The sequence below is a fragment of the Dama dama genome, chromosome X (assembly GCF_033118175.1).
Source record: "Dama dama isolate Ldn47 chromosome X, ASM3311817v1, whole genome shotgun sequence".
Lineage (NCBI taxonomy): Eukaryota > Metazoa > Chordata > Mammalia > Artiodactyla > Cervidae > Dama > Dama dama.
In genome coordinates, this window is record NC_083714.1 from 100,123,034 (window position 1) to 100,266,779 (window position 143,746).

The 143,746-nt window shown below is 46.9% G+C and overlaps 1 protein-coding gene and 1 long non-coding RNA gene across 2 annotated transcripts; both read left to right on the forward strand.

Moving 5' to 3' along the window:
• Window positions 1–15,641: 15,641 nt before the first annotated feature.
• On the forward strand, window positions 15,642–95,916 carry LOC133052784 (oxysterol-binding protein-related protein 10-like). Its single transcript, XM_061137633.1, has 9 exons — window positions 15,642–15,686; window positions 16,402–16,612; window positions 29,017–29,177; window positions 61,676–61,825; window positions 71,033–71,510; window positions 86,114–86,300; window positions 88,262–88,444; window positions 92,231–92,384; window positions 94,601–95,916. The coding sequence occupies exons 1-9, from the start codon at window positions 15,642–15,644 to the stop codon at window positions 94,643–94,645; spliced, it is 1,614 nt and encodes a 537-aa protein (XP_060993616.1). The 3' UTR covers window positions 94,646–95,916.
• A 13,606-nt stretch (window positions 95,917–109,522) lies between these two features.
• Window positions 109,523–111,741, forward strand: LOC133051954 (uncharacterized). The gene is made up of 4 exons (XR_009691975.1): window positions 109,523–109,611; window positions 110,518–110,597; window positions 111,073–111,208; window positions 111,614–111,741. It is a non-coding gene; the product is annotated as an uncharacterized LOC133051954 (long non-coding RNA).
• The last annotated feature ends 32,005 nt before the right edge of the window (window positions 111,742–143,746 follow it).

The following is a 143,746-nucleotide window of genomic DNA, read 5'->3' on the forward strand; positions in this document are numbered from 1 at the left end:
AAATATGTGTAAAGAACAACTATTACTGCATGAACACTGAACTTCAGAAATCTCAATTATATTTTCTCCTTCAAAATGTTATTTTATATTAGGCATTTAGGAACAGGCATACTATGTTTTATACTAGGAGTAAAACTCATTAAGGTCTTCGCAGGTGGCAGAGTGGCACGATGTTGTCGGAAAACAGTTCACCCGCTCCTGTTCGTCCCCAGAACTGGCACAGTGCCTCCTTCCCTTGTTCATTCTGAAGGTTCACGGCTGTCACTCAGGTGTCTGGACCTTTTCTTCATGCATATGCATCTCAAATCCTCATCTTCTGTTGTGCCTGTGAGGGGGCAGAACGGTACTCTCAGGAGATGCCTGGGTACTCCCCTTCATCTCTTCATTCACTCATTCTTTCTACTAGGATTTTTTTGCCTGCAGTTTGCCAGAACTTTCCTAGATGTTAGAGAAACAGCAGTGAACAAAAGAGCCAAGGTCCTCATCCTTTTGGAGATCAGAGCTTCCTAAGAACCAGAGAGAGGAATCAGCTAGTAACATAGCACATTACTTGATTGCAACCATGATGTGTTCTATGGCGATGAGGATTGTGAGCTTTCTGGAGATGGTGGAAGGCTACCTGGTGAAACCAACCTCTAAGATGAGGTCGTAAGAAAGAATCTCCCACCAGGAGATACACTGTTGGTGGGAATATAAATTGGTGCAGTCACTATGGAGAACACTGGAGTTTCCTTAAAAAATAAAAGTAAAAATAAAGCTACCATATGATCCTGAAATCCTACTCTTAGATGTATATCTGGAGAAAACCATAATTTTGAAAAGATACATGTGCCCCACATGCGCCCCAATGTTCATAGTAGCACTGTTTACAACAGCCAGGACATGGAAGCAACCTAGATGTCCGTCACCAAATAAGTGGTTAAAGAAGATATGGTACAATGAAATACTACTCAGCCATAAAAAAGATTGAAATAATGCCTTTTGCAGCAACATAGATGAATCTTGAGGTAATCATACTAAATGAAGTAAGTCAGGCAGAGAAAGACAAATACTATATGATATCACTTCTGTACATCTGTGTCTCTTTTTCTGTTTTGCATATAGGGTTATCATTACCATCTTTCTAAATTCCATATATGTGTGTGAAATCTTAAAGAAAATGATACAAGTGAACTAATTCACAAAACGAATAGAGTCACAGACATAGAAAACAAACTGTGGTTACCAAAGGGGAAATACCAAAGGGGAGCGATAGATTATGAATTTGGAATGAACAGATACACACTATTATATAAAATAAAGAACAGTGTAGCACAGGGAACTACATTCAGTATCTTGTGATGACCTTATAATGGAAAAGAATCTGAGAAAGAATATATAAATGTGTATAACCAAATCACTTTTTTCTCTACACCTGAAGCATTGTAAATCAACTATACCTCAAAAAAAAAAAAAAAAAAAAAAGACAATCAGGAAACCAACATTTCATGGTCGAGCCTAGAGCCCATTCACGTAAGGCTTTGATTTTCCCCAGGGATGTACAGATTAATTTAGAGGCTGTAAGAAGCAGGGGGCAGTCATGTGCCTGGAGATAGATGCCTTATGTGCAGTTAAAGCGTCCTGCTTCCTCTGTCCTCCAGGCTGTAGGTCCAACATTGCAGGATGCAGAGAGAAGTGACCTTTATTCTTCAGGTAGAAGGAGCAGCTTAGGGTCACTTGAGGGGAGTCCTCAGACTTGCTAGAGGACTTTGCCAGCTTGTCTGCATGTCCTGAACGCGTGGCACTGTGTCCTTCCTTCCCCGCTTGTTCTCTCTGTTCCCCCTTCTCCCCTCTCCTTCTGCCTTTTCCCCTCCCTCCCCCCCTCCATCCCCTTCCTGCCACTGCCCTCTTCCTTCATTCTCTTCCTTTCTCCCATCCATCCTTCCACCATTCCTCCCTTCCTTTTCTTCCTCTCCCCCCCCCCCATCCATTCATCCATCTGTCCATCCATCCAGCATTCGTCAGGTATCTCCTGTGAATGGGGTCCTTTGATGAATAACATGCCATAGAGTCGCGGATTAAGTGATCGATCTCATCGGTAGGCTGGGATCTCAAGATGGGCAGGTATGGAAGTAATTACAAGTTTTCCTTTGTGTGTTTATTCCTGTTAAGAGTGGTCATGGACTACACACTCTTACACTTCCTTGAGAAGTGGGTGCCAGCGTCATGAGGAAGAGTGGAGAAGGAATAAGAACAGATCCAGACCAGTTCATTTCCGTCGCATGAAAGCCGTTTCCAGCGCAGGCACCTGTGAGGGGCGGCAGCTCTTTTGTAAAGCATAGTGTATGTTGTCACTATTCTAGCTCATATTTGAGCACTTAGAGGATTACGTTGTAAGCAGCTGTGTGCAGGAATTGTGTCCTCTCTTCTTTAGAATGGTGGCTGCAATGTCACTTACCCAGGGGGGATACAGTTAATACTAATTACTGATGGCTCATCCCTTACCAGAATTTCCTCTTTCAGAAAATGAAAGCAGACTCCTGATAAATGCATGTGTCTCTCCAGAGTTTCATATGTCAGGGCTCAGATGCTATAAAGGATTTGCCTGGAGGCGTGATGTTCTTGTCCAATTTTTCCCCCTCTTTCAAGTGCCCTTTGGAGAAACATTTCTTTCCTGAAAGTCGTTGGCACTAGTGAAATTAATTTTAGCTGGAAAAGAGCTGTGTTGTCATGTTCTTGTCTGCTGGTTTGGGTAGATGTTTGAACTAAAAACAACTATTAATGTTTAAAAAGAGAATCAGGCTTTTAGTAGGTAGAGCGGTGGCCCAGTCTGACATAAGTACAAGCTACCATCCTGAAGTTTGATACAGATATCTGTTGGCTTTTTTTTTTTCACCCCAGGAATTCTTAGAACAACCTCTCCCCCAGATAAAAGGATTTCCCCAAATGAAGACTGAATACTTGAGAAACTTAGAGGTTCTTTGAGATAGGCTGAGCACGGATATGGAATATGAGTGTGATCAAAGGTAGAGCAGACTCCAGTAATTTCATACTCATTGATCTTTGGTTTGTAAGGTTTCATTCTGCAAGAAACAGAAACCTGATTCACCAGCCAGCAACTACTGAGAAATGTTGGGTCAACTGGAAGGCTGACGATGTGGATCTGTAAAGCAGCGTTTTAGTTTTTGGTTTTTACATGGGGTGTGTGTGTGCGCGCGTGCACGTGCATGCATGTGGATGTGCATGCATGGGTGTATTTTTAAACATGATGTATATTTAAGTTTCTGATGAGAGGACTTCTGAGTGAAACTTAAACACCTGCGTGAAACTTCCACACCATTTGCAGGACACATCCTGCAAGGAAGAGTTTGTGGTCTAACTTAAGTTCAATTCAGTGTGAGTTGCGTTTGATTTCTTTTAGGCGGAAGGCCACACCATGAGAGTGTGTGTGTGTATACATGTGCGTGCATGTGCTGTGATCATGAGTTGTCTAGAGCATTGCCATTCTCTATGCCTCCTGGGAGTGAGGCAGACAGGCAGAGAATTTTGGCTCCAGGACAGGGGACTTCAGTCCTCGTGTCTCCAGCTGCATGGGTCATGACTTGGGCCCCAGAGCGGCGTATCACAATGCCCGGCCTGCCTTGTGACCAAGGCAGAGGGCGAGGTGAGAGACGATGAGTGTAGAAGCACTTTGTACACCGTTCATCTTCCCCTTGACCCAGAGGCGAAATGACCTTGATCCTATTATTCATGTCAGTGCCTGTGACCGGCGTGGTTTCTGTACTGCAGATAGATGGAGAAGTTGAGAAGGAGTGGTGTGGGAAAGCCAGGAGCTGCTTTCTGCTTTCCTCTTCTGCTTAGAGGTTGGATTCACATCAGATGCAGGGCCTCGGTGAGCTTGGCCAAGGTGGACAATCCTTCCTTTATCTGGTGGGTCCTGGGAGCAGAGCAGGCAGTTGGATAGGGTTCAGGGTCAGGCATTATTTCCTATTGTTTCCTTATCCTTGACTTTTTAGAAGAGAGCTGTGTCTGCTTCATGAGCTTTCTTTACAAATTTTTAAAAAAATTTGTTTTTGGCTGTGCTGGGTCTTCCTCGCTGTAGAGGGCTTTCTCCAGTTGCAGTGAGCGGGGCTGCGCTCTTGTGGAGGTGCCCGGGCTTCTTATGGTGATGGCCTCTCTTGTTGTGGGCTCTACTCACGTGGCCTTAGTTGCCCTGTGTCATGAGGACTCTTCCCGGACAAGGATCGAACCTGTGTCCCCTGCACTGTCAGGCAGACTCTCAACCACTGGACCACCAGGAAGACCCTCTTCATGAGTTTCCGGAATCCCTGGACTCTCCTGGTCATTCTTCCCCTCCCTGCCCAGGGCTGTGTGTAGCTTTCCACCCATCGCTGGGCCGTCTTGTCCTCCGCCCTGCAGGCATGCCCACCCAGCCATCCGCATGGCTGATTTCCACTCTCACCACGGAAACACGCTCCCTGGACTCCCTTCCATCTTATTTTCTTGACTGGATATGGAAACCGCTTTTCTGTTCAATATATTTGACATATAACATGGGGTAAATTTAAGGTGCATCTCCTGTTAATTTGATACATGTGTATAGGATAATAGCATTGCCATTGTAGCAATATTTAGCACCTCTGTCACATTACATAATTATCCTTTCTTTTTAGTGGTTGGAATAATTAAGTTCTAGTCACTTAGCAAGGTTGATTATGGTACAATATTATTGTCTATATTCATTATACTGTACATGAGGTCTCTTGGGCTTATTTACTACTCATTGTTGGATATGGAAATTTCTTAACATTTTTTGAAACCCCAGATTATTTAGGAACGTGGGCAGTGGATTAAACAAAACAACAACAACAAAAAAGTCCCAAAACACTGGTTTTTGCTTTGGGGGGTTCTTTTTTTTCCTGATCTATGTAATTGATTATGAGAAAAAGGCGATTTTCAGAGAGTATCAAGGAAGAAGACAGCTCATACACTGCTGAGAACACACAGGGGTTTGGCTGCACTGGTCTTTATTGTGGTGTGTGGGCTTCATAGCTCCACAGCATGTAGGATCTTAGTTCCCTGACCAGGGATTGAACTTCATCCCCTGCACTGCTAGAAGGATTGTTAACCACTGGACCACCAGGGAAGTCCCGGAAATACAAATTGATAACAGTTTTGGTTTTTTTCCCCAAATGGCAAGTTGGCAGTATTTCTCAAAAGTCTTAAAAATTAATGTTAAATATCTTCAAATTCAACAATTACTTTTTTAGGAGTTTAAGAAAATCATTGCAAATTTATGCAGAGATCTACCTACAGAGAAGTTTATGGAATTGCGATTTGTCACAGAAAAGAAAGTTAGACCTCATCGTAAGGTCCGTTGGTGGGGAACGGGGCAGTCAGTTGTGGTCCATTGATGTGCTGGGATGATCTGCAGTATCTTAAATAGTATTGCCCCAATTTATTGACATAGTAGATGGAATTTAAAAGCAGTATTGTGATTTGCAACCCCTTTCGTAAAATGTCAAAGTACATATTTGTGCATGAAAATGTTGTAAGTATATTTGCCTAAATTTTAATGTTTATTTCTCTATGTGTTATGGGTATGTTTTTTCTATTTTATTATTATTTTTATCCTATGATAAGTATTGCTTTTGTTTAAAAAAAAAAAAAAGAAAGAAGAAAGATATTTGTAAGGAAAGCAGCAGTGGGTGGCTCTTCCACCAAAGCCCCGGTCATGGGCTTTGTGCTGGGGAGGTCAGCCTTGTACGCCTTCATTGCATCTAGCATCCTGCCGGGGCCGTGTCTGTACGAGGGAGATAGGAGCTGTCAAGCAGTGAGGGATGAGTGAGACAACCTGACCCCTTACCTTCTATTCACAGTCCTGTTGGCCTGTTTCTTTGAGAGCAAGAGATGATTCCTTTTGTACCTGGCACCCCTCATTACCGACTTGGCAACATTCAGTACAAACATGTAGAATTAAAAAAGTAAAGCTTTTAACCTGTGTATCACCATCTTCTGTTACCTCCTTATTTGAAAAGTTGGAGTGTAATTGCCTTACATAATCTTGTGTTAGCTTCGCTGTACAGTGAAATGCATCAGCTGCGTGTATACATATATTCCCTCCCTCTTGAGCACCCCTCTACCCCACCCCACCCACCCCACCCCTCTAGGCCATCACAGAGCGCCGAGCTGAGCTCCCAGTGCCCTAGAGCAGCTTCCCGCTAGCTGCCTTTTTTATACACAGCACTGTATATATTCATATGTCATATATATGTCAGATATTCACCCAATTCATCCCACCCTCTCCTGCCTCTGCACGTCTGTTCTCTTACTTCTGCGTCTCTCTTCCTGCCCTGCACATCGGTTCATTCGTGCCACTTTTCTAGATTCCTCATTCTGAAAATGCATTCTCTGTCTCACTTTTCCTTTAGCAAAAATTCCTTGAGAAAACACGAGGGTGACATCGCATGCAAGGAGCCTCTGCTCCAGAGCCAGGGTTGACTTTGCTTTTGGAATGAAAAGCTCTCCACAGGGTAGCCACTAAATTAAGACATCTGTGAGGTGTCAGCTTCTTGGGGCTGCTGTAACTAAGTACCACAAACTGGCTGCTTTGTCTCCTGGTGCTGGAAACCCCCAGTCCAGGCATTGGCGGGTTGGTGCCTCTGAGGGTCTGATCCAGGTCTCCCACGGCTTCTCATTCACCCTCTGTGTGTGTCTTGGTCATAATTTCCCTGTTTTATAAGGACACCATATTGGACTAGGAGCCACTCTAATGACTGGATTTTAACCTGATGACCTCTGTGAAAAGAAAAAAGAAAAAAAGACTTTCTCCCTGTTATGAATGATTGCAGCAAGGACTGGAACTCCTGGGTAACATCCAATCATATTAATAATCTCCTTCCTGAGAAAAATGTGATTGGAGTCATGCACATGTGGCAGCAAGTTGGAACCCTTCCTGGCAGGCCCTGGATGGGGGAGCCTCAGGCTTTTGCTGCTGCTGTTCAGTTGCTAAGACATGTCCGACCCTTTGCGACCCCATGAACTGCAGCAGAACTGCGGAGTGTGCCCTAATCTCAGCCTTGCTCTTGGCCTTTCTGAGAGTTGGTTGTTCAACACCTTTAATCTTCAAGAAACGCCTGTATTTTTCTAATAAATTTTTTATTGAGATATAGTTGATTTACAGGGCCATATTAGTTTCAGGTGTACAACACAGCAATTCAGTCTTTTTATAGATTGTAATTCAAAGTTTTTACAAAATAAAGGCTAGACTTCCCCCTGCAGTAATGTTATGTTTAAGCTTTGAAAGTTAGGATGTCAACATACGAATTTTGGAGAGACACAGTTCAACCCATAACAATGTATTCTCCTCCTATTGAAAAAAAAATCTCATTAGTTTGAAAATTTTCAAACATAAAAACATTAGGGAAGGTAATATTAAACCTCCATTTCACCATCAACAGCTTTAGCAGCCCCCAAGCCAGTATAATTTCATACTATCTCTCCCTTCAACCCCCAGTGTAGTATTTTGAAGTAATTCTCACCCATAAGAAATGATGCATTCCACATGGTAAAATTAGATCTAAAGATACTGTTAAATAAAATAACATTGTGTGTGTGTGTGTGTGTGTGTGTGTGTGTGTGTGTGTGTAAACTGGGGGAGTCAGAGCAATACCAGAATGTTAGGGCCTATCTCTGGGAAGTAGGATTTCAGGTAATGTTTACTTCCTTTTTTAGAACTGTATTTACTGTCTAATTTTGTTGGGATAGTGGTTGAGGGAGTAATTCAACCTTTTTCTCATGAGAAAAACAGAAACTAGTTGTTTCCAGGTAGTGAGAAGGTTGGGGTGAGGGACAGCAGAAGAAGCTTCACTGTAGTTTTCTGAGGCAAAAGGGGCATTTTGCTTTCAGAATATGAGAAGGAAAGAGGAGGAAGTACATCAGAGTGTGCCTCGTAGTGAAGAGGCCCCTGAGGAGGAGAGTGAGGGCTGCCACTCCAGATGAAGCTGTGTGACCTCAGCACAGATCCCCAGCCTCTCTGAACTCAGGTTTCCTGCCTGCAAAATGAAGGAGACAGTCCTAGATTTCTCTGGCCATGAATACTATAATCTCATAGTTCTTTTTTTTTTTTTTTAATTGAAGTATAGTTGATTTACAATGCTGTGTTAATTTCTTCTATACAACATGGTGACTCATTTATGCATGTGTATACACATTCTTTTTTACATTCTTCTCCATTATGGCTTATCTCGGGATATTAGAGTTTTCTGTACAGTAGGACCTTGTTTATCCATCCTATATATACCAGTTTGCACCTACTAACCCCGAGCTCACAGCCCATCCTGTCCCCTTTGCCAAGCACAGGTCTGTTCTCTATGTCCGTGATTCTGTGTCTGTTTCATCTTTACGTTCACTTGTGTCATAGTTTGGATTCCGCATGCAAATGATAGCGTGGGGTGTCTGTCTTCCTCTTTCTGACTTATCTCCCTTAGTTACGATCACCTCTAGTTGCATCCATGTGGCTACAGATGGCATGATTTCGTTCTTATATGTGGCTGAGAAGTAGTCCTTTGTATGTATGTTCCACATCGTTTTATTTGTCTATCGATGGATATTGAGGTTGTTTCTACGTTTTGGCCATTGTGAATAGTGCTGCTGTGAATGCAGGCCTGCATGTATTTTTTTGAATTAGAGTTTTGTCCAAATACACGCCCCAGGGTGGGATTACTGGGTCCTATGGTGATTCTGTTTTCACTTTTCTGAGAAACTGCCACACTGTCCTCCACAGTGGCTGCACCAACTTCCATTTCCAGTGGTGCTGTAACAGAGCTCCCTTTCCTCCACACCTTCTCCACCATTGATTATTTGTAGACTTTTAAATGATGGGCATTCTGACTGGTGTGAGGTGGTACCTCATTGTAGTTTTGAGTTGCATTTCTCTAATTAGCAATGTGGAGCATCTTTCCATGTGCCTATTGGCCATCTGTATGTCTTCTTTGGAGAAATGTATGTTAAGGTTTTCTGCCCATTTTTTGATTGCATTTTTTTTCTGTTTATGGTGTTATGATTCTTGAACGTTATGGGTTTGTTGTATTAATTTGTTTATTTCTGACAGTGCTGGGTCTTCATGGTTGTGGGGCTTTTCTCTGGTTGCGGTGAGTGGGGGAGACTCTCTAGTTGTGTGTAAGGGCTTCTCATTGTGGTGGCTTCTCTTGCTGTGGAGCTCGGGCTCCAGGCTCCTGGGGGCTTCAGTAGTGGCGGTACGTGGACTTGGTAGTTGTGGCTCCTGGGGTCTGTTGCAGAGGCTCAGTAATTCTGGTCCATGGGCTTAGTTGCTCCGTGGATGTGGAATCCTCTCGGATTAGGGATCGAACCCATGTCTCCATATGCCCAAAGGCACAAAAATGATTTCAGGCCTGAGACTCCCCTCCCTGACCCAGAGCCCAGGGCAAGGGGGTTCCTGCCAAAACAGGCATCTGTCCTCTGCCTGGAAGGCCTGGGCTCTCAGGCCAGCCGGCAGGGACCAGTGGAGCCCTCAGACAGGAGATTAACCAAGCAGATCAAAATAGCACCATTAAGGCTTTGAAATTAGATCGCTTGAAACCACAGGCCATGAAAGTGGGCTAGGCCTTGTGGGTTCAATCCAGGCATGTGGCTGCCTCCTAAAAAATTCACACTGGACCTGGAATCTCCTAACATGATAGCCAAAATGCCCGAGATAGGATCGAAAATCACCTCTCACTCCAAGAGCCAATAAAATTACACCTTGAATGAAAAAAGAATTATCTGACATCTAAACCGAGATGTTAAATGCTGAGCACAGCCTCAGCCATCTGTTTACACTTGGACCCTGCCTGCCTTCAAGCTGCAGGGGCCAAGCTAAGCACAGAGACCAGTGGTCTGCAAAACCTTTGATGTTTATTCTCTGACCTTTTATAGAAGTTTGCCCACATGTGCACTCAGGGCATGAAAGATCTAATGGTCCATTTGGGGGAGATCTTTCCTTCTTTTTCCATTTTTTATTTCCCTTGGTTTGTAATATAGAATAATATGGTTTCTCCATTCTCTACCTACGTTTTATCATTTTGTTCTTCCTCATTATTGTAACCTCATCTGTGTAGCCAGCAGCCTTGCCTCATTGGAGAGGGACCGGATTTCCTCCTGCTCATCTTTGTTCCTTATCGTCACCATCACCCTCCTGCCCCTACTGAGCAGTGAGGGTCTGAAGATCTGCCTCTATGGGGTTTTCTTTGTCTACTCACCTGATGGGCCTGGAGGGAGAGCTGGGAGTCCATAAGATGTTTGGGACTCGCTTACGTGGGATCATGCTTGGGACCGTGGAGCCCCTTGCAAGGGGACCCGGTACCCTGCCTCAAGGAAGCTCTCGGCTGGTTAACAGTCCAGTAGATGTTGTTTCAAGAGCCAGAAGGACAGACAGAATATGGGAGGCTGGTTGAGAGGGAAGTGAGCCAGCAAGAAGGAGAAAATTGTTCGGGTGAGCCCAGGAATGACTGTGTTCCCAACACTGCACCTGGGAGAAGGGCTGGAGAGGTGGGAATGTCACCTGTCCAGGGGTCACTACTGCCCTCTGGTGGCAAAGCAGAGGGGCTGTATGGTTCATACTCTAGGGAAGCAACACCTCCAAGGGGCTGTGTCTCCCAGCCGCTGGGGGCGGTGTCAGACCTGAGAATTGGGGGGATGGGATGAACTGGGGTATGCGGACTGACACACACACTGCTGATACTATGTGTAGAATAGATAACTGGTGAGAACTTACTGCACGGCACGGGGACCCCTACTCCATGTTCCGGGGTGCCCTACGTGGGAAGGAAATCTGAAAACAAGAGGGGATATGTGTACACACAGCTGGCTCACTCTGCTCTACAGCAGAGACTGACAGAACACCGTAAAGCAACTATGCTCCAATGAAAACTTTCTTAAAAATCAGAATTAGAAATTTGATTGACAAAGCAGAGCCTTGATAGGGATCAGGGAACGATGGCTCAGGACTGGCAGAGACAGCAAGGTGAGGATGTTGAGGCAAGGCATTCCGTGAGTTTTAGGGTGCATGCTGTGTTGATGGATATTTTAGGAAACTTCTGTAATGAGCTGTCAAGTCATTTCTGGGTGGGGAGTCTGAAATACTAAAGTAATGCTACTGAAGGGAGTTGAATAGGAAATCTGTGTTAATGGAGATGGTAAGCTAGTTAGTAGGTTGGTTAGTTTGGGTTCTAAGGTCTTTGAAGCCTGGCTTGTAAGCCTCGGTGATGACTTTGGCCAAGTGAAAAAAATTGCCCGAAGGTGGCCAAGGACTGCTCCGTGACCCAGACATGAGACTTGGCAGGGGCTCTGGGGTTCCATCAGGCTGAGGAGAAATGCCAAACCAAGGCCACCTTGAGGTTGACATTGAATTGTTGGGTCTCCTCCCAAGCAGGACAGATTGAATTACTGAAGGTCCCGTGCTATCTGGGAGCCCAGGAGGTTCTGCCAACAAGGCCGGCAGCTCTGGTGACGTTAGGATAAGAAAGCCGTGCGTGAGGCTGATGCTTTGGTTCCAAGTGGATGGATGAGTGACGAGCTGGTGTTTGTGGATGTCTGACCTGTCGGGACGGGACCTTTCTGGCGCCTCTCCGAACCTACGCCAAGTATTGCAGATCAGAACAGTCTAAAGTGATCGAGGCAAGTGTAGCCACTGCTCCTCCAGTCCTCATTTAGCTGGATCTCATCTTGTGGAGCTGATGTCACTGGGGTTTGGTCTTTGCCTTCAGCTTTGGTTTCAGCTTCGCTGAAAGAAAGCAATAAAATCTGCAGCCACTGACTTTCTTAGCATTAACCTACACTTTGATTATGCCATTGTTTGCGCCATGAGGAATGGGTCATGGAATTTTCGCTTCCCTATGAAGTTGGACTTGACCTACAGTTAATCTATTTTAAAACCTCAGAGTTGATGTGTCCAGGGAGTAGATCTCTGAAGTTTGACGAGGGTCCCATTTGCACCCGTGTTACGAGGTGTGATGCCCCTGACTGTAGAAATGAAATGCCGGCAAGAAATGAAACGTGTGCCTTTTGTTCCCCCTGGTTTTTAAACACCACGCATGATTCATGTTGTGCTTCAGAAGAAGTGTTTAGGGACTTCCTGGTTGATCCAGTGGCTTAAGACTGTGCTTCCAATGCAGGGACACTGGCTTGATTGCTGGTTGGGGAATAAGATCCCACATGCCTCATGGAGTGGCCAAAGAATAAAATAAAGAAGCGTTCAGAAACCTAATTTGAAATACATGTAATTAGTGGCTCAGGCTGTTCCAAGGCTGGTGGCCACCACTGGCCACGCTTCGTTCTTGAGTTGAGCTTGTGGGGAACTTGCAGGACAGAGTGAGCTGCTTAGAGACTTGGTGTCACTTTGTGACATCTCATATGTGCCCTTCGTTAAAATCAGATATGAAAACGCTTAAAACTTGTTCTTCCCGAGTCTGATGGGAGGTTCTCCTCAGGACCTCCCAGCCTGAGAAATGTTTGGGCAGCAATAACCATAATACATCAGTGTGAGGCTGCCAGTCCTGCATTGCTTGCAGAGTTCATTCAGTTTCTTTTGGAGCCTGATGATGCTAAAAGAAAGTGAAGGTTGGCATCAGTTGTGTCTGTAAAGACCAAAGTTCTGTTTCACATCACATGGAAAAGGGAGAGAAAATGAATCACTAGGCGTCTACTTAACATGTCAAGCACTGTGCTGGGATCATTTTCCTTTCAGTGCTCCGTTTACCAAGAAGGATGCTGAAATCCATCCAGTGCCTGGTCACTGGCATGTCTTCAGTGCAGGGTGACTCAGGGGGGCGCTATTGGTATTTTTGAGCAGGAAAGTACTTGAGTGGGACTGTGCACTGGTTTGTGGGGCATGTGGCATGCCCGCCCCCTCCCACTCAGCACCAGCTGTTCTGCAGTCACTGTAACTGACAAGTCCACCCACCGCCAGTTCCGCTGTCCCCTCTAGGTGGCCATGCTGTCTCTGGCGCTGGCAACAGGCTCTCAGTAAACACTGTCAGATATTTTCCAGGGAGTAGGTACGTGCCACCCATCTCTGGGTGCGTGCCTCTGTTGTGATAGGGTAGGAGACTCGGGGAGTCAGCTTTGTGTTTACTGATTTTTAGCTGTACTGGGTTTTCGTTGCTGCACATGGGCTTTCTCTAGTTGCAGCGAGAGGGGTACTCTCTAGTTGCGGTGTGCAGGCTTCTCATCATGGTGGTTTCTCTTGATGCAGAGCACCAGCTCGAGATGCTCAGGCTCAGGAGCTGCGGCTCAGAGGGTCTCGAGTGAGGACTCAGTAGTTGTGGAGCCTGAGCTCAGCAGTTCCACAGCCTGTAGGATCTTAGTCCTGTCTGACCAGGGATTGAACCAGCGTCCCCTGCATTGGCAATTGGATTCTTAACCACTGAAACACCGGCGGGGGGGGGGGGTCCCTAATTTTGTGTCTTTTTTTAACCTGAGATTTGCATCATATTTTATGCTTGTGAGATAATTATTTATCCTATGCTATATAATTGGAATATAGTTCTTTTTGTTGATTTAAAAATGAGTATATTCCAACTACTATATAGAAAATAGATAATCCCCAAGGACCTACTGTATAGCACAGGGAACCCTATTCAGTGTTGTGTGGTGACCTATATGGGAAAAGAATCTGAAAAAGAATGGATGTATGTGTAGATTCATAAGTGAATCATTTTGAAGTACACCTAAAACTAACACAATATTGTAAATCAGTTATATCCCAAGATAAAATAAAAATTAAAAAAAATGAGTGGATTCTGTAGTTAATGGCTTCATTTTATTTACCTTTTCTCTTAAGCATTAGGGCATCATCTGTAATAGTCAAAAACATGTGATTTACATTCTGTTGTTATATTTTTCTTCTTCTCTTTCAGCACATCATTTTTCTGAGACAAGATATTATGGTAGGAATTTACAGAAATGTTGACTACAACAAGTAGCTCGAAGTCAACTTCTCTCTAAACGTTAGCAGTTCTCCATAGAGTTGACTGTCAATGAATATGTAAACAGTTTATCTTTTTAATGTTAAATTTAACCATTTTCTTGGCAAACTTAAACTGATAACAGAGGTATTATTTTTCCTGAATCTTCAGCCATGTTGTCCTAACTGACTGTAATGATTCCTGTAGACTCTGTGTCATAAATGGATTCTTTTGCACCTCAGTGAAAAAAAAGAGACCCTGGAGGTTCATTCATTCATTCAACAGATAGTTGCTTGGGATCCATCAGTGAATCACACAGATAGAATGGTTCCTGCTTTCATGCTAGTACAGATGATTTTAAATTATGTGGGGCAGGAAGCTTTCCCAAGAAGGCAGCCCTTCAGCAAAGACCTGAAGAAGAAATGAATTCTTACTGAGCCCCTATTATGCCTCAGGTACTGTTTTAGGAGCCAGAATGGCTAGCTATAACCTCTGTAATCAGCAGAAAATAACTTACATGGCCAGAGGATGGGCATGTAATATGTTTGATGTTACTGTTAAAAAAATCTTTTTGACGTAACGGCACCAATTTTGGTTAAGTAGGATTGCAATGGGCATACTGTTTATTTTTAAGGCATTGACTATGCAGAGTGATAGGAAATAGAAGATATTTGTCTTCAAAGGAAAATAGAAAGAGAAGCCCACGTATGGGATGGGTTTTGTGTCTGGGTCCAGCGGTCCTTGCAGAGGTACTGCTTCTCTCCAGCTGGTGGCATCGTGATGGTCACAAGGATCCTCCTGGGGATAATGGTGACAGAGCAGGAGCAACTGCTTCAAATTAAGGATGGCTTTTGTGGGAGATGCTTAGAGAACAGGGAAGGAGTCCAGGGAGCAGGAGTTGGTTCCTGCCTCTAATGCTGACCTGTGACCTTGGGTGGACTGCTTTTGCTCCTCCACATATCAGCTCAACTGCTTATTTGTTGGCCATGCAATTTATGCTCATCATGTTGTTTAGCAAGATAAGGTATAAAAACAGGAGGATGCACTTCACAAGATCACCAGTCAAGTCCTTTTCTAGTTCTCAAATTCCTTTCTCCTTGATTTGTCCAAGGAAACACTGCTTGTCTGTAGCTTTTGAATTGAAGCCAGGCCACCATGGGGTTACTGGTTTGTCACAGCGTTAGCAGTAGAGCAGGGCTGGCTCTTGAACTCCTGGTTTTTCTCCTCCTCTTGGCTCCCTACACATGGTGTTAAGAAAGTTGAGGGCTCTCCTAGCATTTTAGGGGCAGAGTGGGTCAGCACTGGTTTTGCTGTGTGTGGTCTCACCCCCACAAATGCTAGCCCCAGACTTCACTTTTATTTCCTGAACTTCAAGGAGGACCACCAAGGAATTAGGGACGGACAGGAGACAGAAGAAAAGCAAGGAATTAACCTTGTTCTGAGACAAAGCCAGGGGTACCCATTGTCTCAGATAACCTTCCTGTGGTCCAAGGACCTTAGAGTTGATCACAAGACTTCTACTTTTAGTATGTTTATTTTTACCTTTCAAAGGCCTGTAAAAGATACACCCAGGATGGCCTGATGGTCCCCTTCAGGTCTAAAGTTCTAAAATTCTCCTGTGTGCAGAGCTGCAGAGGCCAAGTGTCTTTGGGTAGATGAACCCGGATGGATTTCATCCCAGGCCTGTGGTATCCCAGGATGGATGTGCGCCAAGCATCCTCAGACCGCATCTTCACGCCACCCGTAGTCTGGGTGGCGATGCTGTCTTGCACCACACTTTTTTTTTTCTTATAATTAATTTATCTATTTTAATTGATGGCTAATTACTTTACAATATTGTAGTGGTTTTTGCATACTTTGACATGAATCAACCACGGGTGTACATGTGTTCCCCATCCTGAAACCCCTCCCACCTCCCTCGCCATCCCATCCCTCAGGGTCATCCCAGTGCACCCGCCCTGAGCACCCTGTCTCATGCATCGAACCTGGACTGGTGATCTGTTTCACATATGATAATATACAGATTTCAATGCTATTCTCTCAAATCATCCCACCCTTGCCTTCTCCCACAGAGTCCAAAAATCTGTTCTTTACATCTGTGTCTCTTTTGCTGTCTCGCATATAGGGTCATTGTTACCATCTTTCTAAAATATACCGTGTTGGTGTTTTTCTTTCTGACTTACTTCACTCTGTATAATAGGCTCCAGATTCATCCACCTCATTAGAACTGATTCAAATGTATTCTTTTTAATGGCTGAGTAATATTCCATTGTGTATATGTACCACAGCTTTCTCATCCATTCGTCTGACGATGGACATCTAGGTTGCTTCCATGTCCTGGCTATTGTAAACAGTTGCACCCCACTTTGATCCACTCCCATGGTTTAAGCACTGGCTCCCGGATGGTGGAAGTGAGGCCTTCCGACTCTCACCTCCTCGCTGCCTCCCTTTTCCACAGATGATGACCCAGGTGGAGGGACAGCAGAAGAACCTGGTGCACGCCATCAAATCTCTCCCGGGGTCTGGTCCCCTCACTGCCTTGGACCAGGACTTACTGCTCCTGAAAGCTACCTCTGCGGCCACCCTCAGCTGCCTCGGGGAGTGCCTGAGCCTGCTCCAGCAGAGCCTGCACCATGCCGGCCTGTCCAGCCATAGGCCGGGGGCCTCGGGTCAGACCTCCCCGGCAGTGGCGCGCGCGGGTCTGCGAGTGTGCGTTGTCAGCTGTGCGCACGTGCCTGTCTGTCCACGGTGACCTTCTTCCTTTAAATCTATCCATCTTGCCTTTTATCCAAGCGCTTCTGTGTTTACCCCTTCTCAAACTCGCGTGGGCTGTCTCTATTTTTTTCATTTCACCCATTAGCAATGCGCCCTCCTATCAACAATTTAACATTTTCATGAATACTATGGAACTCCTTTGAGACTTGCTAGCATTCAGTTCTCCGTTGCCTTCTGTTTTATGAATTTTGCACTCAGTGTTGTGTTTGCAAGATCTATTGCTCTGCAGCATCTGGTCTGCTATTTCTAACTGTGCCTGTGGTGTGTATCCCCACACCCTCCCATGATGAACAGCCACCTTGCCTCCTGCTCTCTGCCTGCGGCCACCATGCCCTCCTCTTTCCTGTCTCCTCAGGGCCCAGTGTGAGATTTTCTCTGAGATACATAACAGAAGCATTTCTAGTTGTTTATCAAGAAGTTCGAGATAATAATCAACTCCCTGCAGAGGCTCCATTCCTTTTGAAGGAAGGTTTCATCAATAAGCAGATAGAAAGATACTAGGGAAGACTGAATTAAATGATAAAGGTGAAAATGGCTTGAGATGGGTCATGTCATAGGGAATTATAAAGTATTAGAAGAGATGCACTGAAGCCTCACTGAGCTTTGTTGCCCAGGGTTCAATTAATTAACGAAGAACGAGGCAGTTCAGGTGATGGGAAGCCAAGCCAGGTTATGACGAATGGTCTGTATTTCACATTTCCTCCAGGTCCCCACTGCCCTCCCCTGTCACCAGGGTTAAAAGGTGATGTTGGTTTCCCAGAGTCAGCTGTAGGGGCGGGGGGGCTTGAGTTTCTTCTGTAGTACCCACCGTCATTACTCAGCTCTGATTCTATCAGTGTCTACCTTTTGCTACCCGCTTTATGAAATCTTCACAAAGTAGGTATCGTCATGCCCACCATGTGGGTGAGCTGAGCTGAGGCTCAGAGCAGGTAAGTGACCTGCCCGAAGCCACCCTGGTATCGCAGAGCAAAGTCCAGGGGTGGGCTCTGCCCTCTGTGGCAGCTGCCTGGGGTCCTTTGTCCAAACCAGAGCGGACCACCCAGTAGACTCTGGATTCCCCAGACTGGGGCTGTCACACCTTAATTCTCTGACACTGCTCACAGCTTAATTTTCTCAGGGCAGGTATTTTGTATTTTTTTCTTTATTGTTTGGGAAATAGTTTGAGACTTCTAAAAAAGTTACAAGAATAGTATGAAAAATTCTCATCGATCTCCAAATTCTCCAAATGCTATTACCATGTTTGCCCCATCTTCTCTGTATGTATAAACCTATTATAATATTCTAGCCACTAAAAAGTAAGTTGCCGATGATATGTATCTTTACTTTTCTATGCCTCAGTGTGAATTTCCTTAAAAAAAGGGCACTCTTCTCTGTAATAACAGTACAATGGTCCAAATCGAGAAATTAACATAAATACAATCCTCTTCCTAATTTGCAGACCTTACTAAATTTTTTTTAAAAGTTGTATTTGTTTATATTTTTGGCCTGGCTGGGTCTTCGTTGCTGCATGTGGGTTTTCTCTAGTGATGAGCAGGGGTTACTCCCTAGCTGCAGTTGCACGGGCTTCTCATTGCGGGGGCTTCTCTTGTTATGGAGAACAGGCTCTAGGGCACACAGGCTTCAGCAGTTGTAGCTCTTGAACTCTGTGGAGTGTGGGCTCAGTAGATGTGTTGCATGGACTTAGTTGCCCCATGGCATTGTCACCTCCCCTGACCAAGGACTGAACCCATGTCCCCTGCGTTGGCAGGCAGATTCTTAACCACTGACCATCAGGGAAGTCCCGACTTTTCTGAATTTTGCCTATGACTCTACCAGTGTCTTCTCTAAGAAAAGAAAAAACATTCAGGTGCCTGATCTGGGCTTGGGAGAGGCGTGTGTGTCCAGGTACAGAGTGAAGGCACCCCATGTGCTTTTTTCCTTGCCTTTTTCTTCTCTACTTGAGACGTCTCATTGGAAAATGAGACTCCCTGACTTTTCCTGATCTGGATGGAGCCTCAGTGACTGCTTTAGGCGTTGGGCACACCTCAGCATTAGACTGGGTGCTTCTCAAAGTTCCTAGAATTCTTCTTGCACCAGAACCTGCTTCTAGGCTCTGCGAACAAGTGAGCTCATTCCAAGAAGGAGTGGATAAGAAACTTGAACCATTTTCTTGTGCCTGAAATTCATGCCTTACCTTTTCCTTCAGGTGACTTTCTAGTAAATTTCTAATTTTCGTTCCAGATTTTCATTCTTTCTCTGGGGTTTTTTAAGGGCTGGAGGGACAAAGCTTGAGGTAGAATGTCAGATGTGGTGAGAGGTTGAAATGGGGACTATTTGTGGGGGAGGCGGGAGACCACGCAATATCTGGACACTGCTGCACCCACCTTGCTGCCTTCTGTGGGGAGTGGTCGTCCTGTCCCTTCCTGGACCTGACTCTGTTGTCCACCCACCCTTCCTTTTAGCCGTTTTCACTAGGGAACTTGGCTGAAGGTTGGAGAATAGAGCATTAAGCATCATAAAGGTTATTGTGTTTCCTTGTCTTCCTAACCCTTTCCAAAGTTATATTCCATATAACACAGCCCTTTGGATTTTAAAACATTTCTGCACATGTCTTTTAAATCTGTGCTGCACATTTGGGGGAAAGAAGGTGGAATTACATCCTCATCCAAAGCATCATAGTTGCCTGCAGTTAAAACAGAATTCCAGAATCTCAAGCTAATGGAATGGAAGAGCCTAGTGACTCCAGGAGTGTCATCTCAAAATGCATTTGTTAAGAACCTCAGGGCTCTTGGGGTTGATGGGGGCTGTAGCAGCCTGACTCCTGCTGATAAAAACTTAATGGTTATATCCAAGGAGTGCCAGACTGGCTTGATGGAAATCAAAATCTCATTAAAGTGAACCTCTGTCAGGCTTTCCTCCAGAGCAGCGGTCCCTAGCCTTTTGGGCACTGGGAACCGGCTTTGTGAAAGACACTGTTTCCATGGACCGGAAGCTGGGGGATCGTTTCCAGATGATTCAAGCGAATTCATTTATTGCTCACTTTATTTCTAATCTAATGCCACCACTGATCTGACAGGAGGTACCAGTCTGTGGCTCAGAGGTTGGGGACCCTTGCTCTAGAGTTTCAAGGGGCAGGGGATGGGTGGGTGGGGCACAGATAGCTCAGCACAGCTTATATCTGTGGGCACTGTTCATGAAGTCTCTTTGCTTTCTCATCCCTCCTGCACTGATTTTTTTTTTTTTCCTTCTGCCCCTCTTCGGAATCAAAACCTAATCTGTGATCTCCCAGCATCTTCTGTAGCTTCTCGTTGCATCTTCTGGGGAACCTGGCGGCTCTAGAGCCTTTGTCTGCAGATGTTGCTCCCGGACCTCAATTTCATTTCAAACAGAGCGACTGGAACAAGCTGTAGAATTACTTGAGCTCTCATCTGTGCCCACCTACACATTTCGGGCTCGGGTCCTGTCTCTGATGTTACCTCTGAGATAGTTCAGGGCTGAAATGCTTCATCTAACTTCTGTTTATGGAGAGGTTTGTAGCTAAAATTTATAAAGGAACTTGGCTTCTTGGTCCAGGCTTATGTTCCCCGGTTCTCCTCTGTCCTGGTGACTGAATCTTCTCCAGCGTTTTGATGAAGGCAGATGCTTGATGGGATGGGGCATGTGGGCATCTGGTTTCCCGAGTCCAGATATGTGCCTCTGATTTTCTGTGGTGTGACAAGTCAGGGCTGCTCCAGAGCTGGAGACGGCTGGGCTGCTTGGGAGTCTGTGCTGGAGGGGGATTCCAGACCTTAAGGTGGTCTGTGGGGGCAGAGCAGTCTGCTGCCTGTGCTTCTGGGGCGTTCCTCACCTGATCCAGGGAACATGAGTCAGAGGCAGCACAGACACCTGTGATCAGACCCCGTTCTAGTGCACTGTGAGAGCTGACTCCCACGTTATGGTGGGTGTGGGGTGAGCTGCTGGAGTGGGGATGGCAGAGGAATCCCCATGGATGATGTTCATGCCCTTGGACATGAATCAGGGCCAGAGACCAAGACACATGTAATTGAAGAGAGGGGAACCGGAACAGAATTTAATATGCACTTCTTAACTTGCCTTTCCAGTAACTTTTTCATTCTCTTTTAAGATTTATAGGGATTGTCAGTTAATAAGCCAGTTGCATTGGTTCCTGCTATTTGGGGGTTTTGGCCAAAAGGGTCAAATAGATGAGCCTTTTTTTTTTTTTTTCTTTTGGCCATACCACTCAGCATGTGGGATCCAGTTCCCTCATCAGGGATTGAACTCAGGCCTCCTGTATTGGAAGCATGGAGTCTTGACCACTGGACCATCAGGAAAGTCCTGGGGAGACTATTGTAGGGACTTTTCTGGGCTTTTCCCACTTGTTGATTTCTTCCTTCTGCTCTGCTTCATTTTTTCCCAGAAACATCTTCAGAGTCTCAACTTTCATCCCTTTTCCCCACTCAGACCCCCTTTTTTCCTCTGTCCCTACCATGTCTATCTTTTCTCAACCTCTATCTATCCTTCTTTCCTGACACCCAGTGCTTCTGTTGGCAGTGCATCCTATTTAAGTCACCTTCCCTTATTTTGTGATTAAAAGTCAAGATAAAAATGTGCACTGGGAAGACCCAGAGGGATCGGGTAGAGAGGGAGGTGGGAGAGGGGATCGGGATGGGGAATACACGTAAATCCATGCCTGATTCATGTCAATGTATGACAAAAACCACTACAATATTGTAAAGTAATTAGCCTCCAACTAATAAAAATAAATGGGAAAAAATAAAACAACAACAAAAAACAAAAAAAAATGTGATGATCCCTTCAGTAAGCAGCATATTGGGAAACACTACCATTGCAGAATATTTCAGATGGGTAGTTTTATTTATTTACTTTTTTACAGCAGTCAAAACTGATTGGTTGGCACTTCCTCCATAAAGAAAGCCATCAGATCCTACCATACCAGCATTTCATCATAAATGCACCTTATGTTTTTCCCACGTTTGTAAATGTCAGCCTTACTCATTTGAGGAAAGCCCTCTCAGACTGACTGCACCTAGGAGGCAGGAGTTCACTGTGTTTCAGGAAGAGTGGGGGGCCTTCCAGTGCCTCCCCTGTCACTGGCCTCCAGCGCTGCCTCCAACGCTCCAGCAAGGGGTAAGCTGAGGCCAAGGGCAGAGTCAGACAGTCCCACAGTCAAAGCTTTAAGCCCGTGGTTAAATCTGTAGCTTTCCTTCTGCTTCTGGTTGGTTAAGAGAGCCAGAAAGGTTTCTTCTCCCCCTTTTTCTTGGGCTTCTTGTGTCTACTAAGTGTTGTGTGAGGACCTGCAGGCATGTGTCAAAACCTGCTGCAAGCACTAGTTTGCAAATCGGTGAACACCTGACCCATTGCCTTCCTCCTCTCTCCCATTGGATCATCTCCGATGGTCTGCCACGCAGGAGCTTTAGGGTGCACTAGAAAGTGAAAGGCAATTGACATACAGCCAGTAGGCTACAGTCAGCAGCCACGTGGTCATGTTAGATCCTGGTTTTCTTTGCATTTGTCCCTGCTGGTATGTCTCTGACGTCTCTCTATCATAGACCTTCTGAGTCACTTTCTATAGGTGAGGCATGTTTTCTCACCTGTCCAACACATCCGTAGGAAAACACACCGTGAGCCTTCGTGCCACTAAGAAAAAGCTGCCAATTAAACTGTGACACATTGTTGAGCATAAGATGAACTCCGATTTCAGAGATGTTAAAATGTGAAAATTGGTGTGTCTTTGGATTAATGAAATCTGGTTGAGGCTTGTGTTTTGTTTTGTGACACAGTCTTGAGAATTTATCTTTCAGACACATAATGCAATCCAGTTATTTATTGTTTTCCCTTACAGTGCTGCTTGTTTTTCTTGGTCTCCATTGCGCTTTTTGTTTCTGTATTTCTGCGCTGTTTTTCTTGTTTCCTCTCATTTTGCTACACAGGTTGTGTTTCCTTTTCTTTAGCGTTTTGGGGAAAAGTATGTATATAAATTATAGTAGTGGTCACATTGCAGTCTTCATAAGGATTCATTGACTTGTAGTATTCTAATTGTCAAAATCAAGAATGACACAGAATACTTTAATTTCCTTTTTTTCTTAGTGGACTTCCCAATGTTTGATTAAAATATAATGTGGGAGATATTATCAATATTTTAAAATTAATTTAATACTTAATAATGTGTAATAATGATTAGATCTCTTTAAAAGAATTTTGACTTAACAGTCAGTGATGTTATCATGTTTTCAAGAAGTATTTAAATTCAGTTCCAGGGCTGGGACAGGGTGTGATGAGTGGAACACCTACTGTGAGCACAAATTTAACGGTACCAAAGTCATTAAGATAAAGGACGTTTTAATGCAATATCTTGAAACCAAAATTAACGCAAAAAAATCCAGGATGAACAAAATATCAAAATCTTAAAAGATAGGACTTGACTGGGTGAGGCAACTGAGACTGAGTCCTTTAAGACATTTTTTTGTTCTGACACTAATTTTGATTTAAACAGTATTGCATGAACATGCCATTTATCTTGATTACTGAGTGTCTTGCTGCCTCTTTAAATTTTACCCAGAGGCAAGTGCCTTTTTTCCTGCACTGAGTCCCAGCCCTGCTCAGCCTTATGTTCAGCTGGATTCATTGCTCACTGTCTCTCCATTTCCACAGCTTCTCCAGTCTTGAGTTCTTTATCCTGCCGCTTTTCTTCATGTGTTGGGATATGACCTCAAGTCATTTTTCTCCCAGAAAGTGGGATATTTTCTGAGTCCCTGCAGTGGTGCTCGGAAGGCACAGCGTGTAGTTTGAGAGTCTGGGCTCTGGGGACAGGTGGCCTGGGTGTTCATCTGCCATTTACCCCTGATGCTTACTGGCTCTGCCTGCCTTTTTGTTTATCTGTCAAGAGGTAAGTCCTAGGACTTACATCGTGGGTCGTCATTAGAATTAGATGAGCTAATGCACAAAAATTTCATATGATAGGGACTTACCTGGTGGCCCAGTGGTTAAGACTCTTCTCTCCAAGTGTGGGGGCCCAGGTGTGATCCCTGCTTGGGGAGCTAGATTCAGTATGCTGCAACTGGGAGTTTGCATGCCACAACTAAAGATGCTGCAAATACAAAAGGAAGAAGAAGATCCTGCGTGCCACAACTAAGACCTGGCCCAGCCAAATAAGTAAATATTAAATAATAATTTTAAAAAGAAATTTTTTGTATAGTAGTCCTTGGCACCTAGCAAGAGCTCAACAAATGCTGACTCTTCAGCAGAGGAAAGATAATTTGTCTGAAGACAAGCATTATCTTTCCAGCCCCGCACTCACAGGGAACTCTTCATCTGTCGTCTTTTGGCATTTAGTGTTATAGCAAAAGCCAAGACTAGCTTGATTTTTTTTTTTTACCCCTTTAAGGCAAGTCTAACTGTTCTGCCTAAATGATTGGAAAATTTTTCCTCTTGATTTTTTTTAAATTAAAAAGTGTTGCCAAACTTAATGAGCCAGGCATTCATTAAACTATTCTATTTTTGTGTGTGTTTGACATTTCAGTAAGAAAAAAAAACCTAAGAAAGTATCGAAAGCTCTCTAGATATGAGTCTTTTCCCATTGGTTTTGCTGGACTGTGGTGGACTATTTTCACGGGACCCGCAACCCACACTTCAGCTCCGGCTGTGTGTGTCTTTACTTCTGTTATTGTTTATTGTTTTTGTTCCATTTGTTCCACTGATCTCTTTTAACTTAAAGGTCTCTGCCATGTATCTTCTGTCTTTAAAAAGTTTTTTTCTTATTATTATTTATTTTTGTCTGCATAGGTCTTCATCGCTGTGTACAGGCTTTGTCTGGTTGCAGTGAGTGGGGGCCAGTCTCTAGTTGTGGTTTGCGGGCTTCTCATTGTGGCAGCTTCTCCTGTTGCAGAGTATGGGCTCTAGAGCACTGGCTTAGTCATTGCGGGGCATGGTCTTAGGTGCTCCATGGCATGTGGAATCTTCCTGGACTAGGGATTGAACACATGACCCCTACATTGGTAGATGGCTTCTTAATCTCTGGACCACCATGGAAGTCCTGAATCTTCTGTCTCATTGCTGACCCTTGTGCCCTTGGCAGCTGCTCACTAATAGAACTTCATCTTGACACACTACTTACTTGACTTTCTACAGTGTTGATCCTGTTTCCCCCTTGTTTCAGTATTAACCTTAATTCTGCTAATGTTGGCTTCATTTCCTCATAATAAGTCCTTCCTGCCTCCATCTCTTTCTTCACCTCAGCCTGTTTTCTTCTCCTGGCTCTGTGTTCTTGTTCCTTAGTGGTTACTTTATTTTGTATTGTTTCAAGGATACACCTCTCCTGATGTTTTGTCTGACACCTTACCATTAGAGTAAATTTCAGAGATATGTTGTTCCTCTCAGCCTTCTGAGTATCCTTCTCAGGATACTGTTTTTTTTTTTTTTTTTTTTTCCTCAAGCACTGTAGAGTCCTTTACAAAGGACTCTAAACAGGACTCTAAAAAGGAGTCCTTTAAAAACAAAAAAAACAGTGGAAACTTTTAGAATTAGCCAGTTGCACTCAGTTTAGATGATCCCAATTTCATTGGCCACATCCAAAGCATGATAGGCAGGAGCCAACTGGACATAGGCCTTCTTCCCTCCATCGCGCCTGATCAGGGTGTTGACCTTGGCAGTGTTGACGTCATAGAACCCCTTCACAGCTGTTTAATCTGGTGGTGTTGGCCTTGACATCCACAGTGAACACCGGGTGTGTTGTGTCTGCTGTTACCTTCATGGCTGACTTGCTGGTTGAGGGGGAACTTGATGGCATAGTGGTCACACTTGTTTCCCCCAGGGGCACTCTTCTGAGGACATTTGGGCTCCCTCAGTGTTTTGGGCCATTGGAAAATGAGCAACGTACGGATCTTCTTCTTTTTTCGTTTTATGGCCGTGGACGCCTTTCAACACTGCTTTCTTGGCCTTCAAGGTCTTTGCTTTGGCTTCTGCTTTGGGAAGGGCTGGGGCTGAGAGGAAGAAGGAAAATGGGGGTGCAGGGGCACCCACTACCGAGCTTCAGTACAGAATTGATCAATTTATACAGCCTTTTTCATTCACTGTGTTAGAATGTTCCCCCTCTATCCAGACTCCCAAACCAGTGACTGGGGATCAGAGCGGCTGGACTGGTCTCCTGTCCTCACTCACTGGGCTTTCATGCTCGGAATCTGTGGAATGTACAAAAACTACATTTCCCAGCATGCATTGCCACCTCCCCTTCCTGTCTTGGTCTTTGTCTCAGGATGCTGTGTTTCAAGGCCAGGCCAGACTCTACTTCCTGCCCCATTGTCTCTCTCCTGGTTATCACCTCTGACTGATGGTGGCATGGAGGGGAGCAAGGGGCAGAGTTGAGGTTTGAGAGTAATGGAACACTGTCCTGATTGCCTATGAAAAGTGAGTGTTAGTCACTCAGTCATGTCTGACTCTTTGTGACCCCATAGACTGTAGCCCACCAGGCTCCTCTGTCCATAGAATTCTCCAGGCAAGAATACTGGAGTGGGTTGGGGTTCTTCCCCACCTGGGAATCAAACCCAGGTCTCTTGCACTGCAGACAGATCCTTTATCATCTGAGCCACCAGAAGGAAAGCAGATTTTTTCCCCTAGTGCCTTTCAAGTTTTCCTAATTACTCTGGAGGACATTTTCTACTTATATAATGAAATAAAATGTGAAACAAGTAGTACCTCTGTATTTATGAGACAGCTGCCCAGTGTTTAAGATCTGAATCTAACTTCTGGTCTCCGAGCAGGAGTTGGTCAGCATGACAGGTAAGAAGTACTTTTCCACCTTCCTGAGGGCAGATTCTGGGCCTTGGAACCCTGGACTGTTTTCTTCAGTCCAGCCCCATCCACCTTCTATTTATGGGGCTTCTTCCCAAACCTGTCCTTAGCTCACCCGTCAGCCTTTGATTTTAGTGTTATGAGTTTTTGTCTTTTTAAAAAATAACATCAAAGACTGGCATATGGATGACTATTTTGTCATTAAAAAAGAGTGGTAAAATATACATATCAGAAAATTTGACTTCCTAACCATTTTTACGTATTCAACTCAGTAGTGTTAAATATATTCATATTATTGTATGACCAAACTCTCGAACCCTTTTCATCTTGCAAAGCCAAACCTCTGTACCCAGTAAGCAATAACCCTCCTCCCTCACTCCCTTCCCTGCTGTGTCCCCAGACCCTTTTCATCAACATTCTACATACATCCATTTTGAAATTAAAGATATCTGAAAGTCTTAATGGTCCTTCGTTCATTTGGCACAGTTTTAGTGAGCACACACTCCTTGCCAGACCCTGTCGTAGGTTCTGGGAAATCAGTACTGAACAAGAGCAGCATGGCCTCTGTTTTTAAGAAGCTGAGTTTTTAGGGAGAAGAGGAAGGCAGACAATAAACGAATGAAGAGAGTGAGTTCAGTTCAGTTGCTCAGTCGTGTCCAACTCTTTGTGACCCCATGGACTGCAGCATGCCCGGCCATCTCCTGGAACTTGCTCAAACTCATGTCCATCAAGTTGGTGATGCTGTTCGACCATCTCATCCTCTGTTGTCCCCTTCTCCTCCTCCTGCCTTCAGTCTCTCCCAGCATCAGGGTCTTTTCCAGTGAGTCAGTTTTTTGCATCAGGTGGTCAAAGGATTGGAGAGTGAGTTCAGATAGCACTAAGAGCTGGGAGACAGTACAACAACTATTGGGACAGAGGGGAGCCTGCAGCATGCTCCCTTGGCCAGCGTGGTCCTGGGCAGGGGGCCTCTCTGAGTGAGTGATGGTTGAGTCGATCCCTGGATTTATGTGGGAGACCTCCTCCACCAGGTAGATGAATGAAGGATGTCAGTCTTAGCAGGGAAATAGTGCCCACAAAGACTCTCACTACTTTGAAGAGTTTGAAACAACATAGCCTTGCTTGGGCATTGTGAGCAGCAGGGGGAGAAGGAGCAGACGGCGGGCAGCGTCTGAGGCACTGGAGGGCCGCTGAGTTCTAGTTTGTGTGAGGCAGTCTGCATGCGCCAGCCTTCCCTCACTCACTCACTCACTCCTGCTCTCGGGCTGAGGACAGGATCCCCAGGTTCAGCTGAGTGTGAGGCCAGTTGTTTTTCTAATGGCAGGACTGCTGTGGGGTATAGAAATCTACCCCCAGTTACTTCCTGTCCCCTTAGGAAGCAGATGCAACTATTCTACAGCGACCCGTGACTCAGAAAGGTCGGGGATACCCCGGGGGCACAGTGCTTAAAGAACCCACCTGCCAGTGCAGGAGCCACAGGAAACCAGGGTTCGATCCCTGGGTCGGGAAGATCCCCTGGAGGAAGGCATGGCAACCCACTCCAGTATTCTTGCCTGGGGAATCCCGGGGACAGAGGAGCCTGGTGGGCTACAGTCTGTGGGGTCGCAGAGTCAGGCACAGCTGAGCATGTATGCTTACAAAGGTTAGTATTAGAGTTAGAAAGGTTTTCTTGTTGTTCTCAAGGATTTAGGGAGGATAGAAAAATGCTTTATAGGGAATTCCCTGGCAGTCCAGTGGTTAGGACTCTTGATTCCACTGCTGGAGGCCTGGGTTCAATCTCTGATCATGGCACTAAGATCCTGCAAGCCACCTGGCATGACCAAATAAAGAAAGAGAGAAGAAAATAAATGATTTATAAACACCAGTCTGGTAACCCCAAAGAGTTTTTGCTATAATGGCATGACCACATCTGTCTTCAGTGATGTGGCTTCTTGACTTCTGCCACGCTGGCTGCATCCAACGGCTGTGGGCTTGTGAATGTCATCACACTGCAGATGTCTTTCCTCAGCTCTGGTCATCAGATTGCACTCAAACTGCATTTTGAGCAGCCTGTGTCTGATAAAATTCTACTTTGTTTATTTTTATTTTTTTGGCCACATCATGCAGGATCTTTCCTGACCAGGGATTGAACTTACATCCCCTGCCTTGGGAACTACAGGATCATCAGGGAAGTCCTCGACTTTTGGTTTTTTATTGTAACTATTTTAAAGTATTTTTAAACAGGTAAAAAAAATAATAATAATAAACACCCTTAAGGAAATATGGCAAACATGAATTGTTTTAGTCCGAGAATGGAGAGAGACACAGTGATTCTGATATGGCCATTATGCAGAAACCCGTTCATGAACAGATGATCTGAATCTACACTTCAGTCCACTGAACCAACCGAAATCCACCACCATCCACTTAAAACTGGGCCCACTTCATGTTGGGCTTCTTTTCTAGTGTGATACCTTTTGAGCTCTAAACGTTGGATTTGGAAAATGCTTGGCATCATCCTCGGTCTTTATTTCAGAAAGCATCCTGGGATGGCACGGGCCCAAGTCACACTCCACGGAGCAGCTGAAAAATGGGACCCTTGGCTCCTTGCCATCAGCCAGCGCCAGCATCACCTGGGCCATTTTACCCAACTCCACGGAGGACGAGCAAACCTTCCCGCCAGAGCCAGAGCCAGAGGTAAGCCAGCTGCCCTCTCTAGCACCGTGTGTGGCTTTGTGTTAGTGCTTGCTGGGAAAGAGAGTAATTATATTTGTAACTTGCTCATCTCTGGATTTTAAGAGGAGGCCAATGATAAAATGGAAGCATCACCCGGGGAGACAAAATCACCCCCGAGCATGCCTGTTCTCCCGCCTGGCAGTTGCCGTGGGCGAATTATGATGCAACTGATGGGGAATCTCCTATTTTCACTGAAATGAAAGTTATTTTCATATTGAGCAGGAGAGATTCGAACGCACTCGCTGACGTGACACCTGTTGACATGATGGGAGCAGTTACAATATATTCCATCACTCCCCTAAAAATAGCGGCTTCTTTGTGTTGGTTGTGCTGATGCCCTGAGCTCCTGCCTCCCATGCGCACTCCCCACATGCTGCAGGACCGGGCGAGCCCACGGGCAGTGGCTGGGGCTCTTCCGGGCGCTGCGCTGCAGCCCAGGTCCAGGGACGAGCAGCCCTGTCGACCTTAGTGGCCAGCCAGACCCCCACAGGCTCGCTGGGCCCTGCGGTCCGCCTGCACGATGCTCCTTGACCAATGGCGCCTCTGAGTGGCAGCTGGAGAGAAGCCAAATGCAGCCTGCCTTGTGTTCGTCTCTCCCGTGTCACGAGTGAATTTCTGTTTTCTCTGTTTCTTTGGATGCACGTTTCCTGTTGACATGATCTTGTGAACCGGGCTGGGACCTACTGTAACCATATGTTAGAGATTGTTTTTCGTTTGAATTTGAAATCACTTTGGCTAGAAAATTATAGAACAGGATCTGTTTTGTAAGGGTGCAAGCCCCAGAGCAGCGTCTTGGACCAAATGGTCTTGGTCCTCCACTGGCATTTTTCTCCCAGCTTCACATGGTTCTTTTCTGCGAGGGTGACTAAAGGGCCTAGATCTTCCAGAGGCAGGGTCAGCCTGCCCACAAGTATTTCGTCAGCATCTGTAAGGTGAATTTGCAGAGTATGAAATGATAGGGGATGTGAGATTTTGAGAGGCCTTTGCCTCTGGCCGTGCACCGAGTTTCAGGTGGGAAACACTTGCAGCTGACATGTAGTTGCCTTGCAAGGTAAGTTGGAAACTGAGAGGGTGATCGGAGCTTGGGATCAGATAGCTCTGTTGAGAGCCTTGGGTGGGTCACGTTTGAGGAGGGGTGCTTCGCTGCTGAGGGGCTGAGAACTCCAGTCCCTTCCATTCCATTGGGAAAGACGTTTGGGACTTCACACCATAATACACATATTAAAACTTGCTCTAGAAGGACATGAAGAGAGAAATTCTTAGATCTTCAGAAACCAATTCTGTGCACAGCAGCATCACGGAAACCCTAGCAGAGACTGTCACCTAATGAGCTTAAAAAAATAAATGATTTTGTTTATTTATTTATTGAAGTCTAGTTGATTTATAGTGTGTTAGTTTGGACTGTACGGCAAAGTGATTCAGTTATACATAATTCTTTTTTAAAATATTCTTTTCCATTATGGTTTATCACAGGATATTGAATATATCAGTAGTCCCTTGTGCTATACAATAAGACCTTGTTGGTTATCCATTCCATAAAAGAGTTTGCATCTGCTAACCCCAGCCTCCCAATCTGTCAGTCCCCAATCCCCCCCGCCTTGCCAACTACAAGTCTGTTCTCTGTGTCCATGAGTCTGTGATAGGTTCATTTGTATCATATTTTAGATTCCACAGGTAGGTGATATCATATGGTATTTGTCTTTCTCCTTCCGACTTCATTTAATGTATTAATCTCTAGTTGTGTGTGTGGATATATATATAACTATAATTATATACATATTAAAAACTATAATTATATATATATATAATGGAATACTACTCAGCCTTAAGAATGAGCAACATGGATGCAGCTAGAGATTATTGCACACACACACACACATATATGTGTATATGTGTATATATATGTGTGTCTGTGTGTGTCTGTGTGTTCTTTATGCATTCATCTGTCGATGAGTATTTAGGTTGTTTCCATGAGCACTGGGGTGCGTGTATTTGAATTAGAGCTGTGTCTGGGTATATGCCCAGGAGTGAGAGAGCTGGATCTTATGGTAATTCTGTTTTTAGCTTCTTTTGAGGAACCTCTGCAGTGTTTTCCACTGTGACTGCACCAACTCACATTCCAAACAACAGTGTAAGAGGGTTCCCTTTTCTCCACACCTTCTCTAGCATTTGTTGTTTGTAGACTTTTTAAAGATAGCCATTCTGACCAGTATGAGGTAGTACTTCGTGGTAGTTTTGATTTGCATTTCTTTAATAATTAGCTTACTCCTTGGAAGGAAAGTTATGACCAACCTAGATAGCATGTTAAAAAGCAGAGACATTACTTTGCCAACAAAGGTCCATCTAGTCAAGGCTATGGTTTTTCCAGTAGCCATGTATGGATGTGAGAGTTGGACCATTAAGAAAGCTGAGCACCAAAAAATTGATGCTTTTGAACTGTGGTGTTGGAGAAGACTCTTGAGAGTCCCTTGGACTACAAGGAGATCCAACCAGTCCATCCTAAAGGAGATCAGTCCTGGGTGTTCATTGGAAGGACTGATGCTGAAGCTGAAACTCCAATACTTTGGCCACCTGATGCAAAGAGCTGACTCATTTGAAAAGACCCTGATGCTGGGAGGGATTGCGGGCAGGAGGAGAAGGGGATGACAGAGGATGAGATGGCTGGATGGCATCACCGACTTGATGGACATGGGTTTGGGTGGACTCCGGGAGTTGGTGATGGACAGGGAGGCCTGGCGTCCATGGGGTCTCCAAGAGTCAGACACAGCTGAGCGGCTGAACTGAATAACTAGTGACCTTGAGCATCTCCTCACGTTCCTGTTGGCCATCTCTGTGTTCTAGGAGAAACGTCCGTTCAGTAACCTAACAAGCTGGTTATCAGGGCTGCTGGTATTCCGCATTCTGAGTTCTTCATGTATGTGTGCTGCTTCCCATGGGTGCTTCCTGTAACTCCAAAGTTTGAGAGATTTTGGTTTTTTTTAAACATAAAATTATTGCCCACTTTGCTTTCCGGTCAGTAGCAGAGGCAGAAGATAGTATATCATTATCCGTATGAAATAACGAGCTCCGAAGTTCAGCTTAAAAAAAAAATACCTTGAAAGAGAAGCACTACGGAGAGCTTTTCCCCCTGAAGTTAGGGACAGACATTAATTTCTTGTTGTCATTTTTGCCCTTATTCCTTTTGTGGGCTCAATGGGAGATATTGTCTGGTAATCCCTTACAGCAGGTAAGACTTATGGGTTGTGATGTGGGTGTGATGGTTTTCTGAGAAAAAAGGATTAAGAGTTCTTTTGCAAAGCCTTCCCTCATTTTTTCCGTTGAGACCTCTAGTGGATGATTTTTGCAACCTAAACAGCTAGTGTTGATTGGGTGCTATTTTTATTTTAGGCCATTGTGCTTTTTTTTTTTTTGTCGTAAGAATTGAAGAAGCCACCCAATAGTTTTCTTGTCAGAAAAAGGAGAATGTTTTCATTGTCTCCCTTTTGTATAATTTCGGAGAAACAACCCCAGAAGAAGTGAAGTGAAATTCCTGAAGGCTAAAAAGTTCCTTATGAGAATGTTCCTTATCCCTTTTGATATTGAGAATATAGTTACTAACTGGGTGGTCATTGGAAGAGTAGGAACGGTAGCTATTGTGATGCTTTAGACAAATATGTTCTTCTGGCTTGTTGTTGTGATCACGTTAGGTCTTTAGGAGTGTAAATTAGGATATAAACTCTGATGTGTATTTATGGTGTTTGTTTTATTATTTTTTTGCCATATTGTATGGCACTCGGGATCTTTATTCCCCAACCAGGGATTGAACCCATGCCCTCTGCAGTGGAAGTGAGGGAGCTCTGGACTGCCAGGAAAGTCCCTGTTTGTGTCTTTTTATGCCATCAAGCAATTCAGTCAGTTCAGTTCAGTCGCTCAGTCGTATCCGACTCTTTGTGACCCCATGAATCGCAGCACGCCAGGCCTCCCTGTCCATCACCAACTCTCGGAGTTTACTCAAACTCATGCCCATCGAGTCGGTGATGCCATCCAGCCATCTCATCCCCTGTCGTCCCCTTCTCCTCCTGCCCCCAATCCCTCCCAGCATCAGGGTCTTTTCCAGTGAGTGAACTCTTCGCATGAGGTGGCCCAATTAACTCAATCCAGTTCCCATCAGACACAGACTGGGCGTCCTCCAGTTCAGCTCAATTCTGATGCTGTCCACCTGGAGGGGGCGCCAGATCGCACAGGGGAAGGGCTCAGACCTGCAAGACTGAGCCCGCCTTCCACGTCCGATCCAATCACAAGTCCAGGTTGTCCCCTGTGCTTCTGACCAACTGGCTATGGGTTGGAGAGTCCTGTCCTCCTCTCAGGTGTGATTAATTTGCTAGAGTGGCTCACAGAACTCGGAGAAACACTTACCGGTTTCCTACAGAAGGATGTCATTCAGGAACGGAAGAAAGAAAAGCTCAGAGCAAGGTCTGTAGGGAGGAGCTTGGAGCTTCGCTGCCCCCTCTGAGTATACCTCCGCCTCCCTGCACCCCACCTATTCACCAACCAGGATGTTCTCTGAACCCTGTTCTTTAGGGGTTTTATGGAGGTCTCATTGCATAGGCAAGAGTAAAGAAATTCTTGGCCACTGATGATTCTCCAGTGGTTAAATCACCTCCAGCTCCTCTCCCTTCCCTGGAGACAAGGGAGTGGGACTGAAAGCTCCAACCCTCTCATCACAGGGGTCAGCCCCACGGACAACCATCTCCCATCCTTAGGTGACCAGGGGCTTACAAAAGTCACTCACTAACATAACAAATGACACATTTAAAGCTCTCATCTCTTAGGAAATTCTGAGGGTTTTAGGAACTCTGTGCCAGAAATAGGTACAAAAAGCAAATGTACATTTCTCATCATAAATCACAATTTCACACTCCCCTCCCCTGGCTCTGGCTTGTGATAAAACAACTTACACGTATCTGGAAAATGAATGCATTTTCAAGTTCAGTCTGTTTCATTCTCAACAGCACAGAACTCAGAGAGCAGTGTGTATTTAATAACGTGAGTTACAAGAAAGTCGTGGTTAGCCCTGTTATCAAATGCAGAGATCTCAAAATTCTATTCTGCTGGGGCTGGAACTAACTAAATGTGAAAATGAAATATTCTCACATAATGAAGCGAGTTAGGATCTTGGTTTCCCCTGTTAGTAGAACGACAATTCAACTCTCTTAACATGCTTGAAATGCTAAGTTTAGACAGAAAAAGGTTTTGGTTGTGCTTTCTTTGTCGAAGTACACCTTGTTTTAGGACAGGAGGAGGGGAGATATTGGGCCTGATGCTCTTGACCTTCATCCACCCTCTGGACTGAAAACCCCCCAGCCCAAATCCAGGTCCCCAGGTCCCTCGCTTTTTCACAGTGAGGCCTCTAAAGCATGACGGTTTCCTCAGTGTATCTGTGTGGGAGTTGGAAGCTGAGATGGGGACCGTATTCCTTCTGCTGGTGTACCTGGTGGACAGGGTCATGAAGGGATGTGTTTAGAGGCAGGTGCAGTGGTCAGGATTCTGTTCAGTCCCCCTGCGCTGGTGGGAGAGGCTGTTGAAGCCGCTCCAGCAGCAGCATGCAGATACTGGGATCAGGGCCACCTGCAGTGCTATCTCTTGAGTTAAAAAGCCTAAGGGGGCTTCCCTTGTGGCTCAGCTGGTAAAGAATCTGCCTGCAGTTTGGGAGGCCTGGGTTCTATCCCTGGGTTGGGAAGATCCCCTGGAGAAGGTAAAGGCTACCCACTCCAGTATTCTGGCCTGGAGAATTCCATGGGCTGTATAGTCCATGGGATCGCAAAGAGTCGGACACGACTGACTGACTTTCGCTTTCACTTCAGACCAGTGATACTGCACATACCCAATTCCTGTATCACATCCCTTCCTGATCAAAATACCTGAAGTGGTTTCCATTCCCAGCCCTGGATCTGGACTGGCCGGGATGTTGCTGAAATAGGGAAGCAGAGGATGGCATGGGAGCAATCCTGGATGTATACCCATCTTTCTAGAGCAGGGATCCCCAGCCTCTGGGATCTGATGCCTGATGATCTGAGGTGGAGCTGATGTAATAATAATAGAAATGCAGTGCACAATAGATGTCGTGCTCTGGAATCATCCTGAAACCATCTCCCACTTCCACCCCAAGCCCCAGTCCATGGAAAAATTGCCTTTCCCGGATCTGGCCCCTGGTGCCAAAAAGATTGGGGCCCACTGTTCTAGACAATATATCTGAGGGGTAGAACCCCTCATTTGTCATAAAAGTCAGGTTTATAGAGGTATAATTCATAAATAATAAAACTCACCCCTTTAAAAATGCAGTTTTATCACTTCTGTCCTTTGATTTGTTACGGCAGTTCCATCACTTTCCAAGATTCCCTTGGGTTCCTGTATATTTAACTTCTCCTCTGTCCCTGGTGAGCACTCATCTGTCTTCTTCCACGTAGTTTTGCCTTTTTCAGAACACCCATCTAAATGGAGTCATGCAGTCTGTATTCATGAGTCTGGCTCCCTTTGTTGGGCATAACGTGTGTTGTGTTAGTCACTGGAAGTGTTTATTTGGTGCCCAGATACCTGCCCCTGGCCTGGAGAGTCATCTCATTAACCCCTCCGCTGTGGCTTCCCAGGTGGTGCTAGTGGTAAAGAACCCACCTGCCAATGCAGGAGACGTAAAAGACGGGTTCAGTCTCTGGGTCGGGACAATCCCCTGGAGGAGGGCATGGCAACCCACTCCAGTGTTCTTCCCTGGAGAATCCCATGGACAGAGGAGCCTGGCAGGCTACGGTCCATAGGGTTGCAAAGAGTCGAATACAACTGACGCGACTTAGCACTCACGCACGGGTACCTTCAGCAGAAAGTCTTGATGCCATGTCTCGGGAACATGCTGCCAGCTCCTATCAACCCTGGGTTGAGTGTTTCATTAGAACACTTTGCTTGGTGAATCATCTGCATTGCAGTGGCAGCATTGCCATCAAGAGACCATATGCCCCGCATCCCCCAAGTCTAGCATGTTCAGAAAGACTTCTCCTAATGTCCCTAGTACTAAGGACTGGATCAGCTTATAAATTAGCTAAATGGGCTTTGGCTAGAAAATGGCAGAATTGAATTTTCAAGTGATATGTCATAATCCCTCCTTCTCCAATGGGGAGGGTATTGTCTTACCAGTGAGGGGAGAGACAGATATAAAAGATTTAGCTGAATGTTGCCTCAAGAAGAATTTTCATGTCCTTGGTTGAATTGTCATTTTTAGCCCAGAACTTTTGAACCACTCAGTTAACATAGAAGGCTGTCAGTTTTGAAATACTCTGAAATTCAAGTTGAAGCCTGGCCAGTCTAATCTCAAGCCATTTTGATGACGGTTTACTCCTCACCTCCACAGTACATCAGTGTATAGGTATGTGTAGATTTGAGCATAAGTATAAGGCATGGGATGGGGATAGCTTTTTCAGGATAAAGTGGTGTGCTATTTTGATCCTTTGGATGATTTTTTTTTTAATTTATTATTCGTGGCCATGCTGGTCTTTGTTGCTGTCCTCAGGCTTTCTCTAGTTGTGGTAATTGGGGACTGTGCTTGGATGCAGTGGGGTGTGTGGGCTTCTCATCGCAGCAGCTTCTCTTGTCATGGAGCATGGGTTCTAGAGTGCAGCCTTTGGTGGTTGCAGCCCATGGGCTCAGCTGCCTCGTGGCGTGTGGGATGTTCCCAGACCAAGGATCAAACCTGTGTCCCCTGCATTAGTACACAGGTTCTTAACCACCGGACCATCAGGGAGGTCCTGGGTAATTCTTTTAGCCCACATTTTCAACCTTGAAGATTTGTTCAAAATATTTGATACACATTTGTTTGTTATCAACGGCTTGACCAGGGAGTGAGACGGCTTACCCATCATTATAATGGTGGAAAATTGCTTTTGTGATTTCCGTGATAGGTCCACAGAGTTTAATGGTTGCTCTGTAGGAAATGTTGTCAATCATGTCCAGACTTTGTAGCGAGAAATTTCATGGGTGACATGATTACCTGTTTTATACCCCACTCCCCTTCCTTAGTCGGAGAGTTTAATTGCATCAAACTTTCCAGATCCTGTGGAATACTTTTTTCCTCTGTGAACCATGCCTTTGAATCACTAAATATTAGAATAGTCTTTAGGGGTCCAGTGGCTACTCCCCAGACTGGAGTGACTGACTGGCTTGCCAAGAGTCACAGGACTGATGAACAGTAAAGGCGAGGTGGAAGTCTGGACTTCTTTATCCCCAGGCAATGCCCTTTCCTATAGACCACACCATTTCCTGTGTCCAGAAGGAATCTTCAACTGCAAATAACAGAGAACCCAACAATTAGAAGCTCAAGCAATAACACCGTTTAATTTTCTCACACAATTGGACTTCTGCCAATAGTGATCATAGGTTTGTTGGAGTCACTCCTGATGCCCTTGAAGATACAGGCTGTTAGAAATTGGTATGCAGGTTCCTCAGAAACAAAAAACTAAAACCGGAACTACTGTCTGATCCAGCAATCCCCCTGTGTGTCTTTATACAGAAGCGTTGCAATCAGGATCTTGAGATGTTTACACTCCAGTGTTCATTTATTTCAGCTTTGTTCCTGAATAGCCACAAGGTGGAAACAACCCAAATGGATGAATGAACAAAGACAGTGTGGTATATGGATACGATGGATTGTTAACCTTAAAAAGGGTGAGCCTTCAGGACATTATGCTAAGTGAAGTACGCCAGTCACAGAAGGACAAATACATGATTCCATTCATAGGAAGTCTCTAAAGTTATCAGACTCATAGAAACAGGAAGTAGGATGATGGTGGCTGGGGTAGCGGGGGATGAAGAGCTTGCTCTCCAGTGAGTGGAGAGTCCCGGTTGTACGAGACGAAGGGGTGGAGGTCCGCTCTGCAGCCGTGTGCATGTGACTGACACCGACCATGCCGCACACTTCAGCATTTGTTATGAGAGTAGATCTTGTGAGTCCTTTGTGATGCAACACATCGGTTACCTCTCTTTAAAAAAAAAGCAAACAGATTTCTTCCATTATTCTTGAGTTGGTTTTTCATCCCCACGCTTGTCATGGTGGCGGTGTGCCAGCTACAGTCCCAAGCACCAGAAACTCATGGCCTTCCTTTAGAATGTGGGATGAGATGAAGGCTTTCCCAGGATGCCCCATGTGGGAAGGGAAGGCCCCAGCACACTTTTCCTGTAAGTCCCAACAAGAACTAGATCCCCCGGGGCCCCACCCAAGACCTGTAACTCGAGCCTGGCCAACTGGGTTTCCACGACTGCTTTAGAGTCATCAGTTGCCCTCCATGGCCGTGGAGGAGGGTGCTGAATCACAGTGAATCTTGAGTCCTAGGTGGCCCCACATTGGGTCCTCATTAGCAGGGGAGAAGGTGGGATAGCCTTGGGGTGTGGAGATAGTGTGACTGGACTCCCCAGACCTGCCCCAAGCGGGTTTTCTTCCTACAGTACTCATCTTCAGCTTCCTTAAGACTTTTCTAGCCCTACCATTTCTTCTCATAGGCCAAATTCTTTGACGAGTGAATATGAATGAAAGGTCCATCGGTACTGTTCATACCTTGAGGGCATCTTCTCCCTGTCCTCATCTCTGTCTTTTGCTCTTTCTAGGAGTCTGGATGCCCCAATAGAAGTAAGTCTAGGGACTTCCCTGGCGGTCCAGTGGTTGAGACTTTGTGCTCCCAATGCAGGGGGCATGGGTTCCATCCCTGGCCGTGAAACTGAGATCTCACATGCCATGCAGCACGGCCAAAAACCTAAAAAATAAAAAATAGTAAGTCTAACCTGCTGAGTGGCACGTGAGTTATGAATGCTGCTGTAATGAGAGATTCATTAATGACCAGTGTCCTGGCCTCCCTAAACAGAAGGCTCTCCTACTAATTAGTCCATTTCTCCTGATTGGCCTTGACCTGTCCTACACATACTAGATGGTGGTGGTGACATGTGGAACTCTTATTATGACCTTTTCAGAAGATCCATGCAGGGCATTCCAGTTTGGGTCCTGACGTTATAGGAATGAGCAGTGGGTTTTAATCATCTGGATTTTTTCTTCTCCTCTTCTGGCTGTAGGTCTGCAGAGACAGCAGTCCATCCACTCTGCAAATGTAGAAGATATGCCTCCTAGTTACCAGACCCTCAGGACTTAGAAATCAGAAGGATCCAGGTTGTTGTTTCTGTTGAAAATAGATCCTTCCCTCATAAGTTTGCTCTGTGTCCCAATATAGTAAGATAGTAATTATTCATCTTCCCGATTATTTGTTTGTTCATCAAACACTAATTGAGCTACTATGTGGTGGACATTGAAAGGAAGACTCCTTAGTTTAGCAGATTTCATAGCTCAGTACTGTGAGCTAAATCATACCCAGGTGGCCAGTGCAAGAGACTTAAGAGGTACAGGTTCGATCCCTGGGTTGGGAAGATCCCCTGGAGGAGGGCATGGCAACCCACTCCAGTATTCTTGCCTGGACAATCCCACGGTCAGAGGAGCCTGGTGTGCTACGATCCATAGGGTTGCAAAGAGTCGGACGTGACTGAAGTGACTTAGTACGCGTGAGCTAAATCATATACCACCTTCCCTACAAGCTCATATGTTGAAGACCTAACCCCTAATAGGACTGTATCTGAGAGTCCTTAGGAAGCAGTTAAGGTTAAATGAGGTCATACGGGTGAGGCCCTAATCCAAGAGGACTCTCTCTGACTCTCCACCCTGGGAGGACGTGGCAGAAGGCAGCCGTCTGCAAACCGAGAAGAGAGCCCTCATCAGAACCCAGCCGTGCTGGCCCCCTGATCTTGGACTTCCAGCCTCTAGAACTGTGAGAAAATAAACTCCTATTGTTTAACCCAACCCAGTCTATGGACTTTTGTTTGCCCAAGCTAAGACACTCAGCTTATTAACTCCATGCTTTTTTCACAGTAGTCACAATTATTTTTTTTATACCTTGCTTGATATTAGAAGCAGGAGAGATGGTTTTCAGCTCAGTGATGCTTCCAGGTTAGTTTGCCAACCCTGTGGAGGCTCTGGTGGTCTGGGGCTGTGGTCTGCCTGTGGCCCGTGGCAGTTAAAATGACCATGTGTGAGATGCATGGCGTTTGGTAGTGCTCTCATAGGATCCGATTGTTGTTCCTCCTGGGACTGAGAGCTCCTGTCTGTAAAAAAAAAAAAAAAAAAAAGTTTTTCTGTCCTCTTAACAAATCAACAGCAGACATAACCATCACACACAAACATAAGCGCTCTGTGTATCTTTCAAGGGCTTCTTGAACCTGGATTCTGGCTGCACTGATGAGCTCTCAGAGGCTACAAGATACAACGGTGTCATTTCCTGGGCAGCTTTGGGGGGTTTTTGGTTACTTTTCAAGGGTTTGTTCCTCCCTCCATTCCTTTTCCTTTTTTCTCCTCCTCCCTTCTAGTGGGTGATAATAAAGTTTTGTTTTCTTGGCTGATGTTGCTTTCATAAGAGCAGGTGGAATACACTGGGAGGTCCCCAACCACACCTTCTTAGGAGCTGGTAGGGTGTGTCTGGGGCTTGAACCAGCGGGTGCAGCCCTGCAACAGGCTGGTCTGTGGCGAGCCTCCCTCCCCTCCCCTCCCCCCAGGCCACTGTGGCTTTGTGACATAAACACCCACCAGAGTGTTGGGGATGCAGCCACCGAGGATTTGCCAGTTGTGAGCTGGAGCTATATGAAAAAAATCAGCACCAAGTGGTATAATCTCTTCTGTCCTGCAGCAGCCCCCAGAGGATTAAGCGCTTTGAAACTGGTGAATGAAAAGGGCTTAAAATTATGCAGTGTTTCCTGTGGGTTTCCCCCCTTCTCCTCTCCCCACCCCTCATCTCCTCCTTTCCATTCCCCCCTCCTCATCCCCCCCTTCTCCCCTCCCTCCTCCTTCTCTTTGCCTTCCTGTGGCCACAGAAGGAAAGCCTGACCTGAACCAGACGTGAAGAGTGGAAGAGAGTGCATGCAGGTGGTAGGATTATTTTTAGTGTGCTGTTGTTTCGGGTTTATTTATTCTCTTCCTAGAACACAAATTCCTGGAAGAAATAATCAGTAGAACATAAGAGACAAAAGAATAACTGAGAAGGGGAGATCTTCTTTTTGATAGTCTGGCTGTTGAGGTGAATAAAAAGTGTTTCAAAGCTGCGGGAGTATGTTGAAGAGGTGAGGTTAGATGTTTGCATGCCTAGATCATTGGAACGAAGCTGGTACTCTGTCTTCTCTTGGGCATTCTGGTCTAGGGTTGATGTCAGGTTGAGACATCCCTTGATGCAGAGGGGCAGGTGTTAGCATGATGTGTCTTTAGGGTCCCCCTTGTGGAGGCTGGCAGAGTCGATTGGACCCCAGTCCGTCTATTTACTGTTTTTGAGAACGTGGGTGGGTAAATGATCAGTGGTAATGATCGTAGTAGTTTCCTGATGGACATGTCATGAGAACCAGTTGAGACAGTGCCTTGTCAGTGTTCAGCTCTCTGCCTCGCACATAGTAGGTACTCACTTGTCTAAGTCAGTCCTTGTTCAGATTGTCTTTGACCTGCCTCTCTTATCTTGTAGTGTCTTATCTTTAGATACAAGTTAAGTTGAGAAACCCCTCCGAGCATTTGCTGTTAAGCGAGTTTGAGTTCCTGCCACGAGATTCATTTCTCTTATGTCATTTTCCTAAAGAATAGTCTGGGTGTAAATGATGACAAATGTATCTATTTATATGGTGACCCCGATTTACAAAGGTCTTCCACTTATTCAAATATGGCTTCTCCCGCTGATTGAAGAAATGATGAAGGCACTTCTGTTGCAAGGCAGGCATCTTGCCAGGCTCCTCGCTGAGGGAGTCCTAAAACCATCCGTCCAGTTGCAGAGTGGTCCCAGCTCCCTGGGCATCTGGAAGGCATGCTGACTTTCACACCCCAGCCTTGCTCAGCAGAGGAAGTCTGGAGTGTAGAGAAATAAAGGAAATATTACGTAGACTGTATTAGTTTTGTATCGCTGCTGTAACACATGGCCGTGAACTTAACAGCTTGTAAAGCACAAATATATCATCTTAGAGTTCTGTAGGTTAGAAGTCTTACACAGGTCTTGGTGGACTAAGATCCAGGTGTCAGCAGGATGGCATTCCTTTCTGGAGGGAGGCTCTAGGGGTGAACCTGTTCCCTTGGCTTTTCCAGTTTCTAGAGGCCACCTGCATTCCTTGGCTTGTGGCCTCTCTCTCTCCCATCTTTTTTAAAAATGATTTTTTTCTTTGGCTGCACAGATTTTTCTCTCGTTGTGGCAAGCAGGGGCTACTTTCTAGTTGTGGTGCGTGGTCTACAGTAGTTGTGGCACTTGGGTTTTGTTGCCCAGTGGCATGTGGAATTTTCCCAGACTGGAGATCAAACCTGTTTTCCCTGTATTGGCAGGTGGATTCTTACCCACTGTACCGCCAGGGAAGTCCCCCTTCCTCTGTCTTCATCTTACATCTCTGTGACTCTGCTTCCACACTCCTATCTGACTCTTCCGCTTTTAAGGATCCTTGTGTTGACATTGGACCCACCCAGATAATGTAGGACAGTCTCCCTACTTTAAGATCAGCGGATGAGCACTCGAAATCCCCTGCTGCCTAACAATAATAACCTAACACAGTTAATAACCTAACACAGTCGAGTCCTGATTATTAGAACGGAACATTTTTGGGCCATTATTCAGTCTACACAGCAAGCAGGTTGGTTGGCAGTCACCAAATACCTTAGACAAACCAAAGGAATAAAACTGGGATCGACCTCTGGCTTGCAGTAGAGCCAGTGGTTAAATTGCTCCTTTTAAGAAAGCAGTCAGCTCAGCTGGATGCGTTATCAGGAGAGAAGTGACTGGCTTTGCTTTCTGTACACAGTGAAGCTTTTCCAAAGTGGCTTTTCCCAGCCCGTCCCTGCTCCCCATCCCCCACTCCCACTGCTCCCAGGAGCCTCAGAATTAAGTCAGATGTGACCCATGAGGTCATCTTTGACAGTTCACACAGTTCAGAGCTTGTCAGTGGGAGGAGGAGCAGGAGGACTTGAAAAATTGCTGTGAAACAACATAATTGTTCCATAAATATAGCAGAGGATTTGTAGGAAGTTGGAAATGCCCACTATGTCTTCCTTCCAATGTGACCACCTACAAGGAGCTGCTGTCTCTCTTCTGGGGAGTCTGTTTGCAGAGCAAACATACATACTTTATAAACAGTTTTCACAGCAGTGGAATCACACTATAGATAACGTGGCTCTTTCATTTTTAATTTAACAATAGACCATAGGTGTATTGTTAGCATTCCTTTTAACAGCCTCAAAGCATTCAAGTCTGTGTCTCATAATTCATGGAATCACATACCGTAACTTATCAATATTTAACCACTAATTTGTTTAACCAGACTCCACGAGAGACTTTCAGATTGTCCAGTTTCTTTTACAAATAGTGCTTGACACATATTTGGCACACGAATGCACAGATGTCTTATATAGGGAAACTGTCTAGTAGTGGAATTTAAGTGGAATTCAGCCAGCATATGTGGGAATTGAAAATTTTGCGAAGTGTTACCAAAATGCTCTCCAAGACTCAGCCAAATTTGCCCTCTCGGCTATGTGTGAGGGCTGCTACTGTCCTGTGCTTTTGGCATTAGGATGAGTAGCAAGGTCTTATTTTCTCACCAGTGCTTTTTACGAAGAAAAATGGTTTCTTGTTTAATTTCTGTTTTTATAATTACAAATGAAGTTAAGAATATGCTTCGCATATTTATTAGCCCTTTGTATTTCTCTTGCTTTTAATGTTTTAGTCACAGCCTTTGTATTCTTTTTCAGTTCAGTTGGACTTCCTAATCAGTGTTCTGTAAGAATCCTTTCTATATTAAGCCAATCAAGCCTTCATTGTGTGGGGAAAATGTTTTGTCCTCCTGTTGGGTGTACGTTGAGTGCTAAAGACAATGAGGACCACAGTCATCATTACAGTGGCCAGCATAACATTTTACCCCGTGGAGGAGCCCTGCCTTGAGTCAGTTTGAGGGTCAGAGTCCCTTTACATCCTTTCATAACTCAGCGCTCATTTCAGAAGACTTTTGTGTATTGCTGCCCTAGGGTCGCCCACTGGGATGAGCCGCCGGTTCGCTGTGTTTGTGGTGGCGGTTTCACAGGGACGTTTGACATTGTGGGAATGTACTTGAGCTGCTGTGTATACCCATCCTTCCTGGAAACATCATCTGCAAGAATCTATCATCCTGTCATGGAGAGCATTGGTCCTCCTGCCCACAGACCACCCCCCCCCCACCCCCCGGCCCCCTTCTTACTCGGAGGCAGAAGTCAAAATGCGTAGCCGTCATTCTGCAAGTGGTCCTGGCTTTGACCCTCTGTCCCCATCCACGGCTGATTGTTGCTGGTTTTAAGGCAGTTTTTTAGAGGTCCTTTTTCAAAAATGTATTTATTTGGCTGTACCAGATCTTCGTTGCTGCACTCGGGATCTTCAGCTGCTGCGTTTCGAACTTTTATTTGCGGTATGTGGGATCTAGTTCCCTGACCAGGGATCGAACCCTGACCCCTTGTGTTGGAAGCACAGGGTCTTAGTCACTTGGACCACCAAAGAATTCCCTTAAGGCAGTTTTATGCAGGATACTTATCAAGTTTAAAAAAAAAACAGTAGTTTTATTTCTCAGAAAATGAAGCACATAATGTCAGAAGTTAAACCTTTTTTTTTAATTCTAAAGACATCGGATGGTAGCATGATAAAATATTCAGTTAAATATCAATTTCAAATAAGGTATCATCTACCACAGGATATTTTTAAACTCGCATGAGGGATGTGTTTCATGATCATGCTTTATGAAAGGGATGAAGATTTATCATTCAGGAAGAGACCATTTATCAAACGTCTACCCAAGTGACAGGAAGCTTAGCTTTGAGAGTCATTGCAGGGCTGTGTTATGCTGGAGAAATGGAGATTCTGTGCCTCAGAATGGTCTTTAAAAAAAAAGAATTAGTGTTTAAAAGAGTGTGGGTCCTACCTGAGACATTCATACCTTAAAATTCACTGTGGTCTTTTTGTGCTAAATATGATCCAGTTTTTAAAAATTGTATTTTATTAAAGTATAGTTGATTTACAACGTGTTAACTTCTGCTGTGCAGCCAAGGGATTCGGTTATACTTACATGTGTTATCTCTCATATTCTTTCCGTTATGGCTTATCACAGGACATTGAATGTAGTCCCCTGTGCTATGCAGAAAGGCCTTGTCTACCCTTCCTGTGTAGACACTCCCAGCCCTTCCTCCTCCCTCCCCTTTGGCAACCACGAGTCTATTTTTGTGTCTTGTGAGTCTCTTTCTGTTTCACAGAGACATTCATTTGTGTCATATTTTAAGCTCCTCATGTAAGTGATATCATATGGTATTTTGTCTTTCTCTGTCTGATTTACTTGGTAATCTCCAGGTCCCTCCGTGTGGCTTCAAATGGCATTATTTCATTCTTTTCTGGGGCTGAGTGACATTCCATTATATATAATACACAGCATCTTCCGTATCCATCTTCTGGACAGAGGTTGTTTCCATGTCTTGGCTTTTGTGAATAGTGCTTCTGTGAACTTTGGGGTGCATGTATCTTTTTGAAATCTGGTTTTAAACCCACAGTTCTGATCATGAATAGCTCTCACCACACAGTCTTCTCATTCCTCTGGGATGGTTGCAACTGTCTCACACGTTTCCCCTTGAAGTTTTCATTGAATGAAGCATTTGAGAGCGGGGCAAGGCAGAGTATGATACTGTGATGGTTTTTAAAGTCGAAGACGTAGTAAGCCTCATTGGGATTTTATGGCAGTGGAATAATCTGAAAAAATGAATTGTTGCAGTTACCTTCTTAGATCCCGAGTATCAATTCCCATTCAGATAAAAATACAGGGAAACCTTCTTTAATAATATCTGCTATCACAGTGGCTAGAAAAAATAGTCGTACAAAATGCAAACTAAAAAGCAGCGAAAATGCCGGCTGTTTGAGCCGAAGTGTACTGAGTGGGATTTAGAGATTGGAGCATCACTGGAGGCTGATTGGTGCTTCCTCACCGTAGAGTTAAGAGCTGTGTGGTTTTGTTTCTGGTTTATTCTTTTTCTTTCCCCTGCTACAAAACCCTAGATAGAGCCTGTTTTCTCCCAGATGCTTTCCCCCAAGTTTGTTAGTTTTTATAGAAGTCAGAACATGATAGATGTACACCGGGGACTTTTTAAAAAATGGATGGCTTTCATTTATTTATTTATTTGGCCTTGCTATGCAGCTTGTGGGATCCTAGTTCCCCAACCAGGGATCAAACCTGTGCCCTCTGCGCTTTCTCAACCCCTGGACCTCCAGGGAAGTCCCCTAGAAACTTTTTAAGAGAAGTAAAGAGTCTAAAATTGCCCAAGCTTCAGATTGTTTCTACATTTTCTAGCTCCCCTGAGAATGGTGTCCCTGGTGGCCTGGACAGAGCGTTATCTTCAGAACAGTTTAATGGGCTTTGCCTCTCCTGTTATTCATGATGCAATCCCATTTTACCTGCAAAGAGCAATAAATGCCTCTTGCTTCTAATGACTCAGAACCAAGTCAAAAGCTATTCTGTAGCTTGTGGGACCACTAGTTATCTCCTTTGGCTTGTCATCCCCTCCCCAGATTTTCACTGTGTATGTTGTGTACTCAGTCATGTCTGACTCTTGGTGATTCTCATGGACTGTAGCCCACCAGGCTCCTCTGTCTATGGGCTTTCCCAGGCAAGAATACTGGAGTGGGTTGCCATTTCCTCCTCCAGGGGATCTTCCCGACCCAGGGACTGAACCCAGTCTACTCCACTGCAGGCAAATTCTTTACCCACTGAGCCACCTGGGAACTTTTCCCTGGAGAAGAATCAATTGGGAATTTTCAAGTGAGAGACAGAAATGATGAAATTGCACAGACGCAATCCTGAGTCAGAATTAAATGAACACCTGCTTAGCCACTCATGCTCTTCCAGTCCAAGCTTAAAACTTTCTCATCCAGCTTTTGGGTCCTTGAGAAAAATTTCCAGGACCTGGTCTAACGTTGAGAAATACAATTTCCTTCTTCAACTTGTGCCTACCTGAGATTTGGGGGAAAGTTGTCCAAGTGTCCATGATTGGATCCTGTGTCCACACCGAGCTCTCAGGATTAAGTTTGGAAAGGCATTAGAGACCGTGGCACACCTCCTGCTACTGACTTTGCTGGGGGCCAGCCCTCAACAGGCCTGCTGCTTTTCTGGGCTGGTCCTTGGAGTCCCTGTGGCCTTTCATCATAGGAGCAGTGCTTTCCTCGAGTGCTCACGTGTGTCCAGATCACATGGGGGCTCATAACCCTCAGGCTCTGCAGGGGAAGGGGTGGAAGTAGGGCGTGTTCGGGGGTATAGAGTTTCCGTTTCGCAAGACGAAAAAGTTCCAGAAATTTATTGCCCAATAACGTGAATAGAATTGATACTACTGAACTGTACACTTAATAACAGTTGAGATGTCAAACAAGTAGTCAGATGTAAAGTGATTTGTCATAACTATGCACTAGGCCTGTACATTGCATTGTATATAATTTCTGGTTCGATTCAAAAATGGCATCAAAACGCAAACAACACAAGTCTGGGCACCTGTCCCCAGAGTTCCTGGTTCTGAAAGCCTGGGGTAGGACCCAGACTTTGCATTTCTTTCTTTTTTTCTTTTATTAAGCATCTTTTGGGGGGAGGGGGTTGCGCTGGATCTTCTTTGCAACATGTGGGCTTTCTCTCGTTGCAATAAGCAGGGGCTGCTCCCTAGTCGCAGTGTGTGGGCGTCTCATTGCAAAGCACAGACTCCAGGAGCTCAGGCTCTGGGAGTTGTGGCACACACTTCCTTTGTTGCCCCGGGGCCTGTGGCATCTCCCCGAGCCGGGGACTGAAGCTGTGTCCCCTGCACTGGCAGCTGGATTCTTAACCATCGGACCACAGGGGAGTCCCAGACCTGGTGTTTCCATCAAGTTCCCAGTGACGCTGAGGCTGCAGGTTGGAGACAGTGTGTTAGGCAGGCCAGATCCCGAGCTCCCCCCACCCCGCCCCAATCCATCCTGCACCTTCTCCTGGCTTTGTGCTTTTTTTCCCCATCCCTGCCTTAGAGGCTGGGCCCATGGCTGTGCATAATTTGTAGAAAAAGCTAGGTGGTCCAGCAGTTAGCGGCATCGAGAGTAGAGTCTGAAACAACCACTCTGGGGGGCACCATCGAGTTTAGTCTCCTGTGTTCACTTTCTGAATAGAGCTGCTTACCCTCGGCCAAATCAGAAGAAATCCATCATACGGCACAGAGCATAGATCAATAACAACTATGGATATAGAAAGTCAGAACTCTCCTCGATGTGCATCTGTGGTTACGACAGAAGCAAATCGTAGAGGGTAGAACTCCCTGATGTTTGTAGTTACAGAATCATTTTCTATCGCCTCCGCCGCCATGCCATACATCATGCCATCACCTTTTTGTTTTGGTGGTGAAGGCCTTTGTAAAATTGTTCTTCTGTGCTTCATTCAGCATTTTAGACTCTTTTAAACGATCTGTTCTCACTGAGCTTTTTGTTGTGAAAATGTTAAGAAAAGACAGGCACGGCGGTAGCCTGTGCATGACCCTGGGGAGGCTCCCATGTGGGGTTTTAGAGCAGAGAGGGACTCCTTCGGCCCCGGGATCATCAGAGCCTTCGTCAGGACACGCGTGCTCTTGCCGCAGAGAAATAACAAACGGTGGCGCCCCAGAAGTGAGTTGGGAGGAGGTCCACAGGGTCAAAGCTGCTGCAGTGATGGATGTTTTCTTTGCACGCTGACCAGCAGGGTAGCCGCCAGCCACCTGTGCCTGCCAAGTGTGTACAGTGAGGCTGGGTAAGGTGTGTTTCGTTTTAACGAATTCCCGCATCTACTTAGTGTGGTGGCTACCAAGTTAAGCAGGGCAAAGTCTAGGCTGGAGGAGGATCAGGTGAGCAGCAGGAGGGGGTGTGAGAAAGGGGTCTGGGGGAGGAAGGCCCCAAATGCTGGGCTGGGTGAGTAGATCATTGTCTCTGGGGCAGTGGGAGACTTTAAACGGAGAAGCGGGTGTTCGGGACAGAACCTTCTCGTGGTGCCAGACGAGTGTGAGAGGAGGGGTCTGGAGCAGACGAGAGTCTGGGAGGGGCCGGGGTTCTATGAGATGTGCCCAGGGCCCAGGGTGTGATGGCAGAGGTGGGGGAGGCAGGGGGGTGTATAAGCAGGGGTGCTGGGTGCTGGGGAGGTGTCCGTGAGCCTGCAGGCTCAGCCTGGGTGACGAGGAGGATGGTGAGCGAAGCAGGGAAGGTGGGGGTGCTGGGCGGCCCTTGAGTTGTGTGTGGGCCTGAGAGGGGAGAAAAAATGCTAACGGCTCTTTCTCAGTTGAGTGATGCCACGTCTGAGTTCTCAAGTGCTCCTCTGCAGTCCCTGGTTGACTAAAATAATGCCACCTGCTGGCATTGGGACCAGAGTGGCCTCTGGTTCCATCAGCTGCCTCCAGGGCCTGCCTCTTCCTTCCTTCTGAACTGCCTGCTGCCGCCTTACTTCTCCCCACGGCTCCGGCAAGAGCTCCTGTTCACCTCACAGCTGGGAACGCAGACCAACCACGGTCCACGCGGGGCCGTGGAGCCCCGGCCGTGTCCTGGACCGTCTGCCCCTCTCCCGTGCCTCCCACGGAGCCTGATGGTCTGTCTGGATGAGGGAAGCGGCGGGGCATCCTCCGGCAGCCCCCTGGCCTCCATGCTCCCTCACGCTGGGCCACGGCTGCAGGAAGCTTCTAGAGTGGTTCTCAGTGCCCATCGGCCCTGACAGTCACACTGCTGCTTAAACAGGCCGTCTCCCCGGGGCCTGGGGTGTGTTCATCAGCCTCTTAGAGATCCTCAGTAGTTGCTCACTTCCAAAGGGGCAAGCCAAGTGTGTATTTATTCCTTCAAAGAGTATGTCAGTGTCAGTATGTATGTCCTGTCTTTGTTGATAGACAGTGGTGGATAAAACATAGCCTGGTTCCCAAGAGCGGACCTTCTCTGCGGGGAGATGTGATCTATCAGTATGGGGAACAATCCTTGCTGGGAGAAGAAGCAGAACTAGGAGGCGGGGGGAGGTGGAGAGGACCATGAGGATGTCACTCAGGTCAGCTAACACTTGAGTGAGACCTGAGGGAAGGGAGGGAGGGAGTCAGGCAGGAATCCGGGGCGGGGAGGGTGGGGTGGAGGTTGGTAACAGCAGGTGCAAAGGCCCTGAGGGAGGTGTGCACTTCACGTGCCCAAGGAGCAGGAAGTGGATGGTGGGGCCTGAGGAGGATGCCGGAGGGACGTGCTGGGAAGGAAGGTGAGAGAAGCAGTGGGCCTCGTGGGCTTCAGGGAGGATTTTGATGTGGAAGCAAGTGGGGAGGGTTTTGAGCGCTGGAGTCAGAGGATCTGCCTTATGACGGAAGATGCCTCTGGCTGCTGAGAGGAGATGGAGGGGGCCCAGAGACGGACCGGGACGGGGATGCAGTTAGTAAGTGAGGGTTGGCGGCGGCCGGTGGCAGGGCGTGGAGGCTGTAAGAGCAGTCAGCGCTGAGATGCAGCTTGTAGGCTTTGCTGGGGCGAGAGGTGTGGGGTTAAGGAGGGCGCGGGGGTGCTGCCGAGGCTTCCAGCTGAGAGCCTGGGAAACAAGGTTGCCATGTTCTGAGACACAGGGGCGCAGGTTGGAGGTGGGGGCTGAAAGGTGTGTTTTGGACGTGATACGTTGAGATGCTTACGAGTGGGCTAGTTCTCTATTGCCGCTGTAACAAGCTGGCACAGACTCATTGGTTTAAAACAGTGTAAACTGGTCGCTCTTTCTCCTGTGAAGTACCACATTCACAGGGTCCAGGGTGAGGACTTGGACGTGTCTGGGAGTCCATGGTTCTGCCTCATTGCTCAGGTGGGTGTGGGCAGGCAGTCAGACACATGAGACTAGGGGTCAGCAGAGAAGGCTGATCTGAGATGTACGTTTAGAAGCCATCAGTGTACGAATGGTTTTGAGGCCAGTCAGTCACATGGGCTCTCCCAGTCGAGGCAGAAGGTCAAAGCCATGGATCATCTGGGCTCAGCCAGACCCCGCTAACTGTTGTGTCTCTCCCGTTGGGAGGGCCCCTCCTTTCTCTGCTGCCCTAAGCGCTGCTTCTTGGTGAGACTCGGCCCAGAGTCTGGCACTGCACAAGTCACCCTCCTCCTGGCCTTGTCTGACTTTGCATCACGTGTCTTTTAATTTTTTAATTGTCATTTTAAAATGACACCTTTGTTGAGATTGTTCACAGCCCGTGTCAGTCCACCCATTTCAAGTGTGTTTCAGGATGCTCCCAGCACCGCAGTCAGCTTTAGGATATTGCCATCACTTCATAAAGGACCTTAGCTCTTAGCTGTCACCCCAGATCACCCCAGCCCCCACCAACCACTAATCTACTTCCTGTCCCTGTAGACTGACCCTTTCTGTACATCTCACATGAGCAAGACTGTAGCATTGGTAATCTTCTGTGATTGGCTGGCCTTTTCAATTTAAATCTGGATTTTGTCCGTGCACGCTCTACTTTTTCTGATTTTTCTTTAGTTTTCTTCAGTGCTTACAGGTTTGTTTTTTTTTTTTTTAACTGAGTACCCATTTCAAAACCAGCCTTTGTGTTGAGATTGTAGAATTGGAAACCCAAGGTATACAGTTTCCTGTCATCATGGAGCTCTGAGTTGGCTGAGCTGACAGCCTCACTGTCCGCTCCTGAGCTCCTAGCTGACTTTGCTGATGGATCAGGGCCTTCATCCTCCTGCAACCTGAAGGAGGCTTCGAATTTACATTGACCCAGAGCCCTGAGCACCCAGCCCGAGTCATCAGTATTCCTTGTACCAAAAGAGTCCTGGCAGTCCTGCTGTGACAGGGAATCAGATGGATGTGCTGTTGCATAAATACCATAGGGGAAGGGACTTCCCGGGTGATCCAGCGGTTAAGACTCCACACTCCCAATGCAGGGGACGTGAGTTCGAGCCCTGGTGAGGGGACTAAGATCCCATATGCCCCGAGGCATGGCCAAGAGATAAATAAACTTTCTGATAGCAAACTATTAATATATATCATCCTTTTAAAAAAAAAACAGCACAGCAATCCAGCCTCCCATGGTACTTAGAAATTACGGTGCTCATAAGTTTTTAAAAAAATGCAATTGGGGAAGTGCCAAATTGGGCACAGTCAGGGTGCTTATGGAGTCCTGGTTAGGATAGAGGCATTGCCTCCACCCACATGAAGCGCAGCTGAACTACAGTCTCGAATGATGAGTTGAAACTTACCACTCCCACCCAGGGCTCCCGCAGACCCCCACTTGTAGGATGCAGGGACTGTTTCTTGAGCATCCTTCTGTCTTCAGTATCTCAGGAGATGCTTTGCTGATCATGAGCATTTGAGGAGACTGATGTGGTGGTAGCTCATTCAAGTCTGGTACCTGCTTATCCCTCAGCCCTCCCCAAGGGTGGGAGGTGTTTTATTTCTTAAACCACCACTTTTTCTTTTACCAGAGTCCAGAAAGACTAGGGTGGACCTCAGGGAGTTTCTTCCCCACCTTTTCTGGGTAGCGTTGGACAGCAGCCGCCCACTCCCGTCACTCCCCACAGACCACAGCTGGACTCCTGGGGCCCGGGATGGCCTTTGCGCTCCGAGTCTCTGTCCTGGCTGCCGTGCTGTTTGTCCCGTGCGATGCCTGGATCTGCTCGGGATCCTAGGCTGAGGTTTGCGAGGGGGATTTCTATGCATCCCTTCCTGCTGCGGCCCCAGGTCTGGGAACTGATGCTGCCTCTGGTGGTCAGGGCTGTGGACTGTTCAGAGGGCCGGGATCTTTGTGGCCCCAGAGCCCTCAGTGTCCTTGGCTCGGGGACAGAGTGTGGGCGGCATTCTGCAGCTTCCAGAAGGGTGCTGCCAAGATGGGGACAAGCCCAGGTGGGGGTGGCGGGCGCTTCAGCCGCGGCTTCCAGGTCCCCGCACCCAGGAGTCCCCACGTCCCCAGCGAGGGTGCCTCAGCCTCAGGAGAGCAGCGGGCTGTTGCTCACTGTTCCCTCTGCACCCGTGCCTCGTCTTCCCTGAGTCTCTCAGCGGCGTCCCCCTCCCCAGGGCTGGGTGGTACCCTCTCCATCTCACAGGTGAGGAGACGGCCTGGCAGGTGGAGGGCGGCAGGTTCAGGATTCACGCCCAGGGCCGGGTCTGCAGCCTCCGCTGAATTCTCCCTGGATGCCTGGCTGCCCCGCAGAGCTGCGATGATATGTCCTCTTTCCTCCCTCCTCGTGACCTTTAGCCCATCTTCAGGGGCTTCCTGTGAGGTGGCAAGCGTGACCCATGCCGCCAGCACCGTCCAGGACCAGGGCGTGGTAGGCACGTCCTCACCCCGCAGAACTTCACGGGGCCCTTGCTCAGCTGTGAATTCAGGCTGCAAAGGGCCGGCCTTTTGCTGATGCAGAAAAGGTCACGAAGCCCCGGACACAGCCCTGGCCCTTAGCCTGATGCACTGCGTTTGCGCCCTCATCTCACTTCCCGGTGCCCGCATGCCTGGGCCGTGCCCTGCTCATCTGCTTCCCCAGCCTCAACGCAGCACAGTCACCTCCCGCTTCCTTGGCTGCTGCCCCCTGCTGCCCTTTCTCCAGGCTTCCTCTGCTCCTTCGCGATTCCTCTCTTTTAGGATGGTTTCCAAGCAGACATGCAGACACGGAAAAGGGCTTGGCCGTGCTCCTCCCCTGAATGCCTCCCTCGTGTGTCTTGAAAGGAATGCCTTCACAGTCCTCCCGGTGTGATGTTCCTGATGACGAATGCCTGCCCCGCCTCTCCAGCTCCCTCTCCCCAGCAGCGAGCTCCTCTTGTCTTCCGGGGTGTGTTTGATGTACAATTAACCTTTCTGCAGGTCAGCCCCTTTGCTCAGGACGAGCATCTGTCCTTCCAGTCTATGAGAGCCAAGTGTGGGAAGTGTGTGTGTGTGTGTGGGTAGCGCCAGAGAGCCAGCCATCGCGGCCGCTGGGAGGCAGCAGAGAAGGATTGTGACATCAGCGGCAGCCAGTCAGCCTCCCCGGGGTGTGGACAGGCTTGGGCTCGCACCTGTCCGAGCTAGGAGCCGACTCCTCCATCAGGTCTTCCCTGACCGTGGCCTCGTCCTACTGACCTCCAAATGGCCCGATAAGGCCCCCCAACTGCGGGGCTGGCCTCCGAGGCACAGTTGGTCGCCTGAGGCCACTGCGGCTGCCAACAGACGACAGTACGCGTGAGGAGCCTCTGGCGGCCACCCTGCGTCTGGGCCGAGCGGCATCAGTCAGACCTGACACCACCCGAAGACCTGCGCCTGTCAGCAGCCCTCTGTCATGACTTCTGAGCGGAGACGAGCATCCATCCTTCGGAGCGAGAACCCTCCCACGCAGCCAGGATGGCCTCCTTTTGGGGAATTAGAGACAGGCGCAAGAGAGATTCTTCTGGAGGAGAAACCCCGCGTGTGCTGAGCGTGGGGAGAACAGTAGGTCCCGGCGGTAGCCACCGCGTGCTTGGAGGACAAACATCACATCCGTGTCTGTCATCGGGGAGTAATTGTTCCAGGCGCGTGGTGGCGAGGGCCGTGCCTTCGATCGTCCCGCGGTTTGTGGGTCTCACTGGGGAATGCGAGACGTGACCAGTGGAATTTGCTGCACAGCCGGCCAGCCGCAGGGGACCCAGGCTCTGCCAGTGCTGTTGATTGGAGCCCCAAGTTGGACTGGGACTTTGGATCCCTCTGTGCCAATCCTCATGACCTCGGGCTGTTAGATGGGGCTTCTTAGGGTACCAGACGGCGCTGCTGTGTTGATGTGCTCTGAGGAAAGAGTCATGGCTGTGACCGCTTGGTTACATGCCCTGTAAATACCAAGATGGAGAAAAAATGACCAGAGACTGAAGCGACGGTAACACTATTATCAGTAGAACCAAAAAACAATTGGTTTGGTGGTTGGTCCCTGGGCACTTGTACCTCTTAGACACTCAGATCCTCTTGCTCTTCTGGAATTCGCCGGGTTCCCTGTTTTGTTCTCTTAGTCTGTCTCCGTTTACCCACCCTCCCAGGCTCTCTGGCCCCCCTCAGCGCTATCCATGTTTCAACTTCACGTTTCTGTTTTTTTCTAAAACCTCTCATTTTGGGGAAGACCAGCTTCTCCTGACTTGTATCCCTTAGTGAACAAAAGCCGACTCGCCCTGGTGGCCGTGAGTGCATGTCGTTGCATGTTCTGTGTAGCTGTGACCTCGAGAAGCACGTGGCATATGAGGCCACATCATTTCCCAGTTACTCCTCCGCCCACTGCCATGGTCATGACATTGAGGGCATCTAAGGGTGGTGATGCTTGGGGTCTTCCCCGCCACCCACCTCTCGGTTTCCCTCAGAATACCAGACAGTGTTCTTGGCATGGCTGAGTCCCCCCTTTTCTGTAAAGACAGTATCTGGGCTACGTCCAGTTCTTGCATCCAATGCCAGGGTTTTTGGATTGACTCAGCCCACCCGTACCTCCGTGCCGAGGTACCAGCAGGCAGGGAGCGATGCCAGACTTTTAAAAAAACGATTGAGCTGCAGCGTGTTCACCACTGGAAGAGAAGTTGATGTTCATTCTCTAGCTGGCTTTCTGTCTTGATCAGGTAGACTTTTGGGGAAAGTTGCAGCTCAGTAGAGCTCAGTGGGTTCTGTCGTTCTGTTGAAGATGTAGTCCAGTTAAAAATACCTCTTGTCAGGATGCTTGTTTTCCTGGCGAAAAGTTGGCTGCCGGCACCCATCTGATCCTTGCTGGAGGAAAGCCTTCAGACCCGCATGGCTGTATTTCGGGGCTCCATGGGGAGCCGCTCCCTGCCCAACAGTGAAATGACTTCTTGGAAGACTGGGAAAGGCACAGGCCTCTCTCTAAGGCCTTGAGGCGAAGGTTCAGCCCTTTGGTTTAAGTCACTGGGTTAAAGAGGACATTAGTAGATCCAACTGTTTATATTGGCCCCGGGCCCCAGTCCAGACAGCAGGGGAGATCACTGTGAAGAAAGACGGACACTGTCTGAGGAAGGGAAAATAGGAAAGGCCCGGGAAGAGGGTGGGTTTGGGGAGCATGGCGTGGAGTGAGGCCTCCGATAGGGACCTGCGTGGACTCTGAAGATAAATGTCTGTTTCCTGGTTGGTTTTTCCCCTGGAACTGACTCCAACTGTAATTACATCACACGTGTGTATTGAATAAAGGAGATTGGAATTTCAGTCTTGCTTGGAATTTGCATTTGTATGAAGGAATGAGGATTTTTGTGAAAAGGATGAGACACCAGCCAAGTCCAGTGTCTCTGCGACCCCGGTGTCCCCCTTGACAGGACAGCAGGACCCACATGGATCTAATACGAGTTGCGGTGTTGCTTCTGGCTTTGGACCCCAAAGCGGGGATGAGCTTCTCCCTCTCAGATGAGGCATCGAGATCGGTAATGAGGCAGGGGCGCGTCTGGCGCTGGGACCTCCTCTGGTTCAGCCACTTCCCAGCCTGAGAGCCCAGCTCTTTTCCATGACCCTTCAGACCTTGAGAGGCCTGAGGTCAGTCTAGGCAGGACCTACTCTATAAAACGCCCTCCCTCCCCAATTTGAGTATGAAATGTCAAGGGTGACAGATACCACTTTTTTTTTTTGAAGATTTTGTTGTTTTGTTTTGTATGTGGACCATTTTTAAAGTTCTTATTGAATTTGTTACGATGCTGCTTCTCTTTTATGGTTTTTTTTTTTTTTTTGGCTGCAAGATCTTAGCTCCCCAACCAGGGATCAAACCTTCGGCCCCTGCATTGGAAGGGGGAGTCTAAACCACTGGACGGCCAGGAAAGTCCCCTAGCAGTAGATATCTCACTGAGTGTCCCTGGGACCCAGGTTAGGAACCCTTGCCCTGGGGGGCCAGGTCACTGCTCAGCCGCCAGGGGCGCCAGCTGCCTGTCGGCCTTTTCCTGGCCCTCCGCTTGCTTTTCTGCCCTCCCTTTTGCTAGCAACGCAGGAGTCACTGGCTTATTGTAGCACCCCACACTCTGCGGTGCTCATGTGGTAGAAATCCTGAGTCATAATTTTTGTTTTTACTAAAAGCTTCATTTTTCCAAAGTCTGCTTTTCTTTACAACATATCCTAATTCCATCACATCTTCAAGTTTGCAGACCTTTTTACTGCCCAGCTGGCTCATTTGCAGAGCTCTCCAGGGGATGGGGGAGGGGGATCTGAAGATGCTTCTTGATTAGGTCTTAGGAATTTTCTCAGTGTTATAAAGCCGTTTTTTTCTTTTCAGTTTTCTTCTGAGGCAGAGAAACACTGTTCAGCCACCTCTGGTCCCCTGGGGAGAGGAGCAGACCTCGATGAGCAGGAGGGGGAGGATGCCACCAGCACGTGGGCCTGACGGTGGAAAAGGGATTGGATCCACTGACTGTTACCGCTGTTGTGGATTTCATGTCAGAGCAGCAGAATCTGTAAGCACTTGACCTTGAAAGGGGAGGTTTTCTGCCTTTAAAACTCCATCAAACCTGGTTCTTTGAATTCTCCGTTTTTCAGAGACCCTGCTAACTGTGGGTGCTTTGCAGATGCCCACAAATTGGTGTTCACACAGCCAGTTGACCTTCAGCCTGATGTGCCCTGTTGGAGACGTCTACCCTCCATCCATGCATGCTTGTATTGTTTTATTTTTTTTTAATAATTACTACATTTTTATTCACTTTTATTTACTTTTGTCTGTTCTGGGTCTTTGTGGCTGTGAGTGGGCTTTCTCTAGTTGCAGCAAACCTGTGCGGTGCATAGGCCTCTCGTTGCTGTGGCTTCCCTTGTGGAGGACACAGGCTCTAGGCATGCAGGCTTCAGTAGTAGTGGCACATGGGTTTAACTGACTTGATGCATGTGGTATCTTCCTGGACCAGGGATTAAACCCATGTCCCCTGTATTGGCAGGCAGATTCTTATCCACTGGACCACCAGGGAATCCCACACCTCCCCATTTTTAGACCCACACAAAAAGGTGGGCTCACCTGCATATGAATTGAGTTCCAGTTTGGATGGAGTTGGAGGAGGGGTGGTTCTCTAATATGTTCACTGACAAAGTGATGAATGAAACCAGCTTTTAAAAAAAAAAACTTGATTATTTATTCGAGGTTTGGTAGGAGAATTTTTGCAGGTTCTCAGAAGCTGGGAGAGACAGGAATATTACTGGATCCCTGTTTAAGCTCAGGGCACAGTTTGCTAAGGATCTGTGCCAGTAAGGGGCTGTGTATCAGACTCCCCGTGGCCTTTCTTCCCTTGATGGGACTTCAGGGCTCCTGGAGTTCTGGCCGCCAGTCACCCTGGAGTGAGTCAGCTTCTGGGGCCTGTGTGCCGGCCTGCTTTCTCTTTGCTGGAGCCAGTGTGCCTGGTGGCATCATGAGACACAGGAAATGTGACGCTGATTGGAGTGGGACGAGCTGGAGAGGCTTGTGTGCACAGTAATGTTTGTTTGCTGTGGCAGGATCTCGCGGAAGGCTTCTTGGCTCCTGGAAATCAGGGACCGGCTGGGTTTAGTTTTCAAGGAAGGCAGACAGCAGGAGACGTGTGGTCTGGGTGGTCTGTAAGCATCTCCCTGAGAGTAGCTATGGATGGGAGGGGTGGAGAGTTCCCCACTCACTGGCCTACAGGCAGATGGAAAAATCACAGTTTCGGGAAAAAGAAGCCCTCTTCACTTCGCGAAGCTGACTTGAGCTCTTGATTTGTTTACCTCACACTCAGTACTTTGTGAGAGCAACTCATTTCAGGCAGGAACAACTGCACTCCAAGTGGAGCTCCCTTTCTTTCTGAATTTCTGTTTCGGAGAACAGTTGACGAGCAATGCTGTGTTCCTTTCTGGAGTCCAGCAGCGACGCGGTTGTACACTTACAGGTATCTGTTCTTCAGGGTCTTTTCCCATGGCGCTCCCTTTCTTGTTGAGATGTGCAGGGACCTTGAAAGCCATGCCTGCCTCCTCCAGCGCAGGCTGGTAACCTGATTTGCTTTCTTCTTTAAAACGTTATTTAAATGTATTTGGTCGTGCCGGGTCTTAGTTGTGTGAGGTCTTGACTTGCGGTGTGTGGGCTCTCAGCTGAAGGGTGTGGGTCTGGTTCCTTGACTAGGGACCAAACCTGGGCCCCTGCATGGGGATTGCAGAAAATAGCCACTGGACCACCAGGGAAGGCCCATGATTGCTTCCGATTGTGCTTTCACCTCCTGACACAAGATGCCCAGGTGTTGCCTTCTTCTGCCCCATCGCCCCAGGTGGAGGGAAGCCTGCTGATACTTCCTGCCTGTCAGGTCTCTGCAGAGGAGGTAGCAGCTGCATCACCTAGGCATGGGCTTTGCTGGTGGCTCAGTGATAAAAGAATCTGCCTGCAATGCAGGAGATGCGGATTCAGTCCCTGGATCGGGAAGATCCCCTGGAGAAGGGAATGGCTACCGACTCCAGTATTCTTGCCCGGAGAATCCTGTGGACAGAGGAGGCTGGCAGGCTATACAGCCTGTGGGGTCGAAACCAGTCAGACAGAACTGAGAGACTAACACGTTTCACCTTCGCATTGAAGGGTGGGTGTCTGAGCTTTCTGGCTTCAGTGGCACCTGACTTGAGATGCAAACTCACAGAGCACGGAGGCAGCCACCTTTAAAATTCCCCTAAAAGGCAGAGGAGAGGAGTGGGGAGAGTGAGGAGGACAGGTGTGTGGGAGGGTGGCCCTGCCTCAGCCCGTCAGGCTCATAACTGCAGCGGCCTTGATCGCCACGGGCGCTGAAGCTGGAGGAGAGACAGGGCCTCCGGGCACTGACAGAAAGGTCTGGGTTCCTGTCCCCCTGTCCCGGATTTCCCAGCATGGCCCCAGACGTCCCTCAGGTCCGTCCTCTGGATCACGATGAGGGGGACAGAGGTCCTCAGTTATTTCAGTATATCCGGCAAGCACCTCTCCAGTGCTGTCACATAAGACACGTGGCGTGAGTCTGGGGAACCAGGCAGACGACGGAAGCTCGACTCTTGGCTGGAGGACAGCCCCATGGACTTGGGAGTAATTTGAGAAACGTGTCTAAAGAAAATGTCTATTTCAGTTGAAGTCTTACGATCACTTTTCAATGGCATATTCATGTGTGTATTTGGCAGCATCATTGAGATCTTTGCGGCACACGCCCTTTCCACTTGTGGCCTGGGCTTCAGCAGTTGTGGCCCATGGGCTTAGTTGCTCCACATGTGGGATCTTAGTTCCCCCACCAGGCATCGAACCCATTAATTACTCTTGTGTTATGGGTTCATAACCAGTGGACCATCAGGAAAGTCCCTCAATTGAAATTTTTAAAACTTCTACCCTGGTGGGAAAAATACCTTATTTCCTCTGGAGTGTTGAGGCGGGACAGCCAGCATGTGTGTGTGAAGCTGGACGATTATCAACAGCGTGATAGCTAAGTTACTTTTGTGTGTCGGAAATAGATGTGATGGTTCTGTCTCCTGAGATTGAAAATCATTAGTTTCTGTGTGGATATTTGGACAAGTCTGTATCCTTTTACATGGACATGTTCAAGCTTCTGTGTTTCTGTATTTTAAGTTCACTGTGTCTGACCTGTCAACAGTAATTAGGAACAATTATGGCATGTTTTGTGTGGAATGCTCTTGCTGACAGAGAAACAAGTACTATGAGAACATAAATGAGGAATGGTGAATAAAATGGTGATTTCTGTCAAGAGAAGAGTTCTTTGGTACTTAGGTATCAGAAAATTTTGCTCTCAGCAACTCCCCTGGCACATTTTATTAACTTGCCTGCTTTCTGTGTAATTTGGAAAATGGGAATCAAGCAACTGAATGAATAAAACTTGCATCAGGGAAAGCACAGGGTCTGTTGGTGGATTGAAGTTTAGCATTGTTGTACCATTTCAGACCTTTTCTTTCCATTTTCATTTTTGTTTCCCTGCCTAAATGAATGCCAGCACTGAGCCTTTTTGGGTCACACTTGCCATCTTGATGTTAACTAATGGGAGTAGAAATAATTTCAGAGTCAATTTTCACATAAATAAGGTAATGTCAGTTTCAGAGGTGTCTGATCTTTGCTTATAAACAGAAATTTGCATTACTTATGGTGTAAATTTACATTAGCTGTAGTGGGTTGTACAACAGGAGAACATCATTTGGGAATAGTGCAGGTGAAGGGATTCGTGCCTGTATATTACAGTTATTCATAGTTTCTTGAAGGGCAGGAAGCTTTTTGTCAGGGGAGGTGCTTAGATCAGAATGGTCACTCACCGATGAGGGGGGGATGATGAGTGAGTTCCTGCAGTGCTTGCAGGCAGGGCCTGCACCCCAAAGCTCGTCTTCGCCCCATGGCCAGGAGCACCAGCTGGTGGAGAAGTTCTTTCTGAGCGAGCCTGGGCTCTCTGCCCTTTTGCCAAAGAACATGGGTGCGGTGCTGAGCCTCTCCCTTCTCGGGACCAGCTGGTGATTTTTACTGATGATCTTGTTTTAGCCAAATTCAGGCCCTGCATTGGTTTTGTCCGAAGATGAGAAAAGCGACACTGAAGATCAGGAAGAGACAGAGCTGGGCGTCATGGAGGACCAGCGCAGTGTGATCCTTCACCTCATTTCTCAGCTCAAACTTGGGATGGATCTGACCAAGGTAGGAGTGCGTGTCCCCGAGGCCTCATGGCCGGCCGTCAGGGTGCTGTGTTTCCCTCCCAGGCTTCCCTGTCAAGCATGCATGCCCCAGGGGTGATTGGAAAGGCTTTTTTTTTTTTTTTTTTCTGACTGTGTTACACAACTTGTGGGATCTTAGTTCCCTGACCAGGGATTGAAGCTGAGCCCCTGCAGTGGAAGCATGGAGCTTAACCACTGGATCCACCTGGAAAGTCCCTGGAAAGGATATTTCATGTGGACACCCATGCCAAGAGTGAGAGCCTGGCATTTGCGTCTCTGGAGGACTTGAGATGCTCCAAGGGCGGGGAGAACACACGAGATGATGAGGACAATTCCAGATGGGATTTGTCTCCCACTGTGTCCTCGAGAGGATGAAAGGTGACCTAGAGAGATGCATGTGGCACGTTAACCACAGAAAACAGGAGGAAGGAGATGGTGGGGGTGGGAGTGAGCCTGCCTCCTGGCATCTCCTCCTGGGCACCTGGCCACCTGCTGCTGCCGCCTGTCGCTGGCCTTCACCCTGCTGGTGACCAGACCTCAGTGCCCACGTGGGGAGCTGTGTGCCTGCTGATTGGTGGACATCAGTAACTCCTGCTGCTGTGTGCTCATCCTGGGAAACTGTGTAAGAGGACTCAGCATCCTCACGGTGATGTCCAGGACATGGCCCTCGTGGCGCCTCACCCCACTCTGGGCAGTGTGTTTGTCCTGGAGGCGAGAGGAAAGGCCCCTGTACTTGCAGCTGAGAGTTGAGGGTAGGCATCAGTGGCCTTGTGGGTTGTGGGAGGTGCCTGGACTTGACTCTCTAACCTACCTTGGGTTCCCTTGCCTTGTCCTGATTCTGATGCTGGAAATTCAGCCTCTGTGCACCAGTGCCGAAAGGAATCTCAGAGTTTTGGGTGATGCAGAGAAGAATAGCTTTATTGCTTTGTCAGGCAAAGGGGGACCCAGCGGCCTAATGTCCTCAAGTGTGTGTGTCCCGACCCAGGAGGGTTTGGTGAGGAGTTGTAGAGCAGTGGTTCAAGGGCGGAGCTGCTGATGAGGCTCGGGGTGTGTGCGGGGCCTGTACTCCTTTAGTCTGGCCCAGGTGATCTCCTCTAGAACGGGGGTTGATCCATCTTATATTTGTTTGTCCATCTTGTATATAATGTTGTTTATCCATCTTCTATATAATAATTTGCATCTGCTAATCCCAAACTGAAACGACAACCCAGATTAGGACTTGAACCCAGGGTGTTTTCATTGAGCTCGCACACCTGGTCTCAGGATTTAATGAAACTCTGGTTCTTGATGTCTTATCACAGAAAGAATTTAGTGAGAGACAAAGTAATAGGTAAGAAGTGGATTAGTTTAGAGAGAAGTACAGTCTACTGACAGAGTGTGGGCCCTCTCAGAAGGTGAGAGAGGCCCCCAAATATGGCATCTTCAGTTTTTATAGCCGAGGTAATTTTATAGGCTAATGAGCAGGAGAATTGCTACCAGTATGTTGAGGAAGGGGCGGGAATCCCCAGGGCTCGGGCCACTACCCGCTTCTTGATGTTTGTCGGGCAGCCTCAGAACTCTCCTGGCACTGGTGGGTGTGCTGTTTCATTGGCTGTGTTACGCCGAGCATATCCTGAGGCTCGAGGTCTGGCGGAAGTCGACTCACCCACCACCTTGAACTAGCTTGTTCTAACCAGTTGTCGTCACGTCCTGCGGCTGTCTCATTCTTTTAAAGGTTGTGCCCTCCCCCTTCCCTTTTGTTTCAGAGCTCACCCTCTATCCCTTCCCCAGTCTCCCTCTCCCTTGGCAACCACACTTCTGTTCTCCGTGTCTCAGATTCTGTTCTAGTTTTGTAGATGTGCTCATTTGTGTTGTAATGAAGATTCTGCCTGTATGTGATGTCACGTGGTGTTTGTCCATCTCTATCTGAGCTGCTTCACTAAGTGTGATCATCTCTGTGTCCATTCATGTTCCTGCAAATGGGGTTAGTTCTTCCTTTGTTAATGGCTGCATAATATTCCGTTTTACCTATGCCCCTCATTTTCTTTATCCATTCATCTGCTGATGGACGTTTAGGTTGTTTGCATGTCTTGGCTGTCGTCAATAGTGCTGCTGTGAACACTGGGGCGTGTGTATCTTTTCACATTGTAGTTTTGTCTGGGTATATGTGCAGTACTGGGGTTCCTGGATCATGTGGTAGTTCTATTTTTAGTTGTTGTTTTTTTTTTTTTTTTTTTTGAGGAATCTCCAGTTTGTCTTTCACAGTGGCTACATCAAATTGCATTCCCACCAGCAGTGTATGAGGGTTCCCTTTTCTCCACACCCTCTCCAGCATTTCTTGTTTGTAGGTCATCTCTTTCCTATTGTCTCCTCTCCTCTTCTCGGCTCTTGACTGTGTCATTCAGCAAAGCTTGTGCTAAACTGTCAGTGGATGAACTTGGCTGGAATGGCACTTGGTCCAGGGAGCAGGCACCCTGGAGAGGGAAGATGCCTCCACTCAAGAATGAAGCTCTGGTCTCTCCATGAAATAAGTGCACGGCTCTGTCTTTGCAGAGATGGCCAGTGCTGACACACTCAGGTCAGCGGCCTCACCAGGCCTTTAGGGCTGCATTTTGCAGTTTCCTGGACATGTGACTGGTGGGGTTGTATAGCACCCCATGCTCAGAAGCATCCCAGGCTGGGTTACCGCTCTGCTGTTGCTGACTTGAAATTCATTTTGAACAGGAGGACTTGCATTTTCATTTTTCACCAGGCCCCTCAACACAGGTCTCTGGTCCTGCTTCGAAAAGCACCCTTGTCTGCCCCCCTTCCTCGGTTGTGGTTGCAGAAGCCTAAGTTGCTGGTCAATTGCTCCACTGGGTAATCTGCTGCCCTTCCACAAACTGTGGGTAGCCCAGAAGGAAAATACAGGAAAAGGAGGAGCCAGAGAAGGTGGAGGTCACAGAAGGGCACTTTGACAAAGGGACATGTTGGTGGAGCCTGAAGAACAAGTGGACAGGAGTGGGAGGAACGAGAGGAAGGGTGTTCCCGGTGGAGGGAACAGCATGGGCAAAGCCAGAGAGCATACAGTGGTGGGGTGTGCAAGGAGTGTGTACTAGAGGGCCCAGAGGAGCCTCAAGTCTGGAGGGGTCAGATCTGCAGAGCCTTGTGGGCTGTTGAAGGAGAGTGGACTTGATCCTGGGGGCGGTGGGGAACCTCTGGAGGGCTTGGAGCAGCTGGGAAATGTGTTCAGAGCCACTGCCCTGCCGAATCATGGGCTCCAGGGAGGCAGGCCCCAGGGTGCAAGGTTGAGCTTGGAGGTTTATGATGATTTTCCCCTTGTTTCCAGGGCTATGAAAGGCAGCTTTTACTAACGCGTGTGCTCTCTCATCGAGTGTGTGTATATTGGGCTCCACACTGTCACGTGCTGTTCTACACGCTGGGAGTCTCCCAGCAGTGAACCCAACATTCAGAATCCACGCCCTCGTGGAGCCTGTGTGATAGTGGAAGGAGACAGACAGGAAACAAGAGGGCAAAAAGGATGTAGGGGTAGAAATGCAATGTAGACAGAGAGCATGGTGGGCCAGGGTTAAAGGTGACGGGGGCAGGGCGGGACTCCTAGATCAACTGCTCAGAGCAGGATTCCCCAGGTATCACTGGAGTGCAGACCCCAGATGAAGATGCAGGAGTCAGGCAGGTGACCTCGTAGTGGAAGGGCATTCAGGCCAGAGGGGACGGTGAGTGGGCAAGGCCCAGGGTGGATCTTGCTTGGCCAGGATGAGAGTGACTTGTGTGGGTTGGCAGGAAATTAAGTTGGCAGGATGGCAGGGGCTGGATCAGAGAACCTAGTCGGACGGTGTGAGGACTTCGGTATCATTCCGGGTGGTGTGGGTGCCGCTGGGGAGTGTCGAGCGGAGGGATGCAGGGCCTTCCTTGTATGCCTTTTACGTTTATTTTTGTGTCTGGCTGTCTGGGGTCTTAGTGGCGGCACATAGGGTCTTCGTTGCGCCTTGTGGGACCTCTGGTCACAGTGCATGGACTCTGCTTGAGGCACGCAGGCTCCAGAGTGCACAGGCTTCAGTAGCTTCAATACCCGGCTTAGCTTGCTCTGTGACATGTGGGATCTTAGTTCCCCCACTGGGGATCAACCCACATCCCTTGCCTTGCAAGGTGGATTCTTAAGCCCTGGACCACCAGGGAAATTCCCTTCCTTATATTTTTAAAGGTTTATTTTGACTCTTGTGTGGAAAGTGGACTGAGACGAGGCGAGTGGGGTTCAGGCAGCAAGGTCATGGTGGAAACGGCGGCGGTGACAGTCAGTGGGAAGGGTGGTGGCAGATCCTAGGTGTGCCTAGAAGGTGTGCCAGTGGGCTGTGACTGTCCTGTTTGCATGTAGATCGGATGTAGGATATGAGCTAAAGAGGAATAAAGAAGGGCTCTGACCCAAGCCACTGGGATAATAAAAATTAGAACTGTGGTTTGTTTCAAAGATCTCTTACTGGAGGAATTGACCACCCTAAACCAAATGACCTAAAATGACCATTTCACTTGTTCACAGTTATGCCGTCTAGGCTGGGCTCAGCTGAGCACTTCTCCTGCTGGCCTTGCCTGTGGTCACTGCCTGTGTGCCTGTCTTCAGCTGTTGGGCTGACTGTGGGCTGGACTCGGTTGGAGCAGCTGGGCCTTCCTCTCACCATGAAGTTCTAGGACCTTCTCTCTCCGTGAATCCTTCCCTCGTGGTCTGTCCAGCTGGGTAGCCAGCTCAAAGCTCCCAGGAGGGCAAAAGTGGACACTGATAAACCTTAGGCCCCCAACTGACACCATGTCAGTTCTACTCTATTGATTAATGTATTACAGGGGGGCTGTGCAGGCACGTGATCTCCAGGGGCTCAGGTTCACCGGGAGCCACAGTGGGGCTGACCACCACCCCCGCTTAGCAAGGGAAAGAAGGTATAGAATGGGGACGTCAGGGGGATACCCTGGGGATACCCCAGCTTCAACCTTGAGTCTCTTGGGTCTGAGAGATTCTTTGACTCCTGAAAGGGAGTGAATAGAGGCAATAGGAGGAAATTCCAGAGAATCTCCAGTATGTAGAGTCTAGAGAGATGGAGAGGGTCCAAAAAGGAGACTGAGGGGTCAGTGGAGGGAGAGGACGGGAAGCAGAGGAGCATGAGAGCATGAGGTCACACAGTGTTTCAGAGAGAAGGGAGTCTCCACTGCATGGCATTCCTGCTGAGGGTAAGGAAAAAGCATGCTTGCAGAGGGACCATTACCTTTCTTTTGGTCAAGGTATGATTGGGTGGCTTCAAGGGAGGATGGGGAGAAAAAGTGCAGACAGGCAGGAAAGTTTCAAGGAGTTTTGATGCCAGGGGGAGCAGAAAATTGGAAGGAAGTTCTGCAATTGACAAGTGTGGTTTCTGAAGATGTCTGAATGCTGATGGGAGCCGTCGGGAGAGAGGGTGGAGATGCCTGTGGGAACTTGAAAGGGGAGGGGGCTGGGATCCTGTGAAGGGGCAGAGGGCTTGCCCATAGCTAGTACCATTCATCGTTGGAGCAGGAGGCAGGCAGTGGAGTAAGAAGTGTGCAGATCCCAGGGACTCACAGGGGAGCCCTGTGTTCGTGTCCATGGCTCTGAGCCTGGATGCATCCCAACTGAGTCACCTTGCCTCCAAGTGTCTCCATTTTCTTCTCTGTACATTCGGGATAATTGTGGTCAGAACTAGTGCAAGGCAAAAAGTGGACTGAACTCTCCTTGAGTGCCCCATGCATATCCTGTCCATCAGGATGCTAGCCAAGATTTTGTCCATTGAGAGCGAAACTCGCTGAGAACATTGTGAAGTTTCTCTGATTCTTTTTTTTTTTTTAATTTCTTAAAACAATTTTTTTTATTCTCTCAACTTTTTTTGTCTTAATTTTCTCTGATTCTCAAAGAATTGTTTAAATTGTTCCAGTATTGCTGTTTGTAAAACCAAGAGGAGATTTAGTTTGTGGCTGTGGTTCGTGGACCCCCTGGATAGAGAGTCGCATTAGGACAGACACCTGCATGCCTGCCCGAAAACTTTCTCATGGCCTGCGTTCGTGTTCACGGATGGGTAGCCTCCCAGCAGACAGCTGTGTTGTCTTGCATGACCTCCTCAAATGGCTACTTGATATGATACCGTGGACATCCTAAACGTACGGCTTTTTCCTTTGGCCACAGGGTTTTATTAGGCCACATTTCCAGGCACAGTCACAACATGCACAGATTAACCACACTGCTGTGCTTACGCTCCTTCTTCTCAGGGGGAAGTTTGCCCAGGTCCTCATGGCTCTCGCGGCCAAGAGGTGAACCTTGACCCAGGCTCTGACTCTCCTAGGAGCTGTGGTCTTGAGCCCTGAGGCCATGTGGAACCTGATTCCAACAAATTCCAAATCTCTATATGTAGTAAATATCTTCTCAGAAAAAGTAAAATTTTATTTGAAACTCTTTTTTCATCCAACAACACTTTCCCCGCCCCCCAACAACAGTTTTAATGAATACCTTCTGTGATGTCCCAAGCACCATGAACTAGGCATGAAGGGAGCTGGCCCTTTACGGAGACTCAGGGGAGAATCCTGTTGGCTAAGTGAAGAGACCCCTTGGCAGTGTGGATCCCCTCCTGCGTGCTTTGGAAGGCTGGGCTTTAGTGTACTTCCTCTGACTGCCTTAAAGTGTTGCATAGATCCATCTCAGGGGCTGATCTTGGTCTCCTTTCCTTGCTGTTTGCTCCGGGTGGATTTGCCAGTCTTACTGGCAGAGTATCATGTAGATGGCTCTCCCGGTTACCAAGTTAACTGATGTTTCTTTGGGGAAGTTGCTCCCGCCCAGCCCTTCCTTAGAGGAGGCCCACGGTGCTGCCCTTTGTGGGGAAGGGGCGGGCCATCACTCTTTCCCGGGACCCTTTGACTTTCTCAGTGAGCAGTCAATTGTTTCCAGGTTCTAGGAGCCCAACCCAAAGGGTAGTTCTTTACTTCTAGACTGCTGCCACTTTAACTGTAATTAATTTTCCTCTGATTCCCAAGTGCAGATCTTTTTTCCTTTTCCCCAAAGTAGTACATGGTCTTAATTATGTTAATGACAGAAAAGGCAGCCCTGGCGGATGGCTTTATAAACCCGCAGTAGTGCTTTCAGCCCTTTGGTGGCCGTCATTCTGAGCAGCTGGGCCGGCGCTCACCTCGCTGCCGGAGACAGGCAGCCCGATGAGTCCTCCCCACTTCTGGGCTCTCGTGTCTACGGGGGGGACCTCGTGTGGCTCTGTTGGGGGAGGACATGAGAGGCATAGCCGGGCCCCCACAGAGCATGGGGAGGTGGGGGCGGCTGAACTTGACCTCCTCCCACCCGGAGCCGTAGGAGGCGAGATCAGTGGGTTCTGAAGGCCCCTCTGAGCCGGGATGTGGTTTTCCTGGTCAGCTTGAGTCCTCGGGCACCGAGATGCTCAAATCTGTCAAGCCGTGGCTCAGAAGAAAATTGGAAGGTCTCCGTTAGTTTGTATGGTTGTGGTTTAGATGTTTCCTCTTGCAGTTTATTAGAAAAAGAAAGCAGAAAGATACTCATAAGAAATGTAAGGACACTTCTGTCGCCAAGAGAGACGTGTTGAACTTGGGGTCCTTCTGCGGCCCGTGGGCTGTGTCACATGTTCATTCTACGTCTGGCTCCTTTTGACTCATCACAGCTGTGTTGTCCTCTGACATCATTTTCAGGTGAAAGATAGAAAAGCATTAAGAAGGACACCGACCTCTCCTTCCGGTGGGCTGGCCTTTCTCTAGCTTATTCTGAGGTATCGGTGCTTCGCTGTTCTTGAGGCTGTCTCATATCCGCCTGTGTGTCTCGTGTCCGCCTGTCTCTCTTGTGTCCGCCTGTCTGTCTCACGTCCACCTGTCTCTCTCGTGTCCGCCTATCAGGACACCTCGCTTCCACTGTGTCTCCACCTTTCGAGAGGAACGGTCCCAGCGAGGCCAAGTTGGGGACCCAGTTCCAGGGCTGTGTGTGATATTCCCGGTCGGCAATGCTTTTGAATGGACTGGGGCCACGGATGTGACAGACGGACAGACTCAGCCACATAGGGAGAAGCAGAAGCCAGCTGTGTGACCTTGGCCAACCCCTTCCCTCACCTGGGCAGTGCAAGGGTCAGGACTGGTCTTTCGGTGACCCTAGCGAGAGAAGGAGCCGAGTGAGCTGGCGTCCCAGGTCAGCACAGGCTTCTCTCGCAGCCGGGCAGGCCCACAGCCGCCTTGTAGTGAGGTCACTAGGGGCGGCAGCAGATCGGGCGTGGTGAGGGGTTACCTGTTTCCCAGAAGGTCCCTCACCTGCTTTAGGTGGCCTGATCCCTGGGTTCTGGGCGTCTGGGTTGTCTGGCACACGAGGGACCACTCAGATCCACGCTGGACCAGTTAGGAGTGCCATGGCCCCTGATGGACCCTCCAGGTTCCTTGCTGTCTTCCGTCATGGGGCCAGTGACACAGCGGGGGTGACCCTCTGCCAGGCAGTTTATTTACCGGACGTGTTTGCTGTCAGCCCAGTCTTTCTTCAGAGCTCATTTCTCCTGCCCCAGCCCATGGGCAGCCTCCACCCGTGGCCCCCGTGCGTGGGAGCCCTGCAGACACTGCCTGCTGGCTGGCCTCGCCTCCAGAGACGTGGGCCAGGCCCCTTCTCTGCTCATTTTCTGCCCCGATCCTGATAGGGTTTCTGTACTGCTCTTCCTGTAGCAGTTTCCAAACAGATACTCTCAGTGGGTGTTGGTCTATCTGGACCCCCTTTGACACGGCAGTCGTGAGCCCCAGGATCCAGGTTTGTGGGAATACACTGAGCATCTCCCTTGGCAGGGCCTGAGGGCAGGAAATATACAAAAAAGCCCTTTGGAACTGTTTTCCTCACGTCTCTAAATGCTGGAGAGCTGGCTGTTGACAGAGGGCTGCATGTTAGCAAGGCACCGGTTGTGGGGGGAGAGACAGAGGCTGTGGTTTCAGCCCGGATGAGCAGAGAGGAAGACGGCTCAGGACAGTCTCGTCCACGAAGCTGGGTGGGCATCACGGGGGCCGCCGCAGCCCTTTCCAGGTCCTTGGATGTTCTGCTGTCTGATCTGTTGTGTGTGTGCACATCCGAGGAACCGGCCTTGGCGCCGGCCCTGGGGACCGTGCCTGAGAGGGGTGGCAGCCCCAGCTTTCCCCTGTAAGCGCAGGACTTGTGGTCTGACCTTACCTCCTCCGGGCGCAGGTGGTGCTCCCCACGTTCATTCTGGAGAAGCGGTCCTTGCTGGAGATGTACGCCGACTTCCTGGCACACCCTGACCTGCTGCTGGCCGTCACCGCGGGGGCCACGCCCCAGGACCGGGTCATCGGCTTCGTGGAGTATTACCTCACTGCCTTCCACGAGGGCCGCAAGGGCGCCCTGGCCAAGAAGCCCTACAACCCCATCATTGGCGAGACGTTCCACTGCTCCTGGGAGGTTCCCAAGGACAAGGTCAAGGCCAGGAGGACTGCCCCCCCTGCCCCCATGGGCCACGAGCACCCAATGGCCGATGACTCTTCCAAGAGCTACAAGCTGCGGTTTGTGGCCGAGCAGGTGTCTCACCACCCGCCCATCTCCTGCTTCTACTGTGAGTGCAAGGAGAAGAGACTGTGTGTCAACACTCACGTGTGGACCAAAAGCAAGTTCATGGGCATGTCCGTGGGGGTCTCGATGATCGGGGAAGGTAAGCCGTGCGGAGGGGTGGAGCTGGGCTCCGATGGAGGGACATTTATGTACCCGGTGGGTGCTTGAGGGTGTGCATGCGGAGTCCTTTGTTTTCACTTCATCACAGAGCTGGGGGTAAGTGGACGGGTGGGAACTAGGCTTGGGGTTTCCTCTTTGGGGACCAGGTCCCGGCCCTTTCCCGGTGGGGCCGAGGTGATGGAGTAGGCAGGGTGCAGCTCTTTGCCTGTTAGGCTGCCCACCTGGATTCTTCAGCTGCTCTTCACGTGCAGGCCACCAAACAGATCCTTTTATTTCCAGCTCCGTGTGAATGTTAGAGTTGGCTTCAAATCTGTGAAAACACATCTTCACTCATTCTCATCGGTGTTCTGGCTCACAAACAATGTAGTTGCTCAGTCGTGTCCGACTCTTTGTGACCCCCATGGACTGTAGACCACCAGGCTCCTCTATCCATTAAATTCTCCAGGCAAGAATACTGGAATGGGTTGCCATTCCCTTCTCCAGAGGATCTTCCCAACCCAGGGATCGAACCCGGGTCTCCTGCATGGCTGGCAGATTGTTTACCTTCTGAGTCCCCAGGGATGCCCTGAGCATCATAGAGCTGCCTATTCACTATCTGCTCATAAATGATTCCCAAGGCAAATCTCGGGATGCTGGGCTTGCAATTCTGAATCAAGAACCCAGTGTAATCAGACCATGCGTGGATCACACATTCCCCTCTTAGCAGATAGCTGTGAATGCAGTTTATTCATTGTTGGAGGAAGACTATAATCATCTTGTTAAATTCAGGTGCCTATTTAAGTGTTTCTTCAACTTCTTTCTAGTCATCAGGCCCTTTAAGATTCTGGCCACAGACTCTGAGAAAAAAGAAATCCAACACAAAATTTGGCTCTCGGCTTCAGGGTATACATGGCTCCTCGGAGGCCCTTCCAGAATTCCAGGAGATTAGAGTACCTCTCATTGACTTAGCAGGCTTTTATTGAGCACCTAATGTATGCCAGCCATTGTCTTGGGAGCCATGAATACTTGAGTGAACAAAACACACAGAAGAAAATGTTTCCTCATGAAGCTGTCTTCTGCTGGGGAAATACAATAGTGGGGTGCTTTAGAAGTTGTTAAGTTCTGTAGAGAAAAATAAAGCAGGGAAGGCGGACCTGGGAATGGGGGGGACAGGGTGGTGGAGCTAGGGGATGGGCTGGAGTGGCAGCTGGATAGACCTCACTAAGAAGGAGACAACTGAGCAAAGACCTCAGGGGGTGATGAAGGACCCCAGGGGGTGATGAAGGACCCCAGGGGTGATGAAGGACCTCAGGGAGTGATGAAGGACCCCAGGTGTGATGAAGGACCTCAGGGGGTGATGAAGGACCCCAGGGGTGATGAAGGACCCCAGGGGTGATGAGGGACCCCAGGGGTGACGAAGGACCCCAGGGACTGATGAAGGACCCCAGGGAGTGCTGAAGGACCCCAGGGAGTGATGAAGGACCCCAGGGAGTGATGAGGGACCCCAGGGGTGATGAAGGACCCCAGGGAGTGATGAAGGACCCCAGGGAGTGATGAGGGACCCCAGGGGTGATGAAGGACCCCAGGGAGTGATGAAGGACCCCAGGGAGTGATGAAGGACCTCAGGGGTGATGAAGGACCCCAGGGGTGATGAAGGACCTCAGGGAGTGATGAAGGACCCCAGGGAGTGATGAAGGACCCCAGGGGTGATGAAGGACCCCAGGGGTGATGAGGGACCCCAGGGAGTGATGAGGGACCACAGGGGTGATGAAGGACCCCAGGGAGTGATGAAGGACCCCAGGGGTGATGAAGGACCCCAGGGAGTGATGAAGGACCCCAGGGGTGATGAAGGACCCCAGGGAGTGATGAAGGACCCCAGGGAGTGATGAAGGACCTCAGGGGTGATGAAGGACCCCAGGGGTGATGAAGGACCTCAGGGGTGATGAAGGACCTCAGGGAGTGATGAAGAACAGGCATTGTCAATGACCTGCTAAGTGTGTCTGGCAAAGAGAAATACGTCCTGGGGACCAGGGGCAGGTGGGCCCCTGCATGCTGGACTGAGGCAGGAAGTCATGTGGCTGGAGAAGGGAGGTAGAGCGGGGGAGAAGATGTGGTCAGAGAGGTAACTGTGGCCAGGGCATGTGGGACCCTGGGGGCCATCCCCTGGGGTATTCGCTGTCACTGATGCTAAGTGAGCTGCAAAGATGAGGGCTTTGAGTAGAAGATTACGTGAACTGACTTGCATTTTAGCAAGATTGTTCTAGCTGCTTGTTGCAACTAGATCATAAGAGGGGAAAAGGGCACAAAGAGACCAGTCAGGAGATTATGATGTGAATCCAGGCAGGAGATGGTGGTAGTTTGGGCCAGGGTAGAGATGGTGGGGGCGGTGACATGGGGTGGGAATCTGGATGAATTCTGAAGTGGAGAGATCAGATGTGGGGTGTGAGCGGAAGGTGATGCTGAGGCTTTTTGCTTTGTCACTCCGTTGTGTCCAACTCTTTGTGATTCCATGGACTGTAGCCCACCAGGCTCCTCTGTTCATGGCATTTTCCAGGCGAGAATACTGGAGTGGGTTGCCACACCCTCCTCTAGGGGATCTTCCCAACCCAGGGATTGAACCCGTGTCTCTTCTGTCTGCTGGGATTCTTTAACACTAGTGCCACCTAAAATACCACATAATTGTTGATGCTGTTCCCAGCACTATACACTTCATACCCGTGACTCATTTATTTTTCAGCTGGAAGTCTCTACCTCCTAATCTCCCTCATCTATTTCTTTCCTCCCCTCTGGCAGCCACCTGTTTGTTCTCTGAATCTATGCTTCTGCTGTGTTATGTTTGTTCATTTGCTTTGCTCATTTTGTTTTTTTAGATTCCACCCATAAGTATAACATACAGTATTTATCTTTCTCTGTCTGACTTGTTTCACTTAGCTTAATACCCTCTAGGTCTATCCCTTTTGTCACAAAGGGCAAAATTTCATTAGTTTTTATCATTACTATTTCATTGTGTATTTATACCATGATTTCTTTACCCATTTGTCTGTTGATGGGCACTTATGTTGCTTCCATATCTTGGTTACTGTAAATGATGCTGCTATGAACATAGGGGTGTGTGTATCTCTTCCAGTTAGTGTTTTCGTTTTCTTTGGATAGATACCCAGAAGTGTGATTGCCAGACTGCATGGTGGTGCTGTCCTTAGTTTTGGGGGAATCTCTGTACTGTTCTCCATAGTGGTTGCACCAAGTGGTATTCCCACCACCAGGGTACAAGGGTTCCCTTTGCTCCACATCCCCGCCGGCATTTCTTATCTCTGATCTTCTTCATGATGGCCGTTCTGACAGGTGTGAGGTGATAGCTCATTGTGGTTTCGATTTGCATTTCCCTGATGATTTGAGATGTTGAGCATCTTTTCATGTGCCTGTGGGCCGTTAAGCAGAGCAGACTGCTGTGGGTCTGTTCAGATCCTCTACCTGCTTTTCAATTGTTTGGTTTTTTAATGTTGAGATGTACGCGTTCTTTGTTTGGAATAGTAACCCCTCATCAGACACATCTGGGTCTCAGATGTGAGCTGTGAGAGACAGATGACACCAGGCTTTTGGCCTGAGCCGCTTAGAAGGATGGAATAGCCCTTCGCTGAGGTGAGGAGGACTGGAGGGGGTGCTGGTTTGGAAGGAGTGTGCAGGAGTCCAGGTGGGTTATGTTAGGGTTTAGATATTTGAGGGGTGACTTGAGCAGACAAGTGACTCTGCATGCTGGGGTTCTGTAGGGCGGTTCCAGCTGAGGTTAAAACTTGTCACTTAGAACCTGGAGACTGGTAGGTGTCGCATGTCTGCTGAGTGTAGGGTCGGCCTCTGATGTTCAGGATCTGGGCTCCCTCGTTCCTTACGGGCAGCTGGTAGGCGCCGCGGCCTTCATTCACCTTGCACAGCCTGGGACAAAGCTCTTAATGACGTGTGTTGGAAACCGTGTCACACCCTTGCTGTAGCATTTCTGGAGCAGAGCTGGGACTTTCTGCTCTCATGTTTCCTCTGCCTGAAAGTTCTCCCTCAGACATCTCAGTGGAGTGCTGAAAGAGAAGGAAGAGTCTGGAGAGAGACTCTGCAAGGCCCCCTCTGGACCCCCCACCCCGTGTACTCCTGCCGTGGACAGGCCTGGGCAGGCTTGCCTCTCATTCTGGTGGGGCTTTCATTCTGTCTCAGTCTTTTCAGCCCTTTCTTTCATATTAATTAAGTGTGGGCTCTGTAACCCACCATCTTTCTGACTTTTCACAGAAAATGCTTCTCAGTTCCGTTCAGTTCAGAGGCTCAGTTGTGTCTGACTCTTTGCAATCCCATGAACTGCGACACGCCAGGCCTCCCTGTCCATCGCCAACTCCCGGAGTTTATGCAAACTCATGTCCATCGAGTTGGTGATGCCATCCAGCCATCTCATCCTCGGATGTCCCCTTCTCCTCCTGCCCCCGATCCCTCCCAGCATCAGGGTCCTTTCCAGTGAGTCAGTTCTTCGCATCAGGTGGCCAAAGTATTGGAGTTTCAACTTCAGCATCAGTCCTTCCACTGAATATTCGGGACTGATTTCCTTTAGGATGGACTGATTTGATCTCCTTGCTGTCCAAGGGACTCTCAAGAGTCTTTTCCAACACCACAGTTCAAAAGCATCAATTCTTTGGTGTTCAGCTTTCTTTATAGTCCAACTCTCACATCCATACATGGCTACAGGAAAAACCATAGCTTTGACTAGATGGACCTTTGATGGCAAGGTAATGTCTCTGCTTTTTAATAAGCTGTCTAGGTTGGTCATAATTTTTCTTCCAAGGAGCAAGCGTCTTTTAATTTCATGGCTGCAATCACCATCTGCAGTGATTTTGGAACCAATCCCCCCAAATAACGCCCCCCCCCACTCTGTTTCCCCATCTATTTGCCATGAAGTGATGGGACCCGATGCCTTGATATTAGTTTTTGAATGTTGAATCTTAAGCCAACTTTTTCACTGTCCTCTTTCACTTTCATCAAGAGGCTCTTTAGTTCTTTTTTGCTTTCTGCCTTAAGCGTGGTATCATCTGCATATCTGAGGTTATTGATATTTCTCCCAGAAATTTTGATTCCAGCTTGTGGTTCATCCAGTCCAGCATTTCTCATGATGCACTCCACATGTAAGTTAAATAATTAGGGTGACAATATACAGCCTTGACGTACTCCTTTCCCAATCTGGAACCATTCTGTTGTCCAGTTCTCACTGTTGCTTCTTGATCTCCATACAGATTTCTCAAGGGAGTTCAGGTGGTCTGGTATTCCCATCTCTTGAAGAATTTTCCACAGTTTGTTGTGATCCACACAGTCAAAGGCTTTGGCATAGTCAATAAAGCAGAAATAGATGTTTTTCTGGAACTCTCTTGCTTGTTTGATGATCCAGTGGATGTTGGCATTTTGATCTCTGGTTCCTCTGCCTTTTCTAAATCCAGCTTGAACATCTGGAAGTTCACGGTTCACATACTGTTGAAGCCTGGCTTGGAGAATTTTAAGCATTACTTTGCTAGTGTGTGAGATGAGTGCAATTGTGTGGTAGTTTGAGCATTCTTTGGCATTGCCTTTCTTTGGGATTGGAATGAAAACTGACCTTTTCCAGTCCTATGGCCATTGCTGAGTTTTCCAAATTTGCTGGCATATTGAGTGCAGCACTTTCATAGCATCATCTTTTAGGATTTGAAATAGCTCAACTGGAATTCCATCACCTCCACTAGCTTTGTTTATAGTGATGCTTCCTAAGGCCCACCTGACTTCACATTCCAGGATGTCTGGCTCTAGGTGAGTGATCACACCATCATGATTATCTGGGTCCTGAAGATCTTTTTTGTACAGTTTGTCTGTGTATTCTTGCCACCTCTTCTTAATATCTTCTGCTTCTGTTAGGTCCCTACCATTTCTGTCCTTTACTGAGCCCATCGCTGCATGAAATGTTCCCTTGGTATCTCTAGTTTTCTTGAAGAGATCTCTAGTCTTTCCCATTCTATTGTTTTCCTCTATTTCTTTGCATTGATCACTGAGGAAGGCTTTCTTATCTCTCCTTGCTATTCTCTGGAACTCTGCATTCAAACGGGTATATCATTCCTTTTCTCCTTTGCCTTTCACTTCTTTTCTTTTCATAGCTGTTTGTAAGGCCTCCTCAGACAGCTATTTTTCTTTTCTTTTTCTTGGGGATGGTCTTGATCCCTGTCTCCTGTACAATGTCACAAACCTCCATCCATAGTTCTTCAGGCACTCTGTCTATGAGACCTAATCCCTTGAATCTGTTTGTCACTTCTACTGTGTAAGGGGTTTGATTTAGGTCATACCTGAATGGTCTAGTGGTTGTCCCTACTTTCTTCAATTTAAGTCTGAATTTGGCAATAAGGAGTTCATGATCTGAGCCACAGTCAGCTCCTGGTCTTGTTTTTAATGATTATATAGAGCTTCTCCATCTTTGGCTGCAAAGAATATAATCAATCTGATTTCAGTGTTGACCATCTGGTGATGTCCATGTGTAGAGTCTTCTCTTGTGTTGTTGGGAGAGGGTGTTTGCTATGACCAGTGCGTTCTCTTGGCAAAACTCTGTTAGCCTTTGCCCTGCTTCATTCTGTACTCCAAGGTCAAATTTGCCTGTTACTCCAGGTGTCTCTTGACTTCCTACTTTTGCATTCCAGTCCCCTATAATGAAAGGACCTCTCTTTTGGGTGTTAGTTCTAGAAGGTCTTGTAGGTCTTCATAGAACCGTTCAGCTTCTTCAGCATTACTGGTTGGGGCATAGGCTTGGATTACTGTGATATTGAATGGTTTGCCTTGGGAACAAACAGAGATCATTCTGTCGTTTTTGACATTGCATCCAAGTACTGCATTTCAGACTCTCTTGTTGACTATGATGGCTACTCCATTTCTTCTAAGGGATTCCTGCCCACAGTAGTAGATATACTGGCCATCTGAGTTAAATTCACCCCTTCTAGTCTGTTTTAGTTTGCTGATTCCTAAAATGTCAATGTTCACTCTTGCCATCTCCTGCTTGACCACTTCCAATTTGCCTTGACTCATGGACCTAACATTCCAGATTCCTATGTAATACTGCTCTTTACATCATCGGACTTTACTTTCATCACTAGTCACATCCACAACTGGGTGTTGTTTTTGCTTTGGGTCTGTCTCTTCATTCTTTCTGGAGTTAGTTCTTCACTATCTCTAGTAGCATATCGGCCACCTACTGACCTGGGGAGTTCATCTTTCAGTGTCCTATCTTTTTGCCTTTTCATACTGTTCACGGGGTTCTCGAGTCAAGAATGCTGAAGTGGTTTGCCATTCCCTTCTCCAGTGGACCGCGTTTTGTCAGAACTCTCCACCATGACCTGTACACAGGACTGGGGAAACAGACTCTTGGAGGGCACAAACAGAAAGAACCTTGTGCCCACCAGGACCCAGGAGAAAGGAGCAGTGACCTCACAAGAGACTGACCCAGACTTGCCCGTGAGTGTCCAGGAGTCTCTGGCGGAGGCATGGGTCGGTGGTGGCCTGCTGCAGGATCAGGGTCACTGAGTGTGGCAGTGCGTGCCTGGGGCCTTTTGAAGGAGGTTGTCATTATCTTCATTACCTCCACCATAGTGGCCTCAGGGCAAATAATAGGGAGGGAACACAGCCCCTCCCTTCAATAGAAAATTGGATCAAAGATTTACTGAGCATGGTCCTGCCCATCCGAACAAGACCCAGTTTCCCCCTCAGTCAGTCTCAACCATCAGGAAAATGCTTCTAAGAATACCAGGCTTCCAAGATTCTGGTTATTGTGCTCACGGCTCCTTTGGGGGGTGGGTGGTGCTGGGGGTGTGGGTTGTTTTTCTTTGCCTCACTGACTTCTTTGCACTGATCAGGGACATTCCGTGATTTTGTTGGTTGGGCTTGAAGTGACATTTTTCAGTCCTTCATTCTAAAAATGAGATGGGTCCACTTGAAATTTTGTACTTAACCACATGTGCTAATCTTATTTTTTTTAAATAGTTTTTAAAATTTATTTTGCTGTGTCGGATCTTTGTTGCAGCACGTTGGATCTAGTTCCCTGACCAGGGATCAAACCCGGGCCCCCTGCGTTGTGAGCGTGAAGTCTCAGCCACTGGCCCAGTAGGGAAATCCCAGGGAAGCTTTAAATGATTGCCTTTAGGCTCTGGAGTGTTTGGCTGTGATAAAGTGCCATTATCAAGTGCTTCATTGTGCCTTGAGTTTTCCTAGTTGCTCCTCAGAGACCTCCCTGAATGGCCCCTCAGCTCTGACACTGAGAGGCCCTACGGGTGACATTGTTCAGCCCTCCCCGAGGTGACATCGCTCTGTGAAAGGCACAGGTCCCTCTGCTTGACACCCACCAGATTGCTGGGGACATGCTCATCCAGCCAGTCTGCAAACCCCTGCCCCCAAGAACTCCAGACCAGCGCCCAATGCACGGGTCCGTGGGGACAGGCCGGGGCTGGCTTGCCCATGAAGGCTGGCCCCACAGGGCCTGCAGGCTAGTTCCCTGGAGTCATTTTCCATGCTTCTGTGCTTTCTTTCCAGAGGCAACGTCCTGTTGGAATATTTTGGTTCCTCAAAATTATTTTAGAGATGTCAGTTTCAAAGTCTTCATGCTTGGCCTTATGTTTATTGATAAATCAATGGGTGGGATTTGAAGCAGAAACCTCCCAGCTTGAGGACTAGCCATGGCCCGGAAAGCTGGATTATTCACTGTTTTTCAGCTTCTCTCAGCTCCTAGGCCAATTAAAAAGGAGCTTTCATTTGTGAGCCCGTTTGCAAGTCTAGTTTTAATATAGTCTTTTATTCGTTATTAGGGACAGATTTTTGTACGCAGTCTTGAAAACAGAGTCTTGAGAAGGCATCATTGCTGGTGATTTAATGAGTGAGAACACATTTATGCGTTTTCAGAAAAGAGCCCAGGAAGGTGGTCTCACCAGTGCAGTATATTAGCCTTACTCTGGGGCTCGCTCCTCTGATTTCAGTGAACTTGAGGGAAATTTCACCTTGGTTTGGAGGGATTTGCAGGAAATTTCACCTTGGTTTGGACAGGTGGAGGCTGCCTCCCACCTGGCTCCCTTCCCCCACGAGCATCACCCATCACCCATCACCTGACTTTGTGAGTTCCTCTTCATTCCCGAGTGGAAGAAGTACTGCTAAGAATTCACCTGCCCAGAGAGTGGGGAGTGATCAGTATCCTGGCGTCGTAGCTGTGTGCTCTTAGCTGAGTTTCAGGGGTCACCTTTTCACATCCCCGTGAGGTGTGGGTACCATTACCCCTGCATCAGCTGAGGGGCAGAGGAGTTAAGGTCACCAGGCTGGTGAAGGACAGAGGACTTGGAATGATACAGGGGTCCCCAACCTCCAGGATCTAATGCCTCAATCTGAGATGGAGATGATGTAAATATAAATAAGGAGCACGGTAAATGTAATGTGCTTGAATCATCCCCAAACCACCACCCCAACCCCCATCCGTGAAAAGATTGTCTTCCATGAAACCGGTCCCTGGTGCGGTGCCAAAAATGTCGGGGATTGCTGACCTGAGGTCTCATCTGTGCTCAGTCATGCCTGATTCTTTGCGACCCCAGGGACTCCGACCGCAGGCTCATCCGTCCATAGGATTCTCCAGGCAAGAATACTGTAGCAGGTTGCCATTTCCTAGTCCAGAGGATCTTTCCGACCCAGGGATTGAACCCGTGTCTCCTGCTTTGCAGGTAGATTCTTTACCCCCTGAGCCACCTGGGAAGGTCTCATCTAAGACTTTTTTTTTAAAAAATGGTGACATAACGTTGTTATTGTTTAGTTGCTTGTGACTCTTTGTGACCCCGTGGACTGCAGCACGCCAGGCCTCCCTGTCCTTCACTGTCTCCCGAAGTTTGCCCAAGTTCATGTCCATTGAGTTGGTGATGCTATCTAACCATCTCCAGGCATATGCTCCAGTTAAATATGTTCTAAAGAAGCTATCACTTGTCTGATCCTAGCTCACCAAGTTTATACCCGTGAAGGAGAGCAGGAAGACCCAGCACATGGCGCTCACAGCTGCTGCACGCTCCTGCTCTGCAGAGAGGCCACCGCAGGATGTGCTAATGGGCTGGGGTCCCTGAGGCTTGGGAGGGCTGACCACGGTGGGGGGCAGTGTAGACGGCAGGGGTGGGGTGGTGCTCTTGGGGACACCTGAGTCCCCTGGGAGGACTGGACTGCCACGTAGTCCGTCATCGAGGAGGGCAGGGATGGGGGACAGAGAGCCGCCTTCTCTGGGCCCTTGAAGGCAGGTGACGGAGGCACCCACAGCCTCCTCCTGGTCTCGGGGCCACTCCTCACTGCCGCAGGCCCTGAGACCTCGAGGGTGTGGCGGCGCTCGGGGAACCAGAGGCTTCTGAGCAGAACTGGGGCATGGGGGAGTCAGCGGGGGCCTCATTCTCCCCAGCTTCCACTTCCAGTCCCTCTTGACTTGTTGGTGTCAGATCTGTTCGGCATGAGCTGAAACTTGCCACCTGCCTCTCTCTGTCTTCAGCAGCTTAATTCTAGCAAGGGCGCAAGTAGCCCTGAAAATGAAACTCAGGCCTGCCCATAATCCCCCAGGGTCCTGAGCAGGAGCTGTGAGCAGGGACAAGGGTCAGGTCCTCCTGGGAAACACAGGTCCACCCTCGCCTGCATCTCAGGACAGGGCCCCAGGGGTTGCCTTGGGCATCTCGGCACTGCCTGGGGACAGTGAGGAGAGAGAGGCCTGAGGCGTGGCTTTGGGGAAGATGCTATAATTTAAGATGGTGCAGAGGTCAGCGTGCTCTGAATTTCAGCGTATCTGGTGGAGTGGAGCCGTGTTGCCTGTGCGTTTATGTTACAGGGATTGACGTAGGAGGGTGAGAGGGAGAGATTTCAGTGCTGCTGCGATCTCTGCCCCTCAGTCCTGCGCCTGTGATCCTGAGTGGCCCATAAGCCTGCTTTTCTCAGGGATCCTCACTTCTCCATGTGCCTCCTGTGAGCACCCTGCCCCACTGGGGGAGACTGTGACCCCCAGACACACGCAGCTGCTCCTGGGCTCACCCAGCCTGCTGTCTGTGCGTCGGTGGGTCTGACTTGACAGGACTTCACCCGGAGTGAGGGTGAGGGTTCTGGGCAAGCCTGGTCTGTTCCATCAACTGTGGCTCATGGGCGATTCAAGGAGTTTCCAAGAGTAAACGGAGTGACTCTTCCAGCCCATCTTTATGTGGGCTTTGGAAACTCGGCACTCATGTCCCCTCTGTACCTTCAGACTCTCCTGGCGAGCTCCCCAGGGCTGAAAGGGGCACAGACACACCCACAGTGTCTCTCTGCTGGGCAAATTCTAGCTCGATGGATTGATTGATTTTTTTTTTAATTTTATTGTCAGCTGTACAGCAAAGTGACTCAGTTCTATGTATATACATATACACACATTCTTTTTCATATCCTTTTCCATTAGGGTTTATCACAGGATACTGGATGTAGTTCCCTGTGCTATACAGTGGGACCTTGTTGGTCATCCATCCTGTGTATACTGGTTTGCATCCACTAACCCCAGCCTCCCACCCCACCCCTCCCTCAGCTCCCTCTCCCTTGGCGACCACAATTCTGTTCTCCGTATCTGTGAGTCTTTTTATGTTTCGTTGCTGTTGTTGCTGCTCAGTCACTAAGTTCTGTCCAATTCTTTGGGATCCCATGGACTGTAGCATGCCAGGCTTCCCTGTCCTTCACCATCTCCTGGAGTTTGCTCAAATTCATGTCCACTGAGTCAGTGATGCCATCCAACCATCTTCTTCTCTGTTGTCCCCTTCTCCTCCTGCCCTCAGTCTTTCCCAGCATCTGGCTCTTTTCCAGTGAGTTGGCTTTTCGCATCAGGTGGCCAAAATATTGGATCGTCAACTTCAGCATCAGTCCTTCCAATGAATAGTCAGGGTTGATTTCCTTTAGGATTGACTCGTTTGATCTCTTTGTTGTCCAAGGAACTCTCGAGAATCTTCTCCAGCACCACAATTTGAAAGCATCAATTTTTCAGCACTCAGACTTCTTTATGGTCCAACTCTCACATCTGTACATGACTACTGGAAAAACCATAGCTCTGACTATATGGACCTTTGTCTGCAAAGTGATGCCTCTGCTTTTTAATATGCTGTCTAGGTTTGTCAATGCTTTTCTTCCACGCTGCAAGCATCTTTTAATTTCATGGCTGCAGTCACTATCTGCAGTGATTTTGGAGCCCAAGAAAATAAAGTTTCTCACCATTTCCATTGTTTCCCCATCTATTTGCCATGAAGTGATAGGACCAGATGCCATGATCTTAGTTTTTTGAATGTCGAGTTTTAAGCATTTTTCACTCTCCTCTTTCACCCTCATCAAGAGGCTCTTTAGTTCCTCTTTGCTTTCTGCCTTTAGAGTGGTGTCATCTGAGATTGTTGGTATTTCTCCCGGCAATCTTGATTCCAGCTTGTGGTCCATCCAGCCTGGCATTTCGCACAGTGTATTCTGCATGTAAGTTAAATAAGCAGAGTGTTTCATAGATAAGTTCTGTTTGGTAGATAAGTTCATTTGTGTTGTAGTTGAGACCCCACATGTCAGTGGTATTCGTCTTTCTCTGTTTGGCCTACTTCACATGGTATGATAATCTCTAGTTTTATCCGTGTTGCTGAAAATGTGATTTTATTCTTTTCATGGCTGAGTAGAACCTATGCCTGTTGACTTAGATGCTTATCTAGCCTCAGAGAGAAGTGCCAGCTGAGTTTTCATTATTCACTCTCACTGAGGAATGCTCAGTGAGTAGTTGTGAAGGCCGGAGCCCCAGGCTGCCAGAAAGGGTCCCCAGGGTGCACTGAGCCTCCTTATTCTTCCTGGTGGAGGAACCAGAGGTCATGGGAGGGGACGTCACTGATGTTCCTGGTCGCGTGGATCCGGCTGAAGCACACCTTGCCTGTTGCCAGGCCAGCGTGGACAGGAGTGGAGCTCGGAGGGCACTTCTACAGGAAGCAGAGCCCCAGGTGGGGTGGGAGGCCGGGAAGGCTCTCACACAGAGCGAACCTCAGGAAGCCCATCCTGCCGGTTCCCAGGCCTCTGCCAGGCAGGGAGGTGCTGGGCCTCAGTGGGGGAGCACAGCAGGCGGGAGCTGGACACTGATGCTCCCGCCATCTAGCAGCCCGGGGAGATGGTGCGTGCAGTGGTGGTCACAGCGGCCTTTGAGAACTTGATCCAAACTATCCTTCTTTTCCCTAGGAAAAGAGAGAACCCCACATCATTTGCAAGAGGATCAGAGCTCTCCAAGTCTAGTGCTCGGCTTCCAGGGTGGGCTCCCCTAGGTGGTGGCAGAAGCAATGCACTCTGATTGCTAACTTCCTGAGAACCTTTGAGGTTGTCTCTGTTGCCCTCAGAATAAAGGCAGAACTCTTTAGCAGGCTTTTTCGAAGTTTAAAGATGCAGTCTGGCCCCTGTAGACCGAGCAGCCTCCCTTTCTCCCCCAGGGGCCTTTTCTCAGGCCCCGTCACCCCCACCCCATGCTCACCTGGCTGCTTCCCACCACAGGGCCTTTGCACATGCCTTCCTCAACCTGAGACTTTCCCCTCCCATCCTCCCCTACTCAGCCCTTAGCCCAGCTCCTGTGTCCCTTCCCCAAGGAAGTCTGTCCTGCCAGGTCAGCTCCTCCCCTTGCCTCCTCATCACAGTCATGGTTCTGCTGGCCCCTCAGTCACACCCACCTTTCTTTTCACCTTCTTGAGGGCAGAGAATGAGTCTGTCTGGTTCGCTGTGTGTTCTGGGTGCCTGACACGCGGCAGAGGATGGTACACAGAGGAGCGGCAGGTAGGCAGCTGGCCTTTGTGGAGGCGGGAGGCGTGATGTCCATGGAGGGAGCAGGTTTGGTTTCTCATCTTTGCACCTTCTGGGCCCCAGTGACGCTGCACGCTCAGCTTCTATGCCCTGGTGCCAAATCAAATCTCAGAGGCCAAGTTCTGGGTGACGTAGAAGAGAATAGCTTTATTGCTTTGCCCAGCAAAGGAGGACATGGTGGGTTCCTGGCCTCCAAACAGTGTGTCCCAACCGAGGAGGATGGGATGAGGAGTTCAGTAGTTCAAGGGTGGGCTTGCTGACAAGACAAGGCTGTGTGCAGGATCCACATGTCTCCTCTCTACGTCTGTGGCTCTACTGCAGCCCTGAAACTAGGTCCATCTGCGCTGTTTTTCTAGATTCCATGTATGTGTGTTAATATATGGCATTTGTTTTTCTCTTTCTGACTGACTTCACTCCGTACGACAGACTCTAGGTCTGTCCACATCTCTCTGAATGACTCAGTTTCACTCTTTTTTATGGCCGATACTCCACTGTACACGTGTACCACACCTCTGTAGTCCATCCATCCGTCGGTGGACATGTAGGTTGTCTGCGGGTCCTGGCTGTAGTCAGTAGTGCGGCTGCTCCTTTCTTGGTTAGCAGCTGTTCGGATTTGCCCTTTGGACCTCCGGGAAGGTTAGGGGGGGCTGGAGTCTTGCCGATGAGGAGCGGGGGCCACGGAGCCCCGCAGGGCCCCGCTGGGTCTCAGCAGCCGCCCTCCGTGCGGCGTGGCGAGCCTGACGTGCCGTCTGCCCCCAGGTGTGCTGCGGCTCCTGGAACACGGGGAGGAGTATGTGTTCACCCTGCCCAGCGCCTACGCCCGGTCCATCCTCACCATCCCATGGGTGGAGCTTGGAGGCAAAGTCAGCATCACCTGCGCCAAGACCGGCTACTCGGCCACTGTCACCTTCCACACGAAGCCTTTCTACGGGGGCAAGGTCCACAGGTAGGCGGCGGCTGGCGCCGGCCCCGGGTCCGTCTGATCACGAGGCCCCAGGTCCCTTCTCTCCATCCGAAGCCTGGGTTCCAGCTGGGAGAGGCGTTGATGATCAAACTCCAGTTAACGCGTCCTTTTCAGATGATGGGTCTCCGGGGCAGAGTTCTGAGCCCTTCCCAGTCCGGCGAGGTGCAGAGATCAGGGCTTCTGGGGTCATTGCCACCTCTCACTCCCCAGGCCTCCGCCTGACCTGTTCTGACACAGTTGGTCCATGAGCTCCATGCAACACCCTGAGTCCCGTGTCTTTGAGAGCAGGACTGTTTCTGTCCTTTGGGAACCTAGGAAGCATGCCTTAAGACGTGGAAGGAGACGGCCGCTGTTGGAGTAGAGCGTCACCTCGTTTTCATGGTTCTGGCTTTAAGACTCTCCCCCTTTGGAGCAGATCACCAGGTAAGCAAGCCCCCGTCTTTTACCTTTCCCTTGGAAAGCTGTCCTGGGTGGCGTTCCCTTAAGGGTGTTGGAGTGTCCCCCGGACAGTGGATTGCCCTCCTGGCCGTTTCAGGCTGGACATACCGGCTCCTAAGAGCCAACTGTGTGTGTCTCTCCCCAGCTCTGTGGCCCCTCATCCCGCCTGGTGGCTTGAGATCCGCCAAGGTTGGGGCAGGGAAGGAATTCACGGAAGGGCTGCAAACTGGGTGTTTCCCCGGTGGCGAGCCCGTTGTTAAAGCGTGACCAACACAGCACAGACACCCTTCCCACAGGATCCGCCAGAGGGTTCTGGGTGCGCCCTGGGACCCCGCTGTGTCCAGGCTCAGGGGGAATGCTTCCAGGTCTGTGTTCAGAAACTCCATGTTCATCCGGAGTGTGGCCTTTAGGAAAAGAGGACCCGGGCTCCTCCACCTCCCATTCCTGCTGTGTTTTTCTGCCCGCAGCAGGCTCCTAGGGAGAGGGAGTGGGCTCTGCCTTCCCCAAGAGCTGAGCCCCTGATTCCCGGGCTGGGTGGGTGAGGCAAGGGGCCACACTCCTCCACCAGAACCCTTGTAAACCAGGCTGCAGGGAGTCGCCCTCGTTTAGTGATTGAAAAGTGCTCCTGAGACTCTTACGTTCCTTTGGTGGTTGAGATGTGCACTATTATTATTATTACTAAAAAAACAGAATTTTTGGCCGCACCCCACAGCATGCAGGATCTAGTTCCCTGACCAACGACCATAGTTCCACCAGGGTTGAACCCACCACCTTGCCCTGGAAGTGCGGAATTTTAACCACTGGACCGCCAGAGAGGTCCCAGAATGTACACTGTTAGGTGCGATTTGAGGAAGAAGGGTGATTTCCACCCCAATAACAACATTTTGTAAAACCTTTGCATGTTTATCAAAACTAAAAATTGATGAGATTCAACTAAACAACTCACAATAAAGAGCAATAAAGGATGTATAATTTTAAACTGCCTAATTTATTGTCAAAAATCAGTAAAACAATATTAATTGAAAACAAACTGAGAAAACTGAGGAGGGGATAAATTAGGACTTTGGGATTAACAAATACATACTTTATATAAACAGGTAAACAACAAGGACCTACTGTATAGCACAGGGGTCTCAGTGTCTTATTATAACCTATAAATGAAAAGAATCTGAAAAAATATATATACTTGTTCATGTATGTGTGTGTAACTATATGAACCACTGTTTCTTGAAACTAACACAACATTGTAAATTAATATACTTCAATTAACAAAAACTAAGCAGTTAACATTGCTGCATCCTTAAGACTTTATTCAGATCTACCTGTTTGCCCACTGATGCTTTCCTTATCTGCTCAAGGATGTTAGATTACATTTTAAGAGCTAGTCTTTGAGCAAAAGAGCAGCCCCATAAAAAAAAAAATCTGCCCATGTGAGCACACCTTTCGAAGTCAGTCTGTGCTCTGATAGACTCACAAAGTGTTCACTGCACTCTTCGTTCACTCAGGGTCACAGCAGAAGTGAAGCACAATCCCACCAACACCATCGTGTGCAAAGCCCACGGGGAGTGGAACGGGACCCTGGAGTTCACCTACAACAACGGGGAGACCAAGGTCATCGACACGACCACACTGCCCGTGTACCCCAAGAAGATCCGCCCCCTGGAGAAGCAGGGCCCCATGGAGTCCAGGTGGGGGCCAAGCATTGCTGTCTCAGCACGTGACCCTGGCAGAGAGGACGTCCCAGGGGACGGGGCCAGAATCATGCTCTGATTCCTTCAGAGCTATCCTCTGGGTGTCACTCAGGAAGAGACTGGTTGTCGCTTTCAGTTTAGTTGTTCTGCGATCATGGGGCAGAATGTGAAGACAGCCCGCCCGGACTTTACTGCCTGTCTTAGAAGAAGTTGTCAGCTCTGCTGGTCTGTTCTGTAATCACTAAGTTAAGTACAGAGAGATGTTAGTAATCAAGAAACCATGCAATTAAGCAATGCGATACCTTTTTTTCTTACTAGATTAGCAACATAATTTAAAAAAATTCTGTGCTGGCAAAACTGTGATAAAATTGACACTCTGTGTCTTATGCAGGAAGGTGCCAGGTTCACTGCAGGGACCAGTAGCTTTAAATTTGTGACTTTTCCTTTATCTTGTAGTCTGCTTCTGGGAATCTCATCTAAGGGAGACTCCTTCAATTCACAAAAGGTTTTAAAAATGAAATTTGGGTATGTTTTTTTCATTAAACAACAAACAGAAACCATCTAACAGTGCAGTGATTTGGAGAAAACAGGTTAAGTGAGTAAAGGAGAATCCACTCTGTCACATGAATATTCTGCAGTCACTTAACGTGATGTTTATGCAGGTATAGAAGCAGCATCTTCTGGAAATGTGCAATTAAAATTTTTAAATCTAGGAGTTCAGGCAAGTTTGCCCCACAGGCCAGATCGCACCTTGTAAACAATTTTTGTAAAATTTTGTGGGAACACCACCGCATTCACCTGTTTGCATCTTGTTTGCGGCCACCATCTTGCAACAATACTAGTGAAATAGTAGTGACCAAGACCACATGGCCTGCAAAGCCTAAAATGTTGGCTCGCTGGCCCTCACAGGAGAACGTTTGCTGGCTCCTGCTCTTATTGAAAAGCATGCTGCTCTATAGAAAGATGACGTGGGATTAACATGAAATCACAGATGACCCCGTGAAAGGGTTTGCCATGACCAGAAGAGTTTGCCACCAAATTGGAACAGTGTTTATTATGTGGAAATGAAGCCAGGGATACTGCGGGGAGCCGGCCTGACTGCTCAGGCCCCTTCTCGGCCCTGAGAGAGATCTAAGAGGTCCCTCTCTGTCCCGCCACCCCTGATTTATTAAAGTGCAAATTGGCCTTTCTCACCTCCCTCAAGGAAATCGCTGCAGCCACCATTTGCCCATTTTCCTGACTCTGATAAGATTATCAGGCTCCTGTGAATGGTTTATGTCTAGGTAGTCTTTAACTGATTGTAAGACGCTGGTGCCATGCTCTGCTAGAGTTAAGATAAAACTCTTGAGCTAAAACTAGTGTCTGCAGTTCTGCACGTATGCAAGTCTTTGATCTAAAATTTGGTGAATCCTGTTAGCATATATATGTATGTTACCCCTCAATAAAGTCGTCGGAATCAGTCACAAGCTGACTCCGTCCCTCTCAACCCCATCTTTCCGAGTCTTTTATTTCTCAGGTGCTCTGGTGATTGCGTCCTTGACCTGTTCGTTTTGCCGGCAGGTCCGGCAGGATACCAGTGTGTGTAAATCATATGTTGTCACCGAGTTTGCTAGAAAGGGGGCTGCGGTGTCCTGGAAATCTGGCTTTGAGCTAGGAGTCGTCCACTCGTGCCCGTTGATGAGAGTGTAACCTTCTCCGTGTTGGGAGGGCATGAACCCAGCCCAGTGAGCCGTGATGGCATGCGACCCCTGCCCACGTGGCCTCCGATGACGCCTGCCCCCAGTCAGGAGCCCTGCAGTCCCTGTCACAGCCCCACTTGTTTCTGGCGTGGCTGTTGATCACCAAATTGTGATTCCCGTGGGCTGAGCTTCCGAGGATGTCCTTGCCTTAGCTGGTCCTTAGGAAGCCTCTTGGAGCTGGGAGCTCAGGCCCCTGCCTGGAGCAGAGCGGATAGGGGATGGAGTGTGGAACGGGAGAGGGGCGGGGGTTGACGCTTCTTGTCTCACACACGTGGACTCCCTGCCACCGGAGCTGGGCCGTCGGCAAACCCAGCCGCCCACCTTGTTCCCCGTGGTGGGAATGGCCCAGAGGGAGCACCTGAGCCCGCTTACACGCTGGCCAGCCAGGCCCCACCTGTGGAGGCCAAGGAAGGCCCGCCTGGTGGCCTCGGCCCAAAGGGGCCCGGCCCCCACCTGCCCCATGGCAGGGAACCCCTACCCGGTTGTGGGAAGAGAAGCTGCTTTTCATCAGCCACCCCAGTCAGCGTGCTCACAATGCCCCGAGCCTGGCCTGCATGCTCCGCGGGGTGCTGCTGAGCACCCCTGGCCTCCAGGACCTCCCTGCTCTCCGTAAGGGCTCCCCTGGGCTTCCTTTTTTGCTTTTCACGCTGACCTGCTCCTACCCTCCCAGCCCTGGAGGCTTTTCTGCCCTGCGTTTTGGCCTGAAATTCAGCGCCTTCCCCGGGGAGCCCTGGCTTGCCCCTCCAAGCGGCTCTGGGTGGAGCCTGTGAATGAATGGGCTGAGCCCTTGATGTGGGCTGGCTCCTTGCTCACCAGCCACGGGGGCTGTCTGCCCTCTAGTTTTGAGGCTGCTATCCCATGATGGGACTTGTCAGGGGAAGTCCTGCCCTGGGAGCACCCCCACCCTGGATGTCCGGGCACCCGGTCGTTCCCTCTGCACGAGATGTGTGTTGAAGGTGGGGGCAATGGAAAAGCCAGTTTGAGGCAGCAACCAGCCCGCCCTGTCTGCTTCCCAGCCCCCTTTCCTCTTTGAGCCCACCTCTTCCCCTCTAAGCTCTCAGGGTGCTGTAGAAAGAGCGAGGGCTGGGAGCCCACTTGGAGCTGGCTTCCTGCCCTGCTCCAGAGCTTTCTCCTGTGTGCGCTGGGAGCCGGGACGCCACTGTCCCCAGCGCTTTGTGGGGTGGGGCAGTGACGGGGGGGGGGGTGGGGGGGGACGGGCAGTCTGGCCTCTGTAGCCTGAGCCCAGCTCCAGTCTGGACTCGGATTCCCCAGGAGGGCTGCCTTCCTGGCCGGCTCGGCCGCTCCACTGCTGACTCCCTGGCTTAGGAGCTAACAGGGCGCCTGTGCTCGGCCTGCTGCAGAGGCATCCGTGTCCCCCAGGCCAGGGAGGGCGTGCTCGCTGTGGAGAAGCCTGCCTTTCCTTTGTGCGTAATCTGGGCGGGTCCTGATATGAGAAAGTGAGGAAGTGTCCCCTTCACCTAAATGCGGGTCCCCCCCCAGCTCAGCTCCAGCACGGGGTGGGACTGGGGGGAGGTGTTTCCTGAGGAGGGAAGCCGATGGCTTCTCCAGTAAATGAATGAATGAATGAGTCTAACTTTGCATGTAGACACTGGCAGGTGGTGGATCCTCCGGTGTCTGTAACTCCTAGTATGGGGTTCCCCTGTCGGAGCAGCCACTGTTTACATCCATCAACTTGCTGACCTCTGGCAGCTGGCTGCCCTTGGTGGGGGTCTTGTTTTCTCTGCTTTAGGATGGGGTCCTAACATCACTTCTGTGTCACTGGGGTGTTGTGATGATGAGTTAATGTAAACTGCCTATAAACGAGGTGCCCACCGCGTGGCAGGGTCTGCGTGGATTCTGTCTGCAGGAGCAGCAGGATTCCTCCCGTCACCCCTAGACTGGTCCCCGGGCTCTCAGAGCCGGGGAGGGCAGAGGGGATTCAGAGTTGGGTGCAGATGGGGCTCCGGGCCCTCCTCGCCCGGGACCGCAGCCTCGGGCCGCTGGCCCTGCCTGACTGCTAACTGTGCCCCCCGTGTTCCCCCAGGAACCTCTGGCGGGACGTGACCCAGTGCCTGCGCCTAGGGGACATGGAGGCGGCCACCGAGCAGAAGCGGCGGCTGGAGGAGAAGCAGTGGGCAGAGGAGCGGAAGCGGGAGAACCTCCGCGCACCCTGGCGGCCCAAGTACTTCATCCAGGAGGTGACCCGGCCGGCGTCCGGGGCGGGGTGGGCGGGCTGTCCCATCACGGCCGCGGGCCGGGCAGGGAGGGCGGGGGAGGACCGGGCACCGCGGCCGCGGCCCCAGGGCCCTGAGTGCCGGCTGCCCTCACGTTTCCCGTGGAGGAGCCCCTGCCGGTGGGGAGGCGCACGTGGGGGCCGAGGCTCGGGGACGCGTCGGCTTAACAGAGATCGCAGACCTGCTGCTCTGCCTTCTATAGCAAATTAGTGGGAAAGGCCGGCCCAGCCCACCTCCTCACCTGGGGAGGTTGGGACCTTCCTATGACAAGCACCTCTTTAGAGCTTTGCCTCCTGTGGGGCCAGTGGAATGGACTTGGAGGGAGAGACTGGTGGGGGGTGGGGGAGGGTTGTCCCAGGTCACCATGAATCCTGGGGAAACCACTTCCCCGACCCAGCACCCTGCCCACCTGCTGGTCAAAGCGCCGCGTGCCCAATCTTTGTGGCGCAGCTGGGCAGCATCCTGAGAACATAATTGGAAACAACAAAAGTGCAGGAGCCACAGATTTTCAGGCAGGGAGTCAGGAGTCTGAGACAGTCAATGAGAGAAACCGGCCGGTGGGGACCAGACAGACCCCAGTCTGTACCTGAAGGGGTGGATGCTACTCACCTCCAGGCCATCACAGGCCAATGACCCAGTTCTTCACGAGAAGCCAGAAATCGGCATTTCTGTGGGAGATCAGATACTCAGCTGGTGTTGAGGAATCTTGAAAGGTTTAAATGCTGAGGGCCAGTGGCAGTCTGTCTGGACTGTCCCTGTCCGGGCACTGGCGGGGTCTGACTTGCGCTCCGTGGAAGCATGACCCCGAGTAGCCGGAAGGCTGCAGGGAGAGAGGGTGACCATCAGGTGGGCTGGGTCCACCCCCCAGAGGCTGCAGCCAGGGCTGTGGGCTGAGCGTCGGCGTCACGGTTGGCCGCTGCCTTAGACAGGAAGCCTGCCTGGGGACACTGAGCGGGTCCTTGTCTGGAGGGCTTGCCCAGGGCAGGTGACTCTATATTAGGGTTCTCCAGGGAAACAGCACAGAACCAACAGGAGATAGGAGTTCATGTAGATTTACGATGAGATGGTGGAGGCTGCAAAGCTACGAGATCTGTGGGTTGCAAGCTGGAACTGCGGGAAAGCCAGTGGTTTATTCAATCCAAAGCCTGAGACCCGGTGAGTTGATGGTGTGAACCTCTGCTCAAGGGCAGAAGTCCATATGAGTGAGGCAGGACGGACAAGGCCGATCCTTACCTCCTCCACCTTCGGTTCCACTCCGGCCGGGGGACATGGGGTTATCCCCTCCCCCGCATGGGGGCAGGGTATCTACCGCACCCCACCCATGCCACCCTCCTCCAGAAACACCCTTACTCTCAGGCTCAGAAACAAAACTTAACTCGGGGCTGGTCACATGGACACATCGAAGTAACCATTAAGGGATCCCCCAGGATCCGACTGTGAGCTAGATATCATCTCCCAGAGACAACTGTGTGGCTTGGCTTCTGTGGAACGCTGCACGTGAAGAAGTAAAATGACAGCAAGCCCCATTCTTTTCCCCCTAGAGGGCGTACTAAAAGCCAGTCAGTTTCCAACGGAGGCTTGAGGACACCTAAAGGATACAGCCCACCCCAGCCTGGTTGCTGAGCAGTTGGCTCCTCTAGGCGGGCGCCGGGCCCCACGCCACTGGGAGCCTCGGCTTTTCCTCACCGGTGCCGTGTGTGACTGGTATCGTCTCCCAGGGCTGCCGCCTGCTGTGGCCTTTAGCGGGCTGTAACGTCATTGCCCTGGGCAGGCTCCTCCTGCTCAGGCCCTTGTGTTTTCTCTTTCTTGTCCATTCATCCAAATACCGTCCTTTTTTCCCCTCCTGTCCTGCCGTTTCAAGGTGCTTTTTCTTTTGGGGCCAATTAATCTTCCTTGATGGAAGCCAGACAGGCCGTCTGCCGCCTCTGTGTTGTTTTGGTCATTTCGTGGGGTTTCCTCCTGAAGTGGCAGATGCGAAGGTCCCGGGGGCGCCAGGAGGGTTGGTGAGACCAGCAGCGTGGCTAGGCTGTGCGCCGTGGGGAGCGAGGCAGGGGCACAGGCTGGTGGGAGCCAGCGCTGCTCCGCAGGGTCCTCGGGGCTGGGCGGGGAGGACCCCTTTGCTTCTGCCCTCGCCTCGCCGACAGTCCCCACGTATTGATGAGTCCTCCTGTCTCTTGCAGGGTGACGGCTGGGTGTACTTCAACCCCCTGTGGAAGGCACACTGATGGTTGGAGAGGCAGAGCTTTCAGAAATAGCCCTGATTTTGTAGGAATTAAAGTGGTACGGTGTCAAGGTTCCGCGCGTCTTCCCTGAGACCACCTGAGAACACTCAAGACGCAGTACCTGAGAGAGAGATTCTGTTGTGAACGATTCGCCCCCAGACTCTGCCGTGCGATTGAGCTTATTCAAGAGCCATGTGGGCTTGCGTGTGCACATGTGTCTGTCTGCAGAGCTCCCCGCACACTGTCTGTTCACACGCATGCGCTCCCTCTGCTGGGTATCACTACACACGGAAGCACCGCACTTACCAACAGCGACGTGGGTGATTATGAGCTCCTTTTAATCAATGAGGTTTCAAGTTTTCTAGTTTTCACTTTTGCCAAAAAATGTTTTGCACTCACAAAGTATTCTCCAGTCGACAAGTCCTGTCCAGACGAAGGTGAACGGGCGTGGCCAGACTGCCATCCGACTGGGGGAAGGTGGCTCGTGCCTGGTGGAAGGTGGCTGCCACTTCACATCATGGCTGTGATTCCCACTCTGCCCCCAACTTTGTTGTTTGTTTGTCCATGCTCAAGACAGACCATCTGCATCTCCTGCGGGATGGGGAGTAGGTAGGAAGCTGTTAAAGGTGTAGGCTGGAGCCTTCCCGGATGGAGCGCCCCCTGGGAGAGCCCACAGCCAGGCCTGCCTTGGGATGGTCCTCCCACGTCCTTGCCCCAGAAGCTCTCTGATGATTTCTTATGCTCAAAGCGCTAGTCATAGTTTTCAGAAGCTGCTGCTTTCATGGTAGAAAACAAGTCCTGTGGAGACTTCACTACTTTTATCTTTGGAAAAAGGGCTTTAGAAGTGAGATATACGCATGCACATACAAACATGCACTACCACAGCCTTGTGTTTCGTTTGGGGAAAGAGAAAAGAATACCCAGTGAATTGGTTTTTGTTTTTTTTTTTTAAGCACATCTCCCTCTCTTGTTTGACCCAAACTCTGCAAGGAAACCACTGTGATTAAAACATCCATACAGCCTGCCTAATGTTCCATGGTTTCAGTTCAGTTCCAGTCTTCAGCCTTTACAAATGAGGTCAAGACATGACCAGAATATAAAGCAAGGAGAAAATGAAGTGTTTGATCTTTGCTCAATGCTTATTTTTTACTGTGCCACTCTGAGAATACTTATACAATCCAGTAGCATGAATGCTTCTCTGTAGTAATACGAATTCTGTGCCTTTCGTCTGCTTTCTTAAGACCAATTGTTCACACTTTGTAGACATTAGACAAATATATTTCGATTAAATACTCTACTTATCTGCGTGTCTGTGCTTGATTTTCAGGGATTCCAAAGTTCTGTTGGAATTGGTGGTTCTACATGAACTCATCTTTTACTGATTAGTGTTCATTTGATGAGAACAGCCATTATATTTCCATCAAAACAGTGTTTTAAACACATTAAACATCATATATGGATATTTCCCGATAAGGTCATAAGAAAATTTAACTTATATCGGGGAATGGTCTTGTTTTGAGAAGTGACTTACCAGGCAAAATGATAAGGTAAGCCTGTTCTGGTCCATTGTCTTAAGACATCTAGGAGAAGAAAGTGGAATCATTTTATTTCTGAGAGGGTAAGCAGAATAGATATATTTTGAGAGGGAAATCTATAATGAGGAGACTGCAAAGTAATCACCGTGTGTTTTTAGGTTTTCCAGTCTTACACCAGGGCATAAACTATCTGGGAGGTAAAAAATGGAGATCCATCACTTTTCTTTTCTTTTTTGGTCATGGGGGGTGGTTCATTTTGCCTTTTAAAATATTGTGAAACATCATATAAAGAATTACAAAAAGCATATTACAGTTTCAGGAATATTTATAAACACCCATGGTACCCACCGCCTGGGGAAAGAGACCTGTTTGTCCACACCTTGAAAGCCACCTTTGTGCCTCTGCAGAATTGCATTGTTTTTACAACAATCATCCTAATGGGTGTGAAGAATGATCTCATTCTGGGTTTGACTTGCATTTCCCTAATGATTTTTAGTGATGTTGACCGTCTTTCCCATCTATTTCTTGACCATTTGTGTATCTTCTGGAGAAATGTCTGTTCAAGTCCTTTGCACAGTTTCTAATTGCGTTCTATGATTTCATCAGAACTTGTATGGGTTCAGGTCTTATGATCAAGTCTTCAATCCATTTTGAGTTAACTTTGGTGTGTGGTGTAAGAGAGTGTTCCAGTTTCACTTTATTGCATGTGGCTGTCCAGTTTTCCCGAGCCATTAATTGAAGAGATTGTCCTTCCCTTTTCATTTTCTTGGCTCCTTTGGTAGGAATCAATTGACCATCCATGTGTGGGATTATTTCTGGACTTTCTCATCAGTCCCATTGATCTGTATGTCTGTTTTTGGATAGCAGCCATCCTGACTGGTGTGTAATGGTACCTCATTGTGGTTTTGATTTGCATTTCTCTGATAATGAGTGATGTTGAGCATCTTTTCATGTGTTTGTTAGCCATCTGTCTGTCTTCTTTGGAGAAATGTCTGTTTAGTTCTTTGGCCCATTTTTTGATTGGGTCAATTATTTTTCTGGAATTGAGCTTCAGGAGTTGCTTGTATATTTTTGAGATTAATCCTTTGTCTGTTTCTTCATTTGCTATTATTATCTCCCAATCTGAGGGCTGTCTTTTCACCTTACTTATAGTTTCCTTTGTAGTGCAAAGGCTTTTAAGTTTCATTAGGTCCCATTTGTTTAGTTTTGCTTTTATTTCCAATATTCTGGGAGGTGGGTCATAGAGGATCTTGCTGTGATTTATGTCGGAGAGTGTTTTGCCTATGTTCTCCTCTAGGAGTTTTATACTTTCTAGTCTTACATTTAGATCTTTAATCCATTTTGAGTTTATTTTTGTGTATGGTGTTAGAAAGTGTTCTAGTTTCATTCTTTTACAAGTGGTTGACCAGTTTTCCCAGCACCACTTGTTAAAGAGGTTGTCTTTTTTCCATTGTATATCCTTGCCTCCTTTGTCAAAGATAAGGTGTCCATAGGTTCATGGATTTATCTCTGGGCTTTCTATTCTGTTCCATTGATCTATATTTCTGTCTTCGTGTATGGCTGATTCTTGATGTTTGACAGAAAACAACAAAATTCTGTAAAGCAATTATCCTTCAATTAAAACATGAATAAAGTGGCAAGAAAAAAAAAAAAGAATCCTTCTGCAATGCATGGGATGCGGGAGACATGGGTTTCACCCCTGGGTTGGGAAGATCCCCTGCCATGCCCCATGGGAGGAGGGCATGGCAATCCAGCAAAGTATTCTTGCCTGGAGAATCCCATGGACAGAGGCACCTGGCAGGCTACAGCCCATGGGATCGTAAAGAGTCAGACAAGACTGAAGCCATGAGCATGCATGCCTACTAGCTTTGTCATAGCTGTTCTTCCAAGGATCAAATGTCTTAATTTCATGGCAGCAATCACCATCCACAGTGATTTTGGAGCCTCCAAAATTAAATCTGTCCGTGCATCGACTTCCCCCCTTCTGTTTTCCATGAAATGATAGGACTGAATTCCATAATCTTATGTTTTTGAATGCTGAGTTTTAAGCCAGCCTTTTCACTCTCCTCTTTCACCCTCATCAAGAGGTTCTTTAGATCCTCTTTGGTTCCTGCCATTAGAGTGGTATGATATGCACATCTGAGCTTGTTGATATTTCTGCCAGCAACCTTGATTTCAGCTTGTGAGTCATCCAGCCCAGCATTTCTCATGATGTGCTCTGCATGTAATTTGAATAAGTAGAGTGACCATATACAACGTTGTCTTCCTCCTTTCCCAATTTTGAAACAGTCCGTTGTTCCATGTCTTAATCTAACTGTTGCTTCTTGACCCTCATACAGGTTTCTCAGGAGACAGGTCAGCTAGTCTGGTACTTCCATCTCTAAGAATTTTCCACAGTTTGTCGTGATCCACACAGTCAGAGGCCTTGAGGCAGTCTAGTCAATGAAGCAGAAGTAGATGTGTCTCTGGAATTCCCTTGCTTTCTCCATGATCTAGGGAATGTTGCAATTTGATCTCTTGTTTCTCTGCCTCTTCAAACCCAACTTGTATATCTGGAAGTTAAAGTCCATGCTTTAAAGCATTACTGCTTGTTGAGTTTGACATATGCATACCATCGTGTAAATGCTACCACAATAAAAATGTGGAAAACGTCCCATTGGTTTGAAAATGCTCCCTTGGACTATTTGCATTCAGACTCCTTCCTCGACTCCTATAAACTGGCAACCAGAGACAGATTTCTGTGCCTATAGTTGTGCATTTTCCAGAAATCCATTGACATGAGATCATAAAATACATAGCTTTCTGTGTATGACATCTCTCATTGGCACAGCTGACATGCATCCTTCCCGTTACATGCATTAGTAGCTCCTTTTTAAATGACTGTATAGTATTCTTTTGTACCAGTATACACTTGTGGTTTTCTTTCATCTATATACCAGTTGTTGAATAGTTGGGCTGTTTCTAGCTTTGGCTATTCAGAGTACATGAGTAGAATATGTGAGTAAAGGTCCTTGTGTGAGCATGTTTTCCTTTCTCTTGGGTAAAACCGGGTGAAATTAAACCTCCTAGTAAGTACGAAAATTTCTGCTGTACTAGAATAAGAAGAATGCGCTACTGGAGAAGAGTGAAGAAATAGCTACAGAAGGAATGAAAAGGCTAAGCCAAAGTGGAAACAACACCCAGCTGTGGATGTGTCTGGTGGTGAAAGTAAAGCCCGATGCTAAAAGAACAATATTGTATAGGAACCAGAGGTATATTCAGAGAAATCTGTTACCAGTTCAGAGATTTAAATGCACAGTGCTCCAAGCAAAAAAAGGAAACAGGGGTATCTATTTATGTATTTGTTCCATGGAAGTGAGTAAAGCCATTGCAAGCATGCTGGAAAACCCAGAAGCAGAGAAGGAAATGGTTCATCAAAGCCTGTATAAAAATAGGTATTAAAAACCGTAATGTCTAGTTCTGTCATGAGTGTCTTTCTGAGACACATGCTCCCCTAAGGGTAACCTGGGGCTTCCTATCACCACAGTTTGTGGATGCATAAGAAAGACTGCACTGGAAGGAAAAAAATATAGTATTCAAGCCTCCTTGCTCATCCTGCAGAGACCCTGCGGTTCCAGGACTAGCTCAGTGGCGGGAAAACCTCAAGCAGCACAGCTCACGCCCAACTCAGGGAGCATGCGCAGTGTACCCCTTCCTGCGCATGCGCCTCGGTGCACGTACGCCTTCCTGAGCGTGCTGTGAGGAGCGTTGGGCCTGAGACGGGTGTGTTTATTCAATCCCGGTTCTTTCTGACCACTTGAGACTCACCAGGTAGGTCCACAGATCTGTCCTGTCTGGAGTTTAAGTGTGTGCACGTGTGAGGGGGAGCCAGCGAGTTTCGGGCGGGTCGGGCAGTGCGATCTGGGGCCTTTGAGGAAGAAGGCCCTCGAGGTCGTCATCTTTCTCCTCACAAGTGTCGCGACGCCATAGTTCTTGCCCTGGTGTTGGGAGAGCAAGGGCGGTGGGCAGAGGAGGGCAGGGGGTCGGATGATGGTGGGGGGAGACTTGGGGGTGCTCTTTGAGATATCTGGTTCACTGGGGCCCTGGAACTGATGAGAGGGCACAGAATCTGGAGCCGGCAGTGGGACCTGGGCAGGGGGCGGGGTGGGCGATTAAGGAGAGACCTAGAAACTGGACCGCGCTGGAGTTGTGACTGTATCGTGGGCTTTGTGGTAAGGTGCCAAGAGAGAAGTGGACCGGCTGCTCTGCATGCAGACTCACCTCAGCCACGGACACTGAGAAACTCCCCATAGTCAGGCTGTAAGACTGAGCCTTTCTTCGTGTTCCAACTGAATTCCAAGGGAGTTGGGGAAAATAGGTCTGGTGAATAGGAGTGTGAGAAGAGCAATAGCCCTGAAGTTTTAAATTCCTAGCAGTATTTCACTAAATATCTTCATGATGGAGAATTCTGTTGTGAAATCACACTTCCTCACAAAAATTCAGCCTTCCTGTGTACCTTAAGGTGATTTCTCTGCCAGCTTAGCAGAGACACAAATGGCTTTGCAAGCAACTGTATTTTGGTTTAATTGGAATGCATGTACACTCATACTTAACCAGAGTTTTCTTTTAAAAGTATTTTCACATTAAAAAAAAAATAATCAACATATGGTCATAAAAGTGGTCAAATATAGCTGTGCTCTTAAATACAATATCCGAATCACAATATTCTACTTTCAGGGAGAAATATGAATGGGCAAGGGGCATCAACACTGGGACCTGTAGATCCATATTGCTCCCGGCTGGATGAACGTGTGGTTGTGAGTATCTTACCATTTGATGTTTTCTATTCGCACAAGTTTATTTTTGAGAAAATGATGTTAAGTAGTACAGAAGCAGTGATACAGGTCTTCCATGCTGATAAAGGGTGACAGCTTGTCTTAGGAAGGAACACGGATCCAGATATATTACAGTCTGGCATTGCCTGGATGAGTGTACTGTTAAATTGCCTGGAAATGTGCCCAGTGACTCCCTCCTCCTGCTTATTAACAACAGATTGCATACTTCCATCCCAGCATAGATTGAAATAGCTTCCAAGTCTTTCTGGGCAACTCTTACGGGAGCTAACACTTCTCTGTGGGAAGAGTCACTTTATTAAAAGGAAGTACACAGAATTGTGTTGGAAAAATATTGTTAGGTTTACTTATGATCAGATATATCTGTGTATTATCTATGTTTATGCTATTAGATGTATTAACAACAAAATGTTTTTATTTGCATGCACACTCTCCTAGGACCCGCAGCCCAGTGTTGAGCAACCTCAAGAAGAGGAACCACCAGCTGAGATTCAGGATATCACACCTGAAAAGGAGGAAGTAACTGGAAAGGATCCAGTGAATCCTGGTGAAGACAAGGAGAAGGATGCCTCTGAAGGTAAAGTATATCTGTGCATCATGCCTTAAGACATAATCAGTCAGAGGAGGAAAAGAAACATTAGAAAAGGACTTCAGACAATTCCTAAAATCCTGAGGAGAGTATAGTTTGCCAGTTAGTGTGGTCGCTCAAATTTTCCCTTGTTTTCAAGACAGAGAGGGGGCAACTAAGTTGTCTGAGGACAACCCTGGAAAAGGAAAATGGTAATAGCATTCAGAAACTTCTGCTTTCCCTTTTCTCCAGCAAAACATTCCTGGAATAATGCTCCTGAGGTTCTTAGTCGTTACATCTTTACCATACTATCCTAAGGCTTTTAATTCATAACACTGAGGGAATTAATATCATCATTCCCTTGTTTATATTGTATGCTTTACAGCTGACTTCATGCATTGTTTTTAAAGATTCTGTCCTGGAAACTGATCTCTGGGAATTGGCTGTGGCAAAGACTGGGGGTCAGGGTGGAGATAGTCCTGATGTCAAGGAGGAGATTGCATCAAAGAGAGAGCCTGTTGAAATGCCAGAAGCAGGTATGTTATCCATTCAGAAAGTAATTTATGTGGTTTCTGTTTTTCCAGAATATTATATCTTTAATAATATAGAGGGAACACTACTATTATTTTAATAACAGAGTTCACATATTCTTTGAAAGATAGTTCAGACCTCAGTTCCCTGAGTGTCTGACTTACAGACTTTCGAATAAAGAAACAGACAGGGTCAAAGCCATATCGAGTTGAAAATAGGAAACCGTTTTCTTCATTATATAAGTACTTTAAGCAACAGTTAATAATTTTCAGGTTTTTTTTTTTAATAATTTCTGCTTGTAACAAATATGGAATGCATTTGTAATAAATATCAGTTTATATGAAATATGCTCAGGCATTCAAACAGGTTCTAGTACCAGCTTTAACATAATGTGTGTGATTCTGTGAAATCCCTTAACTTCTAAACTCGACTTTACTCATATAAATTGTGAATTCAGAACAGATACACTAAAATGCTCATTTTTCAATGCTCATTCTTGCGTTCTCTGATTCTCTTTGATGGAATGCATACAAGAATACTCTTTTTCATGATGTATTTATCATAAAATATCATCTCGAGTCAAATTATAACAGGGGAATTGAGACTTCATTTTCTGATGGGGGACACATGTACACCCATGGCTGATTCATGTCAATGTATGGCAAAAACCACCACAATATTGTAAAGTAACTAGCCTCCAATTAAAATAAGTAAATTAATTTTTTAAAAAAGAAAATGAGCCAACATTCTGCTTCGTGTTTGTTAAATTCTCTCAAATTCTGAATTCTCTAGCTCTTAAAAAAAATAGTTGGATTTTCAGTCCTTTCCCCAGTGAAGCATGAAATGACTGAACAATGAAATGGCAAAAGATAGTCTAGTTTCCTGTTTCTGTGGCTGATCAAGTTGAGAGAGTGCATGTAGTCAGTGATATTCAAGGCAGGTGTGAGTAAGTTACATATGCTAGGCACACCACCTGCCCCCACGTTTGGTCGTGTTTCAGGGGGAGGGTTGCTTATTTTAGTTGAAGGGTCATTGCTTTACAATACTATGATGGGTTTTGCCATACATCCCACTCTCACTCTTAAAGAACTAATAAAACCCTGAGCCTCATGATATGATCGTCTCTAATCATATGAAGTATGTTATTTTTCCTCTTTGATACATGAGTTTAAAAAGTTTTGAAGGGCAAAGATTGTAACTCTAGTTCTTCCCGCGTAATCAACTTAGCATGTTTCACATACGTGTTTTCCAAATTGCTGACAATTAATTGCATGGTTCTGATTTTAAAGGAAGAATTTCACAGTTAGGGAAGAATTTACTGTGTATTAGCCTTCTAAATATGTTCACTTTACATTTTTGTTCCATTCCATTAGAACATTTAGACGAAAATACAACTTTCAGACTACTTTCAAGTAACTACACAGCATGATTAAAATATTCTCATAGAAAAATCTTAGCCCTAAATATGTGTGCCATTTAAAAAGAAAAATACATAAATTACAAAGTCCATGAATACAAAATCCTACACCCAACATAAAAGGTAAGAAAAAGAGCAACAGAATAAACCTAAGGGAGAAAGAAAACGATACTGAATAAAAGACAGGTATGAATTGTTAGGAAGAGGAAAATAAACTCAACTATTAATAAATAAAGACAGTGTGCTAGTTTACATAATTTTTTAACATATATATGTGTGTGTATACACACACACATTTTTAAATATTCTTTTCCGTTGTGATTTATCACAGGAGATTGGACATAGTTCCCTGTGCTGTATAGTAGGACCTTGTTGTTTATCCATTCTGAATAAAATTGTTTGTATCTGCCAACCCCAAATTGCAAGTCCATTCCTCTCAGTTTACATAACTGTGAAGAAAAAGGACAGAGCCCAAGTATACATAATAAGAAATATGAACCCAGACAATAACAGTTAGTATCTTACAGAATTAAAACTGAGTATAATCTGGAACTCAGATATTTTCAGAATATTGATGAAATGGCTAATAGGGTGGGAAAACAAATATTATTTAACATACCCCACAGTAACTAAATAACTAAACATCACAAATGCCGTGGATGAACTTGAAATTGGTCAGAGTTGTCTCTCAAAAGCAATTATCATTTAGAAACAAACAAAAAAATCTGCTTTTCCAGATTTTCTTTCTCTCTTACTTGCTTTTCTCTCTGACTCATACTCCCTCTTGCTCTCCCTTTTCTTCTCTTCTCTCCTTTTTTCCTTTTCCCTTTTTGGTGTGGCTGTGAGAAACAGTCCTATTTCTGCTTCACATTTTGATGTCACCATGTCACCAGTGATAGTAATGACTTAAAATTAGTGTCAGCATATAATTTATTATACCAACTGGAATGCTTTCCAGGGTGAAAAGAAACATTCCGAATTACATGAGGGCCACAAGTAAAAAGGGGGACAAATGTTTAACCGACTTCAAACAACCATATCAGGGATAAATTAGAACAAATGAAAATTTCTACACTTTTCCACAGTAGAGAAGAAACAAATGCAATACTGGCCTCTTTATTGACTTCACTTAAGCAGTAAGAGAGATAACAACTGTTTAGCTATCCTATATTCGGACTATTATTTCAAACCAACACATTTGAATGATACTTTTTTGGGACTTTTTGTTTCATTTTTTGTGTATTTTGTTTTTCTTAGGGTGTTTTTTGTTGTTAGATATTTTACTGAATGTGTACACAGGTTTGCCTTCTACTGAAAACGACCTTCTGATAGGTTCAATTGATTTCATTTGTTCTGAACTCAGTGTCCTCATTGTCTTGTATAACTAGGAAGAGTAGTGTGTTTTTAAAAATACTGGTAATATGCTTGAAAAGTCTGTAAAATCTCTAGAGAGGATTAACTGAAGGTAAGCCAAAGGGTCGCCCTTAGTGTTCTTGTTTTAGTCCATTTTATAAAACTACAACTGCAGTGAACTTTCTATACTTCTCTTGTCATCGAAATAAAGTTCTGCTATGTAACTTCTTTAATGTTTATATTGTAGGTGAAGGGCAACCATTTCCTTGAAAGAAGATAAACTGAAATGATCTATGCTGTTCTTACGTTGTATATTTGACTGTTAAAGTTCTGTCAATAAAGTTTCGTTTTCTCCTGGCACATTTTTTGTTAAAGTTATCCCTGGCTGTTTAATGTTATTGGAAACTCATGGCTTGTGATTTTTATTGTCTAGTTGAGGATGTACGTAGAGACAGAATGTTTGTATATAGATTTTCTGTCCAACAATTCCTCTAAATATGCATATTAATTCCACAAATTTAGATCTAGATTATTTTTGCTTTGCAAAATAGACTATTATATTTGAATATCAACAGTGTCTACTGGCTTAAACCTTAAACCTTTCCTCATTTTGCAGCATTGAACAAGCCTAGCCAGAATAGTCTTGACTAAAGCAGGTGATAACTGGCATTTTTTCCGATAGGAAATGAGAAATCTTCTCCATTTCAACCTGTTTGTGTTGCTTTTTTTGTAGATATACTTTATCAGAGTAAGTTCCATTCTATTCCTAGTTTGCTGTTTTGAATATAGATTAATTTTCATCAAACACTTATAATGCATCAATTGTGATGATCATAGAATTGTTTCCCCTCCATTTTTCTATTAATGTGGTGAATTGCAGTGGTAACCTTATACATTTAAACCACGCTTGCACTTCTAGGGGTAACAAAATTTGGTCCTAACATATTCTTTAGGTGTAATCTACATGTTAATACATATACATGCATATATACACCCACACATAAAAAATTCATAAAAGGCTTTCGTCTTCTCTTGAATAAATGGGTTTACAAAATGTGCCACCCAAATCTCATACGGTGTCCCTGATGAAATCATTGACAGAGAAACAATTTTTTAAAACTTAATATATTTGTATGGTCCTATAGAGAAATGGAATGCCAAAGCCACTGTTAACGGTTGTAGGGAGATAGGACAAAACTGCTGTCAAATTCCATGGCAAATGCCACAACATATCTTTCACACATTTCCGACTTGCCTTCCAAGTTTTTTTGGGTGCAGGGAGAGAGCAGCCACAAATATCTTTTCTTCTCCATGACGTCCCCTATTGGCTTGATAGTGACCAGATCTCAGAAGCCTTCCAACTGTGTGTGTGTGCGTGTGTGTGTGTGTGTGTGTGTGTGTGTGTGTGTGTGAATCACACAGTCGTGTCTGACTCTTTGTGACCCCATGAATTGTGGCCCGCCAGGCTTCTCTGTCCATGGAATTCTCCAGGCAAGAACACGAGTGGACTGCCATTCCCTTCTCCAGAGGATCTTCCCAGCCCAGGGATCGAACCCTGGTCTCCTGCAGATTCTTTACCGTGTGAGCTACAGGGAAGTCCTCCAGCTGTCTGATTCCTCCCTTATATCCTTATTATTATGTAATAACAAAACGCTTAGATCTCTGAGGCCCCCTCTCCATCCTCACACAGCAAAAATATATATTTGTGCAACATAGGACCTATTCAGAATGCACTCTGCTTAAGGAATAACAGGGCATTATAAATAGCAGCTGTTGTGCCCTTACAGAGGTATGAAAACCCAGGTCCAAAAGGACTGAAAATGGGAGGTCTTTTGATTTCGTGGCTGCAATCACCATTTGCAGTGATTTTGGAGCCCAAGAAAATGACATCTGTCACTGCTTCCACTTCAGTTCAGTTCAGTCCCTCAGCCGTGTCCGACTCTTTGCGACCCCATGAACCGCAGCACGCCAGGCCTCCCTGTCCATCACCAGCTCCCAGACTTCACCCAAACTCATGTCCATTGAGTCGGTGATGCCATCCAACCATCTCATCCTCTGTCGTCCCCTTCTCCTGCCTTCAATCTTTCCCAGCATCAGGGTCTTTTCAAATGAGTCAGCTCTTTGCATCTGGTGGCAAAGTATTGGAGTTTCAGCTTCAACATCAGCCCTTCCAATGAACACCCAGGACTGATCTCCTTTAGGATGGACTGCTTCCACTTACCCCCGTTCTATTTGCCAGGAAGTGATAGGACAAGATGCCATGATCTTAGATTTTTAATATTTGAGTTTTAAGCCAGTTTTTTCACTCTCCTCTTTCACCATTATCAAAAGGTTCTTTAGTCGCTCTTCACTTTCTGCCATTAGAGTGGTATCATTCTGTGTATCTGAGCTTGCTGATATTTCTCCCAGCAATCTTGATTCCAGCTTGTGAGTCATCCAGTGCAGCATTTCACATGATGTACTCTGCGTATAAGTTAAATAAGCAGCATGACAATATACACCCTTGTCGTACTCCTTCCCCAATTATGAAGCAGTCATTTGTTCCAACTCTGGTTCTAAGAGTTGCTTCTTGACCTGCATACAGGTTTCTCAGGAGGCGGGTCGAGTAGTCTGGTACTGCTCTCTGTTTAAGAATTTTCTGTACTTTGTTGTGATCCACGCAGTCAGAGATCTTAGCATAGTCAATGACACAGAATTAGATGTTTTTCTGGAATTCCCTTGCTTTCCCCATGATCTGACGGATGTTGGCAATTTGATCTTTGGTTGTTTTGCCTTCTTGAAACCTAAGTTGTGTATCTGAAAGTGAAGCCTAGCTTGAAGGAGTTTACTAACCAGGGGGCTTCAGAAATTGGGGACAATCTAAATGGAGAAGCTTAGGAATTGGATGGTGCGAAGGAAGCCTGATAAGAGAGACAAGAAAAGGAAGCTCTCCTTTCGATGTTGGTAGCAAAGTGGGCAGAGACTAGACCATGCCTTCAAGTCCTTGTATAGGAGAGTAGCCTTTATCTCGAAAGTGATAGTTCTGCAACTGTAAGAGGGAGGGAGAGGGTGGGAAGAGGGAGACAGACACCCTGAGTGAATATGAGAGACCCGTTAGAAGGGGGTTGACAATTAAATGGAGGGAGGCCTTGGACTAGAGCAGATGTGGTGGACATGGGAAAAAGTAGACGCATTAGACATTTACGAAGTAAAATGGACAGAACTCAGCAAGAATCTGGACTTGAGGTGAAGGAGAGGGAATTGTAAACATGGTTTAGACCAAGTTTCTGTGTCCTGTCATAAGAGTACAAAGGTGTCATGGGGAATCCTGGAAGTTGGCCAGGTCTGGGAAGAATTCCAACATACGATTTTTATGTTTTTGAGCTCATGGTCTAGATGGATACAATAACCAATACTGAGATACTTAAAATTTCCTTTTCCTTTAAAGAAAGTATTGAGGTATAATTTATATACAATAAAAGCCAACACTTTAACGTATTACCGTTTGTAGATTTTTGACAAATGTATACCGTGGTGTAAATGGTACCGCAATAAAAATGTAGAAAATGTCTCATCGTTCAAAAATGCTCCCTTGGGCTATTTGCCATCAGACTCCTTCCTCCACTCCTATACCCTGGCAACCACAGATACATTTCTGTGCCAACAGTTGTGCTGTTTCCAGAAATCCATCGACATTAAATCATATAACCTGTAGCCTTCTGTATCTGGTTCTCTCATTTGCACAGTTAAGATGCATCCTTGCTCTTACATGCATTAGTAGTTAGTTTTTTCTTTTTTTATTACGGTGTAGTATTCCTTTGTACACTTTGTATACTCTTTTTTTTTTGTATACTCTCTTGTTTTTCTTTCACCTGTATACCAGTTGTTGAATAACTGAGTTGTTTCTATGTTTGGCTGTTAGGAATACATGTGTGGATTATTTGAGTAAAGGTCCTTGTGTGAGCATGTTTTCCTTTCTCTTGGGTAAAACCGGGTGAAATTAAACCTCCTAGTAAGTACGAAAATTTCTGCTGTACTAGAATAAGAAGAATGCGCTACTGGAGAAGAGTGAAGAAATAGCTACAGAAGGAATGAAAAGGCTAAGCCAAAGTGGAAACAACACCCAGCTGTGGATGTGTCTGGTGGTGAAAGTAAAGCCCGATGCTAAAAGAACAATATTGTATAGGAACCAGAGGTATATTCAGAGAAATCTGTTACCAGTTCAGAGATTTAAATGCACAGTGCTCCAAGCAAAAAAAGGAAACAGGGGTATCTATTTATGTATTTGTTCCATGGAAGTGAGTAAAGCCATTGCAAGCATGCTGGAAAACCCAGAAGCAGAGAAGGAAATGGTTCATCAAAGCCTGTATAAAAATAGGTATTAAAAACCGTAATGTCTAGTTCTGTCATGAGTGTCTTTCTGAGACACATGCTCCCCTAAGGGTAACCTGGGGCTTCCTATCACCACAGTTTGTGGATGCATAAGAAAGACTGCACTGGAAGGAAAAAAATATAGTATTCAAGCCTCCTTGCTCATCCTGCAGAGACCCTGCGGTTCCAGGACTAGCTCAGTGGCGGGAAAACCTCAAGCAGCACAGCTCACGCCCAACTCAGGGAGCATGCGCAGTGTACCCCTTCCTGCGCATGCGCCTCGGTGCACGTACGCCTTCCTGAGCGTGCTGTGAGGAGCGTTGGGCCTGAGACGGGTGTGTTTATTCAATCCCGGTTCTTTCTGACCACTTGAGACTCACCAGGTAGGTCCACAGATCTGTCCTGTCTGGAGTTTAAGTGTGTGCACGTGTGAGGGGGAGCCAGCGAGTTTCGGGCGGGTCGGGCAGTGCGATCTGGGGCCTTTGAGGAAGAAGGCCCTCGAGGTCGTCATCTTTCTCCTCACAAGTGTCGCGACGCCATAGTTCTTGCCCTGGTGTTGGGAGAGCAAGGGCGGTGGGCAGAGGAGGGCAGGGGGCCGGATGATGGTGGGGGGAGACTTGGGGGTGCTCTTTGAGATATCTGGTTCACTGGGGCCCTGGAACTGATGAGAGGGCACAGAATCTGGAGCCGGCAGTGGGACCTGGGCAGGGGGCGGGGTGGGCGATTAAGGAGAGACCTAGAAACTGGACCGCGCTGGGGTTGTGACTGTATCGCGGGCTTTGTGGTAAGGTGCCAAGAGAGAAGTGGACCGGCTGCTCTGCATGCAGACTCACCTCAGCCACGGACACTGAGAAACTCCCCATAGTCAGGCTGTAAGACTGAGCCTTTCTTCGTGTTCCAACTGAATTCCAAGGGAGTTGGGGAAAATAGGTCTGGTGAATAGGAGTGTGAGAAGAGCAATAGCCCTGAAGTTTTAAATTCCTAGCAGTATTTCACTAAATATCTTCATGATGGAGAATTCTGTTGTGAAATCACACTTCCTCACAAAAATTCAGCCTTCCTGTGTACCTTAAGGTGATTTCTCTGCCAGCTTAGCAGAGACACAAATGGCTTTGCAAGCAACTGTATTTTGGTTTAATTGGAATGCATGTACACTCATACTTAACCAGAGTTTTCTTTTAAAAGTATTTTCACATTAAAAAAAAAATAATCAACATATGGTCATAAAAGTGGTCAAATATAGCTGTGCTCTTAAATACAATATCCGAATCACAATATTCTACTTTCAGGGAGAAATATGAATGGGCAAGGGGCATCAACACTGGGACCTGTAGATCCAGATTGCTCCCGGCTGGATGAACGTGTGGTTGTGAGTATCTTACCATTTGATGTTTTCTATTCGCACAAGTTTATTTTTGAGAAAATGATGTTAAGTAGTACAGAGGCAGTGATACAGGTCTTCCATGCTGATAAAGGGTGACAGCTTGTCTTAGGAAGGAACACTGATCCAGATATATTACAGTCTGGCATTGCCTGGATGAGTGTACTGTTAAATTCCCTGGAAATGTGCCCAGTGACCCCCTCCTCCTGCTTATTAACAACAGATTGCATACTTCCATCCCAGCATAGACTGAAATAACTTCCAAAGTCTTTCTGGGTAACTCTTATGGGAGCTAACTCTTCTCTGTGGGAAGAGTCACTTTATTAAAAGGAAGTACACAGAATTGTGTTGGAAAAATATTGTTAGGTTTACTTATGATCAGATATATCTGTGTATTATCTATATTTATGCTATTAGATGTATTAACAACAAAATGTTTTTATTTGCATGCACACTCTCCTAGGACCCGCAGCCCAGTGTTGAGCAACCTCAAGAAGAGGAACCACCAGCTGAGATTCAGGATATCACACCTGAAAAGGAGGAAGTAACTGGAAAGGATCCAGTGAATCCTGATGAAGAGGAGAAGGATGCCTCTGAAGGTAAAGTATATCTGTGCATCATGCCTTAAGACATAATCAGTCAGAGGAGGAAAGGAAACATTAGAAAAGGACTTCAGACAATTCCTAAAATCCTGAGGAGAGTATAGTTTGCCAGTTAGTGTGGTCGCTCAAATTTTCCCTTGTTTTCAAGACAAAGAGAGAGGGGGCAACTAAGTTGTGTGAGGACAACCCTGGAAAAGGAAAATGGTAATAGCATTCAGAAACTTCTGCTTTCCCTTTTCTCCAGCAAAACATTCCTGGAATAATGCTCCTGAGGTTCTTAGTCGTTACATCTTTACCATACTATCCTAAGGCTTTTAATTCATAACACTGAGGGAATTAATATCATCATTCCCTTGTTTATATTGTATGCTTTACAGCTGACTTCATGCGTTGTTTTTAAAGATTCTGTCCGGGAAACTGATCTCCGGGAATTGGCTGTGGCAAAGACTGGGGGTCAGGGTGGAGATGGTCCTGATGTCAAGGAGGAGATTGCATCAAAGAGAGAGCCTGTTGAAATGCCAGAAGCAGGTATGTCATCCATTCAGAAAGTAATTTATGTGGTTTCTGTTTTTCCAGAATATTATATCTTTAATAATATAGAGGGAACACTACTATTATTTTAATAACAGAGTTCACATAGTCTTTGAAAGATAGTTCAGACCCCAGATGCCTGAGTGTCTGACTTACAGACTTTCGAATAAAGAAACAGACAGGGTCAAAGCCATATCGAGTTGAAAATAGGAAACCGTTTTCTTCATTATATAAGTACTTTAAGCAACAGTTAATAATTTTCAGGTTTTTTTTTTAATAATTTCTGCTTGTAACAAATATGGAATGCATTTGTCATAAATATCAGTTTATATGAAATATGCTCAGGCATTCAAGTAGGTTCTAGTACCAGCTTTAACATAATGTGTGTGATTCTGTGAAATCCCTTAACTTCTAAACTCGACTTTACTCATATAAATTGTGAATTCAGAACAGATACACTAAAATGCTCATTTTTAAATGCTCATTCTTGCGTTCTCTGATTCTCTTTGATGGAATGCATACAAGAATACTCTTTTTCATGATGTATTTATCATAAAATATCATCTCGAGTCAAATTATAACAGGGGAATTGAGATTTCATTTTCTGATGGGGGACACATGTACACCCATGGCTGATTCATGTCAATGTATGGCAAAAACCACCACAGTATTGTAAAGTAACTAGCCTCCAATTAAAATAAGTAAATTAATTTTTTAAAAAAGAAAATGAGCCAACATTCTGCTTCGTGTTTGTTAAATTCTCTCAAATTCTGAATTCTCTAGCTCTTAAAAAAAATAGTTGGATTTTCAGTCCTTTCCCCAGTGAAGCATGAAATGACTGAACAATGAAATGGCAAAAGATAGTCTAGTTTCCTGTTTCTGTGGCTGATCAAGTTGAGAGAGTGCATGTAGTCAGTGATATTCAAGGCAGGTGTGAGTAAGTTACATATGCTAGGCACACCACCTGCCCCCACGTTTGGTCGTGTTTCAGGGGGAGGGTTGCTTATTTTAGTTGAAGGATCATTGCTTTACAATACTATGATGGGTTTTGCCATACATCCCACTCTCACTCTTAAAGAACTAATAAAAACCTGAGCCTCATGATATGATCGTCTCTAATCATATGAAGTATGTTATTTTTCCTCTTTGATACATGAGTTTAAAAAGTTTTGAAGGGCAAAGATTGTAACTCTAGTTCTTCCCGCATAATCAACTTAGCATGTTTCACATACGTGTTTTCCAAATTGCTGACAATTAATTGCATGGTTCTGATTTTAAAGGAAGAATTTCACAGTTAGGGAAGAATTTACTGTGTATTAGCCTTCTAAATATGTTCACTTTACAATTTTGTTCCATTCCATTAGAACATTTAGACGAAAATACAACTTTCAGACTACTTTCAAGTAACTACACAGCATGACTAAAATGTTCTCATAGAAAAATCTTAGCCCTAAATATGTGTGCCATTTAAAAAGAAAAATACATAAATTACAAAGTCCATGAATACAAAATCCTACACCCAACATAAAAGGTAAGAAAAAGAGCAACAGAATAAACCTAAGGGAGAAAGAAAACGATACTGAATAAAAGACAGGTATGAATTGTTAGGAAGAGGAAAATAAACTCAACTATTAATAAATAAAGACAGTGTGCTAGTTTACATAATTTTTTAACATATATATGTGTGTGTATACACACACACATTTTTAAATATTCTTTTCCGTTGTGATTTATCACAGGAGATTGGACATAGTTCCCTGTGCTGTATAGTAGGACCTTGTTGTTTATCCATTCTGAATAAAATTGTTTGTATCTGCCAACCCCAAATTGCAAGTCCATTCCTCTCAGTTTACATAACTGTGAAGAAAAAGGACAGAGCCCAAGTATACATAATAAGAAATATGAACCCAGACAATAACAGTTAGTATCTTACAGAATTAAAACTGAGTATAATCTGGAACTCAGATATTTTCAGAATATTGATGAAATGGCTAATAGGGTGGGAAAACAAATATTATTTAACATACCCCACAGTAACTAAATAACTAAACATCACAAATGCCGTGGATGAACTTGAAATTGGTCAGAGTTGTCTCTCAAAAGCAATTATCATTTAGAAACAAACAAAAAAATCTGCTTTTCCAGATTTTCTTTCTCTCTTACTTGCTTTTCTCTCTGACTCATACTCCCTCTTGCTCTCCCTTTTCTTCTCTTCTCTCCTTTTTTCCTTTTCCTTTTTTGGTGTGGCTGTGAGAAACAGTCCTATTTCTGCTTCACATTTTGATGTCACCATGTCGCCAGTGATAGTAATGACTTAAAATTAGTGTCAGCATATAATTTATTATACCAACTGGAATGCTTTCCAGGGTGAAAAGAAACATTCCGAATTACATGAGGGCCACAAGTAAAAAGGGGGACAAATGTTTAACCGACTTCAAACAACCATATCAGGGATAAATTAGAACAAATGAAAATTTCTACACTTTTCCACAGTAGAGAAGAAACAAATGCAATACTGGCCTCTTTATTGACTTCACTTAAGCAGTAAGAGAGATAACAACTGTTTAGCTATCCTATATTCAGACTATTATTTCAAACCAACACATTTGAATGATACTTTTTTGGGACTTTTTGTTTCATTTTGTGTGTATTTTGTTTTTCTTAGGGTGTTTTTTGTTGTTAGATATTTTACTGAATGTGTACACAGGTTTGCCTTCTACTGAAACCAACCTTTTGATAGGTTCAATTGATTTAATTTGTTCTGAACTCAGTGTCCTCATTGTCTTGTATAACTAGGAAGAGTAGTGTGTTTTTAAAAATACTGGTAATATGCTTGAAAAGTCTGTAAAATCTCTGGAGAGGATTAACTGAAGGTAAGCCAAAGGGTCGCCCTTAGTGTTCTTGTTTTAGTCCATTTTATAAAACTACAACTGCAGTGAACTTTCTATACTTCTCTTGTCATCGAAATAAAGTTCTGCTAAGTAACTTCTTTAATGTTTATATTGTAGGTGAAGGGCAACCATTTCCTTGAAAGAAGATAAACTGAAATGATCTATGCTGTTCTTACGTTGTATATTTGACTGTTAAAGTTCTGTCAATAAAGTTTCGTTTTCTTCTGGCACATTTTTTGTTAAGTTTATCCCTGTCTGTTTAATGTTATTGAAAACTCATGGCTTGTGATTTTTATTGTCTAGTTGAGGATGTATGTAGAGACAGAATGTTTGTATATAGATTTTCTGTCCAACAATTCCTCTAAATATGCATGTTAATTCCACAAATTTAGATCTAGATTATTTTTGCTTTGCAAAATAGACTATTATATTTGAATATCAACAGTGTCTACTGGCTTAAACCTTAAACCTTTCCTCATTTTGCAGCATTGAACAAGCCTAGCCAGAATAGTCTTGACTAAAGCAGGTGATAACTGGCATTTTTTCCAATAGGAAATGGAAAATCTTCTCCATTTCAACCTGTTTGTGTTGCTTTTTTTGTAGATATACTTTATCAGAGTAAGTTCCATTCTATTCCTAGTTTGCTGTTTTGAATATAGATTAATTTTCATCAAACACTTACAATGCATCAATTGTGATGTTCATAGAATTGTTTCCCCTCCATTTTTCTATTAATGTGGTGAATTGCAGTGGTAACCTTATACATTTAAACCACGCTTGCACTTCTAGGGGTAACAAAATTTGGTCCTAACATATTCTTTAGGTGTAATCTACATGTTAATACATATACATGCATATATACACCCACACATAAAAAATTCATAAAAGGCTTTCGTCTTCTCTTGAATAAATGGGTTTACAAAATGTGCCACCCAAATCTCATACGGTGTCCCTGATGAAATCATTGACAGAGAAACAATTTTTTAAAACTTAATATATTTGTATGGTCCTATAGAGAAATGGAATGCCAAAGCCACTGTTAACGGTTGTAGGGAGATAGGACAAAACTGCTGTCAAATTCCATGGCAAATGCCACAACATATCTTTCACACATTTCCGACTTGCCTTCCAAGTTTTTTTGGGTGCAGGGAGAGAGCAGCCACAAATGTCTTTTCTTCTCCATGACATCCCGTATTGGCTTGATAGTGACCAGATCTCAGAAGCCCTCCAACTATGTGTGTGTGTGTGTGTATGTGTTAATCACACAGTCATGTCTGACTCTTTGTGACCCCATGAATTGTGGCCCGCCAGGCTTCTCTGTCCATGGAATTCTCCAGGCAAGAATACTGGAGTGGATTGCCATTCCCTTCTCCAGAGGATCTTCCCAGCCCAGGGATCGAACCCTGGTCTCCTGCAGATTCTTTACCGTGTGAGCTACAGGGAAGTCCTCCAGCTGTCTGATTCCTCCCTTATATCCTTATTACTATGTAATAACAAAACGCTTAGATCTCTGAGGCCCCATCTCCATCCTCACACACCAAAAATATATATTTCTGCAACAAAGGACCTATTCAGAATGCACTCTGCTTAAGGAATAACAGGGCATTATAAATAGCAGCTGTTGTGCCCTTACAGAGGTATGAAAACCCAGGTCCAAAAGGACTGAAAATGGGAGGTTCAAATCTACCACGTGACTTAAGTTAGAGTATCCCACCTTACCAAAAAGTATGTGAAAAAGCCCCTAGGTCATGGAGCTGCCTGACAAGGTTAGATCCCAGCTAGAAGAAAAGGGAAAGGAAGGAGGGGAACTCTGTGCGACAAAATGACTTGAATCTCATCTGCTCTGTCTCCTTATTGGCTATTGAGAGGGTAACAGGCAGGAAGGCCAGGGGTCTCCAAATGGAGGAAATAGGCTGCAAGTGTCAGACATTTTTCTCTCTCTTAGGAGGGGCAGAAGGAAACAAACTAGAGATATTTTTTTCCTTCTCTATACAAATTTGAAAGGTTTCTCTTAAAATACTATGTTGCCATAATGACACCTGGTTTCACCTGAAGTTAACTATTCTCAAACCTTCAGTTAACCAGTGCATTTTTCTTATGGAAATGTTTGTCTTAAGCTATGTTAATGTACTATGCATTTACCCCAGACTCTGTCTCAAGTCGGTTCTGGCTAATGACTCAGAACCTACTTGACAAACCATTATGTTATATTCAGATATTGCTCCCCTAATCTATGAAAACAAAACTATTTCTATGGTCACCTGCCCTTCTATGAGATTCAAGTCAATCATTTTATCGCCTGGGATGAATCGTCTGGTGCCAATATCGTCCCAAAATACCTCTTATGGATGAGGGGCCTGGTGCCATTCTGAGTTTTAAGACATTCCTTTCTCTCATTAACAGACTGCTAGTGACTATATAACACCCAGCTGGAGACTAGCAGTGGGGTACTCTTTCTGCCCCCTTTGATGCCTATGTCAGAAGTTTCTCTATCTTCTTTATACTTTAATAAAACTATTACACAAAAGCTCTGAGCAAACCAGCCTCGTTGCTGGTCCCGGATTGAATTCTCCTCTGGAGGCCAAGAATCTTGGCGTCTTTTTGTGGGTCAGCAGCAACCTTTCACTGTGACATGACATAACTAGGCTTCCCTGGTGGCTCAGACGGTAAAGAATCCGCCTGCAGTGCTGGAGACCTGGGTTTGATCCCTGGGTTGGGAAGATCCCCTGAAGGAGGTCATGGCAACCCACTCCAGTATTCTTGCCTGAAGAATCCCGATGGATAGTGGTGCCTGATGGGCTATAATCCAAGGGTCGCAAAGAGTTGGACACGACTGAGCGACTAAGCACAGAACGTGACATAACTAAGAGTATCATTACTGGCTGTGACACATAGTGTGTGAAGGTGAGAAAGGTATTTACATCCTTTGGATCTGTTTCCCCATTACTACAATGGAAATTACAATTTTACACTAAATATTTGTTATGAAGAATAAACAAGATAACATGTGAAGTAGGCATTACATTGCAAATGGATTTGGCTTATTCTGCTCCATTTTTTTTCTTTTAAACTTTCAAAATTTTTAATTTCACTAACCTTTACAATTATAATTCTCTCACAATTGATACAGATTTTGAATTTCAAGTGGACTATAAGGCTAATTTTTAAAATGAGTTGGACTTCAGAAACAAATTTTGTCTAAATAAATATATTGATTCAATAGCAGATTCAATAGCTGGTATCAGACATGGGATCCATTCTAAGGTTGGTTTGTTAATGAGGACTGACAAAGCTACCCCTAAGTCACAGTATGTCGAGAAAATTGTGCTCCTTGCTGTGTGTGATGAGAAAGAAAATAAGCCAATATTCTGGTCACGCAGCATCACACAACTCAACACCAGACTCTGTCACGTAGTCAGGCAGCCAGTCCTTAAGTAACACTGCAGGGGCTACAGGACCACACAGTGTACCAATGAGTTGTTAGTTTGTCACCTTCTACGGGCTTGGCCAGTAAGGAGACAATGAACCCGAATGGATTCTGTTTCTAACTGACAGACAGTGCAGAAGCAATATGCCCCTGGTGTCAGTTGCCTTGTCCCTAGTCCCACGGTTTGACACTGAATTGGAAGGCCTCAGTAACAGGCACTGCAGGTGGTGGGGCTCTGCCGGGAAGGAGCCCACAGTTGTGCCTGAAGAATCCCATGGACAGAGGAGCCTGGCGGGCTACAGTAATGGGGTTGCCGAGAGTCAGACACAACTGAGCAACTACCACTTTCACAAGAATAATTTATATGATACTTTTTTAGACAGTTGCTTTTTAAATACAGGAAGAAAGGAGTGAAATATGTATTCATAAAGTATTTTTGTTCATATAATTACCATTACCTGTGCTCTTTGCTTTTTCACATGGATTCTGATTAACATCTGAATTCACTTATTGCAGCATGAAGAACTTCCTGTAGTTTTTCTTGTAAGTCAGTTCTACCAACAAATTCCCTGAGTTTTTTTTTTTTTTTTTAATTTGGGCATACATTTATTTTGCTTTCATCTCTATTTCCTTAAACCACTTTATTGTGGTATGTTTGACATGTAAAAAGCTGCGTACTCACCCGTGAAATCATCACCAGCCTCAGTATACAAAACTCAACTGTATTTCTTTTTTTTTTCCATTTATTTTTCTTAGTTGGAGGCTAACTACTATACAATATTGTAGTGGGTTTTTCCATACATTGACATAAATCAGCCATGGATTTACATGTATTTCTATACTAGTGGTGAATACTCCTAATAAGTATGAAAATTCCAGTTACAATAGCGTAAAAAAATAATATATTTAGGAATTAGTTTAACCAAGGAGGTGTAAGATTTGTACATTGAAAATGACAAAACCCGTTGAAAGAAATTAATGAAAATTTAAACAAATGATCACTGACTGACTATCAATGGGCACTAGAGTTTCCCCTAGAAAATTTGCTGTCATTGTACACACATCTCTGAGCATGTGGGAATATTTCCTTAAGGCACATTCATAGCAGTGAGACTGCTGGATCAAACACTTCCTTGGCTAAACAGACATCTGTGGAGTACCTACTATGTGCATGTGCTTGACACTGTTCTAAACGCCAAGGAGGCATCACAGAATTGGACTAACACATGTCCCTCTTTCATGAAGGCAAATGCTGCTGAGGGTGAGGGCAGGATGGAATGTAAATTCTGATGAGTGCTGCCACAGACCCCTGCAAAGGTCTTTTACCAGTTCACACTGGCCTCAGTGGGACAGGGGAGTGAATGTGCCTTTACTGGCATCTTGGCACCATTTGTAGGGTGGGAGGTCTAGGCAGGAGGCTGGACTCCTTATGTCCAGTTCCCTAGAAGAGTTTCAAGTCCACAACTAGGAATGATCCACATAGGGATTTCCGGGACATGAATACCCTAGGTGTCCATACCCTTGGTTGTGACATCACAAAGTGTATTTGTCAAAGCATGGGAGGTATCTGACCCTTTGGTGGCACTGCACCCTGAGTGTGCCATCTCTGACCTGGAGATAAGTCTGTGAGCCAGGGACTGAGGGTGCTGAAACCTTGAGGGGTTTACTATGTCTTGGGCTATGAACTTTGGAGTTTGGAGGATGCGGGGTACCATGGTCTGAGGTCTCTTTGTGGTGGCTGCATGAAACATCGTGAAAGAGCTGTATGCGTTCACCATACCAGTGCTCTGTGCAGTTGGTGAGACCATGTCCTATGGTGTGAACTGTGTGATTGCGACTTCTGTGTCCAGGGTGTGAGGTCTCTGTGCTGTCGGGTTTCTCCATGGCCGCTTATGAAGTTGCTAAAATGCATGTTGTCCTGTATTCGAATTTCATCTCACTTATTGAGTCTCTAGAGTTTCAGTTTGGTGGATTGTTTGGTGTTGGGTGTCCAGTGCAGTGAGGTTTGCTAGCTGCTATTTCCTTGGTGCATATCTGGTCGAGTGTATCATTGATATTTGGGCTTTGTGACCCATCGTGTGAGGTCCCTGCTTCTCCCTTCCCTAGCCTTTCCTTTCTCCAGGGGAATCTTCCCAACCCAAGGATCGGACCCAGGTCTCCCGCATTGCAGGCGGATTCTTTACCAGGTGAGCCACAAGGGAAGCCCAAGAATACTGGAGTGGGTAGCCTATCCCTTCTCAAGCCGATTTTCCCTGCCCAGGATCGAACCAGGGTCTCCTGCATTGCAGGCAGATTCTTTAACAGCTGAGCTAACAGGGATGGAAACATTTCAGGTTGTGGTTGTTCAGTAGCTCAGTCATGTCTGACTCTTTACAACCTCGTGGACTGCACCACGCCAGGCTTCCCTGTCCTTCACTATATCCCGGAGTTTGCTCAAACCCATGTCCATTCAGGCAATGATGCCATCCACCCATCTCATCCTCTGTGGCTCCCGTTTCCTCCTGCCCTCGATCTTCCCCAGCATCAGGGTCTTTTCCAATGAGTCGGCTCTTCACATCAGGAAGCCAAAATATTGGAGTTTCAGCTTCAGCATCAGTCCTTCCAATGGATATTGATGGTTGATTTTCTTTAGGATTGACTTATTTGCTCTCCTTGCTGTCCAAGGGACTCTCCAGAGTCTTCTCCAGCATCACAGTTTCAAAGGATCAATTCTGACTGCTTTGCAAAGGAGGATACCTGGATGCCAGTAAGCACATGCAGAGATGCCTGTCAACCTTATTCATGATGGAAATGCACGTGAAAATCACTGAGGTACAACTGCACATCCTCTAGATGGTTGTAATTGGTAAGACTTAAATACCAAGTATTGTCAAAGACATGGAGCCCTTCAACTCATATATTGCTAATAGTAGTAGAAAATAGTGTGACAATTTGAGCTCATGTGAAATTTTGGAAAATGCAAAACTATAATACTATGAAGCAGATGAGTAGCTCTATGGGATGGAGATGTGGGGACATAGGAAGAGGGATTGCTTGTTGAGCCACATAGAGGAGCTTTTTAGGGTGATGAAAATGTTCTTTGTTTTGATTTTGGTGTTGTGTGCATGTATATACATTTGTCAAAACTTCTTTAACTGTATACTTAAAATAGGTGCACTTTATTTTTAAAAAATATACTTCAATAAACTTGATTTAAAAAAAAAAAAAACAAAGTTTCAATTCTTTGGCTCTCAGCCTTCTTTAGGTCCAACTCTCCCATCCATACAGGACTACTGGATAAACCATAGCTTTGATGATACGGACCTTTGTCGGCAACGTAATGTCTCTGCTTTTTAACATGCTGTCTAAGTTTGTCATAGCTTTTCTTCCAAGGACCAAGTGTCTATCAATTTCATGGCTATAGTCACAACCTGCAGTGATTTTGGAACCCAAGAAAATAAAGTCTGCCAGTGTTTCAATTTTTTCTCCATCTATTTGCCATGAAGTAATGGAACCAGGTATCATGATCTTACTTTTTGAATGCTGAGTTTTAAGACAGCTTTTTTACTCTCCTCTTTCACCTGCATCAAGAGGCTCATTAGATTCTCTTCGATTTCTGCCATAAGGATGGTGCCCTCTGTGTATCTGAGGTTATTGATATTTCTAAAAGCAACCTTGATTCCAGATTGAGTTTCATCCAGCCCAGCATTTTACATGATGTACCCTGCATATAAGTTAAATAAGCAAGGTGACAATATACAGCCTTGAAGTGCTCTTTTCTGAAGCTTGAACCAGTCTATTGTTCCATGTCCAGTTCTAGGTGATGCTTCTTGACCTGCATATAGCTTTCTCAGGAAGCAGGTAAGGTGGTCTGGTAGCCCCATCTCTTGAAGAATTTTCCACAGTTTGTTGTGATCCACACAGTGAAAGGCTTTCAGTTCAGTTCAGTTCAGTCACTCAGTCGTGTCCGACTCTTTGCGACCCCATGAACTGCAGCACGCCACACCTCCCTGTCCATCAACAACTCCCAGAGTTTACCCAAACTCCTGTCCTTTGAGTCGGTGATGTCATCCAACCATCTCATCCTCTGTCATCCCCTTCTCCCCCTGCCCTCAATCTTTCCCAACATCACGGTCTTTTCAAATGAGTCAGCTCTTCACATCAGGTGGCCAAAATATTGGAGTTTCAGCTTCAACATCAGTCCTTCCAATGAACACCCAGAAATGATTTCCTTTAGGATGGACGGGTTGGATCTCCTTGCAGCCCAAGGGACTCTCAAGAGTCTTCTCCAACACCACAGCTCAAAAACATCAATTCTTCGGCACTCAGCTTTCTTTATAGTCCAACTCTCACATCCATGCATGACCACTGGAAAAACCATAGCCTTGACTAGACAGACCTTTGTTGACAAAGTATTGTCTCTGCTTTTTAATATGCTGTCTAGTTTGGTCAAAACTTTCCTTCCAAGGAGTAAGCATCTTTTAGTTTCATGGCTGCAATCACCATTTGCAGTCGTTTTGGAGCCCAAAACAATAAATTCAGCCACTGTTTCCCCATTTATTTGCCATGAAGTAATGGGCCTGGATCCCATGATCTTAGTTTTCTGAAGGGTGAGCTTTAAGCCAACTTTTTCACTCTCCTCTTTCACTTTCATCAAGAGGCTTTTTAATTCTTTTTCACTTTCTGCCATAAGGGTGGTGTCATCTGCATATCTGAGGTTATTGATATTTCTCCCGGCAATCTTGATTCCAGCTCATGCTTCCTCCAGCCCCGCATTTCTCATGATGTACTCTGCATATAAGTTAAATAAGCAGGGTGACAATATACAGCCTTGATGTACTCCTTTTCCTATTTGGAACCAGTCTGTTGTTCCATGTCCAGTTCTAACTATTGCTTCCTGACCTGCATATAGGTTTCTCAAGAGGCAGGTCAGGTGGCCTGGTATTCCCATCACTTTCAGAATTTTCCACAGTTTATTGTGATCCACACAGTCAAAGGCTTTGGCATAGTCAATAAAGCAGAAATAGATGTTTTTCTGGAACTCTCTTGCTTTTTCGATGATCCAGCAGATGTTGGCAATTTGATATCCAGTTCCTCCCCCTTTTCTAAAACCAGCTTGAACATCTGGAAGTTCACAGTTCACATATTGTTGAAGCCTGGCTTGGAGAATTTTGAGCATTACTTTACTAGCATGTGAGATGAGTGCAATTGTGAGGTAGTTCGAGAATTCTTTGGCATTGCCTTTCTTTGGGATTGGAATGAAAACTGCCCTTTTCCAGTCCTGTGGCCACTGCGGAGTTTTCCAAATTTGCTGGTATATTGAGTGCAGCACTTTAACAGCATCATCTTTTAGCTTTTGAAATAGCCAGGATTCCATCAACTCCACCAGCCTTGTTCATAGCAATGCTTCCTAAGGCCCACTCGACTTCACACTCCAGTATGTTTCTTGTTGTTTCACATTAGCACAACCAAATCCATCAAAAATTGTGAACTTGTATTTCAGAAGCTGCAACAATTCGTACTCAATGTGGGTGCCAAAAACCTTGAGGCCCAAAGTAAAGTCTAAACATTGAAAATATCTACATTCCTTTAAAAACAGGTGTTTACAGTTTGAAGTGAAGCCGGGTGACTCCTGAGTCCCAGGTCACGGAGCTGCCGGGCTGGAGGTGTGGCTGAAACTGAGGCAGCCACAACTTGAGGCCCTCTCCCTGCGTGGAGGGAGGGCCTGCCCCCAGGACGAGAAGAACAGGACCCTCAGGGGTCTCACAGTCTAGCAGGGAGGCAGGCACATTGCTTCAAGCAGGAAATATTCATCGAGGCTTTTCTTGGCTCCCCATGCTGGATACAAGTGGCCAGACCACAGAAATCCCTGTGCTGGACTTGACTCTCTCCGAAGCGGAAGGGGTAAGGATAGAAGGCACCCAGTAAACCCTCCTCATAACAGCCCAGGGCATTCTACAGTGTGTTAGAAGGTGGTGGTGCTGTGATCAGATAAATGTAAGTCCTGTAAGGGACTGGTACTGTGGGCAGCAAGGGGGAAAGCTGCAAGTGACAGTATTGAACAGAGCCACCAGGGTGGGCTTTATTGAGGAGCTGATATTTTAACAAAGACTTGAAGGGGGAAAGGAGTTAGCACAGCAGACATCTGGGGTCAGGATATTGCAGAAGAGCGAACAGTGGGGATAAATGCTGGGGGCAGATACTGCCAGGAGGCCAGGGCAGCTGGGAGCAGGGTGTGAGAGCTGAACAGAAAGCGGGCACTAGATCCTGCAGCACTGGGTCAGCATCTGCTCTGTCAGCGAAATGACAGGGACCAGCAGGGATCAGAGGTGCTGCTGGACGTGCCTGTGCCAGGCCTGAGAGGGAGGCAGAGGCAGGACAGGGGGAGACAGCTGAGGTGGGGCAACAAGGTGTGAGGAGGACACATGAGGGGCATCTCCGAGTGAGGCTGCCATCCTCCCCTGGACTCGACACGCCCTTCCTACCTGTGCTTGTGTCCCCGACTCCATAGACGCCTGTGGTCCAGGCACGGTGTCACAGACTCCACTAGCAGCCTGAGTTCATTCAACAGTCCATCGTCTGGACACAGTTGCGGGGCCTACACTGCCACTTGGTCTTTGGGAAACGTTCAGTGACCTGACCGGTGCTCTCAGGATCTTGACCCCAGTTCCATTCTGAGGCTACACCTGTGGCTGATGGGGCAACAGAGTGACCCACACATGTGAAATGAACCTTGCAGCCTCTTTGATCAGGAGTTTCCAGAATTAGGGGTCATATGCAACATGCAGTCCTCCCCTGTCTCTAAAGGGAAAAGAATTTGATTCCATAGATGTCCTGCTTACTCCATTCTCCTGTGTCATTATTAAGACAAAAGTAACTGGTCCATGAAGAGCTACGCTTTATTGACTGAGTATTTACCTTGAGTCCTGGTCCTTCATTTACTGAGGAAGCAGTCCTAAGCAGGGACCAGACTCTATGTCTCCTCCTACTGCGACCAAATTGGTTAGGGATGATGGGGACTGTCACCTGCAAGCAGATGACTGCCACGTGCTATGTGAGAAAAGCGACAGCAGGATTTAAATTATAGAACTCTGGGAACACAGAAGAGAGCATCTGACCCCTGCCATATATCCAGGGCTGGGATGTGGTGTGGGTCCCTGGTCAGCACACATTCTTGGGGTGGGGTGTTTCTTGAGGTGGCACTTTGACCTTCCACAGTTTACACACACACGAGCAGAAGGGCACAGACCTGGACACAAGTGGAGCCAGACAGACTTTCATTCCCAGTTGTCTCCAGACCACCATGGCAGCTGGGTCATCTCCAGTGTTGTCTGCAGCCACTAAAAGCACTTCTTGTCCTTTGGCATGCCTCCCAATTCTTTATATCTGATAAATAGAGTGAGACTGGTGGAGACATAACTGGGGTGGGGGCTGGTTGCAAAGCCTCTCTGATATGGCAGAGTGTCTCCCCGCAGGGGAAGTTAAAGTCCTTCTTGGTGTTGCCTCTGGAGCAACCCTTTCCTACCAGTGGACTCCAGTTTCTTGGCTGCCAGGCAGCTCCTCCTAAGGCCCACACACAAAGGGGCTTAGGACCATTCAGGGTGGCTTTGCCCTACTGGGTACCTGAGTTTCACAAGTGGACAAGAGACTGGGACGATGGGGGCTCTCCTCTCATGGAACAACATCTGCATCTCGGTAACTGAAACACAAGCCACGCGTGTTGTGGTCACTGCAGAGAAGACTGGCTTTGCACTCAAGAGGAACAAGGGCGTGACTCCCAGATCCAGCTTTTACTGCATCAGCCACCTAAGCTCTTTCAGCTTGCTTCCTTGTCTGTGAGAAGGCTGGGGTTCATCCTTAGCCCTCTGGGTCTGTGGGGAACAAAACCCTATATGCCCGGCTTACACAAGCTCCATAAGCAGGCTCCAGGTGAGTCATTTACACTGTGCCCTGTGTTACGGACACATCAGTGGGGAGGGAGGCTTGCCATAGCCCTTGAGAGTCTACTCCATCCTCTGGCTGGGGTTGGGGTGAGGTGGTGGAACTGGTGCTGTGTCCAACTATGTAACTGGCGTTACATACCACAGGCACACACTTCATTTCATATTTAGGTGTGTTCTGCTCAGAGGAGTTGTAGTGAATGAAGTCTGTCATCACAGGTGAATCTATAGCAGGTAGAAGCAGCAGTGGGTTCGCTCCCACCACTGGCCATCACAGGAACTGGCAGTTCCCTCCATGGGTTGATGGCACCAGGTGGAGACACCTGAGGAGTTGCAAGAAGGTGCTGTGACATTCCCTAGGAGGCTCCCCGTACTGAGCTGGCAGCTCATCCTTGCCTCCCCGATGACCACAGGGACTAGTAAATCAAACCCCTGCATAGGGAGGACGTGTTAATATACGTCATCTTGTCCTAACAGGAACTCAGACTATAGAGTGAAAAATAGTGAAAATCTCAGCAAACATAGTGCATGGGTGGGGCAGTTCAAGTCCTGTTCTGTGTAGTGGGTCACTGACACCGTAAAGTGACATTTTGAAATGTCCATGCTTCGGCTTATCCCTCCTCACTGTGACGCACGTGGTCACCCTGGATCCCTTTATGCTTCCAACACTGTGACCAAATTCCAAAGGCCACATTCAAACACAACAATGGGCCCATATAAAGCAAGAGGAGAGCTTTTCTGTCTGTATCCTATTCTTAGCAAGGAAGCCTTTCCCAGATAAACTCTGCCATCATTTGCATTTTGCATTAGCTCATCGTGAAGCAGGGATTTATAGTGAAATCTCCACCACCTTCCATTTGGTAAAGATATCAAATCTGTTAACTGTGACTTTTCACCCAGGTACTCCCCAGGAAAAATGGAAATTGCTCAGCTATCAGCCTGATAGCTGAACCTAAGAAGGAATCAGGCAGATGAGGAGGGAGGAAGGGCATGTGAAGATGGAGGCAAAGGCAGGAGTGAGATTGTGAAATTGGTGGGTGTGGAGGGGGCGAGACGGGGCGGGGGGTGGCCTCGGGAGTAAGAGTGTGAGCACACTGGCCATCTGATGACCAGAGGGGTCTGGGTGGCTGGAATATCAAGTAGGACGTGGAGCAGAAGCAGGGGGTCTGGTGAAGATCAGGCATTTGGGGGCAGACCAGACCTGCTGCGCCTAGTCCAGGAGGCTGGACAGTATCCTAAGAGCAGCAGGCAGTCCTGCAGAGCTTTGAGCAGGGGTGGCATGCCCAGATTGCACTGAAGAAAGCTTCCCTTCCTCAGGCAGCAGGACAGACCATGTGTTGGAAAGCATCAGGATTGCTGGTGCTTATCAAGGAGAGAGACGAGGGTGACCTGGCCTAGGGAACTCACTGTGCTGACGGAGAGAAGGAACAGAATCTTACTTAGACTGAGGGGGCAGAGAGGTGAGGCTTGATGACTGAGAGTGTGGTGAGAGAGAGGCAGCAGGCAAGGATGGCTTTCAGCATCTCTGGCCTAAGCAGCTGGGGAGAAGCTGCCTTGCACTGAGTCAGGTAACAGTAAAGGAGGTGCAGCTGTGTGGGGAGTCGGGGAGATGGGCGCAGTTTAGACATGTTGAATATTCCTTGCCTGTGGGACTCAAACACGTACTATCAGAACGACTTGGGGGAGCTGACCTAACTTCTCTGTGCCCATGATGCCTCATCTGTGATAGGGAGAATGAGACTGATAATTAAGAAGAAGACTCATTTCCTGTTTCATTGCTTTAGTCTAGGAGAATGTTCCCCTTTTACAAAGAAGTGCTGTCTTCCTGTCAGGTATTCTGTCTGTAAAATGGGAATGTATCTACTTATCCATATATCTGCTTGGTTTTACATATCTGCTTTGTGTATTTTCATCATGTGGTATGTATTGTCAACTGTAAAGAAAAATAAACTCCAAGGAACAAGTGTTTCTTGTCACATGCATGCAGATCGGCAGTCCATCAACCTGTCTCTCAGAGAAACAGCCCCCTTTAGGACCTCCAGTCTTCCTCCTGTAGCTCCTCACTCCCTCCAGTGGGTGGGTAGAGGCCTGTGGGACCCACTGTGTCTTACACTTCTCTTTCCTGTGAAGGCATCTCCGGTGTCTCAGAAGGTGCCTAGCACTTGTTGAGTGCAGTCTCCCTGCAGACCTGTCAGTTGACTAGGGAAGTCTGTAGTCAGGAAGACAGTGCTGAACCTGATGTGTGGATCTGGAAACCATCAGTGTGTGGTGCCGAGCTGGGAGGTGATGAAGCCACAGATACCTAGATTTGAATCAAGGTCTCACCACTTATTCCTTCTGTGACCTTGTGCAAATTACTTACACTCTCTGTGACTCAGTTTCCTCAGTTGAAGAGGATGATGATCATATTCTGCAATAATGACTCCTTTTTGCTGCCTTCATTTAGATTACCAGAAAAAAAAAAAAAGACACCTTTTGAGAACTACACAGTGATGTTCAAGTGTCGATTACTTCCAGAGTCAAAACGGAACCTGTCAACAAAGACAACAAAAGATGCTCGACCTCGCTCATCAGGAGAGTAATGCAAATCAGAACCACAAGTAAGTATCTTGTCACAGTGGTCAGAATGGTCACCATCAGAAATCTAGACACAATGTTGGAGTGGATGTGGAGAAAAGGGAATCCTCCTATACTATTTGTGAAAATGAAAACTGATACAGCCACTATGGAGAACAGTGTGGAGATGTCTTTAAAAACTGGAAATAAAACCACCCCGTGCTGTGCCGTGCTTACTTGCTCCGTTGTGTCCGACTCTTTGCAACACCATGGACTGTGGACCACCTGGCTATTCTGCCCATGGGGATTCCCCAGGCAAGAATACCGAGGTGGGTTGTCATGCCCTCCTCCAGGGGATCTTCCCAATCCAGGGATCAAAGCTGGTCTCCCGCATTGCAGGCAGATCCGTTATTGTCTGAGCCACCAGGGAAGCACATAAATACTGGAGTAGCTAACCTATCCCTTCTCCAGGGGATCTTCCTGACCCAGGATTTGAACTGGGTTCTCCCACAGTGCACATGGATTCTTTACCAGCTGAGCTACCAGGGAAGCCCATAAAACTACCATATGACCCAGAAATCACACTATTAGGCATATGCCCTGAGAAAACTATAATTCAGAAAGACACATGTACCCAAATGTTCCTTGCACCACTATCTACAATATCCATGACATGGAAGAAATGTAGATGTCTGTCAATGAATGGATAAAGATGTTGTGGCTCATGTATACAATGGAATAATAATCAGTTATAAAAGGGAATGAATTTGAGTCATTTCTAGTGAATTAGATGAAGCTAGAGCCTGTTATACAGAGTGAAATAAATCAGAAAGAGAAAAAAAATCATACATCAACACATATATGTGAAATTTAGAAAAACGGTACTGATGAACCTATTTGCAAGGCAAGATTAGAGTCTCATGAGAGTCCATGTCTCAGACATGGACAAGAGAATTATGAACACAGCAGGCAAGGAGAGGATGGATTGAATTGAGAGAGTAGCACTGAAATATACAGATTCCCATGTGTGAAATAGCTGGTGGCAAGCTTCTGTATAGCACAGGAAGCTTAGTTTGGTGCTCTGTAATGACCTAGAGGGGTGGGGTTGGGGGGTGGAAGAGAGGTTCAAGAGGGAAGAGATATATGTATATACTTATAGCTGATTCCCCTTTGTACTACAGCAAAAATTATATTTAAAGCAATTATAATCCAATTTTAAAAGGTGGGGGGTGTGTGTTTGAACCTCTCTGCCTTTATACTTATCTACTGGGGCCAGCATGAAAGATGCTCATATTTACCATGCTGACAAAGTTCAACTTCACCTGAGCTGTTAAAAAAAGCCACAGTAAATAAATCTCTGCAGACTTTCATGTCCCCAAAATGACTTAATGCGAAGCACCACCCTTCCCCGTCAGACTTCGGTAAGACTCGTCCAAAGTATCCAGTGACTCCTGGGTTTACCTACTACAAGGTCAAGTACAGACCTTCCTCCTTGTCATTAAAGGGTGGACACAGACCATCCAACTCCTTGTTTTCTGTCTCATGACTAGGAACGGAGATTAAAAGTCACTTCTCCTGAAACTAGCTAGTCACAAAGATAATCATTTCCTCTTTTGTCGACGAGATTTCCCCCTAAATGTTTTCCCACCTGCAAAGGTCCCCACTGTAACTTCTCTACTACTATCTGTGGGATGAAGTACAATGCAAAACCACCTTGCTGACAGTCTGATCATCAGGCCTGTGGTGATCTCCCAATTGCAATTGGTAGAAATACAGTCAGTGTCTTTATTAGTTTGCTTTTACTGTTTCCCAGTGCCTTACTGGTAACAATTGGTAGGAAAAAAATCACAAAGAATTAATCTCAAAAGTATACAAACAGCTCATGCAGCTCAGTAACAAAACAATAAATGACCCAATCAAAAAAAATGGGCTAAAGAACTTAATGGATATTTCTCCAAAAAAGACATACAGATGCCAAACAAACACATGAAAAGATGCACAACATCACTCATTATCAGAGAAATGCAAATCAAAACCACAGTGAGGTATCATCTCATGCTGGTCAGAATGGCTGCTATCAGAAAGTCTACAAACAATAAATGCTGGTGAGGGTGTGGAGTAAAGGGAACCCTCTTACACTGTTGATGGGAATGCAAACTAGTACAGTCACTAGGGAGAACAGTTTGGAGATTCCTTAAAAAACTGGAAATAAAACTGCCATACGACCCAGCAATCCCAATGCTGGGCATACACACTGAGGAAACCAGAATTGAAAGAGACTCGTGTACCCCAGTGTTCATCACAGCACTGTTTATAATAGCCAGGACATGGAAGCAACCTAGATGTCCATCAGCAGACAAATGGATAAGAAAGTTGTGTTACATATACACAATGGAATATTACTCAGCTATTAAAACGAATGCATTTGAATCAGTCCTAATTAGGTGGATGAAACTGGAGCCTTTTATACAGAGTGAAGTAAGTCAGACAGAAAAACACCAATACAGTATATTAACCTACATACATGGAATTTAGAAAGATGGTAACAACGACCCTATATGCGAGACACCAAAAGAGAGACAGATATAAAGAACAGGCTTTTGGACTCCGTGAGAGAAGGCGAGTGTGGGATGACCTGAGAGAACAGCATTGAAACATATATATTACCATACGTGAAATAGATGACCAGTCCAAGTTCCATGCATGAAACAAGGCACTCAAAGCCAGTGAACTGGGACAACCCAGAGGGATGGGATGGGAGGGAGGTAGGCGGTGGTTCAGGATGGGGGACATATGTACACCCGTGGCTGATTCATGTGAATATATGGCAAAAAACCACCACAATACTGTAAAGTAATTAGCCTCCAATTAAAATCTATTAATTTAAAAAAAATTTCAAGTAACACCAGCTGCTCCTCACATAGACAGATGACAACACAAATTACCAGGTAATCAAGGAGAAGCCCCCGACCTCCAACCCCAAGAGCCGACCATCACCAGGTGTCATCTGTGAGGGCATCTCCAGTACTTGACAATTCTTCTTGTGACTCCGGATGCGATCGTCCCTCCCAGCCTCCAAGCTGCCAGGAGAGGCCCTCCGGGCACGCGGTCCAGAGAGTCCGGCACTACCTTCTCACCTCCGAATCACCCCCGCCCTACTGCCACCATCCCCGGGGACAACCTACTTTTCTTCAGGCCACTCCGGGCTCCCGCTCAACCCACCACAACCAAGGGAATACGCAGGAAGGTCCTTCTATGAGGAGGGGAGGGGTAAATGTCCCATCTTTGTGACGTTAAAACCAGGCCTGCAGACTCCTCCCCTGTGAAGGGCAGGTAGCCGCTATAGGACCCTGGACGACTCCTCCTCTTGGTGGTCTTTACCCTTCTCTTTCACACATACACTGAGGATGGGAGGCTGACCCTCACCGCCCCCCTCCCCCACTGCAGGCTCCTCGACTGGGCTGAGGATGGGAAGCACTGCATTGGCATTCCATTGATGTGAACCTGATCCTAAGAAAGAACGTGTGAGACCAAAGGATAGAGAGAGGGACAGACGTGCAGATAGAGGGAGACATCTATCTGTCTAGGACCGACCAGGTGTGCGTTAGTGCCACGGGACCACAATCCTCTTTAGCCAAGTGGGATCCGAGCTCCCTCAGAACTGTTATTTTCCACAAACACCCCCACCTCTTCAGGATCAGATGGCGGTTGGACAGTCTTTATATGACTTATTTCTCTTTCTCTCGATGGGGATTGACATTCTTAAGCCGATACTGAATCTTCCTATGGACATTGGTCGATCTGGAATAATTGGGCTCAAATTGGTGTTCACCAGGTTCAGAAGTAGGCTCTTTCCTTGGCATCACCTCCCTCCCCACCTCCCGCCCCAAAATGAGACAATATAATGAAGTATTTTCAGGCGAAATGCGTTTCCCGTATTGAAATCATCGCAGGTGTTCTTTCTCAAGAGTGTGTGAGTTAGGCTCTGACGTGACATAGGAATAAGTACATACTTTTAATACGCTCCTTGAGTCCTGCCTTGGTGTGCAATGCTTTTGAAAACCTTTATCTCCTGAATCACTCAGCAGCAGTGTATAGTAATTTTAAAAGGAAGGTATCTTTGGTTACCTGGTTTTCTGGAGTACAGCTGATCCTGGACAGTAGACCTCTGCTGTGGTCAGAAATTTGGATATATGATTACTTAGGGGTTCCCTTTGTATTTCAATTGTTCATTAGTCCCTAAATCATGTCTCATTCTTTTGCAACCCCTTGGACTGTACCCACCAGGTTTTTCAGTCCCTGGGATTTCCCAGGCCAGAATATTGGAGTGGGTTGCCATTTCCTTTTTCAGGGGATCTTCATGGCCCAAGGATCGAACCCCAGTCTCCTGCATTAGCAGGTGAATTTTTTTTTACCACTGAGCCACCAGGGAAGCCCTTGTATTTCCAATACCATTGCCTTATATTTGACATACTTCTATTGGTGTATTACATAAGTCTGTGCCTATGTGTTAGGCTTGCTTCACATGTTTCTTTTGTCAAAAACAGAAAAGTGAAGTGGCTTTGCTTGCTTAAGTCTCAGGGTACCACCAACAGAGAAAATGTATAAAAAGAAAGGGTTTCCTTAACTTAAGGAAAAGAATTTCCATAACTCCCTGTGAAAGGGGTTTAGTCTCCTGCCTAGAACCTATTAATATTCAATGAAATGTTTCATGAGTGCTCATTATAAGAAAGCAATGGTTCTACTGTTTTTACCTGAATATTAGCTACATTTAAAATTATGCTGGAGATTGTGTGAAATAGGTAAGTAAAACTACAGATCCCAGTGATCCATTTTCTTTACCCTGCACATGGGTGCAGTACAGACTCAGTGTAAATCATCAGTTTGGGTGGGGCCAATGTGTCCTGCAAGGAAATTTTGTTTCTAAAGTGGACAGACTGGATGTGCTAACAGGAAACCTATACTTTGTTCAGCAGATTATCTATCTAATAAACAAGGACTTAGAGCCAAGGGAATGTATAAGGTGGTGATTGTGAGTGAAAATAGGTGACAACATTGAGAGAGACAGAGAGTGGTGTAATGAATAGTGCAGAGACCTTCACATTTTAACAGACGTACATGAAAAAATGGCTAGGACCACTACCAAGCAGTGTGACGCTGAGTAAGATGCTCACCTTCTCTGATCCTCAGTTCCCTTGTCTGCAAATGGGGACAATAATATCATATGTTATCCCACCCCCAGGCGAAGCCTCTCCTTACGGCCTGATTCCAGCCTCCACTGGCTCCTGAGGCCAAGGCTCTCATCACACTTGTTTCACCATGGTCTTCAGTCTGGCTTCCTGCCCACCCCACCATGAGCTCCTTGAGGAACCTTTTACCACAGGGGCTCAGAACATGTTTACCATCTTATGAGTGTGATAAAGTGAGGGACACAGAGCAGTGGAGCTGTTGTTATTTGCTGCAAACAACATATAGGAAACGAGTGGCTAGAGCAAACCTCTCCACTCCGTTTTCTGTTGCTCCAGGGCCATTTGTGTTTTTTATCCCCACATTGTCCAGAAGCTTATTGTACAAGAGAAACACCCTCCTTTCCCCATCCTAGTGTATAGCCATTATAGCAGCCATTACTCGACTGAATTGTCAGCGAGTAAACCCTGAAAATCCTCTGCTCAAATTTCTGTTCCATCGAACAGGTGAGGGACAACCTGTCTTCTGTTCCCACTCTGACAGGAGTGTCTAGTGTCCATCTCTTCCCACTTGGCTTCCCCTTTATTCTGTATCTTGGACAGTTCTTTACCTCCTGAGACTGAGTTCTGTCCTAGGCTATGGCTGCTTTCAGCACTGTGCTGAGGGCATTGATGACCAGGTGGGCACTGGGGGGATACTTGGATGAATACAGCTCAGAGAGCCGGGCTACTTCATTTCACGGGTGAGAAGTGTAGCTTCCACGCAGGCTGCCATCAGCAGGTTGGACAGTTTGAACCTGCTGATCAGTGTCCTTGGGCAAGTCCACAGGAGCTCTGTCAACTCTGCTCTCCTCTCTTCCTCTTGTTCCATAGCTTCTTCTGTTCCTTACCCTCCCCCGTGCCCTCCTTTGTGCTCTCACTGCTCTCCGTGTACATGTACACTGTACCAGAACCCACCCTGTCTCCCGACTTCATGTTGTGTGATTGTCAGTTCCCTTTCTGATTAGACCGCTTTGAGGAGTTTTCTCTTCACTCAGTCTATGGTGGACACCCAAATACAGTAAGCATCATGGGTCTCCTTTTATTCTTTTTCCTTTGTTTTATCCTCCCCCCCCCCTTTTTTTCCCTTTTTTGAGGAATCAATATGGTATTATGGGTAAGGACACTAGCTCTGATTCAGATAACCTTCCTTTCCACCTAGGTCTGCCACTTGTTTATCACATCATCTTGAGAAATTAAAATTTGCCCACTGTGCCATATCAGCCTCACCTGAAAATGGGTGAATTATTCTTAATAACGACATGAACTGAGCAGGTTGTTTATGTGAGTATTGAATGAGGTTCGTAGAAATGTGTTGGCATGTTCCCTGTTGTAACACATACTGAGCTGCCACGGGGCAAGTTGCAGGTCAGGGCTCACCCTCAAGCTTCACAAAGCACGTCAAGGTCACATTAGACATCTGTGTCTAGCCCTAGAGACTCCTTCCTTCTCAGACACAGTCCTCGAGCTTTTCCCTCACAGGTAGACGAACCCTCACCAGGAGACTGGCTTTTCTGTTACACCTCTTCCACCTGGAAACCACTCACGGACTTCATCTTCTGTTGTCTGCCTCATTCTGTTCCTGGTAATTTTGTCCTCAGATGGGTTGAGGCTCCTCCTATTGCAAGGGGATGTCCAGGACTGATAACAAGGGTGTGATGTTTCCATGCTCCCCCATGGCACGGAAACTCTCTGGGACCTGTGCCCAAACTCCTCTCCCCATGTCGTCTCCCTCCATCCCAGAGTTCACAGTTTACACTCAAGCTGGGTTCCAGTGCAGCCCCTACCCAGTGCACTTTCCTTCAGCCTCAAATTCCTTATCTGTAAAATGGCAATAACTCTACTTGTTGGTGAGGTTTATTGGGAGACCTAGTGGAGAGAAGAGATGTAAAATACCTAGTGCCCATGACCTGGCAGGTGGAAGGCACTAAATAAATGGATGTGTCCTCTATCAGCTTCTTTAATGCACAGCATCTGGTGTAGGATAATACTGTGACTCAGTCGACGTCTTTGGACTGAAGGATCTAGCTTGTGCAAGGGGCAAAACAAGAAATAAAATTGTGGAATAATAAGAAAGAAAGAAATGAAACCTATGTCCACACAAATACTCTCCTTATGGGTCTTTCACAGCAGCACTGTTTGTAATCTCCAAATAGTGGAGCAGCCTAAAAGTCTGTCAGCTGGAGAGTGGTAAACAAAGTATTCTGTAGCCATACAGTGGAATAGCATAGATGGATAAAAAGTGATGAACTTCTGCTTTCTGCTGCCACATGGGTGAGCCTCCAAAGCATTATGCTAAGTGAAAGAACCCAGACACAAAAGGCCACTTCCTGCAGGAGTCTGTTCATGTGAAATGCCCAGAAAGGGCAAATCTACAGAGACAGAAATTAGATGACAGGATGCCTGGGCCTGCAGGTCCTATTGGGGACTGACTGCTGATGGGTACACGGATGCTTTTTGTGGTGCTGGCAGTGTTCCACAACTGAACTGTGGTGGTGGTTGAACCAGTGTTTGAAGTTATTAAAGACACTGGACTGGATGCATTGAATGGGTGTGATCTGTGGTATGTAATTATACCTCAGTAAAGCAGTTTAGGAAGGTAATGTAGATGTTCAAGTGAGACATGTGGGAAAAGATATGCCACTGCATTTGTAACAACGAGGAGTGTCCCTGCTCCTTCCACATTCTGGGTCCAGCCTCCTCCACATTTGCTAGATGCTCCCACCATAAACAGTTGCTGTGCACGTCAGGACAGAATCCCCAGTGAGCACACACGTCGAGTGTGTCTCTGTGTTCATGCCCAGGTGCCCGATGTATGACCACAAGTCAATGGCTCTGGATAGGCTTCCAGAACCCACCCTGCACCTGAAATTGTACTTAGTTGTTTTCCCATTCTTCTCAAATCACGTGGACCCAGCTTCCATTTCCCTGGTAACGGATCTCAGCCCTTAGCTCCAACTTCTGGTCACAGGAATACCTGTAGACTGGTGTGAGGCCCCCTGCCTGAGCTCAGCAACCCAGGAGGGATGCTCAGCAGAGCAGTAACCAAGACAACGGAACTCCATCCATTCTCCTTCTGCCGCCAGGACCGAGGTGCATTCCCTCCCCTCCATCTGCCTGGGTGTCTGGTAAGGAAGGGGATTTGGGGGCATGACACACCACTGAGTCATTGAAATTATTCTAAATATGGCTGTGAATAAATATGTCAAAATCCCTCTCAGAAGGGAAGACACGTAATTACAAATTTTTAAAAATTTCACTAGTAGCAAACATGGTTCTTCAGTTCAAGAATCTGTTTAAAACCAGGACATCTAGGTTGCTTCCATATCCTGGCTAGAAAAAGAGACACAGATATACAGAACAGACTTTTGGACTCTGTGGGAGAAGGCGAGGGTGGGATGTTTAGAGAGAACAGCATCAAAATATGTATATTATCAAGGGTGAAACAGATAACCAGCCCAGATTGGATGCATGAGACAAGTGCTCTGGGCTGCTGCACTGGGAAGACCCAGAGGGATTGGGTGGAGAGGGAGGGGGGAGGGGGGATAGGGATGGGGAATACATGTAAATCCATGGCTGATTCATGTCAATGTATGGCAAAAACCACTACAATGTTGTAAAGTAATTAGCCTCCAACTAATAAAAAAAAAAAAAAAAACACCAGGACAGGTGAAGCATCATGCGACTGTGCTTCTCAATCTTATCTTCATCAAATCTCCCCTGGAGAGGCTTTAGAAGAGCTGACACTGGCAGGACAGCCCCAGAGAGTCTGAAGTAGCAGGTCTGGAATGTGGCCCTGTCGTGAGCATTGTCTCAAAAAGTTCTCTTATGAAAGCCGAGCTTTCAGCTGTGGAAACAAAACCCATTCTTACAGGAAGAAATCAAACATCAAAAACTTACAACTCCTGTCTACAAGCAAAGCGGGTCATCATGACCCGCTATGCTTGACAGCCATCTTAGGCTGAGGAAAGGGACAACTTTCCCAAGTGAATACTTGTTTGAAAACTGACCTTGTGCTTCCTCTGCTGCATGTTCCTGAATCCAAAGTTTTACAGTTAAAACCCTGCTGTTGTTAGTGTAACTCAGTATGTTTTAGTTCTTGTCAGGATCCCTTGTGCCTAGTTAGTTGAATACATTTCTAAAACACTGTGGAGATAACTTTATTTGACAGATCAGAATAATGCTTCAAGATCAAAGATGGCTGAGAATTGTAGCTGTTGATGTTAATGTAGAAGGATCGGCTGTCAGCGTATCTGCTGTCTGGGCTCACTTGCCGTTTTAAACTGTTTCCTGTGTTATCAAATTAACTCCCATGCTCAGATGAAGACCAAATAAGAACAAGATGTTTATTGGGCAAAATACAGTTAAGCAATCCCTTGTTTGATGCACACCCATGAAGACTCACTTCTCAAAACGTTCTACTTTAGGGATCTCTTCTGGATATTCTTTGGCATGTTCCCCAATGATGGGCTTACACTGCTGTGTCCTGACTCACCATCCTGTTAAAGACAAGGCTTTCATCCTCTCAGATGTATTATAGTGGCCAGGTTCTCTCTGAGATCCAAAAGAGGGTGATGGCCTGTGCTCAGGACACCTTCAGAGCGTGTCTGTAGGAACAGGGCCTCTGAGAGGAACGGATCCCCACCTGTGGCAACAGGAATATCTCGGGTCTGCCTTTTCCAGAGCAGCTCCAGGGGAGTCATGGCTCGGTGAAGATCACACCCAGCCGCATGTCTGGGATTGTGGTTGAAGGAACTGGGTGGATGGCCGTGCCCATCCATGAGACACCCCAGGGAACATTGGCCTGGGGCTACTAGCAGGTCTGAAGTGCTTATGGGACATCTGAGTGCAGATGGCCTATACGTCTCAGCCTGTGGTGGAAGGGGGGCCCAGTTGAGTCATCTTAGGTAGATCTGGTGATAGGAAAAGCCATCAGCATAGAGGAATACTAATGAAAAGAAGTCAGATGGGTAAAAGCTCTGGGGGGTGACATGGTCACCAAAGGATCATGTATAGAATGGAAGAGCACAGGGCAGAGGTGGGAAACCAGAAGAAAACAAAACCAAGATTAGGAGGGGGTCAAAGTAAATGGCAGAGAAGGCAATGGCACCCCACTCCAGTACTCTTGCCTGGGAAATCCCATGGATGGAGGAGCCTGGTAGGCTGCAGTCCATGGAGTCGCTAACAGTCAGACACGACTGAGTGACTCCACTTTCACTTTTCACTTTCATGCATTGGAGAAGGAAATGGCAACCCACTCCAGTGCTCTTGCCTGGAGAATCCCAGGGATGGGGGAGCCTGGTGGGCTGCCGTCTATGGGGTCGCACAGAGTCAGACATGACTGAAGTGACTTAGCAGCAGCAGCAGCAAAGTAAATGGACAGACAAGGAGTCTTAGAAGTAATGGACTGAGAGGGAGAAGGAAAGCCAGGATGTGCTTCTGTCACAGACTCTGACCAAGGAAAGTGTTTTTGAAGACGGAATGTGTGTGTGGTCAATACAGCACTGGGTACTATGGTTTGGCCCACGGAGCTCTTGGGATACGTTAGCAAGGGGATGTTGTGTGGATGGGCACTCAGAGGAGGAATCAAGAGGTAACCAGATAAGGATGCTCCTGGAGTCTATACTTTCAAGAAACATGGCTTGAAAGGAATCAAAGACGCAAGGCATTGGAAGTAGAGGTCTGTGTGCTTGCAGGGTATGCTATTTTCTATTCCCCAAACCAAAGAGACCAGGATGCCAGTTCCAAAAAAATCATCAGGAGTTTTGACTAGAAGACAGAGTGGAGAATTGGAATGATCTTCCCAGGTGAGTATTCATGTTGAGGAGAGGGGAGTGTGTTATTTTCAAAGAAGCAATGGAGTTACAGGAAGACCTCCTTCTTCTCCTTCTGGGCCCCATTCTACCTCTGCGACCCATGGTCACAGGAAGAGCCAGGGTGGTGGTGGGGGGCATGGGTTGCTGAGATCACAGTCTCAGTGTATGCTCCTCAGATTCCACGGACACTTTAGTGTATTTGTTCTCCCTGGCTGATCTGATCTTCCTCATGAGTGTTCACCCTTCATACTGGTTAGTAATGGGAAACCCCCACTGAAGTTGCTTCTGACTTGGAAAGTGTGGCTGCATGCAACCAACTGAATATCCATAGATACAAATGCTCAGTCTATTCTGGTGAAAATGCTCTCTACTTCTTTCAGCCATGGAGCAGGGGTATGTGTCACTTACAAGGCTCGCGGTAACGTGGGAGAGGGAGTCTATAACACGGTATAACTTTGTTCCTCACAGTGGCCTCAGTGTTCCCTAAGGGAAAAATAACTGTCCTATCCTGGCTCCAGCTGTTGATGCTGACCTGTACCACCCATGGGTGGGAGTGGTGAAACTTGCATTTTTGTCTCCCTCCTCTTGCTGTGGATCCAGTGCTCCCTGTATGACTGAGCCTCAGCCACCCCGCTGGCATCTTCAGACCCCTCTGAATCTGGGTCTCATTGTCCAGCCCATCCCTGAGCAGGGATGTCCACTCCTCAGCCTCAGCCGCAAGGTCTCCTAGTCCATTGCCTGCTTAGGCTTCATCTGGATTCAGTCCCTTTCCACATTTCTCCCTCAGGTGATGCAGATCCGTCCCTTGGAGCTTACCTGCAGCAAAACAGGCACCAAGATCAGCTCCAGAAAACAATATTCCTAAACTGCAGCCACCCTTCTGCCCAAAGACTCCATTGGGTAATTGTACAGTGTGCCCCTGGAGTCCCAAGTGTGAATGGGGTGGAATCCCCCTTTCCCTGGTGTTCCTCTTCATTTCTGGTCACACCTCCCTTGTCTGAGCTCTCTCACCTCTGCCTGCCACTGCCTCTGTGGGCCATTCTCCGCTGTGACTGGGACACTCTTTTCTTTTGCTTGTCTTTCATTTGACCCAAGACTTCCCATACAATATCCAGGTCAAAGGGGGTATAGGGTAGAATGTGTACCTTGTTGAGTACAGCTGGGATATTTGGTGTCACATAAGCCCCATGCCCCTGAAATATAAAAACAGAGGGATAAAGAACACAAGAGTCAAATATGCCAAAGATGCCTGAGATGTTGGCTTAGATGAGCACTGAAGAGTGTCTGTGGGATCAGAAAGTATGGATATTAATGATGGCCATGACAAGACCAGTTACAGTGGAGTGACTGCGACAAAAGCTCTATGGAAGGGATCTGAGGAGAGACTATCTCATCAGAATTTGAAGCAGTTTTGTTTTGAAGGGCAACCGGTGATGTGCCAGTAGCTGCAGAATAGGGTGGTGGAAGACGGTGGGTTTTCCCCTTTGCTGTGGAACGCTCCGATGTAGAGGGAGCAGGTGCTGGTTCAGGACAGAGGAGTGATAACTGCAGGTGCAAAGTCCCTGAGAAAGTGTAAGGCATGGGATCCCGGGCAGAGGTGAGGGGCTGGGTGCAGTCAGGAGCACAGGTGCAGAGGGGCAGCAGACTGCCAGGGCAGAAACATGCACTTTGGGATTGGGAAACTTGAGAAATCCCACGGGATTGCTTCTTCCTTTTCCAGGAATTATTGGCCTGCGGGGTTTGTGGTCATTAGGATGGAGGAAGGTTTCTTCTCCAGGAATTACTGCCGGGTGGGGCTGGTGGTCATTGGCATGGAGGCAGGTTACTACTGTGTAGTGTAGTGTAGGTAGGTGAGAGTGAAAATGAACAGCAGTTCTACTGTGGCCATGGATTCAAGATAAAACACTTCTGTAAAGTTGTAAAGTTTGCTCCTCAACGCTCAGGTGCTCAGACACAGGCAGGGAGTGGGTAGGCAGGAGGGTGCAAGGAGCACAAGAGGTGTGTTTTTTGGGGACAGCCCTGGATCAGCCAATTGAGGAGGGGCCTGACAGATACTGTTGAAAGACATGTGGTAGGTGACGTGGGGGTTTCCAGGTATTAGTGCACTGACACTAGAGCGAGTGAGCTGGAGGACAGGACGTCATGTTGAGGGTGATGACAGGGAGGAAGGCTAGAAACAGGACACCATGAGGGGCGCGGTCTTTCCTGATGCCCGGGGCGGGACCGTGGGCAGGGAGATGCTCGGTTGGGGAAGAGGGGAACATCGGAGAGGCCGGAAAGTCTCCGGGGTGACCGGGTGAGGCTCGTGGGCACTGAGGACGGGTCAGAAGAGTGAGGGCTGAGAGAACAGTGAGTGTACCACGGGAGGAACGCATTCACAGGCCTGGGGTGGGCGGGAGGAGAAATACAGGAGACTTGTACCGGTCCCACACTTTGGGGGCTTCGGCAGTTGGCGACAGGACCCGGACATACACGGCCAGGTTCCTCCGTGAAGACTTTGAAACAGGGTGCAGGAGAAAACTCCCAACTGACCCCCAGCCAGGAGACTGGCGCGGGTCTCACTGGGTTGTTCCGCGCAGGCCCAGAACCAGCCAATCGGAGCGCAGCCCCGCCCACCAAGCTCCGGATTTCCCGGATTCCCTGACTTCCTGCCCGTGTTGCCTTGGTTCCGCGGGCCGCTCCAGAGGAGCCCGCGGTCCACGGGTGGTTTGGCCGTGCCCCTTCGAAAGGGTCGCTTCCTTTCTCTGGTCCTCATGGGCATCCCCCTTAACTTCCGCATCCACGTTGTCCAGTCCTCTGGGCGAAAACCCAACGGAAACGGTGGATTTTCTTCCGGGCTTGTGGCGTTTTGGTTTCTGTGGTCTGCAGGTGGCAGTGTTGCTCCAACTGTCGCCATCCCATTTCTCCCCCGCCCTTCGTCGTTGAAAAAACGCCACGAACCCTTTTGCCACAATCAGCGGATAAAGATAAAAACCACTACAATATTGTAAACTAATTAGCATGCAACTAGTAAAAATAAATGGAAAAAAGCAGCAGCGGATAGTTTTCTCTGCTTGCGCCAGAGGGCTGGTTCAAACTGCATCTGAGCCCTTCTGAGAGCCCTTTGTGAAAACTTTGAACAAACTCATTGACACTTAAAATTACAATAACATAATATAAGCTGATATATTGAATAATGGAGGGAGTGAGCTCCCTTGTCTTGCTTCTGATCTTAGAGGATATGCTGTATTTAAAGAGAACTTTATTATGACAGTGAGTTTTGAGTTGAAAATGTTTACGTGAAGTGGAAATGAAAGTTGCTCAGTCTTGTCAGATTCTTTAAGACCCTTTGGACTGTGTAGGCTGCCAGGCTCCTCTGCCCATGGGATTCTCCATTCAAGAATATTGAAGTGGGTTGCCATTTCCTTCTCCAGCGGATCATCCCAACCCAGGGACTGAACTTGGGTCTCCTGCATTGCAGGCTGACTCCTTACCATCCGAGCCACCTACAATAATAACATGACAGGGACAAGTGCCAAGCTAAGATCCTGCTGGCTCATTGATGCTGAACACCACCCAAGAAGCAGGTGGTATTACTGCCCTCATTGTTGCCTTTGAGAACTGTGGCACGCAGAGGAAGAGTCAGCTGTCCAGGTTCTCCGGGTTCCTCCAAGAGTGTCCCTCCGTTCAGGTCTCAAGTCTGTCAGATTGTAGTTTGCACACTGGTTTGCAGGATGCTTTCCTATCCCCAATAGGAGAAGGAAATAAAATAATGGGAATGAGGGTAAAGTGAAAGTGTTAGTCGCTCAGCCCTGTCTGACTCTTTGAGACCCCCTGGACTGTAGACCGCCAGGCTCCTCTGTCCATGGGAATTCTCCATTCAAGAATATTGGAGTGGGTTGCCATGCCCTATTCCAGCGGATCTTCCCAACCCAGGGATTGACCCTGGGTCTCACAGGGATTGCACCGAGGTCTCCTGCATTGCTGGCAGATTCTTTACCATCTGAGCCTCCAGGGAAGTCCAAATGAATGTAAAATAGCCTGTGAAACTTTTTAAAATGTATAATAACATAGTTATAACAATAAGATGCTAAATGAAAAGGGAGGGTGCCACATAGAAAACGATTCATCCACTGTATCAGTATCATGACACAACACAATTATAAAGTAAAGCACCTGGAACAAATCAGA

Bases quoted from the DNA above. Each gene is read 5' to 3' on its own strand.
- LOC133052784 (XM_061137633.1), top strand. From the start codon at position 15,642: ATGGATGTGCGCCAAGCATCCTCAGACCGCATCTTCACGCCACCC. The intron at 86,301-88,261 runs GTAGGCGGCGGC...TCGTTCACTCAG, and splicing joins TACGGGGGCAAGGTCCACAG to GGTCACAGCAGAAGTGAAGC. The intron at 88,445-92,230 runs GTGGGGGCCAAG...GTGTTCCCCCAG, and splicing joins CAGGGCCCCATGGAGTCCAG to GAACCTCTGGCGGGACGTGA.